This window comes from Pongo abelii, chromosome 2 (genome assembly GCF_028885655.2).
Source record: "Pongo abelii isolate AG06213 chromosome 2, NHGRI_mPonAbe1-v2.0_pri, whole genome shotgun sequence".
In the NCBI taxonomy this organism is placed as follows: domain Eukaryota; kingdom Metazoa; phylum Chordata; class Mammalia; order Primates; family Hominidae; genus Pongo; species Pongo abelii.
Window position 1 is genome coordinate 31,770,406 of NC_085928.1, and position 144,179 is coordinate 31,914,584.

The window sequence follows — 144,179 nt, forward strand, 5'->3', positions numbered from 1 at the left end:
CACCCAATATTTGAGCACCTAAATGCATAAAGCAAATACTAAATGATATAAAGGGAGGAATAGATAGCAATATAATAATAGTAGGGAACTTCACTATTTCACTTTTATCAATGAATAGGTCAGTCAGAAAGAAAATTAATAAGAAAATATTGAACTTGAATTACACTTTTGACCAAATGGACCTAACAGACATATATATAATGTTTTATTTAACAGCAGCAGAATACACTTTTTTTTGGCATACATGGAACATTCTCCAGGATAGACCATATGTTAGGCCATAAAACATGTCTTAAAAATATTAAGAATATTGAAATCGTATTTAGTGTCATTTCATAGCAAAACGATATGAAACTGAAAATCATTAACACAAAGAATCTTGGAAAACTCACAAATATGTGGAAATTGAACAACATGCTCCTGAACAACAAATGATCCAAGGGAGAAATCAAAAAGAAAATTAAGAAATATTATGAGACAAACGCAAATGAAAACACAACATACCAAAATGTATGAGTTAAAGCAAAAGCAATTCTAAGAAGGAATTTTATTGACCTATGTGCCAACATGAAAAAAGAATAAAGATCTCTAGTAAATAGTCTAATATTATGCCTGAAGGAACTAAAAAAAACTCAAACTAAACCCAAATTTGGCAGCAGAAAAAAAATTAGAACAGAAATAAAGAACAACAAACCACAGAAGGAATTAATATAGTGAAGACTTAGCTTTTTGAAAATAATAAAAAAAATTGATAAGCCCTTAGTCTAATCAAGAGAAAAAGAGAAGACTCAAATAAATAAAATCAAAAATAAAAGTGAAGAAATTGCAATGGATACTTCAGAAATAAAAAGGATCATATGGGATAATTATGAATAATTATATGCCAACAAATTGGATAACCTATAGAAACAAATTCCTAGAAAAATATAACCTACCAACATTGAGTCAGGAAGAAATATAAAGACTAAATAGACCAATAACAAATAGATTGAAGAAGTAGTAAGAAAGTCTCCCAATAAAGAACAGCCTAGGACCAGATGCCTTCACAGCTGAATTCTACCAAACATTAAAAAAATAATTAATACCAAAACTTCTTAAACTCTTTTGAAAATAGAGCCAGAGGAAACACTTTCAAACACATTTTAGTAGGCCATCATCATCTTGATACCTATGCCAGAGACATCACAGGAAAAAACTAGAGACCAATTTCACAAATAAACATTGATTCAAAAATCTTCAGTAAATTATTAGCAGATAAACCCATCGACACATCAAAAACATTATAGATGATGACCAAGTGAAATTATTTCTGGCATGCAAGGCTAGTGTAACATACACAAGTCAATCAATGTGATACATCACCTTAACAGAATGAAAGAAAAAACACACGATCATCAGAAATGATGTGGAAAAAGCATTTGACAAACTCCAACATTTTTTCTTGATAAAAGCTCTCAGCAGTTTAAATATAGAAAGAATGTTTCTCAATAAAATTAAAGTAATTTATTAACACAGCCAACATTATTATCAAGGGAGGAACAGTGAAAACTTTTCCACTATGATCCAGTACAAGGCAAGGATGTCACTCCTGCCACTTTTATTCAGAATAGTACTAGAAGTACTAGCAAGAATGATCAGACAAGAAAAAGAAATAAAAGGCATCCAAATTTGAAAGGAAGACATAAAATTATCTTGCTTTGAATACTGGCATGATCCTATATGTAAAATTCCCCGAATACTACACAAAAAACTGTTAGAACAAATAAATGAATTCAGTAAAGTTGCAATACACAAAATCAACATATAAAATTAGTAGTATTTTTATACACAACAGCCTAACTGAAAAAGAAATCAAGAAAACAATTCCATTTATGATAACATAAAAAATACCTAGGAATGAATGTAACCCAGGAAGTGAAAGATTTATTAAAAAATAAACTATAAAACATTTATGAACAAAATTGAAGAAGACACAAATAAATGAAAAGATATTCCATGCTCATGAATATGCAGAATTTAATATTATTGAAAATCCATACTACCCAAATGTATTTACAAATTTAATACACACAATCTCTACCCATATCCCAATAGCATGTTTCACAGAAATAGAAAAATCAATCCTAAAATTCATACAGAACCATAAAAGACCCTGGATAGCCAAAACAATTCTGAGAAAGAAAAATGAAGTTGACAGCATCACATATTCTGATTTAAAAATCTATTACAAAGTTATAGTAATCAAAAAAGTATGGTGCTAGCATAAAAACAGACATATAGAGCACTGTAATGGAATAGAGAGCCAAAAAATAAATCCACACATTGATGGTCAACTGCTTTTTGTAAAAGATGCCAAAAACACACAATGGGGAAAGGACAGTCTCTTCAATAAATTGTATTGGGAAAACTAGATTTCAACATACAAAAGAATAAAATGGACCTTTACCTTACACCATACACAACAGTAAACTCAAAATGGATAAAAGATGTAAATATAAGGCCAGAAACTACAAAACTCCTGAAAGACAACAAAGTGGAAAAACTCCTTGATATTGGCTTTGGCAATGGTTTTTTTGTATATCACTGCCAAAGCTCAGGCTAGAAAAGCAAAAGTAAATACATAAAAAAAAATTACATCAAACATAAAATCTTCTGCAAAAGCAAAGGAAATAATCTACAAAATAAAATGGCAGCCTGCAGATTAAGAAAAAATATTTGCAAACTACATATCTGATAAGGGATTAATATTCAAAATTCATAAAGAGCTCCTACAACTCAAGAGTGGAAAACCAAATAACTCTACTAAAAAATGGGCAAAGAACCTAAATAGACATTTCTCCATAGCAGAAATATATAATAAAATGGCAAACAGGTATATGAAAAGGTACTCAACATTACTAATCCTCAGAAAAATGTAAATCAAATCCACTATGTGATACATTAAAATAATTATTAAAAAGTCAAAAGATAACAGATGTTGATGAGAGTGTGGAGAAAAGGGAGCTATTTTATGCTGTTGGTAAGAATGTAGATTGGTAACAGTCATCATGAAAACAATATGGAGGTTTCTAAATAAATTAAAAATAAAACTACCGGAGGAGGAGCCAAGATGGCCGAATAGGAACAGCTCCGGTCTACAGCTCCCAGCGCGAGCGACGCAGAAGATGGGTGATTTCTGCATTTCCATCTGAGGTACCGTGTTCATCTCACTAGGGAGTGCCAGACAGTGGGCGCAGGTCAGTGGGTGAGCGCACCGTGCGCCAGCCGAAGCAAGGGCGAGGCATTGCCTCACTCGGGAAGCGCAAGGGGTCAGGGAGTTCCCTTTCCAGGGGTGACAAACGGCACCTGGAAAATCGGGCCACTCCCACCCGAATACTGTGCTTTTCCGACGGGCTTAGGAAACGGTGCCCCAGGAGAGTATAGCCCACACCTGGCTCAGAGGGTCCTACGCCCACGGAGTCTCGCTGATTGCTAGCACAGCAGTCAGAGACCAAACAGCAAGTCGGCAGCGAGGCTGGGGGAGGGGCGCCCGCCATTGCCCAGGCTCGCTTAGGTAAACAAAGCAGCCTGGAAGCTTGAACTGGGTGGAGCCCACCACAGCTCAAGGAGGCCTGCCTGCCTCTGTAGGCTCCACTTCTGGGGGCAGGGCACAGACAAACAAAAAGACAGCAGTAACCTCTGCAGACTTAAATGTCCCTGTCTGACAGCTTTGAGGAGAGCAGTGGTTCTCCCAGCACGCAGCTGGAGATCTGAGAACGGGCTGACTGCCTCCTCAAGTGGGTCCCTGACCCCTGACCCCCGAGCAGCCTAACTGGGAGGCACCCCCCAGCAGGGGCAGACTGACACCTCACACGGCCGGCCAGGTACTCCAACAGACCTGCAGCTGAGGGTCCTGTCTGTTAGAAGGAAAACTAGCAGAAAGGACATCCACACCAAAAACCCATCTGTACATCACCATCATCAAAGACCAAAAGTAGATAAAACCACAAAGATGGGGAAAAAACAGAGCAGAAAAACTGGAAACTCTAAAAAGCAGAGTACCTCTCCTCCTCCAAAGGAACGCAGTTCCTCACCAGCAACGGAACAAAGCTGGACGGAGAATGACTTTGACGAGCTGAGAGAAGAAGGCTTCAGACGATCAAATTACTCCGAGCTACGGGAGGATATTCAAACCAAAGGCAAAGAAGTTGAAAACTTTGAAAAAAATTTAGAAGAATGTATAACTAGAATAACCAATACAGAGAAGTGCTTAAAGGAGCTGATGGAGCTGAAAACCAAGGCTCGAGAACTACGTGAAGAATGCAGAAGCCTCAGGAGCCGATGCGATCAAATGGAAGAAAGGGTATCAGCCCTGGAAGATGAAATGAATGAAATGAAGCGAGAAGGGAAGTTTAAAGAAAAAAGAATAAAAAGAAATGAGCAAAGCCTCCAAGAAATGTGGGACTATGTGAAAAGACCAAATCTACGTCTGATTGGTGTACCTGAAAGTGACGGGGAGAATGGAAACAAGTTGGAAAACATTCTGCAGGATATTATCCAGGAGAACTTCCCCAATCTAGCAAGGCAGGCCAACATTCAGATTCAGGAAATACAGAGAACGCCACAGAGATACTCCTCGAGAAGAGCAACTCCAAGACACATAATTGTCAGATTCACCAAAGTTGAAATGAAGGAAAAAATGTTAAGGGCAGCCAGAGAGAAAGGTCGGGTTACCATCAAAGGGAAGCCCATCAGACTAACAGCGGATCTCTCGGCAGAAACCCTACAAGCCAGAAGAGAGTGGGGGCCAATATTCAACATTCTTAAAGAAAAGAATTTTCAACCCAGAATTTCATATCCTGCCAAACTAAGCTTCATAAGTGAAGGAGAAATAAAATACTTTACAGACAAGCAAATGCTAAGAGATTTTGTCACCACCAGGCCTGCCCTAAAAGAGCTCCTGAAGGAAGCGCTAAACATGGAAAGGCACAACCGGTACCAGCCACTGCAAAATCATACCGAATTGTAAAGACCATCGAGACTAGGAAGGGACTGCATCAACTAACGAGCAAAATAACCAGCTAACGTCATAATGACAGGATCAGATTCACACATAACAATATTAACTTTAAATGTAAATGGACTAAATGCTCCAATTAAAAGACACAGACTGGCAAATTGGATAAAGACTCAAGACCCATCAGTGTGCTGTATTCAGGAAACCCATCTCACGTGCAGAGACACACATAGGCTCAAAATAAAAGGATGGAGGAAGATCTACCAAGCAAATGGAAAACAAAAAAAGGCAGGGGTTGCAATCCTAGTCTCTGATAAAACAGACTTTAAACCAACAAAGATCAAAAGAGACAAAGAAGGCCATTACATAATGGTAAAGGGATTAATTCAACAAGAAGAGCTAACTATCCTAAATATATATGCACCCAATACAGGAGCACCCAGATTCATAAAGCAAGTCCTGAGTGACCTACAAAGAGACTTAGACTCCCAAACATTAATAATGGGAGACTTTAACACCCCACTGTCAACATTAGACAGATCAACGAGACAGAAAATCAACAAGGATACCCAGGAATTGAACTCAGCTCTGCACCAAGCAGACCTAATAGACATCTACAGAACTCTCCACCCCAAATCAACAGAATATACATTTTTTTCAGCACCACACCACACCTATTCCAAAATTGACCATATACTTGGAAGTAAAGCTCTCCTCAATAAATGTAAAAGAACAGAAATTATAACAAACTATCTCTCAGATCACAGTGCAATCAAGCTAGAACTCAGGATTAAGAATCTCACTCAAAACCGCTCAACTACATGGAAACTGAACAACCTGCTCCTGAATGACTACTGGGTACATAACGAAATGAAGGCAGAAATAAAGATGTTCTTTGAAACCAACGAGAACCAAGACACAACATACCAGAATCTCTGGGATGCATTCAAAGCAGTGTGTAGAGGGAAATTTATAGCACTAAATGCCCACAAGAGAAAGCAGGAAAGATCCAAAATTGACACCCTAACATCACAATTAAAAGAACTAGAAAAGCAAGAGCAAACACATTCAAAAGCTAGCAGAAGGCAAGAAATAACTAAAATCAGAGCAGAACTGAAGGAAATAGAGACACAAAAAACCCTTCAAAAAATAAATGAATCCAGGAGCTGGTTTTTTGAGAGGATCAACAAAATTGATAGACCACTAGCAAGATTAATAAAGAAAAAAAGAGAGAAGAATCAAATAGATGCAATAAAAAATGATAAAGGGGATATCACCACTGATCCCACAGAAATACAAACTACCATCAGAGAATATTACAAACACCTCTACGCAAATAAACTAGAAAATCTAGAAGAAATGGATAAATTCCTCAACACATACACCCTCCCAAGACTAAACCAGGAAGAAGTTGAATCTCTGAATAGACCAATAACAGGATCTGAAATTGTGGCAATAATCAATAGCTTACCAACCAAAAAAAGTCCAGGACCAGATGGGTTCACAGCCGAATTCTACCAGAGGTACAAGGAGGAGCTGGTACCATTCCTTCTGAAACTATTCCAATCAATAGAAAAAGAGGGAATCCTCCCTAACTCATTTTATGAGGCCAGCATCATCCTGATACCAAAGCCTGGCAGAGACACAACCAAAAAAGAGAATTTTAGACCAATATCCTTGATGAACATTGATGCAAAAATCCTCAATAAAATACTGGCAAACAGAATCCAGCAGCACATCAAAAAGCTTATCCACCATGATCAAGTGGGCTTCATCCCTGGGATGCAAGGCTGGTTCAATATACGCAAATCAATAAATGTAATCCAGCATATAAACAGAACCAAAGTCAAAAACCACATGATTATCTCAATAGATGCAGAAAAGGCCTTTGACAAAATTCAACAACCCTTCATGCTAAAAACTCTCAATAAATTAGGTATTGATGGGACATATCTCAAAATAATAAGAGCTATTTATGACAAACCCACAGCCAATATCATACTGAATGGGCAAAAACTGGAAGCATTCCCTTTGAAAACTGGCACAAGACAGGGATGCCCTCTCTCACCACTTCTATTCAACATAGTGTTGGAAGTTCTGGCCAGGGCAATTAGGCAAGAGAAGGAAATCAAGGGTATTCAATTAGGAAAAGAGGAAGTCAAATTGTCCCTGTTTGCAGATGACATGATAGTATATCTAGAAAACCCCATTGTCTCAGCCCAAAATCTCCTTAAGCTGATAAGCAACTTCAGCAAAGTCTCAGGATACAAAATCAATGTGCAAAAATCACAAGCATTCTTATACATCAATAACAGACAAACAGAGAGCCAAATCATGAGTGAACTCCCATTCACAATTGCTTCAAAGAGAATAAAATACCTAGGAATCCAACTTACAAGGGATGTGAAGGACCTCTTCAAGGAGAACTACAAACCACTGCTCAAGGAAATAAAAGAGGATACAAACAAATGGAAGAACATTCCATGCTCATGGGTAGGAAGAATCAATATCATGAAAATGGCCATCCTTCCCAAGGTAATTTACAGATTCAATGCCATCCCCATCAAGTTACCAATGACTTTCTTCACAGAATTGGAAAAAACTACTTTAAAGTTCATATGGAACCAAAAAAGAGCCCGCATCGCCAAGTCAATCCTAAGCCAAAAGAACAAAGCTGGAGGCATCACGCTACCTGACTTCAAACTATACTACAAGGCTACAGTAACCAAAACAGCATGGTACTGGTACCAAAACAGAGATATAGATCAATGGAACAGAACAGAGCCCTCAGAAATAACGCCACATATCTACAACTATCTGATCTTTGACAAACCTGAGAAAAACAAGCAATGGGGAAAGGATTCCCTATTTAATAAATGGTGCTGGGAAAACTGGCTAGCCATATGTAGAAAGCTGAAACTGGATCCCTTCCTTACACCTTATACAAAAATCAATTCAAGATGGATTAAAGACTTAAATGTTAGACCTAAAACCATAAAAACCCTAGAAGAAAACCTAGGCAATACCATTCAGGACATAGGCATGGGCAAGGACTTCATGTCTAAAACTCCAAAAGCAATGGCAACAAAAGCCAAAATTGACAAATGGGATCTAATTAAACTAAAGAGCTTCTGCACAGCAAAGGAAACTACCATCAGAGTGAACAGGCAACCTACAAAATGGGAGAAAATTTTCGCAACCTACTCATCTGACAAAGGGCTAGTATCCAGAATCTACAATGAACTCCAACAAATTTACAAGAAAAAAACAAACAACCCCATCAAAAAGTGGGCAAAGGACATGAACAGACACTTCTCAAAAGAAGACATTTATGCAGCCAAAAAACACATGAAAAAATGCTCACCATCACTGGCCATCAGAGAAATGCAAATCAAAACCACAATGAGATACCATCTCACACCAGTTAGAATGGCAATCATTAAAAAGTCAGGAAACAACAGGTGCTGGAGAGGATGTGGAGAAATAGGAACACTTTGACACTGTTGGTGGGACTGTAAACTAGTTCAACCCTTGTGGAAGTCAGTGTGGCGATTCCTCAGGGATCTAGAACTAGAAATTCCATTTGACCCAGCCATCCCATTACTGGGTATATACCCAAAGGACTATAAATCATGCTGCTATAAAGACACATGCACACGTATGTTTATTGCGGCATTATTCACAATAGCAAAGACTTGGAAGCAACCCAAATGTCCAACAATGATAGACTGGATTAAGAAAATGTGGCACATATACACCATGGAATACTATGCAGCCATAAAAAATGATGAGTTCACGTCCTTTGTAGGGACATGGATGAAATTGGAAATCATCATTCTCAGTAAACTATCGCAAGAACAAAAAACCAAACACCACATATTCTCACTCATAGGTGAGAATTGAACAATGAGAACACATGGACACAGGAAGCGGAACATCACACTTCGGGGACTGTTGTGGGGTGGGGGGAGGGGGGAGGGATAGCATTGGGAGATATACCTAATGCTAGATGACGAGTTGGTGGGTGCAGCGCACCAGCATGGCACATGTATACATATGTAACTTACCTGCACGTTGTGCACATGTACCATAGAGCCTAAAGTATAATAATAATAATAATAATAATAATAATAATAAAAATACAAAAAAAAAAACAAAAAAAACAAAAAAAAAAATAATAAAAAAAAATAAAACTACCATGTGACCCAGCAATCTTTCTTCTGTGCATATACCCAATGGAAATAAAATCACCACATCATAAAGATACCTGCACTTCCACGGTCACTGCAGCATTATTCACAATTGTCAAGATGTGGAAAAAATCTAAATGTCAATGAATGAATAGATAACGGAAAATGGTACATATATATAATGGAACATTACTCATCCCTAAAAAGAATGAGATAGTGCCCTTTGCCACAACATGAATGAGCCTGGAAAATATTATGCAAAGTGAAACAAGCCAGGCACAGAAGGAAAACTATTGCATGATTTTACTTATATATAAAATCTAAAACAACAAAAAGAAATTCAAATTTACAGAGAAAAAGACCAAACCAGTGATTACCAGGCGTGGGGCAGTGGGGAAAAGACATGGGGAAGTATAGGTCTGAGGATACAAAGTAGCAGATACGAAGGACCACTAAATCTAGAGGTATAATGTACATTATGATTATGTGTAATAAATTGTACTTCATATGAGATTCTGGCTAAATTAGTAGATTTTAGCTACTCTTGCCACACAAATTTTTAAACGTGAGTAATTGGCTGGGCACAGTGACTCATACCTGTAATCCCAGCACTGTGGGAGGCCAAGGCGAGTGGATCACTTGAGGTTAAGAGTTGGAGACCAGCCTGGCTAAGACCAGAAATCCCATCTCTACAAAAATACAAAAATTAGCCAGATGTGATGGCGGGTGCCTGTAATTCCAGCTACTTGGGAGGCTGAGGCAGGAGAATCTCTTGAACCTAGAAGGCAGTGGTTACAGTGAGCAGTGATTGTGCCACTGCACTCCAGCCTGGGTGACAGAGCAAGATTTTGTCTCAAAAAAATATAAAATTAATTAATTAAATAAAAATGAGTAATTGTGAAACAATGGATAGGTGAATTTGCTTCAATGCTGTAACCTCTTTACAATATTTATGTATCCCATAAAATGATATATCTTAAACAAAACTTTTTAAAGAAACCTCTGTTTTATTCAGAAGGCAGAGTTTATCCATTGGAGCATTTTAAGCAGTAGGGTCATAATCATAATCAAGCTTATAGTTTTAATAAGTTCTAACCTGGGAAATTCATTAGAATAGTTGAGACAATAGACAGGAAAGTAAGTCAGGAAGACTTTGCATTGATAACCTCTTTACCTAATTAGGTTCTCTTCTTCATACTAATCTATTTGCTGTCTCCTAATCATAGCCTTGCCTCTTAACAGCCTGCCTGGAATTTTGAATAAATCCAATTAAAATATTCATTAAAGGCATAATATGTACATACCACTATGAAAAACTACAGAAGTAAAAGACAAATATGGACATTTTCTCCTCTCAAGAAGTTTTCAGTTAAATGGAAGTATTCAGGACTCAAATATGTTTAATACAGGCAAGATGTAAAAATAATGTTTACATGAATTTTGAAAAGATTGAGATAATATCTGTTTGAGACAGGTGAAATTTATGAAAGGCTTCTGAAAGAAAATTATTAGAAGAAAATAAATAGAATTTCAATTGGTGGAACAAAAAGAGAGAGAAGAAATTTCTAATAAAGAGATATTATGTCAATTTCCTTGCATGTATCATGCAACATTTTTTTCTTCTTCAGGAAACATAAGGAAATAATGAATTGTGACACAGTTATTAAGAGCCTAACCAAGGTGGCTATGTCCTTCCCTGTAAGTTATCTGTACACTGTATAGTGAAAAAATTAATAAAATATGCTAAACTTATCCTTTAATTTATTCAAGCAAACATTATTTTGTTCCTTCTCTGTCCCAGGTACTGCTCAAGTTCTTAGAGATATAATGGTGAAAAAGACAAGCAAAACGCATGTCCTAAATCTCTTACATTCTAGCTTGGGAAGACATAATAAACATGTATATATTTAAATATATAGTTATTTCTAGAAGTGTTAACCTCTGTAAAGGAAATAAAGCTGAGTAATAGGATCTGCTTTGGCAGATTGTTTAGATAAATAATCATGGGAGGACTCTGAAGAGTTTAATATAAAAATCTTAATTTTTTTTTTTTTTTGAGATGGAGTTTCATTCTTGTCACCCAGGCTGGAGTGCAATGGCATGATCTCGGCTCACTGCAACCTCCACCTCCCGGGTTCAAGCAGTTCTACTGCCTCAGCCTCCCAAGTAGCTGGGATTACAGGCATGTGCCACCACACCCAGCTAATTTTTGTATTTTTAGTAGAGATGGGGTTTTGCCATGTTTGCTAGGCTGGGCTGGAACTCCTGATCTCAGGTCATCTGCCCACTTCAGCCTCCCAAAGTGCTGAGATTACAGGCATGAGCCACCACACCTGGCCTTTAAAATGTTTAATAAACAGAAAAGTGCATAAAAATTATGAATCAAGATGTCACTGCATCATTTTTTTGGCATGTTCACTGTATAGATCAAGATATGGACCTGTTCAGCACTTCAGAAAAATTTTTTGGCACGTTTCCTCTCAATACTCTATAATTGAACTACATACTCAATATTTGAAATAATACCTGAGTAACAATAAGGAATAAGAAAACAACCATAAAAATCAGTACGCAGAGTGTTCTAGGCCAAGGCAACAGGAAATGCCAAGACTCTGGGGCAAGAAAAAGCTTGCTTATTTAAGGCACAACATTAATGTCAAAGTAGCTGTAATATATTGAAACAGAAAAATAATAGAAGATGAGGTCAGTTATGCAGCAGACAAACCATATAAGGCTCTATTAGTTACACAAAATAATCTAGATTTTTCTACTTCCAATGTGGAGACCATTGAAAGGATACAGTCAGTGTGAGATATCATCAATTTTTTAAACCCTTATTCCAAGATAGTTCATTCAGAGAGTATGTGGAGGCTGGGCATGGTGGCTCATGCCTATTAATCTCAACATTTTGAGAGGCCAAAGCAGGTAGATTGCTTAGCCCAGGAGTTAAAGACCAACCTGGGCAACATAGCAAAGCCCCATCTCTACAAAAAAATACAAAAATTAAAAATTTTTGTATTTTAAAATTTTGTATTTTAAAAAAATACAAAAATAGACTTCAGGTGGTACATACCTGAAGTCTCAGCTACTTGGGAGGCTGAAGTAGGAGGATTGCTGGAGCCCCAAAGAGGTTGCAGTGAGCTGTGATCATACCACAGCACTCTAGCCAGGGTGACAGAGTGAGACTTTGTCTCAAAGAAACAACAAAAAAAGAAAGTATGTGAAAACTGAATTATGATGTTAGGTATAGAAGCAGTGACACTAATAATGAGCTTGTACACAATAAAAATAAGTGATGGAGATGTGAATTATGGTAGTGGCAGTAGAAGTGGTAAGAATGTGTAGAGTTCATTAGATTCAATCAAAATAGAAGGAAATAAAGCAAAGTAATGGCAAAGATTAATTGAATGGGGCATCTTCAAAGCAGAAATAAATTGAGGGTGATCCATAGGCATATGAAACTAAACAGGTAATGGAAATACTCACTGCGATGGAGAATACTTTGGGAGGAATAATTTTGGTAAGAATTAAGAATGTATACAAAGACATGGTTCAATTTTGGCCATTTGTGTTTGAGATGTCTTTTTACATGACCAGTGAGCAAAATATATAAATCTGTGGTTAAAAGGAAAGGTTTAGATAGATTTCAATAAGATTTTAGAATTTTTGGATAGATTTGAATTCGATTTCTTGGAATTCAAACCATGAGACAGAAAAAATTACTCAAGGAGAGAGTACAGTTAGAGAAACAAAGAGCACTGAAATCCAAGGCTTGAGGCATGGGAGCATAAGAGTACGCACTAGCAAGGGGGATTAAGAAGGAGTGGTAGAGAGACAAGAGAAAAATAAGAGAATGAGGTCTAATAAAAACCAAGTGAAACAGTCTCTTTCAGACTCAGTGTCACAGAGACTTTAATCAGGCAAAAGTTTGAGAATTGTCTATAGTATTTGGCAAGAAAGAGATCTTTGGTATGCAAAGAGTTTCTATTTTAGTCTAAAATTTCTTTATCTATTGATTTGATTATTATTCAAAAAGAATTCATGCAGAATCCATGGACTCCTTTTTAAGGAGATATTTACAGACTTTAAGGTCTCCTGGTGCTTGAACCATACTCAGTTATCATCAAGGCCACATCCTTACTGAGAAAAACAAACAAAAATAATGCTAAGAAGTGTATATATGAGTATATCCTGAATAGTATATCTCTGATGACACCTTTTTAGCATTGAATAAAGTCTATTAACCTCAGTCCAACAGTATTTCTGTCCTAATACCTTTTTATATACATGGTTCTAAATTTGGACAGAGAAACATCATTACAAATTTATTTTCCCAAAGCAGGTGTGTTAGGCTGTTCTTCCATTGCTATAAAGAAATACCTGAGACTGGCTAATTTATAAAGAATAGAGGTTTAATTGGCTCATGGTTCTGCAAGCTGTACAGGAAGCATGAGGCAGGCATCTGCTTGGCTTCTGGGAAGGCCTAAGGGAGCTTTTACTCATGGCAGAAGGCAAAGCAGGAGCAGGCCTGTCATGTGGAAAAAACAGAAGCAAGAGAGAGAGTGGAGTGGGGAGAGTCTACATGAATTCTTTTTGAATAATAATCAAATCAATAGATAAAGAAATTTTAGACTAAAATAGAAACTCTTTGCATACCAAAGATCTCTTTCTTGCCAAATACTATAGTTTAAAACCACACTTTAAACAACCACATCTTATGAGAAGTTACTATTGTGAGGACAGCACCAAACCATGAGGGATCCCCCCGCCATGACCCAGACACCTTTCACCAGGCCCCACCTCCAACACCACGGATTACATTTCAACTTGAAATTTGTACAAGAACAACAAATAACAAAGTATATTAGCGGGTCACCCCTTACTCTATCATAAATGGCTACTGTCATCCTTATATGGTACAGAAGCTGCATCTACATCATCATTTCACAAAATGTGGTTAGGATATATAGTTTAACAAAAATTTAATGAAGATGGTGATATGTCACAATAGATAAAAAATAAATATAGGGACAACAGGTATGCACAACATCTCTCCTTTTCAAAAGAGAATCTTTGCTGAAACCAAATACACACACACATGCACACACATATATTGTTGTGTTTTTCCCTCCCCTAAAACAAGAGTAGCTCCTCCCCTCCGAAGTAAATACTCTCTCACTTGAGAGGCAAAAAATCTGTCTGAGATGTCCATTTCTGGCATAGTGGACTAGAATATATGAACTAACCTCCTACCATGAACAAATAGAAAAACTGATCAAAAAATGTTGTTGTAGACATATGCTTGAAGGCATCACAAAACTAAGAAGACACTGAAAAATTATGAATACAATGACTTGAAAACCAAAAAAAAAAAGAAAAAAAAAACAGAAAGAGGAACCTGGTATTTGAAAATTGCCAAAAGGCAAGAGAGACTGAAAAGCTAAGCAGAGCTTTTGAAAATAGGGCAAGGTTTGGAATGACAAAACCAGAGTGCAGAGCCTGCCCAGGAATCAGTGCTGGTAAACACCCCACAACCAGGATTATACTCAGGGAGGAAGAGTGACTTGAAAATGGTCTAGCTTTCACAGGGTAATTAACTCCAACTTAAAGTTATCTTGCTTCTTATAATTAGATTAAGTTGATGGAAGGTTATTAGTTCCCCTACATATACATGCTTTTGGAGGAAGGGAAGATATAATACTAGGCTTAATTGTATAGAATTTATATTACTAAGCCTAAAATGATCAAGCACATAGGAAAAAACAAATTATCATTTTTAATTAAGTAAAATATTAATAATAAAATCAGATACACAAAGGATTTAGCTAATTAAGTTACTCGATGCCTTTAAAGTAATATCCTGAATGTTTTTCAGAAAATGGAGTTACACAATGACTTTCATGTAACTGTCTTGAATATTTTCAAAGAAACATGTATAATGGAAAGCTTTTGAAAATAAATAGTATTTTAAAATGTGGAATTCTAGACACTGAAAAAAGAAACAGTAACCAAAATTAAGAATGTTTTACAATACATTACAGATATCTGAAAGATCATTAGTAAAATTAAATACAGGTCAGAATACTGGATAAAAAAAGAAGAACAGAGGAGGGAGGTGATACAAAATGGCTAAATAGAAGCCTCCTCCAAGTGTCCTTCCTGCAGGAACACCAAATTTAACAATGATCTATTAAAAAAAGCACCTTCACAGAGCCAAATATCAGGTGAGTGATCACAGTATCTGGTTTTAATTTGATATCACTGAAAGAGGCACTGGTGAGGTAGGAAAGACAGTCTTGAATTGTCAATACCATCCCTCCCCCATGCCTCAGCAATGGCCGCATGGCATGGAGAATCTGCGAACTTGGGGAATTGATAATGCAGTGACTGTGGGACGTTGCATTGGAACTCAATTCTTCCCTGTCACAGTGGAAAGCAGCCCTGAACAGAACTAAGCCAACACCTACTGAGGGAGCATTTAGAGCAGCCCGAGCTGGACAAGAGTCATCTGTCCCACTGGTTGGAATTTGAATTCTGGCAAGCCTGGCTACTACAGACTAAAGTGATCTGGGGCCCAAAAATAAACTTGAAAAACCATCTGGGTCACCACGACTGCAATTTCCAGGCAAGTTCTAGTGCTGTGCTGGAGTCAGAGGCAGTGGACTTGGAAGACATGTGACCTAGTGAGACACCAGCCAGGGCAGCCAAGGAAATGTTTGTAACATCCCTCTCCAAACCCCAGGAGCACAGCTTGCAGCTCCAAAAGAGACTCCTTCTTTCTGCTTAAGGAGAGGAGAGGGAAGAGTAAAGAGGGAATTTTTATGCAATTTGGATATCAATTCAGTCACGGTAGGATATGGTACTGGGCAGAGTCATGAGGCTTCTATTTGAGGCCCTAGCTCCAAAATGACATTTCTAGACACACCCTGGGACAGAAGAAAACCTGCTGCCTTAAAGGGAAGGACAGAGTTCTAGCAGGATTCATCACCTGCTGACTAAACAGCGCTTGGGTCCTGAACAATCAGCAGTAGTGGCCAGAGAGCACACACTGTGGGCCTTGGGTGAGATGATGAGATGTGCTGGCTTAAGGTGAAACCCATCACATTCCCAGCTGCAGTGGCTATGGTGAGAAATTCCTTTTTGCCTGAGAAAAGCAGAGAGAAGAGTAAAGTGGACTTTGCCTTGCAGCTTGGTTATCAGCTTGACCAGTCAGGTAGAACACCAAGCAGGATCTTGGGGTCCCAATTCCAAGCCTTGGCTCTTGGATGGCATTTCTGGACCTGCCCTGAGTCAGAGAGGGGCCCACTTGCCTGAAGGGTGAGATCTGGGCCTGGCAGCATTCACCACAAGCTGACTAAAGAGCCCTTGGGCCTTAAGTGAAGATCAGCAGTAGCCTGGCAGTACTCCACATGGGCCTGTGGTGGTGGTGGACAAGAGGAGATAAGCCTCTGCCTGTGGAAAGGGGAGAGAATAGTGGGAAGGACTTCACCTGGTGGTTTGGGTGCTAGCTCAGCCTCTATAGAATGGAGCACCAGGTAGGTTTCTAAGGTTTTTAACTCCAGTCCCTGGCCTCCACATGGCATCTTGGGACCCACCTAGGGACCTAGGGAATTTGCCACTGAGAAGGGAAAGATACAAACGTGGCTATATCTGCAAAGACAAAAGCTGGCTTTACCACATGCTGAATATAGAGCCCTAGGGCCTTGAGTGAACATAGGCAGCAGCCAGGTAGTGGTAACTACAAACCTTGGGTGAAACCCAATCCTGTGCTGGCTTCACATATGACCTAGCACTGTCCCAGTGGTGGTGGCCACAGGGGTGTTTGTGCCACCACACCCCCAGCTCTAGGCAGTGCAGCTCAGAGAGCAACTGTTTGTGAGAAAGTAAGGGAAGAGAACAAGAGTCTCTGCCCGGTAATCCAGAGAATTCTTCCAGATCTTATCCAAGACCACCAAGGTGGTACCTCAACAAGTCTTCAAGAGCCACAACATTACTTGGCTTGTGTGTCCCGTAAGTCAGATATGGTTGGAGTAGTTGAATACTTAGATCACAGCACTGAAGTACCTTCAAATACCTGCAAGGCCTTCCCAAGAGACAGGTACAAACCAGCCAAGATCACGAAGACTATAATAAATACCTAACTGTTCAATGCCCAGACATTAAAAAATTTTCAAAAGCATCAAGACCATCTAGGAAAACATGGCCTCATCAAGCAAACTAAATAAGGTACCAGGAATCAATCCCAGAAAGACAGAGATACGTGGTTTTTCAGACAGAGAATTCAAAATAGCAGTTTTAAGGAAACTCAAAAACATTCAAAATGACACAGAGAAACAATTCAGAATCCTATCACATAGCTTTAATAAAGAAATTTAAATAATTAAAAACAATCAAGCAGAAATTCTGGAGTTGAAAAATGTAATTGACATACTGAGGAATGCATCAGAGTCTCTTAAGGGCAATATTGATCAAACAGAAGAAATAATTAGTGAACTTGAAGACAGGCTATTTGAAAACACATAGAGGAGACAAAAGAAAAAAAGCACAAATAGGAATGAAGTATGCCTGCAAGATATATTAAAAGGCTCAAAAGGGCAAATCTAACAATTATTGGCCTTAAAGAAGTAGCGAGAGATAGTGATGTAAGTTTATTCAAAGGGATAATAGCAGAGAACTTCCCAAACCGAAAGGAAAATGTCAATACTCAGTTAAAAGAAGGTTATAGAACACCAAGCAGATTTAACTTAAAAACTACCTCAAGACATTTAATAATCAAACTCCTAAGGGCAAGAATAATGAAGTAATTATAAATGCAGCAAGAGAAAAGAAACAACACAAAGTTGGGGTCCAATACATCTGGCAGCAGATGGAAGTCAATCAATGTGATACATCATTATCAATGGTATGGAGGAAAAAAATATGGTTATTTCAACTGATGCTGAAAAGCATTTGATAAAATTCAATACCGTTTCATGATAAAAACCCTTAAAAAACTGGATATAGAAGAAACATACCTCAACACAGTGGAAGCTTTACAGGCCATGAGAGAGGGGCATGACACATTTAAAGTGCTGAAGGAAAAAAACATTTACGAAGAATAATGTATCTGGTGAAAATATCCTTCAAACATGAAGGAGAAATAAATATTTTTCCAGACAGATGAAATCTGAGGGATTTATTAGCTTGAAATAATGAGTTAGAAAATAGTATTTGCAAGCCTCATGGAAATCCTCAAATCAGAAAACATACAACAGATACACGAAAAATAAAAAGTACAGAATTAAATCTTACCACCAGAAAAAAATCACCTTCACTAAAAGGAAGACAAGAAGGAAGAAAATAACGAAGAGGAGACCACAAAACAATCAGAAAACAAATTAAAAATGTCAGGAGTAAGTCCTTACTTATCAGTAATAACACTGAATGTAAATGGACTAAATAAAGGGATGGAAGAAGACATTCCACCCCAATAAAGCTAAAAAAAGAGAAGTAGCTATACATATATCAGATGAAATGATTCCAAGAAAAAAATATCATAAGAATAAAGGTCATTATATAATGATAAAGGGGGTCAATTCAGGAAGAAGATGTAACAATTATATACGCTCCCAACACTGGAACACCCAGATATATAAAGCAAATATTATTAAAGCTAAAAAGAGAGTTAGACCCCAATAGCTGGAGACTTCATTTCAGCACTGAACAGATGATCCTGACAGAAAATCAGCAAAGAAATATCAGACTTAATCTGCACTATTGACCAAATGGACCTAATATATATTTAGAGAACATTTTATCCAATGGCTAGAGAATACACATTCTTCTCCTCAGCACATGGATCTTTTTCAAGAACAGACCACATGTTGGGTCACAAAGCAAGCTTAAAACATTTTTTTGTAATTTAAATAATATCAAGAATCTTCTTTGACCACAATGGAATAAAAATTGAAATCAATGGAAAGAGGAACTGCAGAAACTGTAAAAACACATGATGATTAAATAATATGCTCCTGAATGACCAGAGTCAATGAAGAAATTAAGAATGGAATTGAAAGATTTCTTGAAACAAATGATAATGGAAATATGACATCCCAAAACCTGTCAGATATAGGGAAAGCAGTACCACAGGGGAAGCTTTTAGCTATAAATGCCTACATCAAACAAGAAGAAAAACTTCAAATAAACAACCTAACAATGCATCTTAAAGAAATAGAAAATCAAGAGCAAACGAAACCCAAAATTAGTAGAAGAAAAGAAGTAATAAAGATCAGAACATAAATAAATTGAAATGAAGAAAATAATACAAAAGATCAATGAAATGAAAGTTGGTTTTTTGAAAAGATAAAATTGACAAACCTTTAGCTAAACTAACTAAAAAAAGAGAGAAGACTCAAAATCAGATATGAAAAGGAAACACTACAACCAATACCACAGAAATTCAAAGAATCATGAGTGGCTACTATGAGCAACAATATACCAATTAATTGACAAACTTAGAGTAAGTGGATAAGTTCCTAGACACATACAACCTACCAAGATTGAATCAGGAATAAATTAAAAACCTGAATAGACCAATAATAAGTAATGAGATCAAAGCCATAATAAACAATCTCCCAGCAAAAACACTGGGATCTGATGACTTCACTGCTGAATTTTACCAAACATTTGAAGAGTCAATACCAATTCTACTCAAACTATTTTGAAAAATAGCAGAGGAGGGAATACTTCCAAATTCATTATGTGAGGACAACATTACTCTGATACCAAAATTAGACAAAGACACATCAGAAACAGAAAACAATAGGCCAATATTCATGATGAACATTGTTGCAAAAATCCTCAACAAAATACCTAACAGAATACACTAATACTTTAAAAAGATCATTTATCATGACTAAGTGGGATTTGTCCTAGGGATGCAGGGATGGTTCAACACATGTAAATCAATCAATGTGATACATCATATCAACAACATGAAGGACAAAACCATATGATAATTTCAACTGATGCTAAAAAGTATTTGATATAATTTAACACCCTTTTATGATTAAAAAACCCTCAAAAAACTGGATCTAGAAGGATCACACCTCAATACCATAAAAGCCATATATGACAGACCCACAGCTAGTATCATACTGAATGAAGAAAAAAATGAAAGTTTTTTCTCTAAGCTCCGGAACACAACAAAAATGCCCACATTCACCACTAATATTCAACACAGTACTAGAAGTCCTAGCTAGAGCAATCAGACAAGAGAAAAAAATAAAGGGCATCCAGATTAGAAAAGAAAATTCACATTATCCTTTTTTTGCAGATGATATGATTTTATTTTTGAACATACCTAAAAGACTATACCAAAAAACTAAATGTAATAAACAAATTCAGTAAAGTTTCAGAATACAAAATGAACATACAAAAATCAGTAGCATTTCTATATGCCAACAGTCAAGAATATGAAAAAACAATCAAAAAAGCAGTCCCATTTACAATAGCTAGAAATAAAATATGTAGGAGTAAATTTAACCAAAGAAGTGAAAGGTTTGTATAATGAAAACTACAAAACATGGATGCAATAAATTAATGATGACACAAAAAATGGATAGGTATTCCATGTTTATGGGTAGGAAGAATCAATATTGTTAAAATATCCATACTTTCCAAAGCAATCTACAGATTTAATGCAATTTCTATCAAAATACCAATGACATTTTTTGTAGAAATAAAAAAATTACAATTTATATGGATCCACAAAATGCCCAGAATAGCAAAAGCTATCCTCAGCAAAAATAACAAAACTGGAGGAATCACATTACCTGACTTTAAAGTATACTAGATAGCTATAGTAATGAAAACAGCATGGTACTGGCATGAAAACAAGCACATAGACCAATAGAACAGAAAACAGAGCCCAGAAAAAAAATTCATACATCTACAGTGAACTCATTTTCAACTAAGGTGCCAAGAACATGCTTCGGGGGGGAAAAATTTCTGTATTAAATAGTGCTGAAGAAACTGGATATCCATATGCAGAAGAATGAAACTAGACCCATATCTCTTACCATATACAAAAATCAGGCTGGGCGTGGTGGCTCAGGCCTGTAATCCCAGCACTTTGGGGGGCCGAGGCAGGCAGATCATGAGGTCAGGAGATCGAGACCATCCTGACTAACATGGTGAAACCCCATCTCCACTAAAAGTACAAAAAATTAGCCAGGCGTGGTGGCAGGCACCTGCAGTCCCAGCTATTCAGGAGGCTGAGGCAGGAGAATGGGGTTAACCCGGGAGGCAGAGCTTGCAATGAGCTGAGATCGCGCCACTGCACTCCAGCCTGGGTGATAGAGCAAGACTCTGTCTCATAAAAGTAAATAAATAAATAAAAAATAAAATAAAAATGGTTTAAAAACTTAAATCAAATACATCAAATATAAAACTACTAAATAAACCACTGGGGAAACTCTTCAGGACATTGGACGGGGCAAAGGTTTTTTGAGTAATACCCAGTAAGTATAGGCAACCAAAGCAAAAATGAACAAATGGGATCACATCAAGTTAAAAAGCTTCTGCACAGCAAAAGAAACAATCAGCATAGTGAAGAGACAACCCATGGAATGGGAGAAAATATTTGCAAACTACTCATCTGAGAAGGGATTAATAACCAGAATATATAAGGAGATCAAACAACTCTAAAGGAAAAAAAATCAAATAATCCAATTAAAAAATGGGTGAAAGATCTGAATAGATATTTTTCAAAAGAAGACATAAAATGGCAAACAAGTATATGAAAAGGTGCTCAACATCATTAATTATCCCAGAAATACAAATAAAAACTACAATGATATATACAATGATATATATACAATGATATATCATCTTAATACAGCTAAAATGGCTCTTCTCCAAAAGTCGGGCAATAACAAATGCTGACAAGGACATGGAAAAAAGGGAACCCTCAAACACTGGGTGGGAATAAAAACACTTGGTGGGAATATAAATTAGTACAACTATGGAGAGGAATTTAGACATTCCTTGAAAAACTAAAAATAGAGCTATCCTATGATGCAGTAATTCCACCGCTTGGTATATACCCAAAAGACTGGAAATCAAGTATACCAAAGAGATATTTGCACTCCCATGATTTCTTCAGCACTATCCACAATAGCCAAGATTTGGAAGCAACCTAAATGTCCATCAACATATGAATAGATTTTTTTTAAATTGTGGTATATATACAGAGTGGAGTATTATTCAGCCATAAAAAGAATGAGACCCTGTCATCTACAACAACATGGATGGTACTGGAGGTCATTATAAGTCAAATAAGCTAAGCACAGAAAGACAAATATTGCACATTCTCACATATTTGTGGAACCTAAAAATAAAAACAATTGGAACTCATGAATATAGAGTGTAGAAGGGTAGTTACCAGATGTCGGGGAAGGTGGGGATTTTTAATGGGTACAAAAAATAGCTAATTTCACGTAACATAATGACCTCCAGTTCCATCTATGTTGTTAAAAGTTAAACCCTCAGAGATAGAGAATATAATGGTTACTAGAGGCTGGGAAGAATGGTGGAGTGATGAGGAGGAAGTGGAGATGATTAATGAGTAAAAAACAATAGTTAAAAAGAGTAAACAGTATCTAGTATTTGCTAGCACAACAGGGTGACCATAGTCAATAATAATTTAATCGTGCATTTAAAAATAACTAAAAGAGTCTAATTAGATCGTTTCAACATAAAGGATAAATTATTTATTTATTTATTTATTTATTTTTGAGACAGAGTCTTGCTCTTGTTGCCGAGGCTGGAGTGCAGTGGCACAATCTTGGCTCACTGCAACCTCTGCCTCCTGGGTTCAAGTGACTCTCCTGCCTCAGCCTCCCGAGCAGCTGGGATTACAGGTGCCTGCCACCACACTTGGCTAATTTTTGTATTTTTTAGTAGAGACCGGGTTTCGCCATGTTGGCCAGGCTGGCCTCGAACTCCTGACCTCATGATTCATCCGCCTCAGCCTCCCAAAGTGCTGGGATTACAGGCATGAGCCGCTGCGCCCAGCCACAAATGATAAATGTTTAAAGTGATGGATGCCCCGTTTATCCTGATGTGATTAGTACACATTGTATGCCTTTATCAAAATATCTCATGTACCCCATAAATGTGTACACCTACCATGTTAAAAATTTTTAAATGTACAGAGAATTAAAATAAGAATGCACAAGACAGCATAAAAATCCTGAGGGACATACTGAGAAGTTTTATCGTGTTTGTAATTGGAGTCTTGGAAAGAGAAGAAAGAATGGTATAGAAGCAATATGGGGAAAGATATGGCTTCAATTTCCAAATTATTGGAAAGTTATAAAAAAAAGTTGTAGAATAACTGTGAACCTCAAGCAGAATAATAAATACAATGAAAATTTGACCCAACACATCAGAGTATAAAGCTAAGGATTTAAAAAAGTATAAAGAATTTTAAAAAGATAAACATGTTAGGCAGAGTAAAAGATAAAAGAGAAAACAGGCGGGGGCGCGGTGGCTCACGCCTGTAATCCCAGCACTTTGGGAGGCCAAAATGGCGGATCACGAGGTCAAGAGATAGAGACCATCCTGGCCAACACGGTGAAACCCCGTGTCTACTAAAATTACAAAAAATTAGCTGGGTGTGGTGGCGCACGCCTGTAGTCCCAGCTACTCGGAAGGCTGAGGCAGGAGAATGGCTTGAACCCGGGAGGCAGAGGTTGCAGTGAGCCGAGATCGCACCATTGCACTCCAGCCTGGCAACAGAGTAAGACTCTGTCTCAAAAAAAAAAAAAAAAAAAAAAAAAAAAAAAAAAAAAGACAGAAACAATTAGAGACCAGGCTTCTCAACAGAAGGAAAAAAAAAAAAACAACTAAGATAGAAGAGTAGAAGAGGATTGTATTAGTTGCATTAGTTATCTATTGTTGCATAACAAATTACTTTGAAATGAGTGGATTAAAACAACAAACATTTATTATTTCATAGATTCTGTTGGTCAGTAATCTGGCAGTAATGTGTTTGGGTGGTTTTCCCTCAGCATCTCTCAAAAGATTGCATTCAAGCTTTCCACTGGAGTTCAATTATCTCGAGGCCCAACTAGGGGAAGGTCTATTTCCCAATTCACTTATGTGACTATTGTCAGACCTCAGACAGTCTCCCAAGCTTAATATGGTGGCCAGCAGTCCTCATTTCTTCCTGTATGGGCTTCCTTCCTGATAGGCTGCTTGAGTGTCATCATGATATGGAAGTTGGATTCCAGCTTTCCAGGGCCGCTTCACGGCATGACAGCCGGCTTCCCGGCTTCCCTGAAGGAGAGGGAATGAGAGTGAGAAAGTGCACCAGGATAGAAATCATAGTCTTTTTATAGCCTAATCTCCAAAGTGACATCTCATTCCTTTTACTGTATTTCATTTGTCAAAACCAAGTCACTAGCTTAGCTTTGTGCTTTTTGATAGAGCAGTGCTCAAGTGAGTCATGCAGAATTAGAGTTCTAATTTACTGGTATAGAACAAATCACACCAAATTTAGTATTTTAAAAGAACCATTTTATTTTTATCATGACATAGAAATAAGCTTGGGTGGGTGGTACATGTCAGTTGGGTTGACTGGGGCTTACTATGGTTTGAATGTGTCCCCCAAGTTCATGTGTTGGAAATTTAATCCCCAGTGTAATAGTTTGGGGAGGTGGTGCCTTAAGGGAGGTATTTAGGTCATGGGGGCTCTGCTCTGATAAATGCATTAATGTTCTTATCATAGTAGGTTTATTATAAAAGAGAGTTTGGCCCCCTGTTGCCCTCTCTTGCACACTCTCTTGCCTTTACGACACCTTTTGCACATGTGATGTCTTCTGTAATAAATGTCCTCTTAATCTTGGAATTCCCAGCCTCCAGGACTGTGAACCACATAAACTTCTATTGTTCATAAATTATTCAGTTTCTGGTGTTCTATTATAGCATCATGCAACAGACTAAAAAGACTAGAAGAACATCCACTTCCAAGATAGGCTCTTTATTCATAATGGATACCTCAGTGGCTTTGGGCCGCTCTGTCTCTCTGTACATGATGTGCCATCCTGCAGGACCTCCATATATAGCTTATATTTTGTACAGTGTGGTGGTCTCAGGATAGTCACATTTCTTACATGGTGTCTGGCTTCTCAGAGACAGAAAATGGAAACTGCCTAGCCAGCCAAGGGCTATACCCATGACAAGGTCAGCACAAGGTCAGCATTACTTCCACTGCTTTCATTTTGTCATGGTAGTCGCATTGTCAACCCAGATTCCAGAAGGTGGAGAAATAAATGTCATCTCTGAAGTAGAATTAGGAAGGTTACACTGCAGAAGAAGCACGTGGGTTTCGAGATACTATTGCTCTCATCTTTGGGACAATGCACTCTTCTACCATCAGCTTTCTGACCACAACAACCCACATCCCATACACTTGAAAATTATACTTATCCTCTTCCTGAAAATTTCATCCCATTATGGCTCTGTGGTCACATTTTACTGGCAAGATGCTGTATTTGACCTTGTTTTTAGGCTGTTACTTAAACTGAGAATCTTTTGTAATCTGAAGCTAATCCTGGCTCTTTCATGTATCCTCAAATTTCAGCTTAAAAAGTGACCAGTCCCTTCTTTATCTCATCTCTCTATAGCCATACTTCATTACACACAACTAAAAGGAACCAGCTGGCTCTCTCAACATTCTGTCTTAATGTCTGCTAAACAAGATGCTCTAGTTGATAGGCTCATTTTTATTTTCTATGCCCCCTATATTATTATTGCTGTGTAAAAAATTACCTTGAAATTTAGCATCTTAAGATAAAACAACACAAAAATTATTTTCTCACATAGTTTCTGAGGATCAAGAATCTGGAAGTGCCTTAGCTGGATGCTTCTGGCTCAAGACTCTTCATGAATCTGCAATCAAGATGTCAGTGGGGTTTGTGGCCAACTGTCAACACGCCTGAAGCTGGAGGATCAACAATCTAGGTGGCTGAGTCATGTCACTATTGGCAGAATTCCTCAGTTCTGCATGGGCTGCTGGCAGAAGGTGTTGGTTTCACAGGGTAGTCAGGGAGTCCTCCCAGCATAATAGGCATCTTTTGACAGAGTCTTCCAAAGAGAGGGCAAGTAACAAGCTGCAGTTTCTTTTATAACCTACTCTTTGAAGTCATACATTTTTATTTCATTTTTTCATTAGCAGCAAGTCACTAAATTCAGCCCACACTCAAGGAGGGAAATTAGGCTCCACTTCTTAAAAGGGGGAGTATCAAAGAATTTGTGGAAATATTCTAAACCCACCACATTTCCATTGCAGCAGTCAGCAATTTTTCTAAATTTTCTACGACAATATTACACAGTTTATCTTTTCTGCAGCCTCCAATGACACTTTTTCTGCATTCTTTTTCCACTCTCACAGTCTACTTGGGATCCTTTACACCTCCACTCAACACAAGCTCCCAAATTCAAAGGCACATGCTTTGCATTTTTGTTAACAACAAAAAAACCTGCCTCTGGCACCAAATTTTGGTTCTGGTATATATTCCTGAGTAACAAACCATTCCAAACTTTTAGCAGGTTAAATAACAACAATTTATATGTATGTTCATCCTGTGGTTCAGGTATTTTGTCAGGGCATGGTGGGATGGCTTATCCCTCTTCCTGGGAGTTTGGGCCTCAGCTGGAGTGGCTGAAATGACTGGAGATGATTGGCATGGCATCACTGGGGCCACTTCTAGAGCTTTAGTTCTAGAGGTCAGCTTGGTTTCTCTATCCTCCTCTATGGGGTCTAATAGAGTTCAAAAAAATCAAGATAGCTTATTTTCTTCCATGTGATGCGTGGATTGAAATAGCTGAGTGGAGTCAAGCATCTCTTTTTGTCTCTCTAAGTGGCCTCTCTGAAGAGTGTAGGAGTCTCACAGTAGCTGGAATTCTTTCATGGCACTGACTTCTTCCAGAAGGAGCGTTTTAAGAAACTCGAGTGAAAGTTGCAAGGCTTGACATGACCTAATCTCAAATGTCACTCAGCATCACTTCTGCTGTATTCTCTTGATTATACAAGGCCAGTTCCAATCACTGTGGAAGGGGGCCGTAGAAGAAGGAAATTATGAAGAACCTTGATTCATTTGGAGACCATATTTGGAAATTAGCTCCCATGCAGTCCTCTACTAGGTATCTATGTGCTCATCGACTTCTAGAGTACACTTTTTTATTCTCTACCCAAACTACTACTGTTTCTACTTCCTAAAACATAATTTTCATCTGAGTTAGTGGAGTAAATAAAGTTTATTACAATGAATTTTCAGATGTAACTAAATTGGAATGGATTTTATAATACATAATGACACCAAATAAACTAGACAATATCATCTCCATTTCCCCAAACCAATAAGTTTGGTTTTTAGCACGAAAGGAGCAATTTCATGGCATTGCTTGTTCATTTAAGATTTCATACACTGCTCCTTGTGCATTCTTATGTGATCTCAGTGTATAAATTTATTCTCTAAAAATGAATTATCACTGTTAATCATACAATTTCTTTTCAATTACAAAAATGTGGGAGAAGGCATTATACTGAGTAGGTAGTCAATATGTTCGTTAGTGCTATTTATATAGAAAATTATTAACATGCATATATTTACTCAATAAGCATACGCTAAGAATCTAGTTCATGCTGGGCTCTGCATAATATTTTTGTGGAAGTGTATGCCCCTGAAACAGCTGTGTAATCCACTTCTCTTCCCTCCCCACCATCTTCCTTCCTGACTGCATGGCTTTAAGTACCACTCAGGCTAATTAAAATTTCAAGAACATTGATAGCCATTTAAATCTAGTAATTTTATATATAGCAATTTTCTCTGGCCTTTCTCTGAGACAGGTATAAGATTTTTAGATTTTCATGGCAGTAGAATGGAGCATATTGTAATTTCCTTCAAAGTAACAACAGCAGCGTAAAAGAATAATCTAGTGTGCAATCTTTAGTAAATCTTTTGTTCTTCAATACTTTTCCTCCCTCACTCCCTCCTTACTTCTTCTTTTGCTCTCTTTTACTCCTTTTTTTTGTGTCAATAAATAAAAGGCCAGGTGCGGTGGCTCACGCCTATAATCCCAGCACTCTGGGAGGCCGAGGCAGGCGGATCACCTGAGGTCAGGAGTTCGAGACTAGCCTGACCAACATAGAGAAACCCCGTCTCTCCTAAAAATATAAAATTAGCCAGGCATGGTGGTGCATGCCTGTAATCCCAGCTACTCAGGAGGCTGAGGCAGGAGAATCACTTGGACCTAACTCCATCTCAAAAAAAAAAAAAAAAAAAAAAAAAGAGAAAGAAGGAAAGCAAAATAATACAGGGTTGCCAAAAATATCACTTTCTATTGAAATCCTCTCTGATCACATTTCTGAAACATCCTGTCTTAATGTCAGTCATATTCCTGTCTTTGCTTAAGTGCAATTAACACAATCTATAAGACTTGTTATTTGTTTTTTCTTCCTCCCTCTGGAAAACACTAAATCAAGGAGCACAAACACATTATGTCTAGTATGCGGCTGAATCCTTGGTACCTGGCCTAAAGTTAACAATAATTTTTTTTTCTTTTGAGACAGGGTCTCAATCTGTCACCCAGGCTGGAGTACAGTGGTGCAATGATAGCTCACTGTAGTCTCATCCCCCGAGGCTCAAGGGGTCCTCCCACCTCAGCCTTCCAGGCTGGGACTACAAGCATGCACCACCACACCTGGCTAATTTTTATTTTTTGTAGAAATGGGGTCCCACTGTGTTGCCCAGGCTGGTCTCAAACTCCTGGGCTCAAACAATCTTCCTGCCTTGGCCTCCCAAAGTCCTGGGATTACAGGAGTGAGCAACACCACCTGGTCTAAACAAAGATTTGTTGCATAAATTAGTGAAATTAATTATTCCAAATGAACACAGAAACTAAGTAATGCAGTATCCATTGTTAGTCATTATGATTACTTCCCCAATATATGCTTTCCCTTCTCTTGACAGCACCCCATTTTCATTCAAGTTTCCACACTTCCCCCGCACAATATAAATGTTTTAAGGGAAATGAATTCTACTTCTAACTCTAAATGTGAGCTATAAGCCAGGACAAAGGAAATCAGTAGGTGACATTCCTTAGGCTACAGTGAGAAAATAGTTTTTGATCCAGTTGAGCCAATGAGAAGATCCAGAAAATGGTTTATTCACTATTAAGCAGGAAGAGCTACACATTTTTTTATGGCCTGAAACTTAATACAAATGTTGTAAGCATCCATCATTAAGAAAAAGAGTACACCAGTGACTTCCACCAATGGTCAAGTCTCAGGTCTTGACATATTTTGCCTCTCAATAGCAGCTGACACACTATGTGGTGGACACTACAATGCATTATCTAGAAACTTCTTCAGAAATGAAAATTTTAGTATACCAACTGCCAGGATGCTGCAACAGACAGCCCTCAGCTGTCATCCCCTTCAGGTACTACCTTTGTTGAAGGGATCTTCTTCACCCCAAGTCACGCCTGCTTCCTGGGGCAGCCCACATCCAGTGACTGACAGAGGTGTGAGTATAAAGACTTGGTCATCTCAACCAAATTTATAACAGTTCTAATGGGTTCTCCCATCCTCTGTACTCCCCTCGGGATCAGCTGAAGCCTTCACTGAGACTTACATGCAGTTTGGCTTCTCTCTGTGCCAAATTCTGTTTTATTTTCCCAATAGGTGTTTATCACACACAATGACTCCTTAATAGACATCCCACATGCTAATGTCTAACTGATACACCAAGACATGTCACCTAGAACAAAGCCCAGTGCAAAACAGAAATGCAACTTCCTCTTCCCTGCCCCATACTGATTGTATTTCTTTTAAGATTTAATAATCTTCCTTAAAGGTTAAAACCTTCAGAGGTCTGATAGGGATGATGTTCAACCATGGCTGACTTGCAGGATAGTTATTATGAGGAGATTAATATATTTTTTATTATATTTAATTATTAAGCAATTAATTATAAAACAATTAAGCAATTACTTATATTTTTATTCATTCTTGGGGGTAAGTAGAGAATATTAGGAAGAATAGACACATGTGTACAAGTAATTATACAAAAAGTAATTATATTTTAGCCATGTGATGCTACTTAATTGTATGTGTCAATGTGACTAGTGTAACCCCAGATAGCTGGTAAAACATTATTTCTGGATGTGTCTGTAAAAGTTGTTACCAGAAGTGATTAGCATTTGAATTAGCAGACTGGGAAAAAAGATCTTCCCTCACTGATGGGAGAAGGTATCATCTAATCTGTTTAGGACCTGAATAAAATAAAAAAAAGAGGAGGAAGCTTGGCTTGAGCTGGAACACTGTCTTTTCCTGCCCTCAGACATCAGAGCTGCTGGTTCTCAGGCTTTAGATGATGCCTTTTAAGGACTTACCCCAGCCTGATATTATCAGTTCCTGTCTCGCTTCTTCTCCTGGTGCTCAGACATTTGGCTTGGGAGTGGGAGTTACACCATTGGCTCCCCTAGTTCCCAGATTTTTGGACTTGGACTGAATTATACCATGTGCTTTCCTGGTTCTCCAGCTTACAGATGGCATATTGTGGATCTTCTCAGCCTCCATAATTATATGAGCCAATTACCATAATAAATCTTCTCTTATATATCTCTCTATATGTCCTATCCTATTGGTTCTCTTTCTCTGGAGAATCCTGGCTAATGCAATCAGCATTTAAAATACACTTAAAAATATTTTTCAGAAGCACTAAGTTCTTAGTATTTGTCCCAGAAAGCTGTAACTAATACTGCACTCTAATGTTACTTGGTGGTGCTAGAAGTTTCCAATCACATTACAAGTGTTCCTGAGAGTCCTTCTGACATTCAGAAGCTCTGATTGCCTTATACTTTTAGCCTCTGAAAAGTTAAGTTGCCCCCATTCTAAAATTCCTAAATGTTACAGTTTGAATCAGCATTCATTTCATTGTTCTGGTTCTTGATGAAAAACTAAAGTGCAGAAAAAGAAAAGACAGTGTGGATTTGTCAGATATATTTTGCAAAAGCCAGCAAAAACGTAAAACATTTGGCTAATCATCCATTGGTTTGTTCAATTAGTACTGGTTTGAGTTGTAGAAGATTTTGTAATTGAAACATTTACTTTGAATGAAATCAGTGGCCAGCTTTGCATTTCTAGACAAAGAAGCATAGTGCAGTATAAAAAACAAGCAAACAAAAAACACTGGTCAGTGTGCCAGGAGACCAGATTCAAGCCCTGTCACTTCCTAGCAGCATGACCTTGCTAAATCATTTAACTTCTTTGAGGCTCATTATTTTCATCTGATATCGTGGAGCTGAATATGATAATGCATGTGAAAGTACTTTGAAAACTAAGACAAATTTCACACATTTAAGAACTCACCATCATTATTAATATAATAAAATGCATATGTCAGTCAGGGCACTAGTTTGTAGGCATCAAAATTATTAGGATAGATTTAAGCAGTAAAAAGTAAATTGTTGGAAGGATACTGGATAGGTCACAGAAGCCATTGGAAAGCTTGAGAATTTAGCTCAGGAATGACAGGACTTCAGATAGTCCAAGAAACCCAGCCAAGGCTATATTCCAGGAATAGTCTGGTGAACAGTCCACTCTTGGGACCACCAGCGTACAAACGCCCACCTGGGTCAGTAGCTCGCCACTATCACTGGTCAGTGTCAAGGAAATGAATTCCAAACTTTACCTTTACATGACTAACTCAAATTTTAAAAGTTTTTGACTGTCTAAACTTTAATCATGGTTCTGCACCCTACTTGCTAGGGTCTAAAAAGGGGCCACCTATCACACTTTGGATTTTATAATAAAAATCAGGATCCACCAAATTTCCATTATACAGGAATAAGTTACATCAATACCATTTTCCCAATCAGGGTTGGATAATAAGTCATCTAGCAACAGGGAGGCTTCTTGTCAAGTTTTAACAGCCACCATTCTATATGAATTACTCCTGTAGAAGAGCTACTTTGGCTAACAGATAGTGATAGGAACTATGCTGTGGTCTATATCTGTAATAATTGCTTCCATAGAAATGAACACCAAATAATGAAGCTGGCAAGGATAAGGCACACACACACAAAAATAGACAAAAGGAAAGAAAGATGTCTATATAATTATACAGAGTGCTGAACTACTAGTGAACAGAAAGAAGATGCTCAGTTCTAGTCAGACAATAGTAATTATTTCAAATGTACATTATATGAGTAATTGGCAAAAATGAGCTAAATCACTTATAAATTATATAAACAAAGGGCTAATATTTCAATTTTCAGAAGAAAGTATATATTTTTGATATTTATGAAACACTGAAAACTATTTATAGTCTTCAGTAATAACCTGAAAGCAAATATTTTATAGTGTTTCATTCTTCCTGCTGTCTGTGAGGCTTATTTTTTTTTTTCTTTTTGAGACAGTGTCTCACTCTGTCACCCAAGCTGGAGTGCAGTGGTGTGGTGTGATAATGGCTCACTGCAGCCTGTACCTCCTGGGCTCAAATGATCCTCCCACCTCAGCCCCTCAAGCAGCTGGGACTACAGGCACATACCACCATACCCAGCTAATTTTTGTATCTTTTTGTAGAGATAGGGTTTCACCACATCATCCAGGCTGGTCTCAAACTCCTAGGTTCAAGCAATCTGCCCACTTTGGCCTCCCATAGTGCTGGGATTACAGGCATGAGCCACTCTGCGTGGTAATATATGGAGCTTTTTATACTAAATTTCAAATTTGTTGACTGATTTTATTGGATGACCACTGGAATTTTTCCTATGCCATGAATGGAGAAAAATTAGAACAATATTTTAGTTTTATAAGATGATGAAAATTATCCTTGAAATATTTCTACCATATGATTTTTAATATATTTATATATATAACTTAATAACATATATGATATAATATATATAAATTATATAAGATATATATATATATATATAAAACTTATAACAACTTCCCAAGTCACAAAATTATTTCTCACTAAACAAAAATTGCTATTTTACTGTATGGAGGGTTTGAAGGCAGTATTGAGAAGGGGTACTAGATCTGAGGGAGAAGAGAGGCCCAGATTATCTTGAATTATCTTTTAAGAAAGCTCAATCTGCACGTAGGAAGTTTTTATTGGGTGCAGCACACCTCTGCATTGATTCACCATGAGGAAGCCTGTGAAGTGTTAGGAATAACTCTCTGCTAGATTTCCTATTTGTGATGAGAACTTAATATCATGTGGTCCAAAGGTTTCTTCCCACTGTGCATCCCTTTACAGAGATTCTATAAATTTAAGATGTAGAATTGGCTCTAGAACCAATGTACAGGTCTGTTAATGTGACTTCTTGAGATGTATTGGTGACTAACCCTTCTTCTGGTTTGTAACAGACAAAGTTGGTGCCCCACCTACATCCCTTCAGCACTCCCTGGAGATCAGCTGCAGCTTCCCATGTACACTACTGCGAATCCCTTAAGCACCATGTCTTTATGTCTAAGAGAGCAGTCTGACCCATGAGTGGTACAGGGCAAAAGTACTGGAGAATTAATGTTCCCATAAGCAACTATCAACCAATGAAGGATTGAGGCTGGTAGATAAAATTCTGTAGCAGGCTCCGTAGGTCCTGGAATTCAGAGGTGTACTCTATATGGTCTCTCAGAGGGCACCTTTCCCCAGTTTTCCTACTTCCTCATTTTGCTGCCTCCTAAATAAACTTCTAAAACCCAAATTCTTGTCTTGGAATCTTTCTTTTTAATGTCCACTGGATTTTATTATTTGTAAAGCCAAGAGTGTCACTATTCTGGAGACACAAGGTTAATCAAAGAACAAGTGTCTGCTAACTAGTTGCATTTATGGGGAACTAAAACAATCAGAGATTGTCTCTGTTTCCTTACCATTGGAACCATGATCTGCTCTGGTGGTTGCATCTTTATCTGACTTTTATGGCTGGTGTGATTTGAGACTCTCTCATAGTATAAGTACAAAGGAACACATGACTGGAATTTATTTCTTAAGCTACAAAAAGGAATGGCTTATTGAGACTTTTTCTGATAGATTGCAATACTTGTTTCCTGCTAATCATCCTTTACACAGATTTCTTATTTATGACTATTTTTTTAAATTGCTTGTGTAAATGAGGCTTAAAATGTTGGAATTCTATGGTCTGCGAATCTTGCCTCTCACTTCAAAACCTTGAGGGCAGGATGGCTTACTTAAGAAACAACCTCAATATTTCAGGCAACAGATAATGGTAGTGAAATAAATGCATATGAGAGATTACTGGATTAGAATAGATACAGCTGGTGGATAGACATTCAATTAGCTGACCAGGAAATTGCAAGAGGAAGAATAGATAGAGAGAGGGATATAATATAGCTGCATGTTCCCGAAGATCCACTGAAGAAAAGCACTGCAGAATTGAATGAATGCAGGAATTGAGAAACATGAAAAAGCTCTTGAAACTTTGCAGAAAGTGGTAGGAGTAGAAGATCTGTGAGCAGTGTATTAGCCTGTTTTCATGCTGCTAATAAAGACATACCCAAGACTGGGTAATCTATAAAGGAAAGAGGTTTAATTGACTCACAGTTCCACATGGCTGGGGAGGCCTCACAATCATGGTGGAAGGCAAAGGAGGAGCAAAGTCACGTCTTACATGGTGGCAGGCAAGAGAGCTTGGGTAGGGGAACTCCCCTTTTTAAAACCATCAGCTCTCATGAGACATATGCACTATCACAAGAACAGCACAGGAAAGACCCACCCCTATGATTCAATTACCTCCCACTGGGTCACTCCCACCACATGTGGGAGTTATGGCAGCTACAATTCAAGATGAGATTTGGGTGGCGACACAGTCAAACCATATTAAGCAGTGATTTGGGTAAATAAAGAAACCAAGAGTTAGGACGAGGATGAATTAAGACTTATGAGGTAGCTGGGAGATGGGAGAGTGCTCAGAGGAGGAGTAAAAGGACAGAACACTTCTTTTGTTTTCACAAATTGGTATCTCTCCCCATTTCATTTGTTTCCATCATTACTTCTGTTTTTTAAATGACTATTTCTGATTCAACCTAGTATGCTCCTTTTCTGCTCCCAAGGGGAAGCCAAGAATTTTAATGTCTCTATTTGATTATATCAGTGTCACCTTACTCTGGATATTTTTAATATTTTTATTTCTTCATCTTAAAGAATACTTTTCAACATTTCTGTTTTCTTTTTAATTTTTAAAAGGCACGGATTCTTTTCCTTTAACAGAAACATAATAGCATTATTTCATTTAAAAATAATAATTCTTTAATGTCATCAAATATCTGGCTAGTTCAACCTTTCCTTTTGCTTTTGTGACTCATCTATTCCTTATTTTGGCAATACATCAGCCCTGACTTTTTATTATTTACAGACTTGGTTTACTTCCTTCTGCCAAAGATAAAAGACAAAAACTGGGGTTTTCATAAAGGTTCTCTTACTCCTTTAGGGAGTTAAACAAAATACCAGTAACTAAAATCATCTGAAACAACCAGTTCCTATGATCTTAAAAATGTAAACATGTCATCAAAATCAAATGTCTCATATATATGTAGCCCAAAGATATTAAACCTTAATATCTTAAGGTTTGAAGTATTAAAGTAAATGCCAGAGTGTCCCTGCTTTCTAAGAGAGGAAAGGGCATTGCAAGTTCATGACAAAATGAGACTTCAGAAATTTGAATATATTTCGCAGAGCCAGAGGGCTGAAAGTTGGTTATGCAAGACTTGTACAAGCCTCCAGTTTATGAAAGATAAATATTTTAGAAGATAGAAACAGATATCTTCCCACCAAGAAAAGTGGCCAATGAAAAATAATATCTACTGTGTAGTAGTCACTGTATTAGGAACTTTGCATATGTGAAACAATTCTCACAGTAACCATGTAGAGCAGAGATTATCTAGACCACATTGCAGACTTGTAAAGCAAAATTTAAAGAAGTTATCTAATCTGTCCAAGATCACATAGTTACAAAATAAATATGTTTTCAGGCTTGTTAGACTCCAAAACCATGGTCTGTTCATGATAATAGCAGGTTGACTTCTCCGGGTGTAGTTAAGGTATGTTAGAATGTGCTATGTCTGCTTAAAGGTGAGGAAAAACAAATTTGAATCATACCTATGTAAGCATAGTGCTGAACTAAACTCCATGAAAAGGATCTGTCCTGTGAACCACAATGTCAAAGGAAGAGAAACGTGCAGTGTTAGAGCAGCTGTACCACTTGCTGAAATTTGATCATAGGTGACTTTCTTATGAATGTACATTTAGTTAAAGTTTCCCTTTAAACTGACCCCCGCTCCCATATCAGTCAGAGTTTAAACAGAGCCGCCATAAGAATTGCACAAATAATGGATTTTTATGACATTACCTAGATTAGTTACCTATAGTAATTAGACCTTACAATAATGCGCAACAATCAGGGGAAGTGAAGGTCTGAGAGAGAGAGAGAGGATCTCATCACCCCATCGATGGTGAGGTATCCAGTCAGAGCTTAAAGGATAAGATTGCCAGATTTAGCAAGTAAAAATACAGAACACCCCATTACATTTGAATTTCAGATAATAACACATCTTTTTAGTATAAACATCTTTAAGCAACATATGAGTATACTTATTCTATTTTTTGATTGTTTATCTAAAATTTAAATTTAACTGATATCCTGCGTTTTATCTGACAATATGTAGTAGGAACATGTGAAAAATCAAATATATTCACCTCTGAAGTGAGACTGCCAAGGGGAATTTTGTAAAGAGTCTATAGAAATAGCTACAAGCTACATAGCCAGAAGTTGCTACTGGGCTACACAGCTAAACGTCTGGGGTACACCTGGGGCTGCCATTGGTCAACAGGATGCACAGTCAGGAAGAGGAGCTGGGCAAGGAGCAAAGCTAGCAAGGACAATCTGGGCACCTCTGTAATGGACAGACATCGTGTCTAACTACAGCTACCTTTGGTAACAATGATTACTCCTTCACGGCTGCCTTCTGAATTGTGCAGGACCTCTCTCAGACACACATGAAAAGAGATTCTGAGAAAGACAATTCCTAGTCTCAGTCAAATCAGTGCAACACAATGTAGTATATCTAGTCTTTTGCCCAAAACTCTCTCTTGCTCTACCTCTGTCTTTCCTTCTCCCTCCCTCTCTCTTTACTGAGTTAAAGTGTACGTAAAAATACATGGATGGTAAGTGTAGTTATATGAGTTTTGACAAATTTATACACCTGTGTAAACACCATGAAATCAGGATACAGAACATTTCTGCCACCCTATAAAGTTTCCTTATGCCGCTTTCCAGTCAACCAGAGTTTCTCATAGGCAAACACTATTGATTTTTTTATTATAACTTAGTTTAGCCTCTTCTTGAGTTCTCTTTCAACAGAAACAGTATTTTTTCTTGAGTATCTGGCTTCCTTCACACAACATAACATTCTACACACTAATGTTGCTGCATGCATCAATAGTCCATTTGTTTTTCATTGCTGAGTATTCTATCGTATGAATATATACACATTGAAAATTAAGTTTATTGGAAAGATAGCTTTTTACCAACACTGTGAATAGAAAAACCAGCATTATTGTCATATGTAAAATGAAAGCACCCAAAAAATACAATGAAATGTAATTTAATATTGTTAAATTGTACTTATATGCCAAATGTTGTGAAACTCCTCTTATTTTCTAATATTAATTAGAGTAGTATCAAATGCATTTACTGCTGACCTAACTGATTAAGTGACAAGTGAACCTATGAGATCAAAAAAAGTGTTGACGGGTAAAAGAAAGACATAACAATTTAATTTGGTGGCTAATCTCATACACCCTAAAAATCATCTTGCTCACAATCAGTAGTGACTGCCACCACTTCAGCTCTCACCACATGCTGAGGAACACTCACCAGAACATGATATTGGAGTCTTTAGAGGAGAAAACTCTTATTTGGAGGCTACCAGGAAAACACGGTTTCAAGACTATGTTCTCAGTAACTGGAGTTTCTTGTCACCTAGTTAAAAAGCAGCTGGGCTGGGTGTGGTGGCTCACACCTGTAATCTCAGCACTTTGGAAGTCTGAGGGGGGGCAGATTGCCTGAGGTCAGGAGTTCGAGACCCACCTGGCTAACATGGTGAAACCCTGTCTCTACTAAAAATACAAAAAATAGCTGGGCGTTTGTGGCACATGCCTATAGTCCCAGCTATTCGGGTTGCTGAGGCAGGAGAATCATTTGAGCCTGGGAGGCAGAAGTTGCAATGAGCTGAGATCACGCCACTGAACTCCAGCCGGGGCGACAGAGCCAGACTCTGTCTCAAAAAAAAAAAAAGCAACTAAAGCTGATACGACCTAATCATGGCCTGAAGAGGACAATAGACCTTTTGACACTAAATAGAATTGTGTTTCATAAATTGGCTAAGGATCCAAAAAGACATTAATGAGCATGGGGTAGAAGTTTCCTTGCTTTTCCATAGGTAGATAGATAGATAGATAGATAGATAGATAGATAGATAGATAGATAAACATTGTATATGTAGATATATATGAAAATTAACAGAGCCTTTTTGTAGCTGTTTATAACTATAGAACTTACCTATATTTTTAAAATTTTAATAATTATGGATTTTTAAATAATTAAAATAATAAAGCTTAAAAATGTAACTGTAAGCATATTACAAAAGACCGATACACTGAGAAGGATATTTAAAAATATGTTACTTACTAGTGAGCTACAAGAATAGTGGTATGAATGCTTTATCTTCTAATTTTATATTGCACAAGAAAAGTAAGAACTAATGACAAATTCTTAGACCACATCATATTCTGTTTGCGTTAATATCAGAGTAACATTTTCAAAGGTAGGAAAACATAAACCATATTGTGAAATAATCTGTAAAAGTCTCCAGCATGATGTCTGGTTCTTACGAGGGAGCCAATAAGTATTAGTGTCTTTTCATCTATTAAAATCTCAGGATTAGGAAGCCTTGTAGAGGATAGAAAATGGAATTGATGACTATCACTGATAAAATAGTTTCACCATTTAAAAAAGTGTCAGACTGATAGAGAAAATACTATAACTTTTTTGAAGTTTAACCTAGGTTAGATCTACAATAATGAAAGGAGAAACTGGTTTCAGTTGCGAATGAAACTGAATTCACCTTTTAGGTAGGTTCTCTAGAGGAATCATTTTATTCATGCCAGACTTACACAAAGAAAGTTTTTTCAACCATATTTTGCTATTTGGCACGACAGCTGTTTTTCTATCTTTGTTTGTAAAGCCAGCATATTTTGACTTGCATATGTAGCAGTGCCTAATAAATATCTGTGGGAGAAATGAAAGAAAATTAAGCAACATGGGAGGCTTAGTAGGTACTGACAGCTTTCTTTATATGAGGCCAGAATTATAGCATCAGGAGGAATTTGTGTTGTAAATTTCCCCTCAATATATCAGAGGGAAGAAATGCATAATGCTTTGAAGAGTCATTTTTTTACTATGTAAGAGAAGCTCTTAGCAAAACCATATTCTCCATGGGTTGCCGTTCTTCTGTTTGCTGGAATCTCTCTTTACTTTTTGGTACCATTCCTTCTAGCTCCAATCCAGCGCCCTAGTCAGTGTAATCTAAACATGGCTTAGTCTGATATGGACTAAGCTGTCTACCAGAACAATCTACTCTTTTGCAGACCCCCTTTCTCACTAGTCTGTATGCCCACAGCCTAGCAAAGTACCTGGTGCACCCTACTAATCTTTGCTAGGAATTGAACTGCTATGTGTCTCCCCAAAAAACTTGCATTTCATTAGAGAACTCAAAAGGTTTAAAATAATGCATCACTAACATAAAAAAATTATGTGTTTAGTAAGAGATTTTGATAAGATGATTTTCCCCATACCTTTCAAATAGTTTTCATGAAATTTTGCTACTTCCATTTATTGATGTCCTCAACTTACTATTTCTGCTTAAACTTTAAATTTCACTGCCTATTTGAAACCAGTTGAACTAATCAATTGTACCCAGCCTGGTTCTGCTAACCTGTACTTGTGGTGTCTTCAGAATACCACATCTGTCAGTGCTCAGACCATCTTGGAGGTAGAGATAATTACATATTCCAAAGCATTTCCCATGGGGAAATACAACCTGCCATAGAATGAAGAAATGTAGCTTGCTGGAGAATGAGCCAGTTAGATTCAGCAGGATGGGTATACTTTGGGATAAATAAATCTTGATAAATTGGCTCCATCTGAAGTTCTCTTTCTCAAAGTATAACTAAAATTTATGATTGCTTTTAAATGAATGAATGATTGGCAGACAGGAAGTAAGTAGCAATTTTGAATTACCCTTAAAGAATCATAACATTATTAATTTGGTATCCTACTGTATGTTCATAAACTACAAAGTGTGCATTTTTCCTCATGTGGCTTTTTAAAACTAGTGTATTTATGTTTTACATCTGATATTTTACTTGCTGTTTTAATGATGTTTGTTAAAGCTTGATGCTCTTGGAAATGCATGGCTAACCATGGTGCATCACTATCACCTTTTCTGTTGCCAGTGGTTAAATAATAATAACAATTAAAAGTGGCTTAAGCAGAAAAAGAGTGGATTGATGGTTTCATGCAACTGAAAATTTTTGGAATAGCTCAGGCATAAATACTCAGTGATGCCACCCAGGTTAACTTGTTTGCCTCTGTTTTGTTTCTCTGTTTTTTTTCTCTCTTTCCTCTGTGTTGGCTTTCTTCTCAGAAAGCATCTCTTCTTGTGATCAGAGAATAGCTATACAGCACGTTCAGCCTCACACTTTCTCAAACTCAAGGTCAGGGAGTAAGACATTTTTTTCTTGCAGCCCCTGTAATTTCCCCCTGGAACTAACCTGGGTCTTCAGCCCATCCCTGAACCAGTCACTTTATTTCTATCTAGACAGGTAGATTAGGAAGGTTGTCTGGTAGAAGAAAGAGGGAGAGAGAGAGAGAAACTGATTTCCCTGAAAACAAGAACTGTTCTTAATCATCATTCTTTTAAAAAAAATTATTCCTAGAGTTTGGTACAATGCTAGGCTTGTAGTACCTATTCAGTACATATAAATTGAATTAATGTTCAATTATTTACTGATTCAGTTCCCACATTATTTTCTCTTTACTATCTTACCTGATTATCTTCTGCCTTAGCCTCCCGAGTAGCTGGGAGTACCACGCCAGGCTAATTTTGTTTTTGTATTTTTAGTAGAGACAGGGTTTCACTGTGTTAGCCAGGATGGTCTCGATCTCCTGACCTCGTGATCTGCCCGCTTCGGCCTCCCAAAGTGCTGGGATTACAGGCGTGAGCCACTGTGCCCGGCCCGACAATCTTGAAGTTTCTTCAGCTTTCGCATGTCTTATCTAGCTCTACTTTCACTTAACTTTTCTTTGCATGCTATTCTCTTTGTATCATAGCTTCTTCTTTTCTCATAGATATTTGCTTTTTCTTAGAGTGGCTACAGTTTCTAGTATCATAAGAAGTTTTCTAATATGTTGTCTGAGAAGAAAGGGGTGAGGGGGAGGAACAATGGAACAGGAGAAGAATGTATTCAGGATTTATAAGGTTTCTATATGTTCCATGTTTATTAGGGCCTTCAATACTAAGAGCAAATATGTGAGAGCAATTATTATCCCCATTTTACAGTTGAGAAAACTGAGACACAGAATGATATGTTACTTGTCCAAGTTTTCAGTTAGAATTAGATGAGCTATTCCAGGAAATCAATTATATTGGTAAGTTTGTTTATCTGTTTTCGAGACAAAGGCATAATATACCCTGTCTTTCATGGTGCTGTTTTTCTTCAGAGATCCCATGTTGTTTATTGGTATATTTTGAATATTAATTTTTCCTCTAAAAAGGGGCAAATATATTGAGACTTGTGTTTGCAAAGAAGACTTTGGGGGTTGGTATTTGAATATGGTTAAAAGCCCCTCTCAAATAGGCAGCATGAGGACAGGTTAGTATATTTCCTCACTGAACTTTCAGTTATTTCATCTAGCAAGCCTCAAATTCTTTTCTTTTCTTTTATTTTTTTTGAGACAGAGTCTCACTTTGTCACCCAGGCTGGAGTGCAATGGTGCGATCTCAGTTCACTGCAACCTCCACCCCCCTGGGCTCAAGGGATTCTCCTGCCTCAGCATCCTGAGTAGCCGGGATTACAGGCATGTATCAACATGCCCAGCTAATTTTTTGTACTTTTAGTAGAGACGGGGTTTCACCATGTTGGCCAGGCTGGTCTTGAGCTCCTGACCTCAAGTGACCCACCCGCCTCTGCCTCCCAAAATGCTGAGATTACAGGTGCAAGCCACCATGCCTGGCCAAGCCTCATACTCTTAATGAGATTTTTTTTCCCCACTTATCCTTCTAGCTATTCTTCTGACATGCCATATTAAAGAGTATATGAAAAACTACAGTTATTTTCATTTACTACTTTAAGAACTTTCCCTTTTCTAGCCCAGTCTGTAGCACCCTATTTATTGGGACTCTGCCACCCAGGGTGCAACATTTCAGAGTTTTAATTTGTGTCATTTTATTGTCTGGAAGTTGCACAGCAGGAGGTGATTATGCAGTTTTATGGTTGGAGTAGACCTTGGCTCTCTGAGCAAGAAGTTATACATTTATGAGAGGCTTGATGTATATATATTCCCATATCCTTTCAGCTACAGGATGTCATTATGTTTCATAGGGCAAAACATGGAAGAAAAACATTTCTCACCTTAATCTATTTATAGTTTCTCTCAACTTATATTTAGTAGAAATTATTCCCAGACAGCATTAATCCAATGTATGATAATATGTAAGTCTTGTGAATTTACCTCTTTTTCTTAATGTAATAGATAATTTTGTGAAGATTTATAAGGCTGTTTGCCAGAAACTATTTTAAACCAGACTACTCATTCATTAGGTTCATTGATTTTTCTAAATGAGCTATCAGAGCGTTATCTTATGTATTTCCCTTATTTACAAGTTATTGGTGAAGGAGAGGAAACTCATTTTTTTCCTTTGATCTCTAACATTATTATTTTACAAACTCAACAACATAAAAATAAATAGGAAGTTTTTTAATAGCAGCATCTAAATACAAGTTAATGATGTTTTTATTTAAAATCAATGTCAGTAACTGCTTAATTAAATTTGACATCTCTTTTTAAAGAGAACTGTTTGTTTGTTTACTTATTTAATGATTTACTTTGCTTTCAGAAATTGAGAAACACAAGGGCTTCAAACAATTTATTAACCTCATGAATTCAGCAAACTTAGGTACTAAAAGATAGTTGTAGAGTCTGGAAAGCTAAAGTCAAAATACTGGGGATAAATCCATGTTCCACCTTAATCTCTTGTCCTTCGTATAAATCACTTCCTTTTGTTATGCCTCAGGTTTCTCTTCTTTATAATGGGAATAATAACATTTACCTAAGAAAATTGCTGTGAGTATTGATAAATAATAATGTTTTGAAAAAACAAATTCTTTAGAAATACAGTAATTAACCTCTTTAGTAATAATTGTGTAAATGCTTATCTTGTTTTTTCCTGCAAATTATCTTGAATGGTATTATTTGGCGATAGCTCAGATCCTCAAGACTTAACAACTTTTCTAAGAGAAAATTCCACCACTACATTTAAAGATGTCACTCCCCTCATCTGTATTTTTTGAACTTTCGCATGCAGATTAAAAAGAAAAATAGGTAGGCCAGACGTGGTGGCTCATACCTGTAATCCCAGCACTTTGGGAGGCCGAGGTGGGCAGATCACAAGGTCAAGAGATAGAGACCATCCTGACCAACATGGTGAAACCACCTCTCTACTAAAAATACAAAAATTAGCTGGGCATGGTGGCATGCACCTGTAGTCCCAACTACTCGGGAGGCTGAGTCAGGAGAATCACTTGAACCCGGGAGGCGGAGCTTGCAGTGAGCTGAGATTGCGCCACTATGCACCAGCCTGATGACAGAGTGAGACTCCATCTCAAAAAAAAAAAAAATCAAAATATATAACTTATCATCTCTTTTCATTTAAATAAAGCCAAGGTCTAAACCTGTTATTTTTGTCTTCCAATCAGAAAAATCTACTTTAATGACTAAATTACAAACTAAGTTGAACAGTTTCATCTCTTCTTTATCAAAGACAAACCTGCACAATAAATTTATGTTCATTATTTCTTTGCTATTTGCTTTCTTCAAAAATTATGCTTTAAAAAATGTTAACACGCATAAATATAACTAACACTCTATTACATAAAATCTAAGATTTAAAATACTCTGGAGAATCCTCTTTATTTAATTCCCTCTTTCACACTAATGTCATATTCCATGTCAGCCAGGATGACTAGCCTGTCAATGTGCTTTATGCATTTGAGCTTCTGAATCAACCCACCTGTCATTTCTTATACCCAAGTGCCCTCCCCTCCTTTCTTAGCCTAATCATATCCATCAGCTAAAGGCACATCTGCTCCATAAAGCTCTCTAAGCACAATGCCATCTGACTCCAGACAAAAAATAGTGCCATTGCCACCATCTTTCCCAAGACAATGTATTTAAATTTTACACTTTGTATTTCACTCCAATATGAATCAGTTATTTTACATACTGACATGCATGCATAATCGATCAAATCACAACTATATTCTTTCAAGAAAACTATGAGTAAAATCGCTGATTTGTTATTTTACTAAATCATCTTTTGCTTTGCTCCCTTTGAGTCTATAATTTCATCTGTGAAAAAGACACTTAGTAAATATTTACCTTTTCTTCCATTAACCCTCCCCACCTTTCATGAGTGAAAAGACAGAGTTTTCTTCCTCAGCCATTACAATAATTTAAAAAATATTGTTTTCCTTACATTTGCATAATTATGTTTAGATTTTACAAATGGCTGCTATGTGTATGTCTTCATCTCATGCCCATAAACTATGCTTTGGTGAGGATATTAGACCTCTTTTTAGAGATGAGGAAATTTAGGCTTAATTGGTCTCTGTGACCTGACTAAAATAACACAACTGCTAAGTGGTGGAACCAGGCATTTGGCCTAATATGTTTGGGAGATAGAATAGATTAATGGTTCGGAGAACGTTCTAAAATTAAGATGCCTGCGATAGAATCCTGGCTCTCTCACTGGCTGTATCACCTTGAACCGGCTGATTGGCTTTTTGTCTTCATCTGTAAAGAAATGATTCTAAAAGTACCCATCTCCTAGGATTGTTGTTTAGATTCAATCCATTAATATGTGTATGGCCCTTAAAGCTGGCCCTTACTAAGTACTCAGTAAATGCCAGCTGCTAATAATAAGAGAAAGGGAAAAATTAGTGAAACTGAAGGAATAAGTCTTTCACACTAATTTGGTTGAACAAGCCTCATTCAACACAATAATATATTCAGAAGATGACAAGGAAGAAAACACAAAATAGGGGAAATCAACCAGGCAACCAGAAAAGCAATTTTATAGGAGTAGGTTAATTAACAGTATCTACATAATGCTCACCTACATGAACTGGGCACTAAAATTTATACTATGAATTGGGGCACAAGAGGTGCCAATAGAGCACCCTACTATCTACTCCAAGATAGCATAATTGCCCTGCTGAAATGGAGAAAGGCATGTAATGATCTGATGGCTTCTCTAAGCCTAAAATGGGAAAGTCCAGTTCAATTGTCTTTTAAATGCATTTCCTGAAATGTCCTCAAGCTCAGCTGAGACCTACTAAGTTCAACAGTTTTTGTCTCTTTCCATAGAAAAAAAACTGTAACCAACATGACCTGTAAAATTTATTGATAATTGGTCTTTCTATGCCATTAAACAGCCAAAGGCATGATTCTTTTAAAGGACACAGACAGAGAAGAAGAGTCTCAGATAATTCATAATATGGCAAAATTTTGGCTGTGCACTTAAATAAGAAATGCTTATTGTTTGTATAAAAATAATGTTCTTTAATCTGGAATCATTCACAATATCTAAAAAATTATGTGATAGACTCAGTGCATATCATCATGAATTGAACTCATAAAATAAATACGAAGGATTGACTTACAATAAAAATCTTTCTCAAATTATTGAGAAAATATTTCTCCTTAGCCAACAAAATTTCTATACTGGCTTTATTTTCAAGAGCTCCTGTCATTTAAAAATAAAACTTAAAATTCTTTTGGTGTATTTAAATGTAATAGTTTTAAGTCACTATGTTTTAAGTAGATAATTCTGAATTTCTATTGTGGGGAGGACTGTCATCATCATACAGGGATAATGAATTTATTGAATTTATCTGTATTTAGCAAGGTGTCTATCAATGGTAAGAATTAACAATCAAGCGATTAGGTATAAGCTGTAAGAACTATTATTCATTCATTTATTTTATTATACTTTCAAAATCCTATGCTTGTATCATTTTAGATAACCAGAAAATATATTTAGACTTTCTTAGTCAAGCTCACTGGTCACCTTATAAAGTTTTTGTACTTTTTTTTTGGCTTTTCATAATACTTCGCAGGAAAGAAAAGATGGACAAGCTTTCATCTTCTGAGAAATATTTGTCAAATTTATGTTAGTATATAATTCCAAAAAAAGTGTCTATTCACTAGAATTTGGCATTTCTTTTTATCTACAGTAAAAAACGAATAAATGACCATTATTTCATTTTTGCTTTGATTCCCACCATGTTCAACACAAAATTGAATATTCAAATATAATCGTCATTTCATTCAAGCTGTTGGAAGAATTATCTCTCTTTTTTCTCCTCCATTTAATTTTACAAGCACAAAGGCCTGTGTGTCCTTGTATTAAATAAGGGTTTGTTTCTAAAAGCAGTTGATTTATAAGTTACCTAAAATCATTTGTACAGTTGGCATGGTGAAAATTAAAATAAACAAATAAGTAAAGAGCAGTAAGGATAAATATAGTTCTGAGATCATACAGATTATAAACACCAAGAAAACAACAAAAATACACACATTTGTGACAAAAATAATTGGGAAAACTGTGAGAGATATTTAGAGATTACAAATATAAATGAACTAATGACTTAACTTTCCTAAAATTGCAAATATAAGTGAACTAATGACCTTTCTTACTCCCTTTCTCCTCCCTCCTTCTCGCTCTTCTTTCTTTCTCATTCTTTCTTTCTTTTTCTTTCTTCTTTCTTTCTTCTTTACTTTCCTTTCTTTTTCTCTTTCTTTCTTTCATTTTCTGTCTTCTTTCTTTTTTTCTCCTTCCTGTCCTTCCTTCCTTCTCTCCCTCCTTCCCTCCTTTCTCTTTCTCTTTTTCTTTCTCTCTCTTTCTTTCCTTCCTTCCTTCCTTTCTTCCTTTCTCTCTTCTTTCTTTCTCTTTCTTTTTCTGTCTTCTTTTTTTCTTCTCTTTCCCATCCTTCCTTCCTTCTTTCCTCTCTCCCTCCTTCCTTTCTTTCTTTTTCTGTCTTTCTCTCTCTTTCCTTCCTCTTTCTTTCTTTTTTCTTCTTTCTTTCTTTCTCTCTCTTTATCCCTCCCTCTCTTTCTTTCTTTTTTTTCCGTCTTCTTTCTTTTTCTTCTCCTTCCCTTCCTTCCCTCCCTTCCTTCTTTCTTACTTTACTTTTCTTTCTGTCTTTCTTTCTTTCTCTCCTTCCTTCCTTTCACTTTCTTTCTCTTTTTCTTCTCCTTCCCATCCTTCCCATCCTTCCTTCCTTCCCTCTGTCCCTCTCTCCTTTCTTTCTTTCTCTCTTTCTTTTTCTTTCTTTTTTGTCCTTCTCTCTCCTTCCTTTCTTTCTCTTTCTTTCTTTCTCTTTCTCTTTCTTTCTTTTTCTGTCTTCTTTTTCTTCTCCTTCCCTTCCTTCCTTCCCTCCCTCCCTCCCTCCCTCTTTTCTTTTCTTCTTTCTTTCTCTCCCTCTCTCTTTCCTTCCTACCTTCCTTCCTTCTTTCTTTCCTTCCCTCCCTCCCTCCCTCTCTCTCCCTTTGTTTCTCTCTCTCTCTCTCTCTCTCTTTTCTTTCTTTCTCTATTGCTTTCACTATATGGCCCAGTCTGGAGAGCAGTGGCATGATCACAGCTCATTGCAGCCTCAACCTCCCAAGGTTAAGCGACCATCTCAGCTCAGCCTCCCGAGTAGCTGGGACTACAGGCGTGTGCTATCATGCTCTGCTATTTTTAAAAAAATTTTTATAGAGGCCAGGTGTGGTGGCTCACGCCTGTAATCCCAGCACTTTGGGAGGCAGAGACGGGTGGATCATGAGGTGGAGATCGAGACCATCCTGGCCAATACGGGGAAACCCCGTCTCTACTAAAAATACAAAAATTAGCCAAGCGTGGTGGCATGTGCTTGTAGTCCCAGCTACTCAGGAGGCTGAGGCAGGAGAATGGCATGAACCTGGGAGGCAGTGAGCCGAGATCACACCACTGCACTCCAGCCTGGGCAACAGAGGGAGACTCCATCTAAAAAAAAAAAAAAAAAAAAATTGTAGAAATGGAGTCTCACTATGTTGCCTACAGTAGTCTTAAACTCCTAGCCTTAAGTAATACTCCACCTCTACCTCACCAAGTACTGGGATTACAGGCCTGAGCCACTGCATCTGCCCTAACTTTTCTGAAATAGTAGTCATTGCCATGGAAATTTAGAAAAATAGTTGTAATGAGATTATTGTTTTTTTGCTTTATCCAAACATATATTTGAAGATTTTCAACATTTTCTGAGTGATTTTTTCTCTCCCGTCCTATACCCAATACTCACCATAAACAAAGAGTCAGTGACTAGCTGAAACAAGGTCTTTGTCTCAAAGATGGCACTCAGAAAAGTGAAAGGCCAAACTTTTTACTGGATGGATCCATTAATATATGATGCCTTATGATGGCCCATGTTATCATAGCTTTAAAACCAGTATCAATTAATTTAAAGAATCCAAAATAAATGCTGCTGTGTTTTAGGGAGCCAAAGAATAGCTATAGCTAACTTTTACAACTTTATTCTTCCTACTCATAGATTAAAGTCACATTGTATTCAGCTTCAGAATAATAAATTACACGAATGAAAAGATGTGATTTATAGTATCATATTTTTAATATATATGTAGTATACCTTTATCAATCATCTAAATAAACCATATTATTAAAGAACTGTTTGAATGCAAACAAAGCATTTTGCTGTTCTGGTTTTTTATACCACAAAAAGTTTGTAAAATACCTCAACCATAAATACAGGCATAATATAGTACAACAGAGAGACTTTAAATATTGATTGTTTGATATTTGGAGGTATTTGCTTCATAATAATTCAATAATAACATACTAAAAACTCAGAAACAAAGGAAAGAGAACTCTAATGAATTTAAGAATAAATTGTACCAATCAGTGAAACTCTTTGTAAGCTCTCCAGTTTTTTGTTTTGTTTTGTTTTGTTTTGTTTTTGAGATGGAGTCTCACTCTGTCGCCAGGCTGGAGTGCAGTGGCATGGTCTCAGCTCACTGCAACCTCCACCTCCCAGGTTCGAGCAATTCTCCTGCCTCAGCCTCTGGATTAGCTGGGACTACAGGCACGTGCCACAATGCGCAGCTAATTTTTTGTAATTTTGGTAGAGGCAGGGTTTCCCCATGTTGGCCAGGATGCTCTCAATCTCTTAACCTCGTGATCTGCCCGCCTCGGCCTCCCAAATTGCTGGGATTACAGGCTTGAGCCACTGCATCCGGCCAGCTCTGCAGTTTTTAATACGCTATGTCATTTAGCACAAGGAAGAGTAGACTATGACTTGTGGGCCAAATATGACTTACCTTGTGATATTGTAAATAAAGTTTTATTAGAACATAGATGTGCCAGTTTGTTGATGTTACTATCCATGGCTGCTTTCTCACTACAGTAGCAGAACTGGATAGCTGTGACAGACACAGAAGGCCCTCAGAGCCTAAACTATTTAATACCTTTCCCTTTACAGAAAATGTTTCTGACTCCTGATTTAGAGGATGTTGGGAATGGAGGCTTTATTTCTTGCAATGACAACTGCTTTGGGAATTTTTTTTTCTTGCCGGGCGCGGTGGTTCACACCTGTAATCCCAGCACTTTGGGAGGCCGAGGCGGGCAGATCTCGAGGTCAGGAGATCGAGACCATCCTGGCTAACACGGTGATACCCTGTCTCTACTAAAAACACAAACACAAAATCAGCCGAGCGTGATGGCAGGCGCCGGTAGTCCCAGCTACTCGGGAGGCTGAGGCAGGAGAATGGCGTGAACCCAGGAGGCGGAGCTTGCAGTGAGCCGAGATCGCGCCACTGCACTCCATCCTGGGCGACAGAATGAGACTCCGTCAGGAAAAAAAAAAAAAAAAAAAAAAAAAATCCTTAAATGTCAATAATAGAGGAATTCAGTCATTGCCCTTCTATTTAGCAAACATCTTTTAAATGAGAAGACAAACTATTTCAGCTCCAGATAATAGGATGGTTTCTTGCCAGTTTTTATCATATACCTGGCACTACACAAGTAAGGTTATGTGGATTAATTCTCACAGCAATGCTTACAGACGGATAGTATTTTGTAGAATTATTGTATTGATGGCTCCAAATAATGGGCTCTTATCAGTCCTCTCCATGCTGTAACTTTGCAGTCTCCATTCACTTTGACTTTGGGCTAGTCTTATGAATTGCTTTGGCAAAGTAACATTGTGCCTATTCTGAGCCTAGGTCTCATGCTTTTTGAGACCTGCCACTGTCAGGAGGTCAAACCCAGGCTAGTCTGAGAGACCATGTGCATCAGAACTGAATAACTCAACCAAAGCTATTCTATAACTGCTGGTTCTCAACTAATCTACCAGATGAGTATATTTGTCTGAATAAGCCAATTTGAGGTTAGTCAAGTCCAGCCTAAAACATCAGACCAACCCAGAGCACCCACAGAGGTGAAAAATAGTAAGTGATGATTGTTTTACACTGTCACACTTTTGGGTGGTTTGTTAAACACCAAAAGCTAACTAATACAATATTGTTTTATATTTCATTTTACAGGTAACTAAACTGAGGCAGCATTAGGTTAACTAATTTCATTGAGAATGCATAGCTAGTAAGTCGATTAGTAACTAATCACAATAATATCATAAATTAATATAAATATCATAAATTAATATAAATAAAATAAATTAATATAAATAAAATAATATAATAGAAGTGTATAAGAATAAACTTATTGTAACTAATAATACAAGATTAGTAACTAGAAATCAAACCATTACATTTAGGGTAAGAAGAACTACAACTTGAAGAGACCAGGTGTAAGGACTCCCTCTCCCCATTTCTTGCTTGTGAAATGTAGTTGGAGGAGAATAGAGAGCACCCTAGTACTGCCTCATTTGTGAGGTTCAGTAGTGCAGGGACTGGACAAATAATAGCATTGCCTGACTGAGAGGCTGACTGATAAAGCAATATGTTCAATCCTTGCCATGGTAATAAAACTCCTGAAATGGTCCATAAAGCTCAGTAGACAAGGAAGAAAAAAGTAAATGAGCTACATGGAGATGCAACAGACATCCAAGAGAGGAGCTGGAGCTCAGTAAATCAGAAGTGGACACTTGGTGCTAAGAAACTTGCACTGACCACAGTTTTCTAAACAGAAATTCCCTAGCAAATTTCACAATGTTTCAAGCAGAAGCACATACATTAATACACATGTGAAATAATAAGCTGGACACAGAGATTACAGAAAGATTTCCTTACTATTTTCTTTACAATGGCCAGGTCATATTTTCATTTCTTATACGAAATAATTGCTTTTGGAAGGGTAGGGGTTACAGTGGTAGAGAATATGAAGCTAGATACAAACTGCAAGAAATGGTGAGTGGTAGGGGCAGGAAACAACGGAGGCCTGCCTCACAAAACTCCATGACAATTTTCCCAATCATAAACAAAACTATAGAGACATCTGTGGTCTACCTCCCAAGGAGAATCAAATAATTAATTTTGCACAGCATAATTAATTTCTTTGTGTGAATTTAACAGTTACAATCTAGATTTTGTTTCTTATGAAACACTGTCTTAGGAAAAAGTAATTTCTTTAATACCAAAAAACAAAATAAAACAAAACAAAAAACTGAAGGCACTTCAAATGACCATTGACTAACTATTCAATTAATAAAAAGTGTGATACTCATTTAATAGAGTAATAGTGTTCAACATTGAAAATAGAATTTACTGTGTCAATTAAAAGGATGTTATAAATTATATTAACGAAAAAAGTAAATAGCCAAATAATTGCATTATTCCATTTGCAAAAATGTTGACAAACACAAAACTAAGCACTATCTTGTTTAGGGATACACACATGCATAGTAAAACTACCAGAAAAAGTAATGGGATGATAAACACAAAATTGAAAGTAGTAGCTACCTCTGAATGAGGAATAAAGGATTTGTTACTTAGCATGGGCACATGGTGGCTTTCAAAAGCATTGATGATGAGTTTCTATTGAGAGGTAAGTAAAGCTATGCTCATTTTTTAATATTGCGTATACTTTATATAAGTTACATATAGTGTAGAATTGACACTTGTTAACTATAAGATAGTATCCTTTCAACAAGTTGATTAGTGCGTTTGTTTCCATAACAAATTTAAATTTTTTTTTCACAGTGCTTTCATATAAAATGGTGTCATTTACCTTCTTGTGTAAGTGTCAATAAAATTTGGTCTTCATCTATTTTGAGAAATTACCTATAAAAGCAATCTTTGGTCCACAATTACTAAACTGAAGATATGTTAGTATGAAGTGTTCAGTGTCCCTTTTGTTGTATGTCAAGCACAACATAATAACTTAATTCTTTTTGAGATTGATTTTGAAAATAAAAGTGAATAAATGTAATTGCAACCTCCATCTTGCCAGTTATTATTCTTCTTCTAGAATAGAAAATTTCGGAAATTCACAGAGCACAGATTCTTTTGATCTATCTAAAACTCGTGCCCAAAGGGAAAATTTGATCCTAGTCAATGGGGAAGATATGCCAATAAAGCAGCTGTCAACAGGAGTTGTGGTCTCAGGAGAGGAGCACAGGTTTTATTTAGCTCTAGGAGATACACACCTTGAAATAAATCTATACTACATTCTTAAAAATTATTGTCCAGGACCATAGAGCAAATGAATGAGAAGCATTAGGTTAAGATTTTAGCATTCTTTGTACACTTATCACTACGTTACAGAATATGCTTTGCCTCCAACTCCCAAAATAGATGCCACCAAGAGAAGCTGATGTCCAATAGAATCTAATGTTCAGTGATAAAGTAGACTCGGAGTATGCATAACCGCATGCATTAAACTTGTGCTTATTGATTGATGCCTACTTCATGCTAAGCACTCTTCTAGGAGCAGAGGAACCAAAGTCCTGTCACTCAAGGAGCTTACATTCAATCATCTAACAAAACCCAAAGGCTTAACCAATAGCAGTACATCAAGCTTATCAGAGAAAAGAGAGATGTTTATGGGGTACTTAAATCTCATAAGGAACCAATTATAATGTATCCAGTTTTGTACCATCTAAAAATTTTCCTAAAGATTACATAGCGGTGCTTATAAAAATGCACTTATAAAAATATTCAACTAAAAGGAGCAAAGAACATGTAACAGTTCTATAGCCAATTCAGTATGCATTAAAAAAAGAAAAAAAGGAAAACATTTCCAGTAAGCTAGACTTCATATCCTAATAAACCTAAGATAAGGGTCTCTTTGTCACCTTCAGAGAGAGTGCAAAGCTCTGTCTCCCCAGTAGTGAGTACTTCTGCTTTAAGAGGCACTGGGAGGTGACAGAAATAATTACATGAATAATGAAATTTGTGCTGGCTTCCAAGCTGCTGAGAACATGGGATGTTGATTAAATTTTTATAGCTCCATGACAGATTTTTTTCCCCTTCTCTTTTCCTGTGCTTTTTTGGTTGTTACTATTTGTCTCTCGAAAGCATAGGAAAAAGAACACACGCACACACTCACACACATAGAGAAACTGTGCAAAAGTGCTGGCTTATTGGGAGACTAGAGTACAGATCTTGTTAGGCGCTGTAAGTTGAATCAGACTTCTTGACAAATCCAATATAAAAGCATCTTGACCTACAATGCAGTTTCTTTGTAATTTTTGATTGCTTTCTGGAATAGCTCAGAGAAGAAGAAATCTGTCTGATTAAAAAAACTCAGTTGGGACAGGCTGAGGACCAAAACACAAGGGCCAAGATTCTGGGAGCTCCAAGCAGTCCACACTATCTGAAAACTCCCTCCAATTTTGATTTTGTAATCAGAAGGTGAAAACCAGAAAAAGGTAATTTTTAGGGCAGAAGAGTAGTTTATGATGTTTCTCTTTTGATGGATTACCTGCTATCTGGTACAGCGACTGAGAGAGACCACAAGGTTACAGGGAACATAAACTGAAGCAGAACACCAGCATTTCCAGAATTCTACACAGGTTCTGCAGCTTTGATATATGACTGCCCTGCCCAAGGCCATCAATTCTCTGTGTGGCACCATGCCGAGTGGAATATGCAATTTGTATGATTATAGTTATTGTGATTGCATCAAGCTGAACCACATTTTCAGCTCTGTGAACCAGAGGGAGGAGAGGCACCAGAGGGACTTGGATTCAGACTGACAAAGAAATGGGAAGGGCAGAGGGGAGAGATATGGACATTTCTTTTACTCCCTTTTCTGCTTGTTACCTTTTGTTCAACCCTGGAATGCATGTCTCCGTTCTAATTAGACAGATTCTGATTCAATGGCAAGAAAGGCAAAAGTGTCTGCATTTTTATAAGCACCCCACGGTAATCTTTAGGAAAATTTTTAGATGGTGCAAAACTGGATACATTATAATTGGTTCCTTATGAGATTTAAGTACCCCATAAACATCTCTCTTTTCTCTGATAAGCCTGATGTACTGCTATTGGTTAAGCCTTTGGGTTTTGTTAGATGATTGAATGTAAGCTCCTTGAGTGACAGGACTTTGGTTCCTCTGCTCCTAGAAGAGTGCTTAGCATGAAGTAGGCACCAATCAATAAATACAAGTTTAATGCATGAGGTTATGCATACTCCGAGTCTACTTTATCACTGAACATTAGATTCTATTGGACATCAGCTTCTCTTGGTGGCATCTATTTTGGGAGTTGGAGGCAAAGCATACTCTGTAATGTAGTGATAAGTGTATAAAGAATGCCAATACCTTAACCTAATGCTTCTCATTCATTTGCTCTATGGTCCTGGACAATAATTTTTAAGAATGTAGTATAGATTTATTTCAAGGTGTGTATCTCCTAGAGCTAAATAAAACCTGTGCTCCTCTCCTGAGACCACAACTCCTGTTGACAGCTGCTTTATTGGCATATCTTCCCCATTGACTAGGGTCAAATTTTCTCTTTGGGCATGAGCTCTAGATAAATCAAAAGAATCTGTGCTCTGTGAATTTCTGAGATTTCCTGTTCTATAAGAAGAATAACAACTGGTAAGATGGAGGTTGCAATTACATTTTGGAAAACAAATAAAAGTCTCTGAATTGATAAAAATCAAAGAACATTCCAAATAGTTCAACTTTTGACTTGTGCTGATTCAGTTTAAGCACTCTATCCTCAGTATGCAAATATTCTTTCCTGAGCCACTGACTCTAGCATGTCTTAACTTTTAAATTTTTATATATAATATTTAGGCAGCCACATTGAGGACTATATAGGGAGTATATAAATGTATCTATGTATCTGTATTTATACCTATCTTTCTATCTGTCCATATATACATATAAACACATACATGTACAGACACCATAATGAAGATGTCAACAAACTCTGTGACTTTGAGACTATGTCACTTGAAAACATTTATTATAAAAAATCTCCAAAAACTCAAATGAAACAAACCTCTGAAAGCATAATAACATTAAGTAACTTGTTAATATACCATTTGAATTTATTTTTCTGGACCATTGAACAGAAGCTAGTTCATTTCAAAGATTAAATTTTCTTAATTAGATAGATGAAGTCAAAGGTCAAAATGTAGTTAGAGTATTGACATTATTAATATGCTAGATATTTGTACTATGAGCTTAAAGAAACATTGTCTACTTGGGAGGCTGAGGTAGGGAGACCCCTGAGGCTGAGAATTCAAGACCTGCCTGGGAAATATAGCCAGACCCTCCTTCTGAAAAAAAGTTTTTTTTTCAATTAGCCAGGCATGGTGCCACATGCCTGTAGTTCCAACAGAAAGATCACTTGAACCCTGGAGTTTGAGTCTGCAGTGAGCTATGATCATGCCATAGTACTCCAGCCTGGGAAACAGTATGAGACTGCCTCTAAACTTTTTTTTTAATTTTCTTTAATTTTTAAAGAAACATCCAAATGATCACAGCATAGTCAATTACATCAAAATTGAAAGCTGTGTCCCCAGTGCCTAGAAGTGGTATAATGTAAATTTTAATTTGTTTCTTTTGTTAATATATCAAATTGTAAGTGATTCATAGATGACATTTTGAAAGAAGAGAGTAGGGTCTTGAACTTTCTTAAAAAGTGAATTTTAATTGACTCTATCATAGAGGCATCTTGGAGGGTAAATACTGTTTTGCCCCAGTTATAATTGTATTTGAATGAAATGCTGGAGAAAGGGTAGTGACATTATTCTTTCATTGGTTTTGTTTTTGCTTTTCGATATTTTGTTTATTTTACTAAATACTAGTTCCTAGAAAAGTACAAAAGTCGGTAATGGTTCTAATATTAGGAGACTTCAGTCTGCTCTTAGTTGAGATTATCTGAGACATATGTGCTTCTCTGTGCATGATCAAGACTAAGGAGTTATTTAATCCCCACCGAGTGTCAGACACTGCTCTAGGTTCTGGGACATAGCAACAAGCAAAGGGAAGTTCCAGATGTCATGGAACTCGCATTGTAATTGGCAATGATAGACAATAAATGGTTATGTAGTATTTCCAATGATGCCAAATGCTGTGGGAAAAAAAAAGCTAGGAAAAAATGGTTAAGGGATGGAGAGTGATGCAAAGGGTGCCATTTTATAAAGATTAGGCAGGAGCAACACTCAAATAAGGGACATTCCAACAAAGACTTGATTAAAGAGTGTGAGCAAGTAAATGTCTCCAGGAAGAGCTTCACAAGTAGAAGCTATGTAGGTGCAGAGGCAGTGAATGGAAGCATACTTGGTTTCACCACCAAAGAGTCAGGGCTGATGGAGTGAACTTTGAGAAGGAAAGAATGGTGAGGTATAAAGTCTAACAAGTTAGCCAGAGGTCATATAATATGGGTTCCACACGACCATAGTATTCTGAGTGAGATGAAAAGTTGTTCGAGGTTTTTGAGCTTAAATGACATAGTCTGTTTCATTTCAACAGAATCGTCCTGGCTACTATGTGAACAAAAACTGTAGCAGGTAAGGAACAGAAGCCAAGAAGCCAGTATGGAGCCAAAGAGCAGGCCAAGTGAGGGATGATGACTCACTCACTGGCTAGCTGAGTAGTTCTTAGGTATGTAGAAATCTTCATTTCTTCTGAATGTTTTGACTTAGAAGCTTCCATCTGTGACATAAATGGATGATGACTCACTCACTGACTAGCTCAGTAGTTCTTGGGTATGTAGAAATCTTCATTTCTTTTGAATGTTTTGACTTGCAAGCTTCAATCTGTGACATAAATGAAAGTCTCATTTGATTACTATCCAAAGCAACTATGAGCAAAGCTACCATCTCTGGCTTGAAGTTATCTCCAACTTATTGTCTATGATGAAGAACAGCATTACCAGAATGACAAAAAGCAAATTTTCGATTTTATTTTCATCTTTTAGCCTTATTGAATAGATGTTTATAGAGAAAGGGTATTAGCATTTAAATGATTTATATTAATGTCTATTATACCTACTTAAGTCCGTGATTGAATCTTATTCTTATCATGTAGAGAAAAGAGAGTAAAGATCTTAGATGATGGTCTTGGAATTGTTGAATCTTTTCTCTGCAGGAGGCAGTGTTTCTTGTATGTGAGGGTCAAGTGTGTCCTGGAAACAAATGCAAAAAGAAGACTTAACCTTCAAGAAAATTTATATCTAATTTTGTATCTCTCAGAGCAGCATTAAAAAAAATGAAAACAAAGAGTGGAAAAGGGGAGATTAGATAGCAGAATAGATTGTTGCATCCTGGATTTTCATTCTTTTCTTTTATCTCTGCAGCCTTGAGGATTTATTGGCACCCATTTCATTTGTCTTTCTCTGGGTTTAACATTGAGGTGATGAGACGGAATATTACCTTTGTGCTTCGGAACATCTATGAGTGACATGTAATAGTTGCCTGGGAAACTAGAGATGAAATTCTACAGGTCTTTGAAATGCTTTACATTTGAGAATGAAGCTCAGTTGAAGTTTGAACAGCATACTGACAGTGAGCGTTGATCCCACATGTTATCTGTTAAGATATTTGAGCTTCAGATAACAGAAAAACCCCCACTCAAAGTGGCTTAACTAATAAAAAAAATTATTATCCAATATAACTGGAAGTCCAGAGGCAGAGTGGGCTCCTGGTGTGTTGTAATGAGAGGCCCAATGTAATGAAGGACTCAGGTCCTTTCAATCTTTCTCCTCTGCTTTCCTCAGAATTAGCTGCCTCCTAAGCCTGGTTGTCCAGTGGTTTCAGGATGGCTGTCAGTGACTGTCACGGTGGCATTAATTCCTATTTGCTGCTGGCATAAAAGGAAAGCGGAAATTTCTCCTTCAAACATAGAAAATATTTCTTCTCTTCAATCTGATTGGGAAAACGTAATTCACATGTCCACCTCCAGACTAGGGGATGTCATTTGCTGACTGGCTTAAAATTAATCAAAATTCTTCTTGAGAGCTAGATATACTGTGAATCTCTGGATTAATGGGCCTCTCTCAGGAGGAAGAAAGAGGAAAATGGGCGTTAGGTGTCATCTATATCATACAATGGAGAGGCATGGGTTAACGGCAAACTGTATGCTGGAAAAAATGTTAAAAAAAAAATGAAATCTTCCTCCAAGTTTCATTATGCTATTCCTTGCCATCAAATCGTGGACCTGTGCTTTCCCCATTAAGGATAAAAATGGGAAAGAAAGGGAAGAAATTCTGGTGATTCCAACTTTTGTATTTTTTTTCACAGTATTTTGAGGCTCTCCATTAAGGCACTTAGAAATAGTAATTTTAAAACAAAAGTGATTCTATTGCCTTTGCTGAGCATCCAGAAGTTAAGATCAATGAATACTTGTGATGTTGTAACAATAATTTTTTCAATGCAGTTTCCTGTATTCTAAATTTCTTATTTAAAGGACTTAAAATGAATTATTTCCAGCATCTATATTAACTATACCTATAGATATAAATATTATAAGCAATTAAACAGGTCTTTTGAGACTTTTTAATTTCTTTCCAAAACTATAAAAAATTTTCTTTGTTAAAGATAATTTTAGCAGATGAAGGTCTGACACAGCAACAGTAGATCTATCTAATAAGCTCTTGCTCTGTTGCCATCTATATATGAAAAATGTATTCATTTTCTATTAATGCATCATAAATTACCACAGAATTGGTGGCTTAAAACAATGTTAATTTATTGTCTTACAGTTTCTTTATCTGAGCATGATATAATTGGGTTTTCTGTTCAGGGTTCCACAGGGTTGCAATCAAGACTGCAGCCAAGTGTCAGTCACACTGTCATTCTGCTCTGAGGCTGTGTCTTCCTCCAAGCTCATTAATGTTATTGGCAGAATTCAGTTTCTTGTAGTTGTGGGAAAATCCCCATTTTTTTTACTAAATGCTGACCAGAGACCACGCTTGGCTCCTAGAGGTCACCCTGAGCTCCTCAGTTGTGTTTGTTTACTTCCAGGACAGCAGCAGCCACTCTTTCTGATTTTGAATCTCTGACATTTTATGTCTTTGACCTCTTGACTCAGATCTAAGTGCTCCTATGATTAGATCAGGCTCATTGGATAATCTTCTTACCTTAAAGTCAATTGAATTGGGATCATAATTTGATGTGAAAAATCCATTCATAGTAGTATCTAGAATTTAATAACTGGGTAAAATGTGTGTATATCAGGAGGTTCCAACATATGAGAGCTGAGCTGACAATGAAGACATTCCATCTTTCAGGAAAGAGATTCAAATACCCTTAGCTCAGCTCTCATAATTTGGAAGCTAAATAACTCAAAAGGACCATATGTGTCTCTTCCTGCCTGCTCCCACTTTCTTCCCCTTGTCCTCTCCTCTCTTCTGTTGTCCTCTCCTCTCCTCTCCTCTCCTCTCCTCTCCTCTCCTCTCCTCTCCTCTCCTCTCCTTTCTATCTCACTGAACATAAATCACTTAATTTCCTCCCCTACAGAAAAAACAAAATACGAACAAATAGCTGGAAGACAGGATGAGGTGGAAGAGTAAAATAATTAAAAAAAAAAAAGTAATTCTAAAGAAAATGAGGAAGAATGAAATTGAGGAGTAGGTGCAGGAGGAAACACAAACAAACAAACAAACAAACAGAAGCATGCAGCCAGGAGAGAGAAGAGAATTTGAGATAAAATTAGAAAAAGAGAAAGCATCATGTGAAAAGCAAGGTAGAGAGGGCAAAGTTGAAAATAACAAAATGATGGCATTTGTGGCCATGGATTTGTAGTTGCTTTGAACAAAACACTCTGCTTCTTTTTCCTAAATACTTTCCCATTGTGAGAAAGGCCGATGGCAGCGCATATTTGTGTATATATCTTGATCTTGTTAACGGTATTTCTCAACACTCATGTTGTTATGGTCGAGCTTCTGCTTTGAAGAGCCAGGCAAAGCAGATAATATTACACTTAATAAAAACATATGAAAGCCAAAAACATAACCACAAACAAAAGAAATTAAAAATAACCCAAGGAAGTCTTACAGTCTCTTAGCAACAAATTATTTGGACCAGGAAGTAGGAACGTATGTAGCTCAGTGTGGTTTTTTCCTCTGTTTTCTTTTTCAGTATACCAACACGAATGAAAATAACTTAACAGCAATTTTATAAATTCACATCCCCCAGAGCACCACAGAGTAAAGAAATACTGCATATGGGTAACAACTGGTTCTTAGTTACTAAATCTGAAAGATCAAATAAAGTTAATCACATAAGGTAAGTTAAACTCAGATGTTTGGTAATACATATATACATAGAGAGAGAGAGAGAGAGAGATGTGTGTGTGTGTATAAAATACACGAGTATATATGTGTGTAAAATGCAGTCAGTCCAGATGTATTCCAAATAACTATCCTTTAAGCCTGCCATCTGCATCTTTTTTTTTTTTTTTAGACGGAGTCTCACTCTGTCGCCAGGCTGGAGTGTAGTGGCACGATCTTGGCTCACTGCAACCTCCGCCTCCTGAGTTCAAGTAATTCTCCTGCCTTAACCTCCCGAGTAGCTGGGACTACAGGTGCATGCCACCATGCCCTGCTAATTTTTGTATTTTTATTAGAAATGGGGTTTCACCATGTTGGCCAGGACAGTCTCAATCTCTTGATCATCTGCATCTCTTTTAAGATAGATTATGAACTATTGCAGATATATTATTTTCATTTTAAGAAGAAGGAGTAGATATATCCCAAATATAAGAGTGCATTTTGGCTTCTGAATTTTTGATATTCCTGAGCCTTTTAGGTTATTTGCTCCATAAACGGAAGGTCTGAGCAGAGATTGAGAGTTCCTTGAAACCAGGTGTCAGTAGCAGACAAGACGAGAATATATGCCTGGCTGCTCTTAATGTCCTTTTATAAGGGAACATGCTCCTAATGTCTTTTATAAATTAATATAAAGAATAACCTTTATTTTCAACAAAACACTGTCAACCATGAGGTGCTTCTATTGACTCATTTTCATTGTCTTGTGGGAGTTTCTGAGAACACTGCAAGGAAACAAAAAGAATTGAGATGAAACGTCTCTCTTCCTCTGCCAAAAAGCTTTAGGATATGGCAGAGGGATGATTCAGAATCCAACTTTCTTATTAATCTGATGCCCATTCTAATTAGAGGAATACTTGTTTGGACATTTATAAGACATCTCGCATAAGAATGAGCGGGAGTTTCTCTGAGAGTAGCGGCAGACATTTATTTGCGGGAGTGTTGATAACAGCTGCCAAATACAATGGTGATGTCAACATTAGTCTAACATGAAAGGCAGCCCCCAGTATTGACCTCCCCAGGCTGTGCATCTACTTTTCCCTCTAGATTCTAGATCTGACTCCTTGCACACAAATTACCAGGCATGATTTTTCTCATCAAGTCTTTTTTTTTTTTTTTTTTCAAAAATGCGGTGCTCCATTCAGCATGTCATTCAGCCTTAAGTGTTTGTAATAAAATTACCAGAAAGCAGAGACGCTTTGCAGCCACACATGTGACTTTTGAAATAAAATCAAAAAAGCCACCAATTTGTCAGATAGGGGAAAATGTGTCATATCATTTTGCAAATTATGACTACAAATATACTGAAGACAGTCTTGTCAAGCTGATGTGTTCCCTCTGTTACTTGAACTTTATCTTGGTTGAGGCTCAACTCTAATGAAGACAGGCATGGATGATACTGGTTTGAAAAGGTCACAGTTATACCAAAGTCTATATAAATAAGTTTGTCCTATTATGTCTCTACCACACAGCTGCTCTTGAGTTTTTCTGGGGGAATATACTAGGAGACCATAATCAAGGCACCAGTTTATTGACGGCTGTTCTTAATAAATACAACTCTTCAAGAAAATAAAGTAATTTAATGCACAATAATGTTGAATGTGTAAGTAGGATCAAAATTAGCTATTTCTAAATTGTTTAAAAATCAGAATTTCATTTCAGAGTAAGAATTATGATAAAGATAAAATAACAGTAATGCCATCACTATGGATCCTTAATCTACAGTTTGTGAATGTAAATTACTTGATCATGTTTCCAGACTAATTTTTGTAAAGAAAGGTTTTATGGGTGACATCTTCATTTGTTACCATATCTTCATTTGACAAGGCAAGCTGGTAAATTCATAGGTATGGATTAAACTGATTCTTTCATTACATCTGGAATGCAAGAGTAAATAAATAATTTATTAAATTAATTGAGTTCTTTTATTCAGATGTTTCCAAGGCGATTATCATGATACCTAAGTAATCAGACTCAATCTAAATAAATTAATTCAATAAAATATTGAATTGTGCCTTAATGGAATAATTTTATGAATACCATCAAGAATGAGTAGAAAATCTTCCAGAAATTTTAAAGAGCATCAGCAGGAGAAATGTGATCAATACAGGATGACTGACTAGAATTTAGCAAGTAAAGGAAATTATTTTACTGGTTAGTTGAGGAGTGGTGATATTGCTCCCTAGTTTACTGAGAAATTTAAGGCTTTACAAATAAAAATACTCATCTTCCATCTTTTTTACTTCCAAAATCGCTCCACAGCTTTTATCTCTCTTTTCCATTTTACTATTTCTCAGAAAGAAATATTCTTTTTATGGAGGAATTATATTTATTGAAAAAAACAGTGTATAAGTGGACCTGCATAGTTCAAACCCGGGCCATTCAAGGGTCAACCGTAATTCTCTCATTTAAAGTGCATTATTCAATGCTTTTTAGTATATTCACAAAATTGTGCAACCACCACCACAGTCAATTTTAGCACATTTTCACCTCCCCGCAAAATATTCTGTACCCATTTAGCAGTCATTCTCCATTCCCCCCTCTCGCAACCCCTGGCAGCCACTAATCTACTTCCTGTATCTATGGATTTATCTATTCTGTACAAGAAATATTTTAACCACTGTCAATCCTTCTGCTTATGCTCCAATCCTATGTATTGTTCTATATTCTCTAGGGCTTTGATTTATCAAGTAAGTTCTTTAAATTCCTCCAGCCTTACACATGTACTCAGATGTCATGTCCATAGATGAATAATTTTCCATAGTATTTCTCTTTCCCTTCTTCCCTGATTATAGCTAACGTTATCTCTGCTATGTTGCCTTACTTAATGTGACAATTTTCTGATAGGATTTCTTCATTCTCTATCTTTTATAAAAACTAGTAATAACCTCTACTTACTTACCACTGCTTAACCTCTAAATCCGATGGGAAATGGTGACTTCTTCTGCCAAGGAAACGTTATGCATTACATGGTCTCTAATCCCATTGAACAAAAATTCTTAGCCCTACATTTATTTACCATTATCATCAAAGTCACCAATATGTCAGAAACCACAACTTCTATACTATATTTTACCAACTTTATAGATATGTACTCATTTAATTGTCAACAATTCTATGAAATAAGTATTTTATTTCCCACTGGTAAATGATGGAATGGCAACTCAAAGTTAGTTGCTCAAGGCCATCCTAACAGCCAAAAAAATGCAGCTTTCACAGTGGTGAGTGTAATGCATGATGTCTCCAGCTACTAGACTCTAAAATCCATCACCATGTGTGCACCAAGGTCACAATTTCCATGGCTGCTCTTTGCCAATGACAGAGTGCAGCTGGGATACTAATGCAGGATCATCCTGGGAGACACAAGACTCCTCTGATGAAAGACTTTGGCTCAAGGGCACCCTGGCAAGTTTGTTGAAACTTACTGGAGCTACATGGCAGTCTAAAACCTTCTTTCCCTCCTTCTCTTTCTCCTTCACAGGGGTTAGACTTACATTACGGTCTGACAACTTTCTCAGTCTTCTCTGGCTCCCTCTCACTTTTTCTCATAGGCGTTTTCCCCAATCAATCTCTTGCACTTCCAATTACATCTTGTTATGTGCTTCTCAGAGGACTCAGACTAACACAGTCACACCACTACTTAAGAGGCTGGGCTAAAAGTTGTACTGTAGACTATTTATTTCCAAAGCTGGTATACTCGACTGCTAATGAGAATATGGTCATCATCCACATTCCCAAGTTTTTCATCCAGCTTTACTCTACCTCACTCTATCCAAACTAGGCCACTCTCCATTTCCACTCCACTGCCTTCCATTTTTCAGTGCCTTCTAATCTCCCTGTCAACATTTCAGTCACTCATGAAGGCTGATATAAAATACTGCCTATCTTTTGAGCTATTTTTTTCAACCATTTGACCCAACTTGAACTCTTACTTAGCTGAATCTCTATTGGTGCTTCTTAGTTAAAGAAAGATTTTCAATATTGTGTTAAGTGTTGTCAACATATGTAAGTTAGTTACATTCTTATTTCTGCTATTGACTTCCTGTGTGACCTTAATAATGGGACATTTTCATGGTTCACTGTGTTCAATCTCAGGGTTAGCAGATATAAATAGAACAATTTCCAAGTTAGAGAAATAATCTTCGTAGTGCAGAGGTCTTATGAGACTTGAAATTATATAAATAGTTGTGTACTTTAGCATTTGTATCAAGATAATGGCTTTTATTCATCAGAATTTCTATAGCATCAATGAAATAACTTGCCAGATATTACTGTGAGTTATAAGATTCCTAAGAATGTTTCTTTCTTTTCAGTGATATTTCTCCCTCTCCCCTCACCCTTCTCTTTCCCTATCTCTCTTTCTTCCTCACTCCCTCACTTCCTTTCTTCCTTCTCTTTCTCTATTTATATCTCTTTCTTGGAAAAAGAAGAAGTAATATAAAATGATTTGTTTCTATATTTAGTTTATGAGGGTATGAAGGATATAAGATTTCCTTGAAAGATAGTTAAAAATATAAGTTGATTCATCGAAAAGTTATTTAGAGTCTAGCATTAAGAATCTATAGCTGCTAACATCACACAAAAGAGAAATGATTAGACTTTACGTGTCTCTTGAAAAAGTATTCTGTCTTTGAAGTAATCGTGTCAAAAATAAATAAATAAAACGAAAGAGAAACTTGATTTCGAGGAAGCCCTTAGATCCAAATGCTAATTTTATGGAAATACAGATGACTGATGAGCATGTCAAATAACACTACAGGGATGCAATCAGCAGCTAGGTTTTTTTTTTCTCCCCTAACATTTAAATCGCAAGTGAGAAAACAGATTTAAAGGGGATCCTCACAGAATAAAAAAGACTTAAACATCTTATCAACCAATTGCAATGTAACCTTATTTGATATTGATTCAAATAAGCGTGAGAAAGATAAAATTTATGAGATAATTGGGAATTTTAATATTAAATAAATATTCAGTGACATTAAGGAGCTATTGTACATTTTTAAATAATCACTGTCATTGAGGTTATGTTTTGATATTTTAAAAGATATATTGTTTAGAGCTACATACTAATATATTTTTTGGTCATGGACTCTGGGTACATGACAGTTTATTGTGCTATTTTATTTCTGTGAATGTCCATAATAAACTGCCTGGAGCAATTAATATAAGATAAAGAGAAAGGCAGTGGCTGAGAGGATAAGCCACAGAGACTAACCTCCTCTTATGCTGACTCCCTCAGACAGAATGTTTGATTCTGAAATGTGCCCTATCAGTTCCTCCTATAGCAGTGATGACATCTCAGGTCTCAGAGAATAGTCATAAGCTCTAAAGCACAAGTGCCTGATTGATCAGACGTAATGTATTACTAACTAAAAGTAAGGATTAAGATAGGCAAGAGATGTAGGCTACAGATATTTTTATGCTCATTGTTTCAATACAACTTATTTCTAGATGGAAAATCAAAATTACTGTCAGAAAGTATTTTCATAAACAAAGAGCCAAAATAAAGATACTGGATGATTTTCTGAAATACTCTTATCAACAGTACGTGCCCACCTTAAAGACAGGGATAAACCTGCTGAGCAGATGAGGACACCTCCAAGGAGCCCATTCTGTTAAATAAGGCCAGGATTGTGTTGAACAATATTTGCTGCTTGTCTCTTGTGTTCCAGGCTCAAGGCAGACTATTTTTGTTATAAAATTGTCATGTTTTCAGATTCACAGGGCATAGCTTGCTCATCAGTGCATCTGCAACAGCATAATTCCTAACACATAATAGGTCTTTAATAAATATTTGTTGAACAAATGAACAAATAAACAAATTCATATTGATTTTACTTGATATTACATTAATTACATTTTAACTTAGTATCTTTCTGAGGAATTTTGGAATTTTAAATAGTGGGCCATTAACTAAATGCAGTAGTTAATTTCATTAGTTTTATATTAATAATCATTAGCTTTCATGTCAAGGGGTGTAATTTCTGATGATATCTCCACACTCTCGGCTTGTATCCCATAAGGAGCATACAGCGTCACATAGTATAGAGGAAAGAGTTTGGATTTAAATTCCAGCTCTAGATAATCTTTACCACGGTGACCTATTTGCTGTTCCCCAAGAGTGACAAGCTCTCTTTGTCTTCCAGGTCTTTCCTCATTCTGTTTCTTCTGGCCTAAATGTTCTTTTTATTTTTGTTTGTTTGGCTGACCCTTACTTTTTCTTGAAGACTCAGCTCAGAGTATGCTTCCTCCAGGAACCCTTCCTTAAGCATCCTTGGACTCGGTGACATAATGTTCCTCCCCTATACCAAAAGACACTCCCTGCCTAAGCATGCTACCCTACAACTTACTGAGCTACAGCACACTTATTCATTTGTGTCCCCACTAGCCCTGGTTGCTACTCTTACTCCATCTCATTCCAGAACACACACACACACACACACACACACACACTCTCTCACACACACTCCATAAAATATCTGAGAGTAGGGACTATGTCTCTATTCTTTGTATCCTCAGTGCCTAAAATAGTGGTTGGCACACAATGAACTCTCAGTAAATATTCACAGTTGCAGACGAGGCTTGAAATTAAGTAATCAAATGAAGTCGTCATGAAACTTAGTTACCTATTTAAGTGGAAACATTTTCTCTCTTGTGAGATCAAACATATACAATTGACCCTTAAAAAATGTGGGGATTGGGGCACTGACCCCCTGTGCATTCAAAAATTTGTATATAACTTTTAACTGCCCCCACACTTAACTAGTAATAGCCTTTTATTGACCTGAAGCTTTACCAATAACATGAACAGTTAACGCATAGTTTGTATATTATATCTATTATATACTGTATTATAATAATAAAGTAAGCTAGAGAAAAGAAAATGTTAAGAAAATCATGAGGAAGAGAAAATACATTTACAATGCTGTGCTGTATTTATCCATGGTGTAATTTTACACCATCTGTATACAAGACGAATTGCCAGTTTGATATGGTGGGCAACCACAGCTGCAGAGCTCAATATAGCGTACATACCAAGGAATCCAACTTTTTCTTGTAATGTCATGACTTTTCTCTGCTTCTTGGGAGTGCTTTCAGCATCACCAGTGGCATTTCATACTGGTCCCATGGTGTTAATCGAGGTTTATGGTATTGCACTAAACACAATGAAAAATAGGAGAGAACAGAGAGGGATCATGTTTTACCACACTACGCAATTTATGGGAGAGATGAAGCGCTCAGGTGGAGATGACTAGTGTCACGTGGTGTTTTAAGTGGATACTCACAACACTTCAACTCACAGCAATAACAACAAGAGGTGACTACAAAATTATTACAGTAGTACACTATGGACTACAGTTAATTTTATGCAGTTATGATCTAATCTGCATCTTTATGTTTGTTTACATTTCTGCCAACTGTGAATGGTACCATGTCCAGTCTGTGTTTGTGTGCACAGATTTTGAGAAATTTTAACTTTTTACAAGAGATTTGTGTATATTTTATGATAGTAAATTATAAAATAGATTAGTATCTACATATGTCTTATTCATTCATGACACACCTTTTTCTAGTTTTTTCTGATATTTCTAGGCTAATTCACCTAAGAATTTCTTCAAATTGTCACAAATCACCAAAATTTTTTCCAATATATTTACTGAACAAAATCCTCATACACTGAACCTATGCAGTCCAAACCCATGTTGTTCAAGGGTCAACTGTATTTCAAAACACTATTACTCCTATTGGTAATAAAAGGAGCGTCACCTTCACAACTAGTTTGACATCACAATGGCCTGGTATGATTTAAGGAGCATCAAGAGAATCCAGGCCTTCTGCCTGGAACTAATGTCCTGGCTGTGACACAATGCTTGAAATAAGTATAATTATTCACTCCTATAGTTTAGGTAATAAATGTTGCTGTTACAAAAATTTAGCTTATAGAAGAAACCTATTAGATAATTTCCCAGGAAGCATGACATTTAAGGAATGAACAGAGGTCAGATAAATCTGGAGACAGAAGATGAATACCAGATACACAGAGAATGGTACCTTAGTAGTTAAAGAGTATCGTCAGGACACAGAGTTAATGAGGAATTCCTGAAATGTTGAAGGTGCCGAAAATCAGCTCACTGATCTCGCCTAGTACCAGTACCGAATAGAACACACTTGCCTATGCTGCTGTCTAGAGATGCATAACAGGTCGTTGGCAAATTTCCCCAAATTCAATCACGTACCAGTTTCCTGATTTTACTGTATCTGAGTATCACCTTGACTATTGTTTAATATTTATATTTAAATTTATTCACTTTTAAAAATCAAATGTCTATTATAATCTTAGTCTCAAAAATCATATCTGCAAAATCATGATCTAAATATGCTATATTTTTGAATACACATTAAGATTAAAAAATAACTAGTAAAATAGTTAAATTTATCCCAAGTTGGGAAACACTTGTTTAGGACTTAAGAAATTATTCTCCAAAATTAGATCGATTGAGTTTTAATTACTGAATATAAAATTTACTTGCAGTATATCCTTGGACAAATTATTTAAACTATCTCTGCTTCAATTATTTGTCAGAAAAACAGGGCCAATAATAGTGCCTATATTTTAGAGTTCTGAGAATTAAATACAAGAATACCTATAAAGAATTTAGCACCCTGTGTCTCGAGAATATAGCAGATATTCAGTAAAGGTTAACACTTACGTGTATCTTAATCATCAATAATGATATCTCTCAAATGTTATATAGCCTTTTTCTCAGGGAACTTCAAATATATTGTTTTCATTGACATTACTTAATTTATACTTGAGACCTTGTAGTACTAGATGGTGTTATCTCCATTTTATTCAGCTGTAGTTTACTGATACATAAACCAGCTAACCTATGGATTCCCACTATATCCTTATTAGAATGCTTCTCTGTTTAGGTTTTTATATGTAATTAATGTTGATTTGCATCATTGTATAACCAAACATTTAAGGAATTGTTGTATAAATGGGTTAAACTATCCAAAGGAATAAAATAAATCATTAGATATACATTTAGAAAAGTTATTTTACAGAAAACCTGATCTTCATGGAGGCTATTAAACATAGATACATCAAAACAGATACATATGCATTTATACATAGAAATGTGAGCTTTGGGAAAAAAGGGGTCTTGGGAAGAGAGTTCTCTTTCTGTGAATGTTCCTACAAGTACAAAGGAAGATGATAGTTTAGATAAGCAATATGGACAAGACTTGTATAGCACTAAGAAAGAGGTGTTACGCCAAATTACAGGGGAAATCAAGGATGCTGGGGACAGAAGGGGATTAAAAAATTACTCTAGCTTTTTTTAAAAAAGATTTCTTTTTGAAATTTTACATCTTTAGTTTTATTTGTATGAGTTTCCGTTATTACTATTAGAAAAAAAAATTTAAGGCATGATCTGAGGTTAGAGTTGAATGAATGAGAGCTACTATTCTAAAGCTTAAAACTCTCCTAAGTCATAAAATTTTAATATCAGTGGCCCCAAATTTTAAATTTTCATTATTTATTTAGTCTAGTCTACTGAGCCTAGTTGCAACAGTAACATCTCTGGCCCTGTTGCTTGTACCTCACAGCTTCACTTAGCCTTCCAGTTCTGATACATGTGGTTTGTGCTACTTTTCACCTCCATATAAAATGAGCTAGCCTGTCATTTTAACTGTTTATCTCTCAGGGTGCTTTTGTTACCCAGTAAATACTATATAAAGATGAGGTTGAAGATTTTCAAACATCTATCTATAGAAATAGCATAGGTTGGCTATTTGGATAAATGTGAAAGCTGAATTTTTATATTCTCTTTGAGTTTCTCTTAAGATGAAAAGGAAAATCGAGTTAAGCAGTTTTTCCACTCAGCCCTTGTCATTTCTCATCTTTCTCTTACCTCTTACATTTTACCTGTTTTGACTTTAATTTCTTCCCCCGTCACCTTGTTCTTTTTTGGATGTCCTGTGTTTGCATATGTTCCACACTGAATTCTTTACTATGATAGAAAATAAATCCTTTTAAAATTACCAGTTCTTCCAATAAAATTTTTTTACATTTCTTTCTATGTAAACATCATGCAGTTTGTGGGGAAAATCTAATACAGGAAACTGGGTGGAGTAAGTCTACTGAATAAGAACAAATAAAACATTAGGGTTCTTTAGTTTAGAAATACAAAGTTTAAACAATGACTTTCATTGTTTTCATTGATACTGATTGAGTGCCTTGTATATTTCAGATCCTCTATAGACTGTTGATGTATAGCCATGAGAAAAAAAAAAGAAAAATTTTTGCTCTCAATGAGCTTGCATTTAAGCATCTGTAAAAGGTATGATAATATTTCTAGTCAGTTAGGTTTCAAGGGCTTGAAGCATATGTAACTGGGGAGGTGATTGTTTAAGGAAAAAAGGATACAAAATCATAAATGCAAAGTTGGATCTATAATTGAATGATTATTTAGAATTAGAAAAATCTCACAAAATTGCAAATGCGAAGAGATATGCTTGGTGGTGGACACACAGGCACCATCACACATTGTGATAAAGGGGAACATCTGAAATGTTTCTACAGCATTTGAGAGAGCCTTGGAAATGACTGAAGTGAACCACCAGGTCCAAAGCAGGTTCAGATAGTGGATATAGTGCAACCTTGGACACCTAGCAAAGCAACAATGGGTGCAAACATATGACGATGGGAACCAAGTGGGACGTTACCCTCAGAAGAGGCTGTTGTGGATTTAAGATGATTCTGAATCCATATTCCTCTTGATGTCAGGATCATATGTAAACAATTCCAGAAAGCTTATCCTAGGAAAGTGCCAGCTTAATAGAATAGTTGCTTAAATGATATTAAGTGATAAACTTGATATGACAGGGTTTACCTAAATTGGAAAGATTGATGTAACTCTGAAAGTGTCAGCTCTAGAGAAATAAAACATAGCTCTGTTCACCTACTTTGTGTAACGTTGTCACCCAGGAGGCAGGATTATAGCAAATCGAATGAAGTTGAAATTTCACAGCCTCTCACTTGCTCAGGCTCCTTCCAGTGTTCTAAGAGGAGGTTTAACAATGCTCATATGCTTTTTAAAAAAATTTGCAAAAGTAAGATATTTAGCCACAAGTGATTCAGAAAACTGCCTCCGTCCACTCTGACTTTCATTACACTACATTTCTCCTCTTGTCAGATAATTCAACTAGGGGACAATTCAGTTAAGTGGAAATTGCATTGTATACATATTTAGCTGGGGTTTAATGAGATACATATATGTGGTTCACAGTCTCTTCCATGAAGAGTTAAGTTGTTGCTAGCCTCCAATGATGCCAAACTCAATTTCAGTGCTTTCATTTGAAGCACCTGAAAGCATTAATTTTAAGATATGTTTCTCTTCCATGAATTAAAAATATTTATGGGGTAACCCAATGGAATTTTTTTCCTTCTGGGTATTAAACTGCTTTCCCCAGGAGGCAATGGATGACACTGGAGCAATTAGTGGGATGTCTTAGGACCATTAAAAATGTGTCAAGAGAGGGGCAGAGCAAAACGGCCAAATAGAAGTCTCCACTGATCATGCCCCTGCAGAAACACCAAATTTAACAACTATTTACACAAAAAGCACTGTTATAAGAACCAAAAATCAGGTGAACGTTCATAGTACCTGGTTTTAACTATCATTGAAAACGACATGGAAGAGGGTAGGAAAGATAGTCTTGAATTGCTGATGCCACTGCTCCCCTATCCCCTGGCAGCCGCCGTGTGGCACAGAGAGAAAGTCTGTGTGGTTAAGAGCGGGAGAGTGCAGCGATTGTGACCTTGCATTGAACTAAATGCTGCCCTGTCACAACAGAAAGCAAAACTGGGCTGAACTCAGCTGATGTCTGCCCACAGAGGGGGCATTAAGACCAGCCCTATCCAGAAGGACATTTCCCACCACAGCAGTAGGAATTTGAGTTCTAGCAAGACTTTCCGCTGCAGGGTAAATGGCTGTGGGGCACTAAATAAACTTGAAAGGCAGTCTAGGCCACAAGGACTGCAACTCCTAGGCAAATCCTAGAGCCAAGCTGGACTCAGAGCCAGTGGACTTGGGGAGCATGTGACCTACTGAGACACTAGCTGGGGTGGCTAACAGGGAGCTTGCGACACCCCTCCCACAAACACAGGTAGCACAGCTAGCACTTCCAAAAGAGATCCCTTCCTTTCATATGAGGAAAGGAGGGGAAAGAGTAAAGAGAACTTTGTCTTGCATCTTGGATACCAGCTCAGCCACAGTAGGATAGGGCACTAGGCAGAGACATGAGACCCCCATTCCATGATCTAGCTCTGGATGACATTTCTAGACATACTCTGGGCCAGAAAGAAACCTGTTGCCTTTAAGGGAAGGACCCAGTCATGGCAGGATTCATTACCTGCTGACAAAAGTGCCTTTGAGTCTTGCATAAAGGGCAATAATAGTCAGGCGTATGGCATGGGACTTGAGTGAGACTCTGAGATGTACTGGCTTCCGGTGAGATCCAGCACATTCCCAGCTGTGGGAGCTAGCATGAGAGACTCCTCATTCAGCTTGAGAGAAAAAAGTAAAGATTTTGTCTTGCACTTTAGATACCAGCTCAGATGCAGAGGGGAGGGGAGCTGGGGAGAGGTGTGGGTAAAACACCAAGGAAGATCTTGGGGTTATGGAATCCTTGGTTCTTAAACAGAATTTCTTGACCTGCCCTGGACCAGAGGAGAGCCCACTATCCTGCCTACTTTCATCGCTGTTATTCAACATAGTACTGTAAGTTCTCGCTAGAGCAATCAGGCAAGAGAAGTAAATAGAGGGCATTCGAATTGGAAACAAAGAAGTCAAAATATCCTTATTTGGACATAATATAATCTTGTATTTTGAAAAGCCTAAAGATTCCACCAAAAGCTATTAGAACTGATACAAAAATTCAGGAAAGTTGCAGGATATAAAATCAACATAGAAAAATCAATAGCCAATAATGAACAGCATGAAGAAGAAATCAAGAAATGCCATTTACAATAGCTACAAATAAAATGAAATACCTAGGAATTACCATAACCAAGGAAGTAAAAGATCTCTACAATTAAAGCTATAAAAAACACTGATGCAAGAAACTGAAGAAGACAAATGGAAAGATATTCCATGTTTGTGAACTGGAAAACTCAATGTTGTTAAAATATCCATTCTACCCAAAGCAATCTACAAATTTAATGCAATCCCTATCAAAATATCCATGACCTTCTTCACAGACATATAAAAACTATTATACAATTTATATGGAACCACAAAAGACTCAGAATAGCCAAAGATATCCTAAGCAAAAGCACAAAACTGGAGCAGTCGCATCAGATGACTTCAAATTATACTCCGGAGCTATCGAAACAAAAACAGCGTGGTACTGGCATAAAAACAGACACAAAGACCAAGAGAACAGAATACAGAACCCAGAAATAAATCCATACATCCACAGTGAACTCATTTTTCACAAGGGTGCCAAGAACATACATTTGGGAAAGAGTAGTTTCTTCAATAGATGGTGCTAGGATAGCTGAATATTCATACGCAGAAGAATAAAACTGGATCTCTACCTCTCACCATACACAAAAGTTAACTCAAGATGGATTAAAGACTTAAATATAATATCTTAAACTATGAAACTGCTAAAAGAAAACATTGGGGAAACTCTCCAGGTCATTGGTCTTGACAAAGATTTCTTGATTGACACCCCATAAGCATAGGCAACCAAAGCAAAAATGGACAAATGGGATCACATCAAGTTAAAAAGCTTCTTGCATAGAAAACGAAACAATCAAAAAAGAGACAACCCACAGAATGGGAGAAAACATTTGCAAACTATTTATCTGACAAAGAATTAATAACCAGAATATATAAAAGCTCAAACCACTCCGTAGAAAAATTATGTAATAATCTGATTCTAAAATGATCTAAATCAGACATTTCTCAAAAGAAGACATACAAGTGGCAAACAGGTATACGAAAAGGTGCTCAACATCATTGATCATCAAAGAAATGCAAATAAAAACCGCAATGAGATATAATCTCACTCTAGTTAAAATTGCTTTTATTCGAAAGCTAGTCAACAACAAATGCTGGTGAGGATGTGGAGAAAAAGAGAAGCCTCATACACTGTTGGTGGAAATGTAAATTAGTACAGCCACTATGGAGAACAGTTTCAAGGTTCCTCAAAAAACTATATGATCCAGCAATCCCATTCCTAGGTATACACCCAAAAGAACAGAAAGCAGTATATCAAAGAGATATCCACACTCCCATGTTTATTGCAACATTATTCATAAAAGCCAAGATTTGGAAGCAACCTAAGTGTCTATCAACAGATAAATGGGTAAAGAAAATATAGTACATATACACAATGGAGTACTATTCAGTCATAAAAAAGAATGAGATCCTGTTATTTCCAACAACATGGATGGAACTGGAGGCCATTCTATTAAGTAAAATAAGCTAGGTAGAGAAAGATAAACTTCACATGTTCTCACTTATTTGTGAGAGCTAAAAGTTAAAACAATTGAACTCATGGAGATAGAGAGTAGAAGGATGGTTACCAGATGCTGGAAAGGGTAGTGGAAGGGTGCAATGGTGGGTAAGTGGGGATGGTTAATGGATACAAAACTATAGTTAGAAAGACTAAATAAGACTTAGCATTTACCAGTATAACAGGGTGACTATAGTCAAAAATAATTAAATTGTACATTTGAACATAACTGAAAGAGAATGATTGAATTGTTTTTCACACAAAGGATCAATGCTTGAGGTGATAAATACTTGATACCTTATTTACCCTGATGTGATTATTACACATTACATGCCTGTATTACATAACCCATAAATATATATGCCTACTATGTACTTACAAAAATTAAAAGTAAACAAATTAAAAAGTGTGTGTATGAAAGTGTCTCTATTTAAGTGTTCCAATTATTATCCTGCTATGACTAAAAGTGACAAAGATGAGTAACTTTATCAAAGATCAATATATTGAACATTGCAACAGAAAATACCTTTAAAAATATTGGAACAAAGAGAAACAGTTGTGATACATTTAAAAAGCATAAGTTGAAATACTACTTTAAATAGGTAACTCTGAAAAGTCTTTTTTTAATAGAAATTAAAGTAGTTTTGTTCTGATTATAAAAGTACTTCATATTAATTTTTTAAATACTATATGACATATTAAAAAAAACTAATCATGATACTACCACCCAAAGACAATGCTAACATTTAAACTATTATCCAAAACTTGAAGAATTGCTTGCTTATTCCCAGAGCTAATATTGGCAGAAAATAAAAATAAATGAACATTTTTTCACAAGAGTTTACAAATTAAAACAATGAATCTATAAATGGAAGATGGAATATATTTCACCATATGTATTAGTCCATTCTCATGTGCCAATGAAAAAATACCCAAGACTGTGTAATTTATAAAGAGAAGACATTTCATTGACTCCCAGTTCTGCATGGCTGGGGAGGCCTCAGGAAACTTACATCCATGGCAGAAAACACCTCTTCGCAGGATGGCAGGAGAGAGAATTAATGCCGAGCGAAGGGGAAAGGCCCTTATAAAACCATCAGATCTCCTGAGAACTCACTCACTATCACAAGAATAGCACGGGGGAAAATGCCCCCATGATTCAATTATCTTCTCCTGGTCCCACCCTTGACACATGGGGATTATTACAATTCAAGATGAGATTTAGGTGGGGACACAGAGCCAAGCCATATCACCATAGGAATAACAATGTTGACTTCCTGTTACACATTCCTTAGACTTCTGTGGACAGTGTCGTCTTGAGTTGACCCATGGACAGCATAAAACAGTTAAGCAGCAAACCTCCCCTGAGTATGATCAAAGAGATTGATTAAAGCTATCAGAGAGATGAATTGTGCATGGAAATGGGGGATTTTTTTTTCACTACTTTAGGTGTAAGTTGCCCTAAACTCCAGAATAGTCTATAAAACTCTTCTACTGTGTCAGGAAAAGATAAAATAAGAGAGAGAAATTGGGGCAGTACAATGAAACAGGAAAGGAAAAATTCTAGAAAATCTTTGTCCACTATCTTAGGCACTTTGGAAAATATATTTTGTAGAACAAATATTTTCGTGTTTCAGCATTACACAAATCTCTAGAGAAATAGCAAATTAGTAAAGATAATAAATTGAGTTGTAGCGGTAGAGTTGATGACAACTCTGAACTTAAAGTCTGACTTTTGAATAGTTGCGAAAAGCATTATTGAAAAAATCTTTTTCATACATTTGTATAAAAGCTTAGAAGCACAAATTTGCCTGTTCCACAGTGTACTCCAACATAACACATGGGATTAGCAAACCAAGTCTTGCCATAATAACAGTGAAAAAGTCTCAGCAAAGCAGTGCAGTTATAGATCCTTCAGCTTTAACCAGTTATGGATGTTAATACTTCCTTCTGTAAAATTAAAATCAGTACCACACACTATGAGACATTTATAGGACAAGCAAGGTATAATAAATTTAATAGTATGATAAATGCATAATATTATAGACAAAGTAAACATGAGAGAAAGTCAGGGAGGAACAAGTAGGTGTGACCTGAGGCTTTTGTGGAAAACATATGAGTGAGTGTTACTTGAACAGGACCTGTGGGTTGGACAATGTTAATAACTAGGAAGAGTTTAAGAGGACTTTTCAAAACTGAAACAGCAAAAATTAAATTGTACCAATGAGCACATTGCTTAGAGTGGATGGTGAGAAAAACAGACCTTGGGCAAACAAAAGATACAAGATGACAGATGGGGGGAAAAGTGTGTAGAAGGTAAGTCAAATCATTTTGCATATTATAAAAAGTATTAGTATTGGGAGTAATAATTTTGCATATTATAAAAATATGCAAATAATTTTGCATATTATAAAAAGTATTAGTATTGGGAGTAATGGGGTCAGAGTATATTCTTAGACCTGATTCTAACCTCTGGTTGATTTGAGACAAATCTCTTGTCCGCATCTCATTTCCTTTCTCTGTAAAATGAGGTTATACATGGCTATTCTAGTTTAAAACATGCTTTAAATAAAAAATAACTAAAATATATTAAATGCTTACTCTGTGAGCAGAGCCCTGCTTTGTAAGCATCCATTTGATACTTGCAACTTTATGACATAGATTATGTCATTATTCCCATTTTAGAGATAGAAAATTGATGATCAAAAACATTATTCAAACATTTTATAACTAGCTGACTGGGAAAATGTGATGAGAGGAGAACATTTTAAGGTAAATGAGTCAGGCAACCATGAATAGGAAATAGTGCCTAGTGAGGCGGATTTCGAGTGGAAGCAAATCACTTAAGAACGCAGTCTGAAAATCAACATATCTATTGATGAGGGTGCCCCCAATTTTTCTCTGCATAGTGGGAACATAAAAGAATGAAGCAGCCTAAGAGACATTTCAATGAGTTTTATTAAAAACGGTTATATAGGAATATTTAAAATAAGAATTTGGTTTTGGAGACCAGTAAGGCACAGTTGAATTTTACAGCTAACTCCAACATTTACTATCTGGATCCTGAACAAGATGCCTTGAACCTTAGTTCACCTATAAAATAAGAGTCATGATACCTACAATACCAGGTAGTTTGAAGAGTGAAATTAAAGACTATACAGAATGCCAATATTGTCCCTGGCATGTCTTAGTTGATAGCTGTTACCATCATGCTGATGGTGGGTTTGGAATTTTCATCAAAGCACCTTATAAGCTGAGGTAAGAATGATATCCTTTATTATGTATAGTATTAAAAATAAATCTTAACTGAGCATATACTATAAGGAGTCCATTACTAACTATTAGAAAATGCAAAGTAGTATGTGATGCTGACCCCTTATATTACTATTTTACAGTCCACCAGGAACACTAAGAAAAGTGTATAAAGAGAAAACAAAAATTCAAATCAGCATATGATAAATGCAATAAGAGAAGTACGGGTACAATGAGAGCAGAGAAATGAAAGACCTAATTTTTGGTTACGAGCTGAGGAGCATAAAAGCCATGATCTGGCTTTTGGAAAATGGGTAGAATTTCAAAATACAGAGATGAGATCTTACCAGGCATAGGGACTGGAGGGAACAAGGGAACATTAATGAGGCAATGACAATACTCTCGTTGAAGTGGCAAGTACATACAGCAAGAATAATAAAAGTAAAGTTATACATAGTTTGCCAATGGTTTTGAATGATTGGCTGGGAATGAATTTTATCCTTCAAGAAGCAGGGAAAGAGGCACCTTTAAGAAACAAAACAAAACAGAATGACATAAAAAGTTGGTGACATAGGAAGATTAATATAGAGTAAAAATAAATTGGAAGTGTGGCACTGGGGCAGGCTAGTGCAATAACTGATGAAGTCAAGATAAAAAATATAACTTCTTTAGCCATAAGCTTTCATACAAAGATCCTTTATTTGGGGAAAATTTATCCCTCATAATGTGTTCCCTTTAAATACTGATCTGTTTCTCTCCTTTAAGACCCAGAGTGCAGGAAGTATAACTGATATCAAAATTCCAAGGAAGGGATGAAAAAAGTAGGAAGAAAACCCCAAGAGTCAGGTGGGAAGATAGGCGCATATTGATTTGTGTGAACAGTATTTAAGAATTGTTTTGGGGCCAGGCGCAGTGGCTCATGCCTGTAATCCCAACACTTTGGGAGGCCGAGGTGGGCGGATCACCAGAGGTCACGAAGTTCGAAACCAGCCTGGCCAACATGGTGAAACCTCATCTCTACTAAAAATAAGTACAAAATTAGCCGGGCATGGTGGTGGGCGCCTGTAACCCCAGCTACTCAGGAGGCTGAGGCAGGAGAATTGCCTGAACCCAGGAGGTGGAGGTTGTGGTAAGCCAAGATTGCGCCACTGCACTCCAGCCTGGGCAACAAGAGCGAGACTCCGTATGAAAAAAAAAAAAAAAAGAAAGAAAGAAAAAAAAGAATTGTTTTTGGAAGCTGTTAAGCCCAGGAATGTCCTGTATTGGTCTAAAACCACATTATCATAATTAGAGGAGAGAAAGAAGGAAAATAGGGGCATTATAACATAGCTGTTCTCAGAAATCCTGGGCTCAAGTTACATCTTACATTAGTTCTGTAATACTAGGCACACTGCATAACCTCTGTATGCCTCAATGTTCTTATCTATGAAATGGTTACTTCATAAGGATATTGTGTTGACCAAATGACAACATGCGTGAATCAACTAAAAAAAATCTACCACACAGTAAATAGTGAATGATACTTAGCTTCTGTTCTCCTCTGTATCAATTACTTTTAGGTAGAATCCATTGCAATATTTCAAATATGTGTTAATGAACACTTAGACCAGAATACTTACCAGTGGAACTAAGAAAGTAGAGAAATAAAAGAATATTTTTGTAAAAAAAAAACAAAAATGATGAGGGGATTAACAAGATATTGTGGAATAAATGAAATAAAAAAAATAGCCTTTGATCTCATAGAACTAAGAAGACTGTAATGCTAGTTCTGATATCTACCAATCCTAAAATCATATATTAATATAATAAAAACCTGTGATTGGGATAAGTATTTGGGACTTGAGCCAAAGATAGGGAGTCACCATAGAAAGTCACTGTGGGATGCAAAAGGGCCAGTTTATTCTGGAAAAACAAATAGAGATAACTCCAGAGGGTAGAAGAGATACTTGAGCAACACACAGTGTAGAGAATACACTAAGAAAAAGCAAAAGAAGATGGAGCCAGAATATGCAATAGAAACCAAAAATATGCTGTTTCAAAAATCAAGTAGAAAAATAAGATCTCCACGTTGAGGGGTTTAACACTGTTCATTGCTCCAAGTTCAGCAAAAATGGGAATTGAAGTAAAAACAAATAATGTGAATTGGAAATTACAAGCTAAGGATGTCCCTTAAATATACAATATTGTTAGAGGCATGTGAAAGGAAGTTAATATAGAGTAATATGTGCCAATGGACAACAGGGAAATGAATTTCCAGTCATCTTTGCAAAAGCAAAGTGGGTAGAATCTAGATTTGATAGTGATTCTTAAGACACCTTGTATAATATTCTGGCAAAAAATAATGAAAAATAATTAGGCCAGTATGTTGTTGATTGGATAACATGAATTGGTAGTGGTCAAGAGCCACATGATTCTCCATTTTGCATGCTTGGCTGATACGGTTTGGCTGTGTCCCCACCCAAATCTCATCCTGAATTCATACATGTTGTGGAAGGGACCCAGTGGGAGGTAATAGAATCATGGGGGCAAGTCTTTCCCATGCTGTCCTTGGGATAGTGGATAAGTCTCACAAGATCTGATGGTTTTAAAATGAGGAGTTCCCCTGCACAAGCTCTCTCTCTATGCCTGCTGCCATTCATGTAAGACATGACTTGCTCTTTCTTGCCTTCTGCCATGATTGTGAGGCTTCCCTAGCTACGTGGAGCTGTAAGTCCATTAAATGCTTTTTCCTGTATAAATTACCCAGTCTTGAGTGTGTCTTTATCAGCAGCGTGAAAACGGACTAATGCGCTGGCCAATAAAAGAGAGCCAGTTCAAGGTTCAGAGTGGTGCCCTCTGAGTTCAAAAGAATGAGATTCTTAGAGGAATAGCAAATATGGCATAGAAATAGCTGCTCACAGAGGAAGGTTAGCACCCAAATAATTTCTCTAACTGGTCCTAACTTCCTTTTTTCAAAATAGAACCAAGCAGTGTCTTGGCAGCACACATTATAATGGTGGATACCTAATATTTTATAAGCAACTTGATTGTTTCTTAAGTTGGCTTTAAGCCTGAAAATAATATGCATTTGGATTCTAAAGAGGGGCCAATAACAGAAGAACTATAACAATTAAATCGAGGTGTAACCCTCTGCTAACCCTTTTAGCTGTCTCAGCCTGACAGTCTGAATTTGGCAGGGGACCTGCTTGGTCTGCTCCACCCTCCTGGCAAGTCAGCCATCTGGCCAGTTGCACCTGTCCCCAACAGCCCTACCAGTCCCATGAGCCCTGTGTTGGTTTAAATGAAGTAGGAGCTAATGGGACTTGAATTACATCTGGAATGGAATGGAAATGTGTGAAAAGGAGGGCTAAGCAAAGCCAATTAGCTAACCCAGAATGGATAAACTAAGCAGAGTAATTGGAAAGAATGGCAGAACAAGGTTAAACAAAATAGCAACCAAGATGATGAATGTACTTTGAAAAAAGAGGCAGACAAGTTTATGGTCTTGGGGGAAAAAACAGAACTCCATCTGCCTATTCAAGAGGCTCCAGCTTCTCATTCATATTAAAGATAATTGTGAACTATGCTCTAGCACATTGCTGAAACAAATTGCTTCAGGGAACAGGCTTCCACTCTCCTAACCTCCGCTTGATGACTTGCGGTACATAATGAGCGCTGTGCTGCTGTCAAAGGAGCAGAATCTATGCCTAGAAGAAGTTAAAGTGAAAGAAGAGAAAAGCTTCCAAAATAGCGTATCATTCCTCCCTGCCGAAGCAATGATGACTTTTAAAGTAGAAATTGCTGAAATAGTCTAGATGTAAATTTTATTTCACTTTGCACATTATTTTGCACTGTCACAACCTCTTAGCCATTACTGTGGTTTCAGCCATTACTTACTGCCCCACTTCCTATTTGTGCAAGTTCACACCAGCAAAATATATAGCATGATTAAAATTGATTTTGTTTTCTACACTGAAATACTAAGGACTATGGACCATAGTTATATATACAGCATGCACACTGTTATGATAGTTTGTGAAGTTTCACAACCTTGTAATGGCTCTGACTGTAAAATAATTATTAATAATAAATAATTAATCTCAGATGCCAAAAATACTAAGACTGAGACCTTTTGGAATCATTTGGTCCAAGAGTTAATCAGTAAACAAATAACATATTGAAATTATTCTACATGTGTATGCATGTGTGTACATTCAATTATCTGTTTATCTATTTTTCGTCAGGACTAACAAGTCAACAAAAAAATCTACATGTCTTAAGTGTAGATTGTTTTTGTTAATCAGGATGTCCCTGAGCTACACATTTTAGAAAAAAATAAGAAGCAACTATATTCTATGATCTCATGGTTATATAAAAAGTTCACGTGCCCCTACATTTACTAAGTTTTGGTTCTTCATGCAAGTCCAGAGAGAGACAGAGTAAATACATTCTTTTAAAGAGCTTAGTTGCGGCAAAATCTAAAAATTTTCTGCATTTTCAAACAGATTTTCTTTCTCCAAATGTTTTAACTCATATAACCATTTTAACTCATATTATAACTCATATAATCATTTGGGCACTTAGCAAAAGTAATAATTTTGGTAAAAGGGAAAAGTTTTCAAATCTGAAAGAATGATTATCAGTGGATATGTGTTCTGTTTGTGTGTGAGTGTGTGTGTGTATGTGTGTGTGTTTAATTCCAGATAATGTAGATACTGTCACGAATTTGGTGATTATATTTCCATCTTCACATTATATTTCTGTACTTCAAGTCTTCAACTTGAAAGGTTTTATTTGAACATCATGGCAACATATAATAAAACAGGGAAATTAACATAAAGTCACACAGTGGTTTCCTTGGGAGCAGTTTGAGATATACAGGTTTTGTTTTGTTTTTGTCCTTCATATGAACCCCTGAGATATCTTTAGTCCATCAGAAAGAAAAAGAAAACTATTTAAATTTGTGAGAACTACTATCAGAAAGAAAAGCAAATGATTTGACTGCAGAAATATTTCATCTAGAGATTATCATTTCTTTATCTTATCTGGTCCCTCACACACACAAACATGTGCATAAAATTTCTATATTGACATTACTTTTCCTCTTTTAAATTGGCCTGATGTATTTCTTTTATCAGTGACTTATAAAAGAAAGCTTTGATTTAGAAATGATTGTAGCCACTTAAAAATTCATTTATTTATTGTAAAGTTCTCAAATAATCTTCCTTTATCTGGGATATTCTGCATAAGTAAATAAAACGAGACCAACAGGGCTAAATGCCAAGAGAAACCAGTCATTAGACAAGCCCAGAGGAGTTGCCAAACCTTCTACACTATTAGACAGAAGTGAAGAGAAAGGCTGAAATGGTAATGCAAACACTGAATTTCATGCTTTTTTCAAGACTGAAAGATTTTATTGTCATTAGGGAGAATTTAGGATAAACTACATAATAAAATACTTGTTTGGAAGTCAAAAGGCTTAAATTCAGGTCTGAGAGAACTTAAGGTGGATTTGTAGATTAATCAGTGTACTTAATCTAATCTATATGAATTTTCTTTGTAAACTCACTCATTTTCTACATTTTACCTCTCTGTATTTGTGGACTAAAAACTCTCTCCTTTTAGCTATTATAAGACATGAATTCAGTGATATTAATGAAAGAATTTGTGGAATTTGAACTTCATAAAGAAATGTTATGATTATAGTCATCTTCACATTTTAAGAAGTTCTTGCAGATACTAATAGGGCCTCACAATAGAAGCAAAAAAAGAATTTGAAAATTGTGACAAAGTACTGGTTGATTTTAAAGCAAATTAAGGAGTTGTTTTGGACAAAAGCTATGCATCTATCAGAAGAATACATTACTCCAAGCATGGGATTGACTTGAAGATAGTGTATTAAATTTAAATATTAATCGAAGTGGTGCCAATCCTTCTTTTGACTATAGGGAATTCAGGGTGAAGTGAATAAGAAAGGTGATTATACTGAATAGTGTTGCATAGAAAACATCATGGCTTCCATATCTCTTGATAATTGGATGTCTCTTTCCTTCTCATTCTCCAAGGAGATAGAGATTTTGAACATGACTCTTCCTCTGTCATTCTACCAATAAAAATAATAAAAATAATAATAATAACACAATATAGTAGAGCCACTAGCAGATGTGGATGAATCACAAAGGTTAACAGAGAGCCGTAACATTATGGAAACACGGCCAACGATTTTCAAAGTATTCTAGGTGATAACGAAACCTATGGTTTGAAAAACTTCAATCATACTAAAAACTTAGTAACAGGGACCTAAAAGTTAAGAAGCTGCCATCCTAACATAAATGATGGGGGACAAGGCAATATTCTGAAAGAACTGTTTTCTTACATATACTTATTTTGGGTTATTGTCAGTTGTTTAGACCAGAGGAACTGAAGACTGAGATTAAAATCCTGTGTACTAACTGTCACTTCATGTTAAATGGGTGCTTCTCAATCTCCCTCAACAAAACTGCATTATCTCTGAAAGATCTTACTTTAAAAGCCTCCTCTTTCTGTTACTAAACATATCTCATCTAGGAAAAACAATGTAACTAGTTTCAAAGATGTAGTTTCCAATGTAGTAAAAACCAAGTAAAGAGTACTCCTTTCCAAATTTTATTTTAAAGTTATTTTCATTAGATATGGAATATTACAAAACAGTAAAGAAAGACTGCTCTAAACTGAAGATACAAAACATCACAGTCAAGACTATTATAATGGAACATATTTTAGAAGCCAAAGCTTCAAAGCCATTGGACGGCGCTAGTTTTCACCTTTGGCATACCTTGGCAAACACAAAGATGCCAAGTCCAGAAATACGACTCTTCTCACCCAAATTTGCCACTAGGCAATTCCTTAGTAATGCTTTTTAGCCAGAGATTTTACTGATGCCGTAGGATGAAAAGTGTGAATACCAATAAGCCCATCATTGATGATACCATCAAGTCATATTGCTTTCAACTACTGGGGACAATTTCTTCATTAAATCCCAATTCTTCTTCTGGACTAAGTCTTTTTCATAACCAATGAACCAGTAAATAAAGCCTCATATTGTTTAGAAAGCTATGCTTGTCATGGAGCCTACATTTGTCAGACCATACCCCCAGAGAGTCCCATTGATCAGGCCTTGTCAGCTTGCATTACTCAGGCTCAATAATACTGCCTCACAGGCTTCAGCTCTGCATCCCGCCTGGAGCTCCCTGATAGACTGTTCCTTCTTGCACAGATTCCTAAGGGGCCCTTTGAGAAATGCTTTATTGAGGACTCTGGTGAGGAAAACAGCACCTTAATGAAAGACATGTACGAGAGCATAATTAACTACTATCCAGCACATTGCTGTTGCCATCAGTAATTTTAATCGTTCGTCACTTATGAGGATGACAAGGAAGCTTTTTTTGACTGAAAACATAGGTGGTAGGAGAAACTATTGAAGTAAAATTAAAGGATGGAGTGTGTTTCAAAAGCAGTTTTAATAGAAAGGTGTTTCTATCTTCTTTACTTAAACAAGCCCCAATCCTTGAACTCTCAGTTGGTTTAGTTAGATTAAGGAAAACAGCCTCAGGAGAACAGATACCAAAGATGGAAAAAAGGCCAGAGATTGTCAGAAAAACCATTTAGCACAAGAAGTAAATATTTGTTTTAATTGTGACAAATGTTGTTAGTAGAGGATCAAGATGTGGTAGATTTAAGCTCTTTGTCATTGCAAAAATCCTAAACACAGAACTAAAGTGGAGGATCACTGAAGTCATGGGAATGCATCCTGGAATTAAAACTGACAGAAATGAAAAGCAGAGATTGATGACAAATAAGTTCTCTTACAAGGTTCTCCCTGTTCTTTTCCAAATTTCCTAATTCTGGCTTCTTTGAGAGAATTAAAATAAATGAAAAGATGAAAAGAGTGCTTATTTATACCTGCTTTAAAATGCAAAGCCCACGTACATACACACTCCCCATTCAGCCTTATTCTACTATTATATGCAGCTGCTGCTCTGCTTCTAATTGCCTTTGCAGAGCAACAAAAGAAGTAAATGACTTTGTTTTAGTGAAGTTGCAAATCAGATTCCTCCCAGCTATGGTGGCATCTGTGGGCTTAGGACCCCTTTAGAATGACAGTGTCCAATTACTGACAAACATTGGTCTTCTCCCAAAGGAAAACAGAAGTCAGGGGATCTGTGAGGCAGCACATGGCCAACAATTTGGGGGTTTGATTACCTTTTGACATCACAATATTTATTTAGTGCTAATAGTGGTAAAATATGTTCCTACTCAGATGGAATTATAAATGTACAGGTTTTAAAAAGCCAGTGCAAATGCCAGATGATAGGGATGTGTCCAGTTAAGTTCCTTAAACAAATTTATAGTTATTTGGAAAGCCCTATTGTCAAGATGTTCTTTGATATTTATGGAAGAATCACACATTTTACCCCGATTTTCAGGATCTTATCTTTTCCCCACTAAATACACAGCTCACTGCATATTTATACCAGTCCACAACTGCATATCAAAAATTCTGAAATCCAAGAGCTTCAAAATCTTAAAATTTATTTTAATGCATTTTGATGGTAAAATCTGACTAACTTGAACTTAATTAAGCATTGAAACATCACCTTAACTTATAAAAGATATGCATATTCTTCATTTATCTACATTTATCTACATTCTACATTTATCTGCTTAGTATTAATATTTATATTTTGTATTCCAGTATCTTTAATTTAATTATATTTAATTAATAATAATTTAATATAATTAAATCTTTAATTTAATTATAGGGCACTATCCTAGGCTTAGAAGGTGTATTATGTAATATAGACTATATGCCCTGTATTGCCTTTGTCAGATTGGAAGACTACTTAATGCCAAAGTATCTGTCTCCAAGGAATTTGATTGTGAAACTGTACTCTTATTCTACCACCTGATCCTGATTTTTCTTATAATTATGTTGTTTAGCTTGGAAGTTTCAAGATAGCAACTTATCTTGTTTTTTTTTCTGTAAAAAACAGACCACTTCTGCTTCATTATTTCTTTTCCATTCTTTCTTGAGCCTCCCCAACCTAGAGAAGCCTCAGGCTAACCCTGAAAGTATTAAATAAAGACAATTCTAAAATCTTAACTATAAACAATCTAAAATAAGTAAGTTATAATAAGCTTAATTTTACTTAAAATGTACTTTTCATGCATATTTATCTCTAAAAAGTTATTTTAGATTGAATCATTTGACTCACAATAATATTTGAAAAATATGTAACACTTGGATTATCATTAAAATAATAAAGCAGATAGTTACATGTTATATCCCCTCCATATGTACCAAAAGTTTCTGTCCAGATTTAACAGATAAGAAATAGCTTGGAAGTTATGAGGAGATACTAATTGAGAGTAAATAAGGTTTAGGAAACTTAAAGTTTGACACTTCTAAAATTATAAAGAATATTCTTTTATATGAAACTTTCCATTGTGGTATTTAGGAGTGTTGAATCATAGATTCGTAGTATTAGTAGCCTTTTTTTAAATCTGCTTTTCATGAGAAGTAGCCTCTGGACAATATCCTGACAAGTAATCATCCATTATCTCCATCATGGGATAAACCGTGTCCCAAAATTCGTATGTTGAAGTCCTAATGCCTCTCCCCATTTTGGAGTTCAGGCACAACTGACTAGCATTACCGTTAAAATAGAGATCCTAAGACTGACAGAACAGACTCTGTAGCAATGAGATACGAACTCTAAAGTGATGCTGGTATAACATCAAATGACAGATAACAGACCCTAAAAGGAAATCAAAATATTTTACCCCAAGATATATTTCTTTGACATATTGTGAAATAGCAGGGCAAAGCTGTCTCTTGTAGGGACATTTTTCATTCTGTAGAGAATCTCCTTCCCTTACTAGGTCTTTCCTAAAGTATAACACCTTCCCTAGCAGACATTCGCGTCTATTCTCTATGAAGCCTGCTACCAGGAGGCTTCATCTACATGACAAGAACCTTGGCTTGCATAGTCCCCACCACCACCCTTACTGTAACTCAAGCTGATTTCACCTTTTCAGGCAAAGTTTAATGTTTTCAACAAATTGCCAGTCAGGAAACCTTGAAATCTACTTGGAAGCACACCCCTTCCCCTGCTCCACCCTTTGCCTTTTTGGGCCAAACCGATATATGGCTTACATGTATTAATTTACGTCTTTGCCTGTAACTTATGTCTCCCTAAAATGTATATAATCAAGCTGTAACCCAACCACCTCGAGCACCTGTTCTTAGGACTGCCTGAGGTTCATAGGTCATCATCTTTCTTTTAGCCCTTTCTCACACTGCTATGAAGAAATACCCGAGACTGGGTAATTTATAAAGAAAAGAGGTTTAATTGACTCACAGTTCCTCATGGCTTGGGAGGCTTCAGGAAACTTAAAATCATGACAGAAAGCACCTCTTCACAGGGTGGCAGGAGAGAGAAATGAATACAAACAGAGAAATATCCTCTTATGAAACCATCTTGTGAGAACTCACTCACTATCATGGGAACAGCATGGGGCAACAGCCCCCATGATCTAATCAGCTCCCATGAGGTCCCACCTCCAACACGTAGGGATTACAATTCAGATTACAATTCAAGATGAGATTTGGCTGGGGACACAGAGCCAGACCATATTAATTTTTAACCTTTGCAAAATAAACTAAATTGGTCGAGATCTGTCTCAGATACTCTTTGGTATATACTTCACAGCCATACTTAGATTATTATTAAATTGAATAACTGGGGACTATAGCCTAGCCAAGTTTGCACCTAAAGTTGACCATCATGACCATGTAATATAACAGAATCATGGGGTAATATTAAGACACAAAGCTCAGAAGGGCCATCTATGAATGCCTACCATACCACTGAAATTCCTAAAACCACAGAGGAAATAAACCAGTTTACAGAAACCCTGTCATACATCAGAACACTTTAGATTTCCTAGAGTACAAAGAATCCTACTAAGGATTAGCTCACATTAAAAAATTATATAATAAAGGAGGAAACTATCCACTATAAGGGAGAGTTTGTGAAAGCAACAGAGAGGGAGACTAGCACCAAGAATTGGAAATAATAATTTATAAACTAAATGATAATATTAATACCCAAGTGGTAAATGATTAAGAAGATTTAAAAAATAGAAATCACAATGAAAACACTAAGGGTGTAAAAGAAGGGTAGGTAGGTTAAAGTTAGGAACAAAGTCAACATTAAGAAATACAGCCCCTGAAATTATAAGTAATTACACAGACAGTAAGTACATTTTAGAGACTGTTAGATGGTAAATTCCATTAAGACAATAAACCAGGAAAAGATGACCTTGAAAACAAATCATATAAAATGTAACTCAAAAGTTAAGTTAGAGGTGACCTGAAAAGAAGTTTTGAGTCAAAATGATAGATTCAGTAAGTAACATATGTCTAATACACTTCCATAATAAAGAGAAAGAGTGAGAGGCAATATTCAACACAATAAAGGTCCAGATTTTTTTGAATTTAAGAAATATAGACCATCAATCACATAGAAATCTTTAAAATAATTCAAAAAAAATTACAGGATACTGCAATGGTCTGAATAGTTGCATCTCTCCAAAATTTATACATTGAAACATAATCCCTAATATGATAGTATTAGAAGCTGAAGTCTTTAAAAGGTGATTAAAGTCACGGGGGCTTTGCTTTCATGAATGAGATTAGTACCTTCGCAAAAGAGACTCCAGAGAGCTGTCTAGCCCCTTCATCCTGTGAAGATGCAGCAAGAAGGAACCACCTATGAGGAATGTGCCCTTGCCAAACACTATGTCTGCCAGCAGCTTGATCCTGGACTTCCCAGCCTCTGGAACAGTGAGAAATAAATTTCTGTTGTTTATAAGCTACCCAGTCTATGGTGATTTGTTACAGCAGCCTGAGAAGACTGAGACAGCTATATACAAAAATAATAATTTGGCTAAAAGTAAAAGTTTTCAGAGAAGGATAAAATAATATCTGGTGCCAAGGTAAACTGAACTCCACGCATTTCTGTGGACTCAATCAAGAAAGAAGTTAAATGATGGTTTAATCAAAGACTCTGAGAGTTTACTATTTAAGAAATGGACTTTATTAACAAGGAACCTGTCATAAAAACGCAGTAGGATGCAAGAAGAAACGAGCAAAGAAACTGATGAAATGTTTATAAATTTAAACAAGCACTGACTGGCACTCGTACTACTTATACTGCCACTGACACTATTAATAATACTAATAATAACCAATTGGGAAGAGGTAATGATTAATAACAAGCTGAAACTAAAATCTTAAAAAATAAATATTAGGAAATATGGGAAGATAGAGCACTACACAGAATTTCAAATTAATTGTATCAACAGGAATACATCATATCAAGTTGAATGAAAAAATGTTGCAGTAATGTGAAGTAATGTTGAATAAGGAAAGCAAGATGCAGAAGAATATGCCTGGTATTATACCATGCCTTTTTATTTTAAAATACAAAAACTATACAAAATATTGCTTCGAATGTGTACATACACAATACAATTATTTTTAATGGTTGGGAAGGTACATGCCAACCTTAGGGCACTCGGTTTGTTTGAAAAGGGTGCGAAAGAAATGAAAACAGGGAAGGGGTACAAAAGTATCTTCAGTTGTTAGCAGTAGTATTTTATGTCCTAAAAAATTAAAATAACTAAAATGTTTAAAACAAACATTGCAAAATACAATTTTTAAATATTGTTCTCTGTTATGCTATATTGTATAATATCCGGTGTATTTGAAAGAATTATTTCTTAAAAATAAAGAAAAATACATTGAGCATCAATAAATAAGATGAATTGGAAGTGCTCCAAGAAGTAAAATCAGAAGACAGTTACAATTCTATTGCAGTAATCCATGCAAGATGATCTATGACGTGTCCCCAAAAAGGGAAAACAAATGAGACTTTTCAAATGTAGAATTAGTATGACTTGATAATTTTGTATGAGTGGCAGACAAGAAGGTCAAATAAAGAATGACTCTGAGTTTGTAATCCTGGGAAATTAAGTGAATGTTAGTGCTTTCAACTTACTGAGAAACAAAAAGCTGTAAAGTCTTGATGGAATTGTCCAAAAAGTATCTGGAAATATGAATCTGGGGAGTAGACAGTTTGGAGTCAAATGAATGAATGGATGGATGGATAAATGAATGGATGGATGGACTGATAAATACTTGTATACCTATTCATCCATTCTCCCTTTATTCTTTCCAGTCTTCTTTCTTTAGTTTCTAATAAATCAATTGGCATAACTTGTTGCCTTTAAAATTTTATTTGCTTCATTTTATATTACTTTAAATTATTTAATGTGTTTTATTTTTCTTTTGAATTTAATTCTTTTCCTTACACACTCTGCATGCATTTCTTCCTGAAGCTTTTAAAACATAAACAAGGAATCATGAAAGGAGCTATAGATGATTATAAAGAGCAGAAATATGGACCTTATCATCAGAAAAGAAACCTATGCCCACAAATAACTGAACATTTCATAATTTAACTCAATCAACTTTCCTTCAAGCTAGAATTTTCATTTGAAGTTATTACTTTTCCCTCTCTGCTGTCTCCAATTATAGCAAACTTTCACCAGTTGGTAATTCAAAGAAATTTTCTCTAACAAGGAAAGTTTGCTTACCATATGAGCGTTTTTTAGATTATAGTCTGCTGATAGAAATTGATATAAACTGTTGGAGAGTAGATTGCCTTTGAAATAGTTAATTTGAAAATTCATTCGAAATAATTTTGAAATGCTCACACTATAGCTTTAAAGATCTTTAAAAATCAAACTCTACTTTTCTTTGCATGTAATTTTATTAATTTGCCTCCTCTTTAGAATGGCATTTCTCTAATCTTTGACTATTTGATGTCCTTGAACCCAAGTCTTTGAGTACTTTTAATTCCTCTTTGATGTCTTTTCCAATTCCTCAGGAAGAACTCCACCAAAGTTTTCCACATGCTGAATAGCGAACAGTAAATAACCACACGCTTTTGGAAATGAACTTGATACTTGTTGTCACTAACTGTCTCTATTAGTTCTTAGAGTAGGAATTGTTATTAGTAAAATTCCTCTGTAGCAACAGTGGGATGCTTAAAAGATGCTAGTTACAGAACTACAAACTTTCTGAGCTAGAAATATAGTTAAGATTTTTACTTTATAACAATACAGTTTTTTTCAAATAAAGAAAGAAGTCGATAGAATCAAATATATTTTTTTCTGAAAGGAACTGATGAAGAGATGTTAATGGAGAAATGACCAATAATAATATATTAAGATAAAAAGTCATTCTACCTAGAACTTAGGCAAAGCTGCTGAACACAAACATGTGAATTGTTTCTCATTGCAATCTTTCATTCATTCAAAGCAATGACGGAGTACTAACCTCATGTTAGGACCTAATACTTTGATAGCAGAAAACTCGTTCCAGCAAAGTTGCAGCAGATGGCAAAATATGTCGAGTAGACCCATCTTTTCTGCTTCCTCAAGTTTCATTTATTCAAACACTGTCTTGCAAGATTATAGTCAAATTACACTTGTGAAAAATTATCTCATTCTTTTCATTGAATAATTTATTATTATTAGAAATTCCTCACCATCAGTCAGCCAGAAGCAATTGCCCCTCCCCATTGTGTTGGGGGGGGGGAAGGTGTCCCAGAAATGTAGGGACCATTGCTGTTTCAGTCCACTTTACACTGACTTCCAGGATGTGTTCCAATAGCTCCTCTATACCAACCTCTGTTGCTTCTTTTATTTAGGCTACCAAGGAGTTTCAAGGAGGATGATTGAGAACGGTAGTGGAGACCTTGAACATTTAAGTCAAAGGCAGCATTCCTAGTCTAGTGTCACAGTGTCATACTTCTCTTCAGGGCCCAGTAGTAGCATTAAAGGTTTAGGCCTTCCCTTCTTCCAGCATTAGCTTTCAAGTCTCACTATATTACCACCACAACCACATTCCACTGTCAAATCTCAAGTGGATTCTTCTTTTATATAAGTATTCAAATACGTTAGATATGCCTCAGAATATCATAATTTATAACTAAATATTCCCATAGCTATTTAATTAATGTCTTTCTGTTCATAAACTATAAGCTCCATGAGTTGAGGGAGCATGTCTGTTTTCTCACCACTATATTTTCAGAGCTATCAAATAGCTGGAAGAAAACATATTCTATTTAGAATCTGTAGAATAAACTATGATGATTGAAATATTGCAGGCTATTCAGTAGATGGAAAGCTTAACAAAGATGTAATATCATATTTATCTTTCAGCCTCTTACTGTCTCTAGCCTAGCATCTTGCATAAAATAGGCACTCGATATATTTTAAATTGAAACAAAGAGAAAAAAAGCCATGATTAAGCCAGCTACTTGAGAATTTTTTCAGGATTTCCTCTGTGTGACAGGGTTATGGTCACCAGAAGCTCTGGAATCACATCATGGTTTAAAGGCAAAGAAAAAGCTTTCCTTATTGTTCACATAAAATGCCAGATAATCGCTCCAATTTGTGTAACTTGGGCCATATGACTTTCCCTGAACCAAATTCTGTGGTCAGGAGGATGAAGTGTTGGGATTGGTTGGTTAAATCCCCACTATGATTGGTAACACAAAGAAAATCAAACGGAGTGAGAAATAGTTGATTCCTATGGAAGCTGGGTTGTTGTTACCCAAAGAAAATGGAATGTGAAATATTCACCATCACTGCCATCATCAACAACAACCAGCATTCACTGCAGTCTGTATGGGTATACAGTAAGTTGAAAAGCTGAGAGCATGGTGAGAAGGTGAAACATTTCCATTAACTATTTGTAATCTGAAAGGCTATACTTAATTAGCAAGCAAATTACTTCTAAATTTACTAAGGAGACAACGTTTTTTATGCAAAATTAGTCTCAGGCAAACTTCACTATTAATGTTTAAAACAAAAACTAAACATAACTGCTGTTCAGGCTGAAGGTTGTGACTCTATTATGAGTAGTGATAAGAAACTTGCTTCTGCTTTGACTTCAAAACTTTTTTTTTTTTCACTTTAGAGTCTTAAGAAATATTGAGTTTTCCTAAAAACATTCCCTAAAAACTTAAACAAAACTATTGTGGATTTTTAAAAGCCACTTTAAACAAAAGTGCTGACTTTTTTCTTTTCTAAATAGAAACCTTATGTTATGCATGGTGATGAATGTAGGTTTACAGTAATTCCTTTTAGTAGGACTACTCAGGGAATCAGATAAAATAAAAAACCAAAAGGTTACTCTTTTGCAAAAACTAAATAGAAGACCAAGCACCAAATTTGGAATTATGTTTGAAATGATTTTTAAATGGATTGAATATTGGTTTAATTAAGGTTCTCCCTCTGTGAACATGAAATTCCTCATATTTTTCCTATTCGCTTCACCTCTTCACCTAAAGAAAATTTAGCTTTTTAATCCTAAGAAATTGAGATTTGCTAATCTTTCCAACTGCCATTGCACTTCTCACTGCACATAAAAGCTTTTGCTGCAAAGTGAAATATACTTTCTTCTCTGTTTTAATTCATTCAATTCCCTTCTCAAAATTTTATTTATTTGTGGCTGGGTGCAGTGGCTCATGCCTGTAATCCCAGCACTTTGGGAGGCTGAGGTGGGTGGATCATGAGGTCAGGAGTTCAAGACCAGCCTGGCCAGCATGGTGAAATCCCATCTCCACTAAAAATACAAAAATTAGCTGGGCATAGTGGTGCGTACCTGTAGTCCCAGCTACTCAGGAGGCTGAGGTAGGAGAATCACTTGAACCCGGGAGGTGGAGGTTGCAGTGAGCCGAGATCTCACCACTGCACTCCAGCCTAGGCAACAGAGTGAGACTCCATCTCAAAAAAAAAAAAAAAAAGAAAAGAAAAAAAGAAAAAAAACAAAAAAACTTTATTTATTTGTTTACCTAACTTATCCATAGCTCCTTTAGATGGCTGTTACGTTGCACTTTTTCAATTTTTAGTTTTAGAACTGCCATTCTACCCAATATTTATCCCCAATTTGCCTGTAACCCTGGCCACTCTGGACATTCCATTATGCCTCAGTTTCCGGAGAGATGTGTCTCCAGGTGACCTGAATATGTTCCTTTTCTCTTCTGCTGATTACTGACAACTGACAACCTCCCCCAGAAAAAACTCGGTGTCTGTCTTCCTCTTTTCATTTCCGTTCAAATTCCACGTGGCATCAAATTCACATCTAGTCACTTTTAGCTCCGTATCTTCTTTCTACACACTAATTAATTCTCTTCTTGACCCAGAGTTAACATTGTTCAAAGAATGTCACCAAGCGGTTAGGCTATGGTGTCAAATTCTGATATAAAAAGAAATGTATTTATAGAATATTTTTATTCTAAGACTTTTGTCATTTCTACTGGATTTCTGAAGCAAACAACTAGAGAATGATTTTTTGACTACAGCCCCGGTTATACTGATGCACTACTAATTAGTTGAGTGATTTTGGACATGTTCTCTCTGTTTCATTATAAAATGAAGGTAGTAAATCAACTAATCTATAAGTTCTCTTGAAGTCCCAAAAGTCAAGGTATTAGGGTAATTAACGCTAAGTATCATAGCAAATAACCTCAAGATTTTAATAGCTTTACACAATAAAAGTTTATTTCTTACTCACATCACAGCACAGTGCAAGTCAGGTAGCTTTCCTGGTTGAATCTATTCTAAGCAAAAACCTGGGAATCCAGGATCCAGGATTATTTACCGGATTTGTTGGTAAAGTTAGTTCATGTTTCTTCTGCCTGAATGTGTAATATTTCATAGCTCGTTATCATCTCTACCAGTCAGTGAGAGGTGATATTTTCAGTGGTTTTAATTAAGACATTAAGACAATAACATAGCAATTATTGCCTGAAATAAGATTTGGGTCTTATATCTGTACAGACGAAAATTTTCAATGCATAACCAGTAAGCATTGTTAAAAGCACCTAATAGTGAACCATTGCAAGTTCATATTTCCAAGATAATTATATCTAAAAGCCAAGACTCTCCATATTAAATTGTATGAGGTTCATCCAATAACTCAACGCTCTGTGCTGTTTCCTCATTTATTAAATATTCAGATTATTTCTTTGGTCTCTTTATCTAAAATCGTTGCTTTATATTATTTAGGAAGGGATCCTCATATTTTATAATTATCTCCCCAATTATAGCAAAAGATGTTTTCCTCCTAAAAATAAATATATACATGTATAACAGGTTGAACAGTGTCCTCCCAAAACTTATGTCCATCCAGAATCTCAGAATGTGACCTTATTTGGTAATAGGGTCTTTACAGATGTAATTAAATCAAGATGAGGTCATATTAGATTAGGATGGAACTTAAATCCAGTGAATGGTATTCTTATAAGAGGAGAGGACACACAGATAAACAGAGGAGTCCATGTGAAGATGAAGGCAGAGATTGGAGTGATGCAGCTGCAAGCTAATGAACCCCAATAATTGTCAGGAGCCACCAAAAGCTAAGAATAGGGAGGGAAAATTTTAATCTGGGTATTCAGAGAGACCATGGCACTGCCGATACCCTGACTTCAAATTTCTAGTCTCAAGAACAATGAGAGAATAAATTTCTGTGTAAGTCACCAGTTTGTGGCACTTTTTATGGAAGTCTTAGAAAATGAATACAATCACTTTTAATCATGTTTTAACTGTTATAATTACTTGTTCAACTTGACCATCCTCACTAGAACTGTAAGTTCTCCAAGTAACACCTTGTTCTGTAATGTATCCTTGGTACATGACCCAGAATCTGGCAAACAGGAGACAATTACTACTCATTGAATTAAACAAATGAATAAATAATTCATACTATTCTGGTCCCATTATGCTGTGGATAACTAAAGTTTTTCAATAAAACAAGGAAAAGGCCTATTAAGATTCTCAATCAGCAGTTGTCAGATATCACCCTTACTAAGTTTTGCAGTCTTCTTTATACATAAGATAGGAATAAGAGTATTTTGACCATCACAGTTTTTTAAAATACAGATGCTTGTATTGCTCTTTTAGTGTACTCCTCTCTTGCTATGTCTGCAGCGGGTTAAGTGCATGTGGAAATTCTACAGGAGACATATGAAAAGGCATCTTGGAAGTGAGATTTTAGGAACAACATGGACAGTGGCAGCAAGAAGCAACCCATGCCCAGGTTTATTCTGAGTTTTTCAAAGTCTTGCTTTGTCTCTGATGGCGAAGCTTAGTCCATTGCACCGTTTGTTTCAACCCAGTACAAACTGCCATGTAATTCTGAAGAAGAAATTAGCCAGTTTGAAGGTTCTATAACTGCATCATTACTACTACAGCTACAGAAAACACTCTTAAATAAAGTCCTGCTGCTATATAGTATGAGACTAGTAAAGAGTGAGGTTCATGCCCAGGCTGAAGTGCAGGTGCGATCTTGGCTCACTGCAACCTCTGCCTCCCAGGTTCAGACAATTCTCGTGCCTCAGCCTCCCGAGTAGCTGGAATTACAGGCGGGTGCCACCATGCCCAGCTAATTTTTTTGTATTTTAAGTACAGACAGGGTTTTGCCATGTTGCCCAGGCTAGTCTCGAGCTCCTCAGCTCAGGCAATCTGCCTGCCTTGGGCTCCCAAAATACTAGGATTACAGGCATGTAGCCTCCTCAAGTAAGAGACCTTTATCAGACAGGTAGTTAAAAAAAATAGCAATTCCAAGCATAAATTAGTAGTCTACATCACACTTTCTTGTATGTAGCAAAGATTTGTAGAAACAATTATAATTAATTATAATTTAACACATTGTGTTTTTTGTATTGCTATTATACAAAATCTTGAATAATACTTGAATGCAATTTTTAGTCTTCTCTCAAGATTTCTCAAAAGGCCAATTAACTGTTAGCATTCTGTGACCTTGAGAGCTAAGAGTTTATCTCATCTCAGAATGTGAAATATATTTTCTACGTGTTACTAATGCTATGCAGTGATCTTGGTTGTGCCTTTTCTTTCATTACATGAAAATTTACAATCACAATAGGAAGGGTAAATTGAATTCACATCATAATCATCAACAAATGAAGAATATGATAGAATTAGTCTCACAAGGGGTGAAAAACTTAACTTTCAAAAATTTAATGTATGCTGATCAAGGCAGTTTTTCTAATTCTAATAACCAAAGACACAGAAAGAAACTCCTCCTCCCATAAAGGAAGACTGTACCTGTTTTATAAAACATGGAGTTGAACTCAGGGCAACTACAGTATCCAAAGATACTTGTTAACTTTAAAAAGGCACTGAAAATAAATCCACTTTAAGTTATGACCAAAATTATATAGTAAATAGTTAAAAGGAGGATGGGGCAGTGCCTAAACGAAATATTATTGTACAAAGAAGTTAAAAACTATGAGGTTCAATTTTATTTCATAAACTATTCCATAAAATTTTGCTTGTAACATAAAATGTGTAGTATTTCTTAGAGTGGAAACTGTACTGTAAGATATTGATTTTTCCCTTCCTGAAAAAGGAAATGTGGGAGGGGGGTTAGTTTTTCTTAATTCCTTTCTATTCATGCTGCAAGATTCATACAGTACATTTATATTATTATTATTTTTTTAAATTCCTGTTTTATTAAGATTGTTACTGAAACACCAGGGGTTTTGCTCACCACACAGAAAGCCAATCACTGAGACAATGAATATTTCCAGGGAAGGAGGCTTTATGTGGATGCTACAGTGAAGGAGAATGGAAGATTAATCTCAAATCCATCTCTTCAAGTGACTAAACTTAAGGGTTTATAGAGCATGGAAGAAATGTAACTACATGTGGAAAAACAGAAATTAGGGAGGTGTACAAAAGAGGAGTTAGTCAATGGGTAGCAGGTGGTCTGTTAGGCAATCATGATGAATGGGGGGTCTTGCGTCTTATTGGCCAGATGCAGTGATCTGGTAAGTTTCAGTTCCTTGATACTGTCAGGAAACCTGATGGTTGGTTTCCTGAGAAAGGAACTTAGATAAGACAAATGTAATTCTTTCAAGCTCTAAGACAAGGAAGGTAAATTTCTAGTTCCATTCAATGAAAATCATAAATACAAGTTCTATGGGGAAATCGGGCCAATTTCAAGGTGAACTGTCAAATAAAAATTGTATATAATTAAAGTGTACAACATGGTGAATGCACAGCCAGTGAAGGAAATAGCAATAATACGTGATGGTTAATTTCAGGTGTCCACAGTGCCCAGATGTGTGGTCAAACATTATCCTGGATGTTTCTGTGTTTTTAGGTGAGATTAATATTTACTCAGTGAACTTTGAGTAAAGCATTGGTTGCTTCGTTATGTGGATGAGTCTCATCCAATCAGTTGAAGGTGACTGAATAGAACCATAGATCGACCTCACATAAGTGAGAGGGAATTCTGCAACAGATCGTCTTTGCCTTTGAACTGCAGCATGGACTCCCCTCTGGGTCTCCTGCCTGCCAGCCCACCCTGCAGAGTTTGCATTTACCAGCCTTCACAATCAGGTGAGCCAATTCTTTAAAACAAATCTATTTCTATAGACACACATTCTGTTGGTTCTGTTTATTTGCAGAACTCTGATTACTGCACAGTATAGATAAATAATTGAATAACTTAGGTAAAATATTATAGGTGCTATCATAGGAGTTTATTCAACAAACTGCTGAATATACTACATAAACAGAAAGAGAAAGAAAAGTCTTATGTTCCACTCAATAGATAACAAAAAAATGACTAAATTCAATAATTCAGAATAAAAATTCTGAGCAACTAAGAATAGAAGAAAATGGTATCCACAAAAAAACCTACTGTTAAGACTACATTTAATGGTGAAATATTGAACTCATTAACACTGAGAATATTTTCTCTGACAACTCATTGTCCATATTGCTGTAGAGGTTCAATCCAATGCAATGAGGCAGAAAAATATATATAAGCCATAAATGTAGGAAAGTGTCAAAATTATATCTCTCTCAGAGAACATGATAATCTACATATATAAAAGAATCTACCAAGAAACTACATAAGTAATGAGTAGTATTTAAACATCACAGAATAAAATACCAAAATATAAAAATCAATAGTATTATTATAAGCTATTAATAAACTACAGATTTTAAAAAACGCATGTATTATAGTATCAAACAACATTCCTAGAAGTAAATTTAACTAATTATGTATAAGACCTTTACACTGAAAATTACAAAATCTTTCTGAGCCAATTTTTTTAGATAACCAAAATAAATGGAGAGAGGTATCATGTTCATAGAGAAGTAGCAAGTCTGGAGAATCAATATTATTATGATGTTAGTTTTTCCTTGATTTATTGAGGATAATGTGGGTAATGTTACTGGCTCAAAGTCACTTAGCTATAAGTAGTAGAAACTTTGTTCAATCCCAGAATTCTTCCTTTTTCCCTTTACACAAGGTAATTTTTCCTGTGCATTAGCAAGAGGAAGTCTACAGCCATGGAAACCAAGTCAGGAAACTTCTCTCTTATTATTAGGTCCACTGCAAATCTAGTTGAGACTGCAAATCGAGGTAAATTAATCCCTTGTGTTTTAGTTAAGAAGAAAAAACTCTCAGCAAAAGTGAATCTAGATTGCATCTTCCTTGAGAAATGGAGAATAAATCCATATAGATATATTTACTTCAAGGAATCACCGGAAGGAGCTTCCTCTTTTGTTTTGTTCATTTTAGTACAGCAGTTGGCAAATGTCAGTGTGCATCCGCATCACCTGGAGGGCTGTGGTTAAACACCCATTGTTGGGCCCACCCTCAGAGTTCCTGATTCCAGAAATCTGGGTTAGGGGCCTGAGGCTTTGCATATCTAACAATTTGCCTGGTGATGATAATGTTGCTGGTTCTACCACCACTCTTTGACACTGTCTTAAAATCGATAGAGCGAGAGCTCTTTAATTGTTCAAATGTAAACACAGTAAGGCTTGGCTGATCTAATATTAATCTTTAACTAAAATCTCTATTCTCTTTGCTTAGCATGTCAGGTTTTATTCATTAATCAAAAAGTCCTACTGCAAACCAAATAGAATAGAGCTTGAGTTACACACAGCAGAGTTTAAGTTATCCATCTGGTGGTTTACTAGCCTCAAGGCTAGCACATACAACATTTATGTATTTTGGTCTTTCAGATTATATAATCATTAATTCAGTGAATATGTGTTTTTCTTTTTGTTATCTTAATTTAATTAATTAATTAATTTGATTTTTACAGATAGGGTTTTTGTCACTCAGGCTAGAGTGCAGTGGTGGGATCATGGCTCACTGTAGCCCTAACCTCCTGGGTTCAAGCCATACTCTGCTCTTACCCTCCAGAGTAGCTGGGTGACAGGCACTTGCTACCACGCCTGGCTATTTTTCCGAGAAGGGGTTGTGCTATGTGGCCCAGGTTGGTCTCAAACTCCTGGCCTCAAGCAACCTTCCTGTGTCAGCCTTCCAAAGTGCTGAGATTATCGATGTGAGCCACCACACCCTTTTTCTTATCTTTAAGAGAGCATTTTATATAAGATGTCACATTGTTGCATCATATCTGATCAAATTTAAGGAATAGAAGACAGAAACTTTATACAGATAATGTTGGTGTTTGTTTATTTTAGTATGTGATGAAGCTCACTTTAAGAGCTTACCCTGAGTAGCCGGGTGCGGTGGCTCATACCTGTAATCTCAGCACTTTAGGAGGCTGAGGTGGGCAGATCACGAGGTCAGGAGATTGAGACCATCCTGGCTAACACGGTGAAACCCCGTCACTACTAAAAACACAAAAAATTAGCCGGTGTGGTGGCACCCGCCTGTAGTCCTGGCTACTCGGGGAGGCCGAGGCAGGAGAATGGCTTGAACCCAGGAGGCAGAGCTTGCAGTGAGCCGAAATGACACCACTGCACTCCAGCCTGGGCAACAGAGCAAAACTCTGCCAAAAAATAAACAAACAAACAAAAACAAAACAAAACAAAATAAAACACCTTACCCTGAGTTGCTAATTTAGAGAAAGTGCTGTGAGCAGGGAAAGCATTCATAGAAGAGAGTAAATGTTTGAATTTAAACTATTGGACATGTCATAAAACAGTCACCAGTAAATGTCTTTTAATATGTCATTACTTTTATGGCATTTTGCTTACTGCATAATTCGGCACTCACCATATCACACTTCACCATTTCATCTCTCCCCACAAGCAACCACAAAGTGTTCTCAGAAAATGCTGAATGGAAAAAATAATTAGTTCAGATAATTAATTGCAATAATAGTGAGAGCAGTGACAGTATATGTCTTTACTATAGGCCAGGTGCTTTGTTCAATGTACCTCATAAGCAGTATCCCATTTATTTCACAAAACTCCTATAAAGCACAGTTTCTCAACCTCAGCACTATTGACACTTTAGGCTGAATAATTCTTTGTTGTGGGAACTGTCCTATGCATTTTAGGATGTTTAGCAGGATCCCTAACTTCTAGCCACTAGATGTGAGTAGCCTCCTCCTGGTATTAACAACCACCATTGGTCCTGGTTGAGAACCACTAATATAAAGTGTATAGTACTTCATAGATGTGGTATTGGAAATTTGCTTTGTCCAGGCTTTTACAACTCATTATATCAGAGCAAGGATTCAAATGCAGGCCCTCAGATTTGTTCCTTCTTGGTATGTTTACTAATAATGGGAGCCATGAATTTCTGTAGCCCAGAATAGGACAAACAGAGACAAATGGACAAATCATTTGAGAAAATACAGGTTTGGACCTTGTTTTTTGTTTTTTCTGTTTTTGTTTTTTTTAAAGCTATGGACCAAATTCTAGTTCCCACTAAGAGCAACTTTGGGTGCAAAATTAAGCTGTGATTAATTCTTTATAAGTCAATCTTTTAAAATGAGTTTTGCCATATTTAAGCTTTAAATTGTAGGGTCTATGTTTTGTCTCAGTTTTTATTACACAAATCATAGGTCCTTGAGTATAACTTAGCATCTGTTCTATTGTTGTGAAAATGGAAACTTTTGGCTATGACTCAAAATAGCTACTGTACAAAGCAGGATTCTAATTGGCATGGCTGTCTGGGTACAATGTGTCTGGTCATCAACTAACTTGCACTAGATTTATGTTATGGATTTTTATTTGCTTTGTTGCTCTAAGTAGGAACTAGAATTTGATCCATAGCTTTAAAAAAAACAAAAACACAAAAATAAAATCCAAGGTCCAAACCTATATTTTCTCAAATGATTTGTAAAACAAATAATATATGCATAAACTTCAAATGAAATTGGGACGTATTGTGTATTTTAGGTCACCCATAAGCCTATAGACAGATGATTAGATAAATAGACAGACAGATAGAAATCTGCTGTGTAAATCGTGGAGCCTGCATCACTTCTAAGAGTCAATCAGAAGCTCATGTTCTGGTTCTGAATGACAAGAGTTGGTGATTGCATCAACTCCTTTGGGAAAAAGGACTATTTACTAATAAGGCAGTTGATAGTAGACAGACATGGGTAATATAGAGTCATTGACTCTAGAACAGGTTGAAGAGATATGAGGTTATAAACTATCTACATTAAGGTAATTATAGGTAGGAGAAAGGAAAGACCCATACTTTATATTTAGACTGTGATACAGAGGATAATAATATGCTGTTTTAACACAACACACACACAAAATCACATGTTTAACTTATTGCTGTAGATCCCATAAAATAGAACCCATAAACTTTGCTGGAATTGAGTAACTGCCATAAAATGTACCCATATATAGTGTATCTTTTATATGCTTAAGAAAATATTTTCAAAGTCTTAGGACCTACATGAACAAAAGTATAAAATCTCATTGAAGGATATAAAACAAATTCCTCAACATATGGAAAGACAGATTAGGTTTCTAGATGGGAAATAATATAATAAAAATTATTAATGTTTTAAAATTAACATACTGATTTTATATTATTCATTTATAATATGAAACCCAACTATGAATTTTCAGAATTAAAAAAAATTATCTTAACTATTTGTATGCCAGTGTAATTTTATAGATTGCCTACATACATATGATAAACAGTAAAAGTGGACAAAACTATAGAAATATAAAATGCAGAGTATCTTATATAATTCTATAAAGTACTAATATCCAGTCATTCTTTTAACAGCATGACATAGATAAATAAATCCTTAGAAGAAAGACAGAATCTAGAAATCCATTCGATATTATAATAGCAGATTTTATACTTGACAAAGGTTGTCTTTCATTGCACAAAGAAAGGATGGATGATTAACAAATAGCCCTGGCACAGTCAGCTATTTATTCATGTTTTGCATTATGTACAAAAAAAAGGAGTTTCAGATGTATTAAAGTCTTATTTGTAAAAAGTAAAACTAACTTTTTTTGCAGAAATCTAGGAGATTATATGCACATCTAGGGGCAAGTGTGACCTTCTTAACTAAGACTGAAAACCCAGAAACTATAAGAGATAAGGCATATAAATCTGTAGCAAAAGATAACACAGACAAAATCAAAAGACATAAAATAGGCTTTGAAAAAAATACATGCAATGGAGAATACAGACAGAAGATTGTTTCTGTAATACACATAGGACACTGAAAATTTGTCAAGATGAGAATAGAAGCTCAACAGAAAAAAAGGCTGAAGAAGCAATTCACAGAGACTAGATGCTCAAACTGACTGCTAGTCACATAAATGCACTTTAAAGTAACAAAGAGATAGCACATTACACTGCTGAGGCTGGCAACAGTTTAAAATGGTGATGACTTGACTGGAAAGTATAAAATCTAAAGTATTATAGACATTTTGGAATGCAATGTCCATTAAAATTAAAATGCATCTATTCTGTGACACAGAAAACCTTCTTCTTGTTAGTCCAAGCATAAAATAAAGCACAAGTAAGTAGGAAAAAAAGTACAGGATATGCATCTATCACAGTCTAATTCACTGTAGCCAAATAATGAATATGAAGCAAAAGGCCCTTCAATAGAGAAATGGTTAAAAATATGGTAAACTTATATCACAAACTACTCTTCAGCCATTAAAAAATGAAGTAAAACTATATCAGTGAACAATTGATTTAGTGTGATTTTTATGATTTATTATTTAGTGAGAACAGAAAGATATAGAATAGTGAGTATTAGGCAATCTCTTTTGGATAAAGTACAATGTAACAAAGAAGGAAAGTTAGAAAAATGGAAACAAGGAGACATACGTTAAAGTAAAAAAATGTTTTTAAATACAATAAAAATGCATGTATGCTTCATTCACACTTATCAATTTATATAGTATATAAAATCTGGATTAAAGTCAAAATGCATTGAAATTGTTTGGGATTACTCTAATTTGAAACTTAGGTTTTTTAAGACTTTAAGCAGAGGCTGTTTTTTAACATTTCAAAAATATATGTATAATACATATTTTCTATAAAAAATAAAAATAAAAATTGCAGGTAAGAAAAAAAAATACCCCAGTCTTCCTGTTTGAGATTCTGTCAATTGGCTGTTTTCCTCCCATTCCCTAGAGCTCTGTTCACTGGCTTTCGTCTCCTTTCCTCAATACAGTTTAGTCACCACCTCTGAGGAACTGTGTCCCGTGTTGGCATTCCTTTGGCAGCTTCCACTTCTCTGTCCCCTTGAGCAAAGTACGTACCAGACATAGCCCAGCCTTAAACTAGAACACTTGAAAAAAACAACATCTGACCCTGGGGAATTCCAGAAATTCAAAAATTCAAAAACCTGGCCTTTAACAACATATCCTCAGTGAGTGCTCTACTCAATATGGCAAAAGACATGAAATCATACACGACATGTATCTTTCCCAAAAGAAGCTTAAGATTTTATGGAGAAGCTAAACCTCATGTGTATTAAAATGAAATAGTTGTATTTCTGTCCTTGAATCCATATAATAATTCTTGAATTAATTGTAGGTTGAAGAGTTCAGGAGAAAGTTTATTCAAAAGAGCCCATAAAGCCAGGTAGAGGGAAATCTGAAAATCTGAAAAGGAAGTGCACTGAGGACTGAGTGTCTCTCGTGTTTGTATCTTTTCTAGTGTTCAGGTCTGTCTCAATCCTATATAATTCAATAGGAAAGAAGGGCCAAGTCTGAGCTAGTAAAGTAATAAAAATTGATGTTTCTGTTTAAAAGCCACGAATTGATATACAACTTAGGCTTCAAGGCTAGAGGCATACTTTACCTTTAGCTAATTAAAAGGAGACTCCAGCTTACAGAGGAAGCCAATATACTGCCTCCAAATAGCCGGTTCTTGATCTGAATATGTTTCTAAAATAATCAACGCATTTAGGTCTTTCTCACAAAAAAATATTTTCCCCACTACTTTAGGCAGGAGATAGGCATGGGGTGGGAGAAGGAGGATGAAACAGAAGCTGTAGTTCCTTCCAGATGCCCAGGTCAATCCATGGATGGTAGAGAGGCCTCATGAGGGCAGGGGCCTTGGAGACTCATCTGGGAAGTATAAGCCATACTTGCAAAAAGAGACGTTATTTGATGTGCAACTGACAGGGTAAAAAAGCTTAAACGAACAAGCGTAAGTGCACAGACACTTGCAGTGCTCAGACAAACCTTGCAGTGCTCTGGGCTTCTGTCCTGGCCCCTGAGTAACATTAGTTAATTGTCACTGTCTATGACACTATAGTAACTTTGGAGTGGAGGAGATTGCTTCTAAAAGCATAGTCTACTGCTAAATTGTTTTTTAAGTCAAAGAGATATAAATAAGCTTGTTTGTTTTTTTCTTGTTTGCTTGCTTGTTTATTCTTTGTCTTTCTACTGTTATTCTTCCAAGGTTTTTCTCAGGGGAAGCCGAGCTCCAGACTATTCATTTGTCCTGAAGCAGCCACCTGAAACACAATCATTTTGTATTTCTACGATGTTTTGACCTTTTATCCAAGTCAGCCCTATAGAATGGGCCAAGAGGTTGCTGCCACTGAATAAGCCACTGTGATTTTTTAGCGTCAAGAATTTTGCTGTTAACTATGGCAGAAAAATAGACAGAGGGTAATAAAAATAACTAACATAGACAAATTGCAAAGAATCTTAATATGTTCTTACAGTCATCATTCTTTTATTACAGTTCCTGACTTCCTCATGTAATGATAATTGAAAATCCCCTTGAACTTGGAGTCTTTGCTTAGTTCCTGAATCCGAAGTACAACAAACTCCTCTCATCTTCCTAATCCTCATCCCACCCCAACCACTAGGCTAAATGGATGTGTAGTTCCTTTCCTTCACATAGGCTCTGTTTCCTAGTAAGTAGGTTTAAGTCCAATCTCAGCACAACAGATATAGAAAGCATCGTTTCCTTTTCCTTCCAGGTCACCCCTCCACCACCCACAGTCAATTTGCCATAAATAAGATATTGGCATTTCTGTAGACTTCCAGTCAATGTTTCACCTGCCACCATACTTCTAAATAGAGTTTTGTGTTTATAGTTGATAATAAATATTTTTCTTTTAATAAATAAAGAAAGGTTAAATGCTATATAGGGTATACTCAAGAGGAAGTGACACAATATTATAGAATTGAAAACCTTGGAAGACCAGATCAATGAGCATGAAATAATTAAAAACAGTAAACTTATTCATTCTTTCATTTATTTATTCATCTAGTTTGAGACTATAAATTGTACAGTATATAATTACAGTTCTGAAAATATCTAAGAAAAAGTACTATAGGTATTGAAAAGAAACCAGTATGAGTAACAGCTCAGACAGTAAGAGACATAAGGCGTTTCATAGGCGCTGACAGGTTAGTACTAAATCAGGAGATATTTTGTTAATGATACATACCAAGCAGTCAACTAAAATGTGGACAGGTCAGAAAAGAATTAATCCTAAGAAATTTGGGGATTAGCATCTCAGATTTCTCTTTGAAGTAACCTCATTATAATTTACTAAGGTGCTCTGCTGGGTCCATAGCTTTATCGTAGGATTCTCACTTACGTACACAGACATAATGACTTATTTTGACTACATTGGACCTTACAGCCTGCATTTCTATAGCATAAGAAAATAAGTCCTGTAACAAAATAGGGGCATTTCCTCAATAATAGTCCCAGAATTGGGGTGAATGGGTTCCTTAATTTGGAGGTGATTTGATGGAGTATTAGTTATTTTTCTACATAAGAAAGATGCACTATGACAGGGTAGGCTCTGTTGTTTTAGTGAAGGCTGAGTAGAATTATTTGAACATAATATCCTTTTTTTTTGAGATGGAGTCTTGCTCTGTCACCCAGGCTGGAGTGCAGTGGCACGATCTCGCCTCACTGAAACTTCTGCCTCCCGGGTTCAAGCAATTCTCCTGCTTCAACCTCCCGAGTAGCTGGGAGTACAGGTGCACGCCACCATGCCCAGCTAATTTTTTTTTTTTTTATTAGAGACGGGGTTTCACCATGTTGACCAGGCTGGTCTTGAACTCCTGACCCCATGATCTACCCACCTTGGCCTTCCAAAGTGTTGGGATTACAGGCATGAACCACAGCGCCCAGTGGAACCTAATGCTCTTAATAATGTTCACCAGAGATAGAAAGTAATGAGTGGAAGAATTAGCTAAAACCTGTCTATGGTGGTTTTAGATATGTCCACACACTCTTTGACTCTCTTCCCATTGAGAGGTGGGACCTACATGCACCCCATTTATACATCTGACAGGACGTGTCTCTGTTTAAACTCAAAAAGTATGGCAGAATTTATGCCATGTAATTTTCACAGCTAGGTTAAAAAAAAGGATACACAGCTTCCATCTGTTTTTCTTGGAACATTCCCTGTTGGAACTCTGAGCTGTCATGTAGGAAATGCCACTACCCCAAAGCAGCTATGCTGTGAGCAATGGAAACCCAGGCCACACGAAGATGCCATGTGTAGGTACATTAAACAACAGCCTCCTACTAGGACTCCAGCCCATAACTGATTTCAACCACTGTGAAATTGTCTCCAGGCAATTCTAGCTCCCACCTAGTGAGTCATCTCCAGCCATGGAGTCCTCCTCGTTGATGCCACAGACAACACAGACCACAGGCGAGGCATTCTTGCTGTCCCAAAGATGACCAAATTCCTGACCCAAAGATGCTGTAAACAAACAACAAAAAATGTTTGTTCTGAACCCTAAAATGTTGGAGTAGTCTGTTAAGCAGAAGTAATAACTAGAGCAATCCCTCTCTTCCTATCACCTTTTTTCTCCCCCATTGATGGCTAGTGAAGATAAAGACTTTGGTGGAAACATGACTTTTGGGAAATTATTCTGAGTGGAGGTGGTTAGAGGTAATGATCTTAGGAAGAAAATGAAGAGAAAGGTGGAAGTCCATGTTTTTGTCCTTGAGCACTATCTACTCTTGCCTTTTAGACTTCTGTTCACATTACTATCAGAGCAACTACTTTTCTCTGTATTCTCTCTTTCCTTCTGCTTGTTGTCTATGTCTCCCTGCTTGTCTCTTTCTTTCCCTGTCTGCTTCTGTCTTTCATATGCATCATCCACTTTGTACCCCTAGTACACCATTGCTGTGGTTCACTTTACATTTTCATTTTGTTAAGCTATTTCAGTGGAGTCTCTATGTCATAAAGTAACAAGTAACAGAGGTTTTTTTCTACTCAGTGAAAATCAAAAGCAAAGGAAATGTATCTACTTGACAGACCTGGAGCAGTTAATATCTATCTACTCATAAGGTGTCCACTGCTACAGAAGAAAAAGAAAAAAAATTCTTGCTTTCTGTCTAATTGTGGCATCCAGGATTGAATAGGAGTAAAGAGGGATTACTAAAAGCAAGGGGTGGGGAATAATTTTTATATAATAAGAAATAACCCTGTGAGCAGTAAAGAGTCCTTTTATTCCAAAAAAAAAAAAAAAGGAATCTAAAGTTTGTGCTTGCATTTTGGAAAAGCAAGTGGCAGTCGGGTGGCACAAGTCGATGGCAGGAGCATGCAGTGGCACTGACCCCAGAGGCAGGGACACCTTATCCATTAGGTACCCTGGACAGATTGCCCAGGATTCATAATGCTTTTAGGAGCCCATAAAATGTTTTACATTTCTTCAAAATCAGAAGGAAAAAAAGTGAACTTTTATAATAGATGAAAGAAAATATTAAAATATATTTTAATTACTCTCTTTATCTGTATACCAACTCTATCAAAAATAAAATCTTATTTTTTAATGAAGTAAGGGGTTCATGATACTTAGGGCCTGTAAAAGTCATAATGCAGCCTGCTGAGAGAGCCATGTGGGAAGGGACCTGGAGGAAATAGGATTGCCCACGCCCTGCTATTATAATGGTAGCTTCAGTGCCTACCTGAAGCAGCAGGTTTTGCATGTCTACACCTTAGGCCCTTTGAATGGAGTTTCTGCACAGAACTTGTGATTCTTTATGCATCCAATTAGTACAATTTCATAGTATACATGCTTTATTACCATACGCCTTCATATCTATCTGAGCTAGAATAGAGTCAGGAGTTTGGAAGGAGGAAACATGCAAATATATGATTGTTCCTGAGTTTTGGTTATTCCTCGGCAACAGTGTGTGCCTGAGCATTTACCAGACTCATGGGGGAATGAGAAGCTCCCACTGCCGGTGGAAGGAATACTCTTCGGTGATCTTTGTTAAAGACAGTAGCTCTTAACTCATTCTTTCCATGTCTTCTCAAAGCAGGGACCTCATTTGGTCACATTTTAAAATAGGATATTCATGGAGCAGTTTGAATACTTTATCAGTTCTTCTCGGGTGCTCATTACCAAGAGGAAACCAGTGAGAACTGCACAATTAAAAATAAACCTTTAAAATCAGTATAATTTGAAGATGATAAATGTGAACATTGGTCTTGCCTGTGGAAATATAAACTCAAACAGGGCAAACATAACAGTCTATCACATTATGCATTGTTGCTAAAAAAAAAAAAAATGCAACAACAACAACAAACAACCTTTCAAAAAAATCACCTAAGGGGCCTGTCCTCCCAAAGCTACTAGAAGAATAAGTTCTCAATGATAAGGCATAGTGGAGAATACAGAAGGAAGGCTGTTCAGAAGGTCCATCTTGTTCACCTGTACTTTCTCCAGGACTCAGCATAGTGCCTGGTGCATACTAGGTACTCAATAAATATTTGTTGAATAAAGAATGAAGCAATGCATAAATGTAGGGCTCATTCTAGTATACTTATGTCTAATTCTGCCTTTTTCCTGGTTCTGCCCAGCTGCACACTAGCTTCCTAAAGAGGAGCACCTAAGAAGATCCCTGAGTCTCTTTTACTCATTCCTGCTTCCTCCCTCTAACGTTACCACCTTGTTACTGACTCTCCCTTTTCTTTTTCTTCTGATCACCACTTACCTCCTGCTCTGATGCTTCCAATGTCTTATTCTGATTGCTCTGTTTCGTGGTTTCAGTTCTCCCATCCTGACTTGATATGCTCATAGATCTAGTTGGAATTATCTATTTTTGACTGATGATTCTTGGTTCATTCTCTCTTGCTGTCCTGCTTCTTAGGCAACCTTCGATCCAACAGAACAATGGGATGCAATCAACTGCTGCCTCTCCCCGAACTTCATAATGAGCTCAGGGCTTAAATAGGTGTTTTCTACTAGGTTTCTTACCCTCCTCAATACACTATCTAGAGAAGTTTCTTTCAAAAGGCTATAGTATGATTTATTTGACTCTCAGTTACTGACCCTTCACCTATAATTGCAATTCATATTCAAAGCAGACACACAATTCTGATACATATCTTAGTAATATTTTAAGTGTTTGGTTAAATATTTCTCTTTCCTATGTCATTTTAAAATCCATTCCTAACCTTCCAAAGTGCACACGTGCACATACACACACACACACACACACACACACACACACAATCAAGTAAATGAATCTGGGGATTAAAAGATCTAATGAAATCCTAGTTATTTTTACTTACCTGTACACATTCTGGTTACTCATATTTTTCTCTACTCTTGAAAACTAAAATAAAACGCCAGAGTGAAATCTATGGGGTTTATTCTTGGGAGAGTTCTTGATTTAGTAAGATTCTTATCTTTTTTAGCTGATCACAAAGAAAAAGAGCCAAACTTACTGGTGGGTCTTTATAACATTGAATCAGACTGCCAGCTTAACATTTGAAAAAACCAAGATGGCCTAAAAAAAGAAAACCAGTACTAATGCCCAACTCCTCTGGACCAATCAAAAGAAAGTCATTTAGGGCAGGGTCAAGCAGTGGATTTATAAGCACATCCATGATGATTCTAATGATGTGTAACTAGAATTAAGATCTATTTATTTAGAATATGCAGTTGCTCTATTATTTTCTTCTCTTTACTCAGGGAAAGATGGATTTAAGTTATTTTTATATAATATTGAAAGAATAAAACAAAAGTATGCAAAGCAAGAAAATACTTCAGTAAGACCAAGCGAATGAGGCAAGAGATTTTTGTTTTAAAACTCTATAGACTGTCATAAAAAATCAACAGGTCTAGGTTAGAACACACTTTCAGATCCATAAAATTTGCAGCAAACTGCCACAGCTGGAAAATAAACAGAAGGTTTCTTCTGGCAACAACCTATTCCAAACTCTCAACTGCATTCTACACGTGCTGTTTTCTGAAGATAATTCTGTTTTTATTATTTGCTTGTTAATGTTAATTACTTTTGTACTTTAGAATTACTCACAGTACATTTTGGGATGCAATGAATACATTACTGTCTTAGAGTATCAACATTTCTTCCAACTTCTCCTTCATTATTACAAAGCTGAAAAGGGCTATAAAACAGACTCTGCTAAATGACTTATTTTTTATTCATCAAAATGTTCTTTTTGATGAACATGAAAAAATTAATCAAAAAATTTAGTAAAGTCATGGGGGATTCCAAACCCTATATATAGAATTCCAAGTCCTTATAAATAGGCCAGTGACATATTCTGAGTATCCACAGATGCTTAGCACTATAATAGGAACTTAAAGTATATAGTTGAGATTAGACCTGACTCATGTGCTGAGAATTTTATAATCTTTAAAAGAGATGAGATAGGTAAGTATTCAATTAATATGAATATATACAAAGAATTATTCTGACAGGGAGTGATAAGGAGAGGATTGCACATATCAAAGAATGAGCCATAGTTAATTGAGGGAAATTTCCCTTGAGAAGCTTTCTGAAATGGACTCTGAACTTCAATTTAAAGAGAGGGCTATGGTTTGGAGAATAGGAATGTTGAGACTATTCCTTGTATATGTGGTGAATTAAATGAAAACTTTAAGAAGTGAATAAAATGGAGTGAAATGGCAAAAAAAAAAAAAGAAAAGTTCTTAGCTGTTTCAGATTACTGTGAAAAGAAACCCGATTACATCTTGCTCAGCAATTTTTCTTTAAAGTAAAAAATTTGCTGACAGTGTTCTGCATTAAATGCTTACATGAACATGGATGGATGGGAAAACATTTCTTTCCAAAGATAAAAATGCCTTTTTCCCCTATTTTAAAAGATAGGTGGCCTTTAAATATCAAATATTCTTATTACGTCTCCCTTATAATAAATATTGTCATTCCTTGTTGGAGCATTCTAAAACTGGCTCCCCGTAGTAGATACATTGATCCACGCCAAAATTCCACGTGCTTTTCTGTATCTTTCAGTCCCCTCAGAGATAAGTAGAACCATTTGACCAATTTTTGGCAAGCCGACCTTGAATTGAGTTGATATATGTACATTTCTAGCCAAGGTATATGAGAGTCAGTGTGCTTCCCGCCAGCTCATTCTTCCCCAGCTCATCACCTGGAAGTGGTTACAGGCAAAACATGCAAACAGAATAAATTTCTGGGTCATCATTTGGGTAGGAGAGGCTCTGAAAAGTCATCCCATCCATGGTATACCTAATTAGGTTATGCTACTGATATTTGAGTTTGTGTGTTACCGTAATTATCATAGTATAGCCTACACTAATCTCACTAATGTACTCTCTAAGCATTTTATGTGAATAATTTCCTTTTCAGGGAGATCAGTTCTGGGAAAGTGGTAGCAATATGAGCGGTGGGAAGAGCAAAGTATTGTTAGAGTTAAAGACCCATGTGCCAACACATATCCTTTCTTCCTTCAAATAAATGTCTACACCTTGTCGAACTGCTTTCCTTTTTACACAGCTTAGCTAGAATGAGGCAAGACCTTTCTTCTGAGTTTCTGAAGGTTTTATTTATCCATAATAATGTGCTTTGGCAACAGAATCAACTTGTCTCACTTTCTTATTAGCTGAGTTGCTCTAACTCTTCCATTCATTTGTATTAATCTTCTAATAAAAAGACTAAGACCATGTCTGTTTTCTGAAATTCAGCTATGAGTTATCTCTAGCCAGAGAACTCAACTATACACCCTTACATGTGTTAAAATGTTTGTGAGCAAAATGAGACTTCCACCAGGAGTGAGAGGGGGAATACACTTTCACAGGGGCTAAGAAGATCCTAATGTAATTGAAACAAACAAATTATTCTTAAGTGACATCAATTTTATTTACCCGCTCCCATTTCAATCTTTTTTTGTTTTTGCATCGTAAGTCCACATTTAAAAAGTGAATCCAGTGTTGTCATTGTGATCGAAATGGTTCAGCTCCAGGTTCTAAAAGCTTCTTGTTCAGTACATAGTAGCCAACAACCTTCTTTGCATTAATGGCATTTTTTTTTAATTTGGAAGAAAGCAAGGCCCTTCTTAACTTTCATCCCTTGTTTTAATGTTAGCAATGTTAGATGCAAAATAGGGCCAGGCAAAATGTCACAATGGTTGTTCTCAGAAAAGCAAACCAACTTCGGACTGCATTAAAAGAGTTTATGCCCATTTAGTAAATGTGCCACATTTGGTGACTATTTTTCTTTTTTTTGCAATATTTCAACTTGTTTCATCAAAAGTGCTTTGGAAAAAAATATAATATTTGTAATAAGAGGCATTATTTGAAAGATTATTTGTATGTCCATGGTCCATACTTGTCTGTGTGTGAGTTGGACATACAACATGGTCCATATTTATCTGTGTGTGACATTCTTCTAAAAATATTGAATACATATCAAACTTTGTAAACCAAAACAAATGTAAGATGGACTGGTGAAAAATGATCAAATTATTCCAATTTTAATAGATTCTAACATAATCAAGTTTTCCTAAACTAGCCATATTTGTACTTTTGTACAATTTTCAAATACTATATGAATATTCGATATAGAATGAATTTTATCAGCATACTTTATGGTTTGGGCCATAACTGAGTATGTATTTATAAATTCCTACTATCTGGAATACAGTCAAAAACTAGAAAATAAGCAAAGTATAAAATGATGTACATGTGTTTTCACAGATTATCTGGTTTCTCAGATATAGCAGATGAAATGAATTAAAATAGGCAAGAGGACAAGGTTATAGGACTGTGGAACCAGCAAATATATGATGCTGAGGTTAAAGCCACATAGACCCAAATTCAAATCTCAGCTTTACTACTTACTAACTGGCTGAATATAGTGAAGTCACTTAATCTCCATGATGTTCAATTTTCTACTTTATAAGGTGAAAATAATCACATTATCTTGCACAATGTTGTGGAAATTAAATCCAACAATATGCAAATCATGTCATATATAACATCAAACTCATATCGCACTCCAAAACTGGTAGGGTCAGCTTTTACATATTTATTCTACACATGTTTAATAAGAACCTACTATATACCAAAAACTGTGCTGGTTCACAAATGAATGAGAGATAATTGTAGTGCAAATTCTAGTACAGGATCATTGTGTAGATAGATAAGTGCTCACCGATATCCACTTCTTCTCTACTCCTTGGAACACTGTATGATCGTATTGCCTGGCCCCCTTAAAGCATCACCTAGCCAATCTTGACTTCTATAGGTATATAGTCCAATGACAACAAGAAGGAACAGTAGAAAAAAGAAGAAAATTAAGCAAATTAAAAAACAAAAGAAGCCAAGAAACAACTGAGCACGGTGGCTCACGCCTGTAATCCCAGCACTTTGGGAAGTCGAGGCAGGAGGATCACAAGGTTAGGAGATCGAGACCATCCTGGCTAACACGGTGAAACCCCGTCTCTACTAAAAATGCAAAAAAATTAGCTGGATGTGGTGGCGGGCGCCTGTAGTCCCAGCTACTTGGGAGGCTGAGGCAGGAGAATGGCGTGAACCTGGGAGGCAGAGCTTGCAGTGAGCCAAGATAGCGCCACTGCACTCCAGCCTGGGCAACAGAGGGAGACTCCGTCTCAAAAAAAAAAAAAGAAAAAAAGAAAAAGAAGTCAAAATATGGTGTCATTTAGTGAAGGGAAAAATATATGGATGTGCCTCAGCAACCATGAAACTATGATGTATATCGTGATCACCATAATGACCTTCTTGAGTCACCAAGCATAATTAAGAACTACCATAAAGATATTAATCAATTGTAAACTAATATTAAGTTAATAAATGAATAAATGAAATGATTAATAAAGTATTAACCATTTTTAGTATTTGTTAGAATATAAAGGATTAATTTTCAGTTATATGTAATATTTTCTTGATAACAGCACATATTTATCTATTTACAACATTGTGGATGACTGTATTGTAGGTAAGACTTAGCTCAGGGATAAATAATATAGGAAAAATAAAGGTAATAGAGACATTATTAAATATTTAAGTACTTTTAACAAATTTTGCTTTTCAGCATGACAGGTACCAAAGAGTTTTTACATCTTCCTAACATACCTACCCACCTCAATTCACATGCTATCTGGCAAGTTAACAAAAGATTAAAAAGGCTCCATGTTATTTTTTCCCTTATTTGGCAACCTAGATTCCTTTTAATCAATAAGGATAATGTCACTAAGCCTTGAAAAGGTGTAAACTTAGACTTATCTAGCTAGCAGAGGAGGCACTGTACATCTCCAGGCAGTCACAAACATAGTTTTATCCTTCTTTTTGGGAAAATGTGTCTTGCCTAAGTTTATACTGTCATTTCTCTCCTACCAGCTAATGGTATCTTAAGGTAGAACATCATGCCAAGAGAAGTATGTTATCAACCAAAAAAGCAAAATCAACATGATCCTAAATGAACTGCTTCTGCATGTCAACAGTCTTGATGTACCTGAGAGAGTGAGGTATAGAGTATGTTGTTAAACTTTTTATAATTACGAATATTTCTTGTATTTCTTTTGAAATTTGCCACATGCTGATATTAAAAATAATAGATAGAAAATCAAGAGAAAAACTTGTAGCTCTAATTTATTTTGTTGTTGGATAATTAAGATTGTAGGATAGACAGACTAATAATTCTCTACTTTTAAAGGAAAAGTATTTCTCTTTGAGTCTCTTTCACTTTGTAAACCATGGTTGAAACAAATTCAGAGATTGAAAGGGGTATTTCTTTAAATATTCACTGAGGAGAAAAACTACATGAGATCCCCTTCCACTCACTCAAGTTCCACAAGGACTACTTATATGGCAAGTTTTCCTAGGAAGAATCTCACTCCACCATTAGCTTTTGTAGATATAAACACTTCATGGAAATTTCTGAATGAAAAAGAACATTGCATCACAGTAAGATTAATCATAATGATATGTCCTTAATTTCAAGCATAACATGATATATTATGAGAAAACAGTATGATTTGAAGTTACAGTAGGTTGTTTATTATATATTCTACTTTTAAGGCAAGCAATAATTCTTGTGTTCAAGGTAAAAGAGCAAAATTAAACCATGATTTCAAGAATATCAATGTCCCCAAACAGACTTCTTAGTCTTTCTCTGCACTGGAAAAGTATGTATATAATCATTTAACATGGGTCTATTATAACAACATGTCTACATCTTCATGGCATACACTACATCTATACCATAGCTTGATTATGTCTGCTCAAGCAGTGTCCTTATTTTATCCTTCAGGACTATGTCAAACTTCTATTCAAATAAATAAATGTTGCCATTAAGGTCTTTTAATTATATGGCTACTTCTGAGCCATTAAGAAATAATCGGCCTGGCGCGGTGGCTCACGCCTGAAATCCCAGCACTTTGGGAGGCCGAGGCGGGCAGATCACGAGGTCAGGAGATCGAGACCATCCTGGCTAACAAGGTGAAACCCCGTCTCCACTAAAAGTACAAAAAATTAGCCAGGCGTGGTGGCGGGCGTCTGTAGTCCCAGCTACTGGGGAGGCTGAGGCAGGAGAATGGCGTGAACCCGGGATGCGGAGCTTGCAGTGAGCCGAGATCGCACCACTGCACTCCAATGTGGGCGACAGAGCAAGACTCTGTCTCAAAAACAAAAAAAAGAAATAATCTAAAAACATTGGATTGAGAATTTCGAGTAGAAAACCAATAAAGAAATTATCAGGCTACTTATCTTTTGAACTCAGGCTATATTATTGAAATGTATGAGAAAAAAACATTAAGACAGTAAAGCACACACACACACATATAAACACACACACACACACATACATACACACACACACACACACACACACACACACCCCAAATTGGAATATCTACAAGATCCATGTTTTCTTTTTTGTTTTCTCTTATTCCCAATTGCATTTAAATTAAAGGAAAATTATTCTGTTTCTGCTTTCATCCTCTCCTACCTATCCCACTTGGGAGATATCAGAAGTTACTAGATTAATTGCTACATTAGTAATGCTGTGCTGCACATGTCCTTGGGCAGTCAGTTCTCTAGGGATAGAAGGCACTTACTGCCTTGCATTTTCAACTCATGTCTCCAAATGATTTTATTCCCATTCTTTGGCTGCAGCAAATATTGCATGGAGTTTTCACATCAGTTGATTTTGTGATAGTGTTGGATTTGTTGCTTTATGAACATTTTTCTGTATTCTGGCACTGAGCAGAATTCCTAGCATATATCAGATGCTCAATGTATACCTGTTAGGAAGAAAAAAAAAACAGAAATAAATGGATAAAAGAGTATTTAGTTACCTTATAAAGTATGGAATTAAGCATTGAAACAAATATATAACTTCTCTTTTATGTATACTGTACACAGCAGAATGTTTCCTCATCTAAGAACCCATTGTAGTACAGAATGAGGCAATACTAGGAACTAAGTGCCAGGCATGGTGCATTCCTGTAATCCCAATACTTTGAGAGGCAAGGTGAGAGGATTGTTTGAGCCCAGGAGTTTGAGACCAGCCTGGGCAACAGAGAGAGACCCTGTTTCTACAAAATAAAAATAATGACAAAAAAAATTCAAACATGGTGGTGCGTGCCTGTCACTTAGTTACTCAGCTACTCAAGAGGCTGAGGATCAGATTGCTTGAGTCCAGGAAGTTGAGGCTGCAGTAAGCCACGATCACACCACTGCACTCCAGCCTGGGGATAAAGCGAGATCCTTTCAAAAAAAAAAGAAACTAAATGGTGCCTGTCACCAGCATCTTCCATATTCCCCTTAGACTTTGTCCCAGTTTGTCTCCAGAACTACCAATGTCTTCATGATTCAGATCACTTCCTGAGAAGAGTAAGAATATAAGAATATACCTAAGTTGTTAAAACCCAAATGTCTTCCCATGAGGAGTGACTCTGTTAATTTAAAACAAAACTTTAAAATATTGTAGGTAAATGAAATCACAATAAAGGAAAACTTTAGATTTTTTAAATGGAACACTCATGTCATTAATACCAAAAAGTGATACAGACAACCAAAGGGAAGAGAAAGAAAAAGAAAGCAGAAAGGAAGAAAAGAAGAAAGGAAGGAAGCAGAGAGAAAGTCAACCAAAGGGAAGAAAAAGAAAAAGAAAGAAGAAAAAAGAAAGAAAGAAAGAAAGAAGAAAAAGAAAGAAAGGAAGGAAGGAAGGAAAGAGAGAGAAAGAGAAAGAAAGCCAAAGGGAAGAGAAAGAAAAAGAAGGAAGAAAGGAAGACAGAAAAAGAACGAAAGGAAGAAAGGAAGAAAGAGGAAGAAGGAAGAAAGAAAAAAAAGAAAGAAAGAGAAAGGAAGGAAGGAAGGGAGAGAAGAAAGAAAGAGAAAGAGAGGAAGAGAGAGAAAGAGAGAGAGAAGAAGGAAAGAAAGAGAAAGAAAGAAAAGAAAGAAAAAGAAAGAAAGAAAGAAGAAAGAAAGAAAGAAAGAAAGAAAGAAAGAAAGAAAGAAAAAGAAAGAAAAAGAAAGAAAAGAAAAAGGAAGGAAGGAGAAGGAGGAAAAAAGGAAGGAAGAAGGGAAGGAAAGGAAAGCAAGGAATAAAATTTTAAAAACGTTCAAACCTATTTATAAATATGAATCCAAACTTTCCAACTGAAAATCAGCAAACAGAAACTAGAAGCAAAGTGAAGAATAATACACTATGAAGGCCAAGTGTATATACACTTTTCAATATTAAAATTTATGAATATTATTCAAAATATTATTGGAATCAGGAAAAGTAACCCTCTCTATAGATAATGAAGTTATATGATAAAATTTGACATCTTTTTTTTTATTTAAAACATTAGAAACCAACGCTATGGTTTGACTTTTTGAAAACACTGAAACACTCATGTTGAATGTCCTTCCAAATTTCATGTTAATCCCCATGGTGTTACTATTAAGAGGTGGGGCCTTTTGTAAAATGATTTAGTCATAAGAGCACTGCCCTGGTGAATGGGCTAATGCTCATATAAAAGCAGCTTCAGAGAGCTTCCAGGTCCGTTTACTCCTCCTGCATTGTGAGAAAACATGATTCATTCCTTTTTGCCCTTTTGCCATATGAGGACTAAGCAACAAGGTACCATATACAGAGCAGAGAATGAGCCCTCACCACACAAGAAATCTGCCAGCATCTTGATTTTCAATTTCTCAGCTTACTGAACTAAAAAATAAATTTGTATTATTTATAAAATGCCCAGTCTAAGATATTTTTATAGCAGAAAGAATGGACTAAGACACTTTCCAAATATGATCAGTAACGAAGCATCATGGCTTTTGTCACTACTACCATTTATGTTTGTTTCCTAATTGCTAGTGAATGAAATTAAGCAAAAGGGAAAAAAGCCGTTATGAAAATAGAAATGTGGAAATAAAATTATTTTAGATGATTGTTTACTTGAAACAAAAATAATCAACTAAACAATTGTTACTAATAAAAAAATTAATATGACTGAAAAAAAGCTATTCAGGATCAAATAGGTGTCATATATATTGTAACAAGCACTTACATCATATGTTGGAGGAAAAGATCCTTATGCTATAGCAACAAGAAAGAAAAAATATCTGTGAACAAACAAGACAAAGTACATAGGATTTATGAAGGAAATACTAAAATAAAAGTGAAAGATATGTAGAATGTTTGAACAAATAGAAATTTATATCATATAGGATAGGAAACTTAAATAACATAAAATATTAATTAATATCTTCTGAGTCAATTTATGTGTTGCATGAGGCTCTAATACAAATAAAAACCAAGTGCTTTTAAAGCTACATAAGTTGGTTGTATAGTTTACTTAATATACAAGCAAGAAGAGTTAATTAAATTATGAAAAAAGAAAACTAAAGCATACTATAAAGCTATTAGAATTAAAGCAGCACAGTTCTTGGCATACAAATAAATTGGTGGAGTAAAATCAAAAATACAAAAAGATATTTTATTATATATAAGACTTTAGTAGATGGTAAATGTGGCACTGAATTCAATATATGTTTTCAGAAAAGCTAGATAGACACCTAGAAAACAATTACATAAAATAAGTTTTAGGGGGCCAGGCCCAGTGGCTCATACCTGTAATCCCAGCACTTTGGGAGGCCAAGGTAGGCAGATCACTTGAGGTCAGGAGTTTGAGAGCAGCTTACCCAACATGGTGAAACCTCATCTATACTAAAAATACAAAAATTAGCCAGGTGGTGTTTGGTGCCTGTAATCCCAGCTACTTGGGAGGCTGAGGCCAAAGGATCATTTAACCTGGGAGGCAGGAGTTGCAGTGAGTAGAGATCATGCTACTGTGCTCCAGCATGGGTGACAAAGTGAGACGCCATAATAAATAAATAAATAAATAAATAAATAAATAAATAAATAAATTCTAGATAAATTAAAAATTTAGGCTGATTAGATACAGTCAGGATGATATCTGCCACCAGGAAACAGGGACATGGGGAAGACTGGAGCACTTTGAGCAGATTTTCAGAGGGAAGTTACTGAGAGTGGACAGAAGAAGGACACAGATGCTGAGCTGAAGGAGGAGGAAGCTGGAAACCCTGTACAGGGCTACCATGCACAAGGACTTCTTCCTAGCCCTCAGTAAGTCCTCGAGAAGGGGTGAGTTGAACAGGTGAGGAGTGGCCTGCTTTTACCATGGAATCCTGGCAGCAGGAGACCACACAACCCCTACAGACTTGAGCTGACAGGAAAAGCTACTTAGAGAGGTGGTAGGGTCAGGACACCAGCCTGTGTGGAGCATAGAGGGTTTAGTGCAGGAATGTCTGCAGTGGAGCACAGCCACAGATGCCCACCCCCAAGGCTCACCATACTCCCATAAGAGACTTTAACGTTAGGACTGCCAGGCCTGAACAGAAGAGGGAAGTCTGTGAGATGGAGCCAGTCTGATCTGAGTGCCCCCCGTCTGCTAGCCTCCCCCAGGGCTCCAACCCAGCAATACCTGCTTGCAGTGAAGCCTTGGGTGCTTTATGGGGCCCACATCACAAACCCCTTTTCTTGCAGACCATGCCTGCCCATTGGAGAGCTCCAGCAGAGTGGCCCCTGCCAAAACGCACAAGGCTACTTATGCCCTCCTCTCACCAAAGCTTCACCCATGTTGCTTTGTTGGCACACACTCATCCATGGCCATCATTACTACTTTGCTAGTGTAGTACATTACTACTTTGCCAGTGTATTAGTCTATTTTTATGCTGCCAATAAAGACACACCCAAGACTGGGCAATTTACAAAAGAAAGAGGTTTATTGGACTTACAGTTTCACATGGCTGGGGAGGCCTCATAATCAGGGCAGAAAGTGAAAGGCACATCTCACATGGTGGCAGACAAGAGAAAAGAGCTTGCACAAGGAAACTCCCATTTTTAAAACCATCAGATCTCGCGAGACTTATTCACTGTCATGAGAACAGCATGGGAGAGACCTGCCCTCATAATTCAATTACCTCCCACCGGGTCCCTCCCACAACACATGGGAATTCAAGATGAGATTTGTGTGGGGACACAGCCAAACCATATCATTCCATCCCTGGCTCCTCCCAAATCTTATTTCCTTACATTTTAAAACAAATTATGTCTCCCTGACAGTCCCCCAAAGTCTTAACTCATTTCAGCATTAACTTAAAAGTCCACAGTCCAAAAGTCTCATCTGAGACAAGACAAGTCCCTTCCACATATAAGCCTGTAAAATCAAAAGAAAATTAGTTACTTCCTAGATACAATGGGGGTACAGGCATTGGGTAAAGCCAGCCATTCCAAATGAGAGAAATTGGCCAAAACAAAGAGGCTACATTTTAAAACTCCAAAATTATCTACATTATGTCTCACATCCAGGTTACACTGATGCAAGAGGTAGGCTCCCATGGCCTTGGGCAGCTCCACCCCTGTGGCTTTGCAAGGTATAACCCCCTTCCTGGCTGCTTTCACTGGCTGGCATTGAGTGTTTGTGGCATTTCCAGGCACATGGTGCAAGCTGTCAGTGGATTTACCACTCTGGGGTCTGGAGGATGATGGCCCTCTTCCCACAGCTCCACTGGATGGTGCCCCAGTAGGGACGCTATGTGGCAACTCTGACTCCACATTTCCCTTCCTCACTGCCCTAGCAGAGGTTCTCCATTGTAGGGAGACCCCTGGAAACTATTGCTATGGAATAAAAGATGAAATGCTCCTGATTATTGTAAATACAAAATTGCATGCAAGATTGTGTAAAGACAATGCCAGGTTAGACTGCCAGAATGAGCCAACAGCGCGTGATGTGCTTCCCCCTGCAGAGAGCCTATGAACAGATGTGCAGTCAGGGAGGTTTCACATCACCAAGATTCCTATCCCAGAAAAGCAGATGTTCATAGCTCTGGGAATGGAATGTGACCCTTGTGGAGAGCCTATAAATGGATGCATGGTGAGGGCGCCTGTTCATATGGATAAGATAGGGCTATAAACACCCTCATCTTGCCACAGCTCTTCTAGGCCTCTTTAGGGTTAAGGCATACTCCCTTCTGAGAATTTCTGGTCTAACCAGTTGTCTAGCTTCACGTCCTATTTCTGCGGATTGTTTGTAACCAGGTTTTATTGCAACTGTTACTGTTGATTAATATCTTGCTAATCATAGGTTATGGAAAGACTGTGTTTCTGTTTTAAGGCTCTGTTAGAAATTACTGATGCACACACTATATTGTAAATTCTTATCTCTGAATACTGTACTTCTGCATACAGATGTTATGTTAAATAATTACTTTATCCCCATGTGACCATATCACCTCATAATCAAATAACCCTAAGTCCCTCACTAACCTACCCCTGCCCTCACTAAACTTAATAATAAATGCTGGTATATCCAGTGCATTGGCGGCATTGCAGGACCATAAGGTGGTGACCCCCCTGGACCCAGCTTTCACTGTCCTGTGTGTGTCTATTATTTCTCTACCTGCCGATCTGCCTGGGAACAAAGAAAGAGCCCCGTTGCATTGCAGGCTGCTGGCCAGATCCTGCAATACTCCATGAGGGCCCCTCCCCTGTAGCAGACTTCTACTACCTGGACATCCAGGCATTTCCATACATCCTCTGAAGCCTAGCTGGAAGGTCCCAAACCTCAGTTCCTGACTTCTGTACACCTGGAAGCTCAACATCACATGGAAGCTGGCAAGGCTTGGGGCTTGCACCCTCTGAAGCCATGGCCCAAGCTGTGCCTTGGCCCATTTTAGTCATAATTGGAGGGGACACAGGACACCAAGTCCCTATACTGCACACAACAGAGGGACCCTGGACCTGGCTCACAAAACCATATTTCCTCATAGATCTCCAGGCCTGTGATAGGAGGGGCTGCTGCAAAGGTCTCTGACATGCCCTGGAGACATTTCCCCCATTGTCTCGGTGATTAATATTCAGCTTCTAGTTCCTTCTGCAAAGGTGGAATGATGGACGTGGTCCAATATAATCAACCTGCCACCAGGTAGCTGGCTGATCACCCCAAGGAATGGTGCCATATCAAGGGCACAGTGTTGGTCTCTGCTGCTGGCAAATTGGACACTCAGCAGCGGCTGTAGCCAATTCCATCCTTGGTGAGTGGAAGTCCATGTTGCTGAGCCCATGCGTAACCTCCATCAATGCTACCATGGCCACTTTGTTCAAGGGCCCATTGGGTGACGACAGGGGTGGCTGGGGATAGAGGCTGAGTGGTATCCACAGAATGGCTCATCCTATCCACTTGATTATTAAAATTGTCCCCTGCTGAGGTCACACACTGGTGAGCATGCACGTGGGATACAAATATCTTCACAGTTTTTGAGCACTCAGAGAGGTCCATCCACATACTTTTTCCCCAAATTTCCTCGTCATGAATTTTCCAGTCATGCTTCTTCCAAGTCCCTGACCATCCAGCCAAACCATTGGCTACAGTCCATGGATTAGTACATAATCGCACATCTGGCCATTTCTCCTTCCATGCAAAGGGTACAACTGGGTGCACTGCTAGAGTTTCTGCCAACTGAGAAGATTTCCCTTTTCTGCTGTCCTTCAGGAATGATCTAGAAAGGGGCTATAGCACTGTAGTTGTCCACTTTCAGGTGGTGCCTGCATATTGTGCAGAACCATTTGTGAGCCAGGACCTAGTCTTCTATTCCTCTGTCCAATGATCATAGGGAACTTCCTGTGAGGCCATCGGTGCAGGTTGGGGGACAGAAGGCAGGGTGGCAGAAGTGGAGACCATGGGCATTTGAGCCACTTCCTCATGTACTTACTTGTGTCTTCAGGACCTGCTTGAGCCCCATCACATATATACCACTTCCATTGGATGATGGAATACTGCTGTGCATGACCCCCTTTATGGCTAGATGGGTCAGAAAGCACCCAGTTCATGATAGGGAGTTCAGGTCACATGGTGACTTGATGACCTATAGTCAAAAGTTCGGTTTCCACCAAAGGCCAGTAAAAGGCCAAGCGCTGTCTCTCAAAAGGAGAGTAGTTATCTGCAGAAGATGGCAGGGCTTTGCTCTAAAATCCTAGAGGCCTCGGCTGTGATTCACCTATGGAGGCCTGACAGAGGCTCCAAACAGCATCTCTATCTCCTACTGACACCTTAAGCACCATTGGATCTGCTGGGTCATATAGCCCAAGTGACAGAGCAGCTTGCACAGCAGTCTGGACATGTTGCAGAGCCTTCTCCTGTTGTGAACCCCACTCAAAACCGGCAGCCTTTCAGGTCACTCAATAAATAAGCAAGAGTAACACATCCAAATGAGGAACGTCTTGCCTCCAAAATCTAGATAGGCCCACTAGGCATTGTGCCTCTTTCTTTGTTGCAGGAAGGGCCAAAAGCAACAACTTATCCTTCACCTTAGAAGGAATATCTCAACAGGCCCCACACCACTGGACCCATAGAAATTTTACTGAGGTAGAAGCTCCCTGAATTTTAGTTGGATTTCCCCTCCTCTGGCACACAAATGTCTCACCAGTAAGTCCAGTGTGTTTGCCACTTCTTGCTCACTGGATCCAATCAGCATAATGTCATCAATGTAATGGACAAGTGTGATATCTTGTGGAAACAAAAAGCTATTGAGGTCTCTTCGAATAAGATTATGACACAAAGTTGGAGAGTTGATATACACCTGAGGTAGGACAGTAAAGATATATTGCTGGAACCCGTGGAAATTCAGGATGAGATTTGGGTGGGGACACAGCCAAACCATATCAACTCGCAGGAGTGTGGACCTTGTTCCTCTTCCACACCAGTATGAATGCGTGCATTCACACCGCACCATGTCACTGCTGCCAGCATGAGCACACCCTGCTACTCAATCATCAGCCACACCACCATTGCCTGTGCAAACATGTACATGGATGCCAGGAGCCCTGCCTCCCCTACTCCACCATTGCCATCAGTGCAAACATGTGCATAGAAGCCAGAAGCCCTGTGCCCACCAGTGCCCCACTCCCACACTGGCATGACTCATACAGGAATGCCATAGCCCCACTTACACCAGTACCTTACCACAGCCAATATACGTGTACCCCACTGTGTTGCCACTGCAGCTGGTACAGGCAAACAAGCATGGACCCTGCTACCACTGCCCTAATGAAGTGCTTTGGTGGGCAGCAACCAGTGTAGTGCTGTGGCCAGCAATCTGGGAAGACATCAGCACCTCCAATACAGAAGGTTCCTAACCTCAAGGAGCCAGAAAACAAAGCCAGGGGCCCAATACCAGCCCCTCAGAGTTAGAACATGTGGTCCAAGTGTTCTGAGGTAAGCCTTGGCCCCCCAAAATCTTACAGAAATAAAGCCAGTTGACTGAATCCACCCTGTGCCAAGGACATCAAAGAAGATTAAAAAAAAAAAAACCATCCAAAGGACAGCAATTTAAAGACTAAAGGAACATCAGCCCACTGATGAGAAAGAACTGGCACAAGCACTCTGGCAAGTCAAAAAGTCAGAGTGTCTTTTTACCTCCAAATGATCACACTGGTTACCCAGCAATGGTTCTTAACCAGAATGAAATTGTTGAAATGACAGAAATAGAATTCAGAATATGGATGGGAATGAAGATCATCAGGATTCAGGAGAAAGTTGAAACCCAATCCAAGGATTCAAAGCAATACAAAAAACAATACAGGAGATGAAAAATGAAATGGCCATTTTAAGAAAGAACCAAACTGACCTACGAAAGCTAAAAAACTCCCTTCAAAAATTTCAGAATACAATCTCAAGTATTCACAGCAGAAGCAGTCAAGCTGAAGAAAAATTTCAGTGCTCAAAGACCAGTTCTCCAAAATAACTAAGTCAAATAAAAACAATCAAAAAACACTAAAGCAGAATAAAAAAAATCTCTGAAACATATGGGATTATGTAAAGAGACCAAACCTACAACTCACTGGTGTCCCTGAAAGAGAGGAAGACAAAGCAAGTCAATTGGAAAACATACTTCAGGATATTATCTACAAAAATTTCCCCACCCTCACCAGAGAGGAAACCATTCAAACTCAGGAAATGCAGAGAACCTCTACAAGATACTATACTAGATGACCATCCCCAAGACACATAGAGATCAGATTCTCCAAGGTCAAAATGAAAGAAAAAATGTTAAAGGCAGCTAGAGACAAGGGGCAGGTCACCTATAAAAGGAAATCCTGTCAGGTTAACAGAAGACCTCTCAACAGAAACTTTTAAATCAGAAGTGATTGGGTGCTTATATTCAGCATTACTAAAGACAATAAATTCCAACCAAGAATTTCATCTGTATCCAAACTAAGTTTCCTAAGCAAAGGAGAAATAAGATTCTTTTCAGAAAAGCAAATACTAAGGGAATTTGTAATCACCTCTTACAAGAGGTGCTGAAGGGAGTGTTGAATATGAAAAGAAAAGATCATTACTGGGCACCATAAAACACACATAAATAAATAGAATATTGACACTATAGGGCAATCACACAAACAAGTCTGCGTAGTAACCAGCCAACAACACGATGACAGAATCATATCCACACATATCAGTATTAACCTTGAATGTACACAGGCTAAATGCCTCAATTGAAAGGCACAGAGTGGCATGTTGAATAAGGAGGAAAGACCCAACAGCATGCTGTCTGCAAGAAACTTATCTTATGTGCAATGACAACCATAGGCTTAAAGTAAAGGGATGGAAAAAAATTTGCCCAGCAAATGATAAACAGAAAAAGGCAGAAGTTGCTAATCTAATTTCAGACAAAACAGACTTTAAACCAATGAAAATAAAAAAGGACAAATAAAGGCATTATGTAATGGTAAATACTTCAATTCAACAAGACCTAACTATCCTAAAAATATATGCACACAACACAATAGCATCCAGATTTACAAAGCAAGTTCTTAGAGACCTACAAAAGGACTTAGATAATCACACAATAACAAGAGGATACTTCAACACTCAACTGACTGTATTAGACGTATCACAGAGGCAGAAAACTAACAAAAATATTTGGCACCTGAGCTCAACAGTGGACCAAAGAGACCTAATAGACGTCTACAGAACTTTCCACCCTAAAACAACAGAATATATATTTACCTTATCTGCATATGGCACGTACTCTAAAACCAACCACACAATGGGCCATAAAGCAATCCTTAGAAAATTCAAAAAACTGAAATCATACTAAACACACTCTCAGACCATAGCACAACAAAATAGAAATCAATTTCTACTTTTGAAACTAAGAAAATGACTCAAAACCATACAATTTCATAGAAATTAAACAATGTGCTCCTGAATGACTTTTGGGTAAAAAATAAAATTACGCAGAAATCAAGAAATTCTTTGAAACTAATGTGAACAAAGACACAACATACCAAAATCTCTTGGACACAGCTAAAGCACTATTAAGAGGAAAGTTTACAATGCTAAATGCCTACATCAAAAAATTAGAAACTTCTAAAATTAACAACCTAACTATCACACCTAGAGAAACTAGAAAAAAACAAGCAAACCAACCTCAAAGCCAGCAGAAGACATGAAATAATTAAATCAGAGCTGAAATACAGAAAATTGAGATGCATAAAAGATCAGCAAAACTAAAAATATGTTTCTTGAAAGAACAAATAAGATAACTAGACCTGTATCTAGATTAACAAAGAAAAAAGAGGAAATATCCAAATTAACACAATCCGAAATGACAAAGGGGATGTTACTACTGACTTCACAGAAATACAAAAACCCTCAGAGACTACTACAAATATTTCTATGTACACAAGCTAGAAAACCTAGAAGAAATGGGTAAATTCCTGAAAGCATACAATCTTCTAAGAAAGAAAGAGAAATTGAGTCCTTAAACAGACTAATGAAAAGTCCCAAAATTGAATTAGTAATAAAAAGCCTCCCAACCAGAAAAAGCCTGGAGCAGACAAATATAGAGCCAAATTCTACCAGATGCATAAAGAAGAGCTGATACCATTCCTATTGAAATTACTCCAAAAAATTGAGGCAGAGGGACTCTTTATTAACCTATTCTGTGAGAACAGCATTATTCTGATTTTAAAACCTGGCCAAGACCCAACAACAGCAAAAAACTTCAGGACAATATCCTTAATGAACATAGATGCAAAAATCTTCAATGAAGTACTAGAAAATCAAATGCACCAGCTCATCAAAAAGCTAATTCACGATGATCAGGTACGCTTTATCCTTGGATACAAGGTTGGTTCAATACATGCAAATCAATAAATGTGATTCATCACATAAACAGAACTAAAAACAAAGCCACATGATCATTTCAATAGGTGCAGCAAAGGCTTTTGATAAAATTCAACATCACTTCATGTTAAAACACTTGTATTATTCTGTTTTTTTTTTTTTTTTTTTTGCACGCTATAAAGAAATACCTGAAACTGAGTGATTTATAAAGAAAAGAAATTTAATTGGCTCACGGTTCCATGGGCAGTACCAGAAGCATGGCTGGGAGGCCTTAGGAAACTTACAATCATGCTGGAAGGTGAAGGGGAAACAGGCATATCTTACATGGCCAGAGCAGAAGAAACAGAGAGAGAAGGAAGATGCTATACACTTTTATACAACTAAATCTTGTGAGAACTGTATCATGAGAACAACACCAAAGGGGGAAATCTACCCCCATGATTCAATCACCTCCCACCCGGTCCCACCTCCAACACTGGGGATTACAATTCAATATGAGATTTAGGTGAGGATACAAATCCAAATCTTACCAATGCTCAAAAAACTAGGCATTGAAAGAACATCTTTCAAAATAACTACTCATCTATAACAAACCCATCATCAACATCATACTGAATGGGCAGAAGCTAGAATTATTCCCCTGGAAAAGCAGCACAAAACAAGGATGCCCTTTCTCACCACTCTTATTCAATATATTATTGGAAGTCCTAGCCAGAATACCCAGGCAAGAGAAAGAAATAAAAAGCATCAAATATGATGAGAGGAAGTCAAACTATCTTTGTAGATGATTGGATTCCATACCAAGGAAACCCCTTAGTCTCTGCCCAAACATGCCTTGATCTGAAAAACAACTTCAGCAAAGTTTGAGGGTAAAAAATTATTGTACAAAAAAAGAGGAGCATTTCTACCCCAATAACATCCAAGCTGAGAGCCAAATCAAGCAATCCCATTTAGAATAGCCACAAGAATAAAACACCTAGAAGTACAACCAACCAGAAGGGCGACACATCTCTACAATAAGATTTAAAAAGCACTATTCAAATAAATTAGAGATGACACAAATGAAAAAAAAATTCATGTTCATGAATAGGAAGAATATCATTAAAATTTCCATACTGCCCAAAGCAATTTAGAGATTCAGTGCTATTCCTATCAAACTACCAATGATATTCTTCAAAAATTTAGAGAAAACTATTTTAAAATTCACATAGACCCAAAAGAGAGATTCAAAAGCCAAGTCTATCCTAAGCAATTAGAACAAAGCTAGAGGCAGTCACACTACTCGACTTCAAACTATGCTGCATGGCTACAGTAACCAAAACAGCATGGTATTGGTACAAAAATAAATACATAGACCAATGGAACAGAATACAGAAACTAGAAATAATCCTGCACACGTGCAACCATCTGCTCTTTGACAAAGTCAACAAAAACAAGCAATGAGGACAAAGGACTCCCTAGTCAATAAATGGTGCTGGGATAACTGGCTAACCACATGCAGGAGATTGAAAATGGACCCCTAGATTAAAGACTTAAATGTAAAACACAAAACTATAAAAATCCTTGAAGTCAACCTAGGAAATACCATTCTGTGCATAAGACCTAGCAGAGATTTTATGACCACGACACAATAAGCAATTGCAACAAAACCAAAAATTGATAAATTGGACCCAATTAAACTAAAATGCTTCTGCACAGCAAAAGAAACTATCAACAGAATAAACAGACAATCCCCAAATGGGAGAAAATATTTGCAAATTATTTATCTGACAAAGTTCTTATATCCAGAATCCATAAGGAAGTTAAACAAAGCAATAAGCAAAAAACAAACAACACCATTAAAAAATGGGCAAAGGTCATGGATAGGTATTTCTCAAAAGAAGACAAACATGTGGCCAACAAGCATGTGAAAAAATGCTCAACATAACTGATCATTAGAGAAATGCAAATCAAAACCATAATGAGACACCATCTTACATCAGTCAGAATGGTTATTATTAAAAAGACAAAAAATAATGATTCTAGCAAGGGTGCAGAGGTGAGAATGTAAATTAGTTAAGCAAACAGTTTGATGATTTCTCAAAGACCTTAAAATAAAACTACCATTTGACCCAGCAATCGCGTTATTGGGTATATCCCCTAAGGAATATAAATCATTCCACCATAAAGACATGTGCACACATATGTGCATCAATCACAGTACTATTCACAATAGCAAAGACATGGAATCAACCTAAATTCTCATCAATATGTAGGCTGAATAAAGAAAATGTGGTACATATATATGTACCATGGAATAATATGCAATCATTTAAAAAAAACCATAAAAAGGATCCTGTCCTTTGCAGCAACATAGATGGAGTTGGAGGCCATTATCCTGAGCGAACTAACACAGGAACAGAAAACCAAATACTGCATGTTTTCACTTATAAACGTGAGCTAAATATTGACTAGACATGGACACAAAAAAGGGAATAACACATACCAGGGCCTACTTGAGGGTGAAGAATGGGAGGAAGGTAAGAATCAAAAAATTACCTGTTGTGGACTATACTTATGTATTAATTTGTTCTCATGCTGCTAATAAAGACATACCCAGGACTGGGTAATTTATAAAGGAAAGAGGTTTAATTGACTCACAGTCCCACATGGCTGAGGAGGACTCACAATCACGGTGGAAAGTGAAGGGAAAGCAAGACAGGTCTTACCTGGCAGCAGACAAGAGAGACCTTGTGCAGGGGAACTCCCATTTATAAAACCATCAGATCTCGTGGGACATATTCACTACCACTAGAACAGTATGAGGGAAACCGCTCCCATGATTCAATTGTCTTCCCCTGGCCCTGCCCTTGACACGTGGGGATTATTACAATTCAAGGTGAGATTTGGGTGGGGGATACAGCCAAACCATATCAGCTTATTACCTGGGTGAGGTGATAATCTGTACAACAAACCCCCATGACATACAATTTACCTATATAACAAACCTGCACATATATCACTGAACCTAAAATAAAGGTTAAAGTAAAAGAAGTCCACAAAAAATTTAATTAAAACGAATATAAAATGGTCAAACAAAATTTAACTGAGGCGGGCGGATCATGAGGTCAGGAGATTGAGACCATCCTGGCTAACACTGTGAAACCCTGTCTCTACTAAAAATACAAAAAATTAGCCAGGCATGGTGGCGGGCACCTGTAGTCCCAGCTGCTTGGGAGGCTGAGGCAGGAGAATGGTGTGAACCCGGGAGGCGGAGCTTGCAGTGAGCTGAGATCACGCCACTGCACTCCAGCCTGGGCAACAGAGTAAAACTCCGTTTCAAAAAAAAACAAAAAAAAGTGAAATGTAAATGGTGTAAAATAAAGGGAAATAATTATATATTTGAAAACATGGTTGTTGTAAGAAAAAAAATTAGACATTCAAGTATTGAAACATCAATAGGCCAGGTTAGGTGCCTTAAGTCTGTAATTCCAGCACTTTGGTAAGCCAAGGCAGGCAGATTGCTTGAGGTCAGGAGTTTGAGATTAGCCTGGCCAACATAGCAAAAACCCGTCTCTACTAAAAATAAAAAAAATTAGCAGGGCACAGTGGTGCAAGCCTGCAATCCCAGCTACTGGGGTGGCTGAGGCAGGAGAATCACTTGAACCCGGGAGGCAGAGGTTGCAGTAAGCCAAGATTGAGATTATGCCACTGCACTCCAGCCTGGGCAACAGAGCAAGACTCCATCTCAAAACAAAAACAAGTATTAAAACATCCAATTAATAGAGTAAATCTTAGAAGATTTTATATTAAATAAAACTTGCCTTAGTATGAAACAAAATCTGAAAACTATTTTAAAATAATAAATTCAATTACATACTTCAACTACGTTTTCTATAAAGAAAATCCAAAATTAAAATCAGAGATAATAAAAACAAGGAAAACTATTTGTGGTTTATATCATTAAAGAAATAGTTAAATTACTTAGGAAAACCCCTTCAATAAGTAAAAGCATACAAACAACTCAGAAGCATAAGCAATGGATGACTAGAGTTCATAGGAAAAAAAAAGCATCATTTCTAAACACAGGAAAATATTATTAATCCCAATCATTAAAAAATGCAAACTAGAAGCTACATTGAGATACCATATTTTGCCTATGAGATAGGAGAAAAAAGATTTAGGAACGCTCTGTTTTACTGAGCACTTGAGGAAAGAGTCCCTCTTATATTACTGGTGTGAGTGTAATTTTTATAACTCTATGGAAACAAACTTAACACAGTAAAAATTTAATGTGTATACTCTTTGCCCCCAAAATTCCACTTTGAGAAATTCATACTTCTGATAAACTCATGAATAAGAAAATGAAAGATATCAAGGTAAGTTCATTGAAGCATAATTTTAATGACAAAAGATGAGCAATAATCTAAATGTCTTTTAATAGGGAATTGGTTAAATAAATAAGAGTGACATTTTTATTGGAAGTCTATGTTGTCTTTAAAAATAGCTGAAACAGAAATACATGTACTCATGGGGATGATCTCAAAAATATATTGTTTAGCATCTTCTTTGAAAAGCCAAGTTTAAGACAAGAAATTGTGTGTGTACATGTATATTCATGCACAAACATATATTTATTTATATACATACATATAGATGCATGGATATATGTATAAATACAATACTTATATCTATAAACTATCCTCTGAACTTTGGGGAAACTGGATGACTAATGGATTCAGGCCTGGACCTAACTGGATGGCTTAAGTCATCTCAAGTCATGTCTCCAGCCAATGTTTCCAAGCTTGGATGCTCTTTACATTGTTCAACACCTTCCTGGTTATTTAGCTAAAGGAAAAGAGAAGGATGGCTGAGGAAAGAATGGCAGGAATGTAAAGATTATTCCACAATTTCAGTTTGGAATTACTAATACCAGAACTTCACTGCACTCAACAACCCTTGTGTTGACACATGAATTTGGATCCATTGTGTTTAGTAAAACAGCATGTGCCCAAATTGTAAGTACTTACTTAGTGAGGAAGGCAAAAGAGTGGCCAATGGTTCTTAAAAATAAAAAATAAGTCAAGAGGAAGGATTTTAGAAAGTACAGGTAAATCTATAAATGCCCAGAATATGAAGCTTTGCAGTATTTAGTCCACACAGGGAGAAACTCAGCTCTTTTCCTGATTTACAAATAACAAAATGAATTCAGAATCTGGTGACAGATATAAAAAGCCTCAACTTAAAAGAAATTTAACAAGTTAAAGTAGTAACCACTGTGGGACAGGAAACATAGTATTTATCTTTTTTGCTTATCTGATGAAAATGCCACAGTCAGTTTTGGCTATGACTTGGCTAATAGAGCTGAATATTTAAGTGGCTTGTGAGCTTTCTCAAAGTCAAAATCGATATTTCTCTTTTTTTCTAGTTTAACATCTTGTCCTTAAGTCCTTAAGCTGAGCTTCTACTCCATAGCCATGTTCAAAGACGCTCTGGGCAAGGAGCTGGCCCTTCCACACCTTTTAATAGAAGGCCTTGACTGGAAGAAGACTGGCAGCAATTCAGCATTTCCACCTTTTATTTTCTGAGGGAGTGTAGATAAGGGAGCTATCAGCCTGGGCAGTAGGCTGCAGCAGCAGATCTGATTGAAGCAGAGATTTCAGTAAATTAAGAATTTGTTATCACTTAGAACACGCTGTCCTCCTTTCAAGGCATGTGGGCAATGGCACAAGTTGATTGAAAGGCCTTCTTGTTCCAATAATACTGAATATTTATATTTCTGAGCTGAAAAGACAACCCAAAGATAAGACATGAAGAGTCTTGCATTAGATCCAGCTACATGCCAAGTGGGCAGAGTAAGCGATCATCTATCTCTGTAGTAGTATAGACTCTATACTACAGTGATGTCAAGAGCTTGAGAATGCCCCAGGCCCCCCATAGGCCAGCAAATACCTAAAAATGCCCTTTTAGGGATTTTTTCCAGTAAATAAAAGCTGTAAAATATAGATTCTCTTCCCCACAATTGGAATAATCTTTAAATTATTCACAGACAATTTCTCATTAGAGTATGTTTCAGATTTTTCCTGAGAATAGGCTTTTAAAAGTTTAGGGCTGTTTTAAAAATATTTGTGATTGTTCTTGTTACCCATCAAAGCCATTATCACACATCATTGTAAAGTGCATGTTTACCTATTTGTTTATCATATTAGACTATCAGCTCTGCAAAGGCATGGACCTTGTTTGTCTTCAAAACAGGTTTATCTCAGGGCCTAGCACATTGCCTGGCACTTAAAAAAATCTCAGTGTTTCTTGTGTAGAACTGAATTTCATTAGACTGAATTGTGTAAGAGGTTGTTTCTTGGAGATAATAATTTTTTTCTTCCTTTAGTGAAGGAAAAAAACAGAGCATCATTAGTAAAGACAAGCTTCATCTACTGAAAATCATTAAAAGCTTGACTGACTTTGACCTTACTTAATGATCCATCTAGTTTTCAAATAAGGTAATAGATTCAGTGACTTTTCCAAAGCCACACCAATACTAACTGGCAGAACAAGAATGAGGAGCCACATCTTCAGACCAATAGTCAGACATTTATTCCACACAGTTGATCCTTCTATTTTAAGGTATTGCAGTTGGAAGAATGTGGAAGCACTTGTCAGGGAGGGTATTCAGTATCAGACACTGGCACACACCCAGTGTGATCAACATAGGCTTGTTCATCATCTACTTTTATGAAAGTTTTACCAACAAATGCTTTCTAAACTGTAGCAGTCCTTTATCACTTGAACAATGGTTCCATTGGCTGAAAAGAAGCTTGCTGGGTTTTCCTATCTGAGAACTGGTGTCTGAAACAATAAGAAACCTTTCTTGGGGAATATTCTTAGAGGATTATGACATCTCTGAAACTGTTTAGGCGGCAGCTCTCTTATTTCCTGACTTTCTTCTCTACCTCTCTGTCTCCTTGTTGTTGAAATCGACCTGGCATGGTGGGTAGACATCTGTTGATAATCTCATTAACATGGGTCAATTTTGCTTGCTTTACTACCTTTAACGTAATAGAAATGTACTTATTAGTGCCATACCCCCTTCTCTATAAAGAAAAATGTTGAATTCATAAATAAATAAATTGGCAGGAGAGCTTCTGCAACGTTTTAAATTCTAGTAAGCAAGCAATGTGCTATCAACCATAGCAAATTGTCATTACTGAATGACAGATAAGAACAGCTCAAAAATATAAACTAGGTTTTAAAAATCCTGTTTGTTAAAAGCAAACATCTCTGCAAATCAAAAGGTAAAACTGTACATATGCATTGCTAAAGTTGTTTCTCACAGGAGTGCAGGTTAACAATTCTGATTCCGCTATACACATATACTGGAACTACACATTTAAGTAAATGGATAGCAGATGGTAGAAGCTGCATTTCTTACTGTAGAAGTGACAGTTTACAGATGGGCAGCAGCAGGAGGCTAAAATAATCCACTAGGAGTGAATTAGAGTTGGAGATATCAGTATGAACTCGTGTTTAGCTTAATATAGATACATATAGCTACATATAGAAAAGTTTGTAGATATGTGTATATACACGGTTTAGGATACTCACATCTATTTCCTTGTTCTGTAAGCTGAGAGTGCCTAAATAAAACAACTCCCCAGTAGGAAAAGTACACCTAGCACCTGGTTCTTAATTTCTATAATAATACCATTATCCAATAAAAACAAAAAACAAAAACACAAGACTCCTTAGAGAAATGTCTGAAATGACTGATTCTAGGACTGGGGGATGAAATATACAGATAATCCTGGAAGATTCTGTGGTACAAGAAGAAGGTGTTTAAACAGCAACAACAACACACACACACAAAACAACTACAATAAACCCCATAAAACAACCTATATTGATGGGAGTGTGGCAAAGGGGCACAAACATCAATTGAAGGAGTTTACAATGGCCAAAACTAGAACTATTTGAGCAACAAAATGCATGAAATAGCATTGAATTCTAAACCCAAATATAAAATAAGTGATCTATATTAATTCATTATCTATATTGATATAAATATATGATTGAATGGTGAAGAGAAAAATCTCCCATTCAGAAGAATTCAAAATAAATTATGTAGATGCTCCACTCTAAAAGAGGGGCATTATAACTTCCCACTATACAGAATGGCTTTGTTACAAATGTTGCCATGAGGAAGGAGGAAAATGACGAAATTTATGGTGGAGAAACACAAGAAACACTACCTTAGCCAGGTTATCAAAGTCAAGATCATGTTGATAGCATAAACCCTTGACATGTGATGAAAATGGTACTTTAACCCATCCATCAGACAAATTTCCATAAAGGAACATCCTCCAAAATTCCTGACCAGTACTCCTGAAAACCATCAACAATATCAAAATCAAGGAAAGAACTCTTCAGCCAATAGGAACCTAAAGAAATATGGAGATAAAATGTAGTGCTTAATTCAGGCCATCCAGAATAAGATCCTGGAAGAGCAAAAGGACTTTAGGTAACAACTAAGAAAATCGAGTAAAGTATAGATTTAGTTAATAATCATGTACTAATATTGGTTCATTAATTGTAACTAATGTACCATACCAATGCAAGATGTTAATAATATAGAAAACTGGGTGTGTAATAAGTGGAAGTACATGGGAACACTATTGTCTCAATGTTTCTGTAAATTTAAAACTATTCTTTAAAAAGTTTATTTTAAAAAGCAAATACAGCCTTTGTTTCCACTTAATGTGAGCATGTTTGGGCTGGCATTTATTCTTTGTTTCTCAAGTCTTCTCATTTTGTTTATTAATTAAGATTTAACCTGTTGTTGTTGCCTTCAAGTATTTACAAGTCTATCATGTGAAAGGGGAAGTAAACATTTTCTGCTTTAGAGGGCAGCACCAGGACCATATAAAAACCAACAACAAGGGAGATAACAGCTCCCTAATATGGAAGCCTTTTCTAATTCCAACAATGGAAAAGGTTGACTCACAGAGTAGTTGAGTTTTCTGTGCATTCAGGCAGAGACTGACACCATCCATCAAGTATGCTTTAATGGAGATTTTTTTCATTGGGTGGCCAGTTGGAGTGGAAAACCTCAAGGATTCTTCCAACTCTTTTCTAAATATCTGTGGACAAGTTGCCCAATTCTCTGTGTAGTTAAAGTTCAGACAATTTATTCCAATGTGAATCTGTACTCACAGCCAAGACTTTCAGCAGAGAATATCTGTCTATTGACCACAATTCTAAGTTTAGCTAATTGCCCAAAACCTACCAGCTGCACTAGTCATCCAGTGAAAGGAAAAGTAAATTAGCTTACTAAGCTATGCCTTTTTGAGCCATGCCATTTGATAGGTGGTATGTTCCCTCCTTGAAGTCTTAAGGAGTCATATGATCCAATTCAGGGCTTTAGCAATCTTATGTTTATCTTATGACACCACTTCTAGAGCCTTGCAAATCTAATGCCACAATCCCACAGCTTGGCTCAACCACTCCATAGTTAAGATGGCAGTGATTACTGGTGAAGTGAGAGACTGCAAATTGGAGTGATTGAGGTTAGACGATGGGTGCATGTGTGGAAAGAAAGTTTTATATTTCAATCTCGTTTTATGAGCCTGGCTTTCCCTGTTAAAGATAGAATCTGGGAAAATCTACTGATGCAAGGGTAAAGCAATACCTTTTTGGTGTCACAGTTTCCTTTACAAAGGGAACTCATACATATGGGCCTCTTCCCAGACACAATAATAAAATCTCTTGGTTTTTCCCACACCACCCTCCCTGTCATAAAAGGGAACATGAAAATGTTTTCTTGATCAACCAGTGTTTATCAAATGTTTTTGGTTCACAACACACCTAGAATATTATTGTCTTTCTGCATGCACACTGGAGTGAACAGAAAAGGTGCTGGAAAACAAGAACTTTGCTGATTTTTAGCTAACTTGACTACAACCTATTACAGATGAAAGACTAATATCTCAGCCTGTCTGGCAGGAAGACTATTTCTTTAATAAATCAAAATTATTATTTTCATTATAAAAATATTTATATTCAGCTCATGAGCTTGAACCTTATAAAATGGCCATTTATAGTCAGTTAACAGTAACTTCTTATGGTTCATCATAATAGAAAATATGAATCTCTAGAAAAGCATGAAGAAAAAAGTAAAAAAAAATGTCTCATCTCTATAGCTAAGGGATCAGATATTTTACATTTTGCTGTATGGTACATCAATACGTTGAGTTTCCCCTACTCTTACACATCTACGTGTACTTTATGTTATTTAAATCATGTCACAATACATAATTTTTGTGACCTGCTTCTTTCCATTAATATTTAATAAGTACCATTTCCCATGTCATTCATTATTCTATAGGATGATTCTCAGTGACTCTGTCATATCCAGTCACATGGATAAGCAAATTAATTTAATTTAAGCAACTTTCTATGATCAAATATTTGCCAATATTTAAACTTATGCTGCTATAAACAAACTTATAAGGGAAACTTTTGCATACATCTCCAATTATACTTAAGGTATTTCTGGATCAAAGTACGTGCACATGTTCAGACTTTTTTTTTGTTTTTTTGTTTTTTTTTTTGAGGCTAGATCTCACTCTGTTACCTGGGCTGGAGTGCAGTGGTGCGCTTATAGCTTACTGCAGCCTCAACTGGCCAGGCTCAAGTGATCCTCTTGCCTCAGCCTCCTGAGTAGCTGGGACCACAGGCACATACCAGCATGCCTGGGTAATTTTTTTTTATTCTTAGAGACAAGGTCTTGCTATATTGTCCAGGCTGGTATTTAGATCATTCAGATTATTCACATATTGCCGAATCACCTTCCAGAAGGCTGAATCCACCAAGAGATGTAATCATGCATCCTTCTCACCAGCATTCTGTATTATCATTGTTTTAAATCTCTACTAATCATTTGTTTCTTATCTGGATTTCTCAGGGGAGTTTCATGGTCACTAAAGTCCTGTTATGTTTGGAATTTATGATGACCTTTCCACTAGAATTTTAGGGATTAAAACACCTCAGCAGCCTGCTTAGTGCTATGCCCTTCCTTTCAGAAATTCCAGTCCATCGCAGACATAGATTGTGATGGCTGCAAGTAGACAATGACCTGCGTCTTTATTCTAAAAGGAGTTCTGTGTTTGAAATTATACCTCTTCAGCCCCTAATTAAACTTCACATCTAATAATGAAGTCAGGCGGAGGAACTACCAAGTGAGTGATAGTCCACTCATTATTAGAGGCAAATTCATTACCTCTTGTCAGCTGCTACCATGTTAGGTAGAACCTTACTAAGTTAGAACAGATGCTCAGAAGTCCATGGTGTCTAGTTGGAAAGGGGCAGTAGTTAAAATTAGACAAGGATATAGCTTGTTAAATGTTGAGGAAATACGCAGTGCTTAAAGAAGAAGAAAAACCTACCTACCTAAAACATCTGAGGTTTTTTCCACTCCAGTGGCCAGTACTTGGCTAATGTGTAAAGAACATAAAAACAGTCTTCAATTCAACAAGAGGATACATTTTTAAAAAATCATTAAACCTATCCAATGATTTTAAAAAAGGCTGATTTGTGAAATAATGATTCTTCCAGAGTTCTCAGGCAAACAGATCACCCCCCTTTGAAACAATCACATGATACATACTTATGGTATTAACACTAATTATAGAAATTTAGAATTATTTTTACCAATTTGCCTCTACTACTAGCCCATGAGTTTTATTGCTAACTAATATTCATTAATATTATATAGGGAATGGATCATATGATTTCAGGGCTGCTCAGTTACCCTCTGAATGCCTCAAATACTCTTACACAATCAGAAATGGATTTTTTATTTAAAATTGTCATACCTCTGGATAGCAACAGATTAAGTCTCATTAATAATTCAAAGTGAATGAATTATAAAATTTTCTTCTGGGAGAGGAGGATGACACGAAGTGGAGAAACTGGGTGCCTTTGGGCAAAGTATGACAAAAGAAAAAAGTGGAGGCATAGAGTGCTGAAGACAAAATTTGCTGACTACATATGTTGTTGTTCTTTTAATTTTTATTATTGTTGTTTTATTAAGAGTCACTTTTAGATGCAACTGATGTTCTGTATGATTTAAAGCTGCTCTTTATTTTTAAAAATCCTAGTTTAGGGCCATGATATTGTGGGGAAAATCAAGTTTTCTTAATTTTCCTACAGTCAATATGATATAAAGGTCATTCATTAAGCTCTGCCCAACTCTTTCACTTGTAAAAAGCTCAAATAAAACTGTTTTATTAAAATAGTGGAAGTAAAAGCAAGGAGGAAGAAGGGATGGAACACAGGGTGTGGTTGGGATCCAAATGTTCCTGGCATTGGTGGAGTGAACTACTTTGAAACCAAGTATTTAGGCTTACCAGTTGATCTAAATACAGTCTCATTCTCTCCTTCACTTGAGACTAAATATCATTCATTCTTTCAATCATTCACTTAATGGCTCTCAGGTTACAGCAGTCAACCAATTAGATAAAAACACCCCAGCTTCATGCAATTTACATTAGAGTTATATGTCCCTGGGAAAAATAGGATTAAATCCCAGATGGGTATAATTGTGGCAACAAAGGAAGAGGTTTTCATTTAACCCTAAAGCAATCCGAATTTAATAAATCTAGTAAAATCTTAACTAGCAAAGCAAATGCCAGTCTATTCCAGAATTATTCTTCAATGTGGAGATATGTGAGAGAAATGTATTCCTATTAAAGCCCTCTCCCAAAAAAAGGCTCCAGTATTTAAGTGGAAAATGCGACTATCACCAAA

The 144,179-nt window shown here is 36.7% G+C and overlaps 2 long non-coding RNA genes across 5 annotated transcripts; one reads left to right on the forward strand and one right to left on the reverse strand.

Moving 5' to 3' along the window:
* Positions 1 to 24,153: 24,153 nt before the first annotated feature.
* Positions 24,154 to 69,070, reverse strand: LOC129058486 (uncharacterized). Of its 2 annotated transcripts, XR_008523617.1 has the most exons (5): positions 68,882 to 69,041; positions 68,353 to 68,474; positions 58,044 to 58,176; positions 57,628 to 57,808; positions 24,154 to 24,507 (listed from the first exon to the last, which is right to left on the reverse strand). It is a non-coding gene; the product is annotated as an uncharacterized LOC129058486 (long non-coding RNA). The 2 variants fall into 2 exon arrangements; XR_008523616.1 differs by lacking the exon at positions 57,628 to 57,808 and having other exon boundaries at positions 68,882 to 69,070.
* Positions 56,513 to 108,160, forward strand: LOC129058484 (uncharacterized). 3 transcript variants are annotated; one of them, XR_010139146.1, is made up of 6 exons: positions 56,513 to 58,555; positions 61,130 to 61,276; positions 71,574 to 71,663; positions 98,161 to 98,296; positions 100,385 to 100,623; positions 107,912 to 108,160. It is a non-coding gene; the product is annotated as an uncharacterized LOC129058484 (long non-coding RNA). The 3 variants fall into 3 exon arrangements; XR_008523614.2 differs by lacking the exons at positions 71,574 to 71,663; positions 98,161 to 98,296 and having other exon boundaries at positions 57,132 to 57,392; positions 57,522 to 58,555; XR_010139145.1 differs by lacking the exon at positions 98,161 to 98,296 and having other exon boundaries at positions 58,030 to 58,555.
* The last annotated feature ends 36,019 nt before the right edge of the window (positions 108,161 to 144,179 follow it).